Raw genomic sequence first — 139,050 nt, 5'->3', positions numbered from 1 at the left:
GACCAGCTTAGACCAACCACTCACATTTGTGAGGGGTGTCGGAAGAATTGACAAAGATTGAGATGAGCAAAAAAAGATCCCGGGGCTCTCCATTCAGCACAGGAGGGGCTTCCAGAGCCCCATGGTGGCTGCCAGTGGGGAGTCCAAACCTGGCGCAGCTGCCTGCACGTCTGGCTTCAGCCTTTTCCGTACATTGAAATAAGAATAGTTAATAAATGCCAAGTCCTTATAATGCTGCCCGGCGCATGGCACTATGGGAGCCTTGCTGTCACACTAGGTCCTGTCTGCCTCCTTGCTGGAACCTTCCTGGGCCTCTTGTTGCACTCAGAGTTCAACCCTAACCCCTTTCAAGGCCCAGCGGCCTGGCACACTGTTTCCTGCCTCCCTGTCCCTCGCTGCACCTCTCTCGGCTCCCCTGGCCCGGGCTGAACCTGCCAGCTTCGCACCTGCTGCCCCTTCTGTCTCTGCCCAGGGCCCCGAGTGGCTCCTCCCCCAACCAGGCCCTGCTCGGCGGGGGCGGCCGCTCTCGTCTCTCTCCCCTCTGCCACTTCGTTTCTCTCTGCTGCCCACAGTGTGTGTGTATTGGCTTCCTGCTGTCTTCCCCCCTGGGAACAGGAGTTCAGATCCCCTAGACAGGAATCATACAGGGTGGTTGCGAGACGATAGAAAATTCCAGGCAGTGGTTTTCCATGACCAGCAAAAGGAAACTGTTGAAATAGATTTCAGGCTGTAAGACCCTGAAAACCAGAGTGCGGGCCAAGCTGGCTAAGACCAACTGGACCCACCCTGGTGCTGGATTTGACCCGGATTTCACCTAGGACCTCATGATACCCTCATTAACATCCTAAATCCCAGGCCAGGTGTGGTGGCTCACACCTGTAATCCCAGCACTTTGGGAGGCCGAGGCGGGTGGATCCCCTGAGGTCATGAGTTCAAGACCAGCCTGGCTAACGTGGTGAAACGCTGTCTCTACAAAAATACAAAAATTAGCTGGGCGTGGTGGCACATGCCTGTAATCCCAGCTACTCGGGAGGCTGAGGCAGGAGAACTGCTTGAACCCGGGAGACAGAGGTTGCTGTGAGCCGAGATCGCACCACTGCATTCCAGCCTGGGTGACGGAGTGAGACTCTGTCTCAAAAAAAAAAAAAAATCCTAAATCCCACACCCACGGGTGCCAGGACAGTTCTGGGAACACCCATGTTTGGAGTAAAAACTGGTGGGACCACAGTTCTGAGAAATTGCCACCTTTTTCCAGGAATCTTCTTGGACTCTGCCCCTTGGTTAAAAAAACAACCCATAAAGGCAGCAGCCCCAAACCTCGCTGCGTGACTGTCTTGTGAGTCCACGCAAACTCCCCTCTTGAGTGTAGACTTTTCGCTTTGCAATAAATCTCTGTACTTTCACTATTTTCGGACTTGTCCTTGAATTCCTTCTCGCGATGGTGTCAAGTGTCCTGACACTGGCTGGGGTCGAGGTCCCATCAGTGTTTGGGGACCTCGCATAGCCCACCAGTATCACCCTCAGATGAGCCGAGGGCGTGCAGGTCCCAGGTCCGCTTGGTGCCGGTGGCATGAGTGGGCGGTCTGTGAAAGCCAGGGGACCCACAGCAGTGCCAGCCCCCAAGGTAGGGCCTGCTTGCCCACGGCTCCCCCAGGTGTGAGCCCGCCCTGTAGCAGCAGGCTGCCCCTGATGGTACTGCAGAGCCCAGGGTGAGCTCGGCTCTGTCCCCAGAGGGCCGGCGGGCTTCTGCTGGCTGTTTGCACAGCTCGCTGGGTGTGGGGCAGCCTTGGCCCTTAGCAGGGGCCTCTCTCTCCCTGCAGGGGAGGGTCCCCAGAGTCACCGGCCCAGCTGCTGTTTCTGCAATGCCCCCCCACCGCCCCCACCATCAAGGCTCCTCTGCCCCTGCCTTCACCTCCCCAGGACTGGGGCCTCCATCTGCTTTCACCTCCCTGGGCTCCCAGGCTCAGCCCTCCAAGAGTTGCTGCAGCTTTTCTTTCTCTTCCTTTCACTACAGATGCGTTCCCCCCTCAGTTCCAGGTGTGCGTTGGGGAGAGAGACAAGGGCGTTGCCCAGGCTGCCATCCTTAAGAAGTCTACGTGGGAAATGGGTAACCCACAGGAACAGACTTGGGTCAGCGGCAGTCATGTCCCCTGCAGACACCTCTTCCCTAGCTGCTCCCTTCGGGCTCAGGGTGCCGCCTCCTCTCTGCAGCCTCCTGCCAGGACCTGTCTGCCGGAGCTTCCTTCACTCAGCCCTGAACCCCGCCCACCACTCCCTGCAGGCACAAATCCCTGATTTCTGTCCATCTGTTCCTTGCCTCTGAAATGTCACCATTGGGTATTAAAGGGTCTGGAGGTGACCTGGGGCAGGTGAGATAGGGGGAACATGAGGGGGCCACTCCTCAGCCCTATGCTCTCTATTCTGCCCCTAAGAGGAGCTAAGGAACAGTTCTTTGGTCTGATTGTGACACTGCGTCCTGTGCTTTCACTGTGTGGTGGGCTGAGTAATGGCCCCGGAATGTCCGGGCCCCAATCCCTGGAAAGTGACCTCACCTGGCAGGAATCTTTGCAGGGGGAACTGAGAGGCCCTGAGGAGGGGGATTATCTCGGATCATCCGGGTGGGCCTGAGGCGCCTCCGGTGTCCTTAGGAGGGGAGGTCTGCCCCAGAAGACCGTGTATCACCAGCCCTGTGCTGCTCTGCTGACCGCGAGAGGGAGGCCAAGGGGGCAGCGCGGGGGCTGGGGCGGCAGGAGCCTCGAGGAGCAGTCCTGCAGACACCTTTGTTGTGCCCGGTGAAACCACTTTGGACCTGGCCTGGAGCTGTGCGAGCATCCATTTCTGATGTTGCAGCTGCCTGCTCTGTGGCGATTTGTTGCAGCTGAAGCTCATGCAGCGCGGCGGTGGCGTGATCTGTGTTTCTTGGTATGCGTGGCTCCCATTCCTGCTGGAGCCAGGGCACTGTGCGGAGGTGCTGGAGGCCCTGGGGGGGCGGTGTGTGGTCCCCTCAAGGCTATTCGGCTGTGAGGACCAACGTCTCCACCTCCTCCAGCAGCCGGCCCTCCTGCAGCAGCTGGGGTCGGGCGGGGTGTGGGGGGCGTGAACACAACGGGCCAGAACCCAGGTGTGGGCTCGAAGCTTCTGTGGGGCTGCTCCATGCGGGTGCTGTTCCCAAATAATTATCTGGTCAAATGTGACGTGGTCCTGCAGGGAGACTTGGCAGACTGGGCAGAGCCTGACAGGCTCACACACTTTGAGCAGAAATTCCTTTTTCAGAAATTGCCTCTAAGGAAACGCCATGCGTGGGGATTCAGATGTGCAATGGAAGGGGCTTGATGCGGCTGCTCCTCGAATTTTGGTGGACTTGGTGGGATGCACCACCCAACCACACCTTCTGGTGTGTTCCCTGTAGGCCACTGTCCAGACAGACGACCTGGCCCCAGGGTTCCAGGCAGGGTCCGGGCTCACTGATTGTTGATGGAGAGGTTGGAAGGAGGGGTGAGTGGGGCTGCCCCTCAGTGCCTTGGCCCTGCAGCTTGAGGTCACACCCTGGCTTCGGCGTCGGCAGTGGGGCCCACACAGGGCTGTGCCGGCCTCGCCGTGGGGGCACCCCTCTGCTGGGGTGGGTCTCAGCAGAGATAGAGAATATTGTGCTGTTGAGAACACTAAACGTGTTAGCTGTCAGTGAGACTGTAGGTGATTCCTACCCTTTTCTTCATGTATCTTTGTATTTCTAGATTTCCTACAATAAACATGTATTAAATTACTATTCTAGTGAAAGAAATAAAAGATAGTAGACTTCCACTTCTAGACAAGATGGAGTGACAGGGGCCGAATGTACTTATCTGCCCAAAACAACTAAATAAGAGACAAGACTATTGAAACCAGGGTCCTCAAGGCAATGGGCATCAGACAAAAAGGGGCCGTGACCCGAGAAATGGGACACAGATGCAATGAGCCCTCCGAGGGCCCAGCCAACCTCCCGGAGAGAGTTTCCAGGTCACGGTGCTGGGAGGTGACGCAGGTGGAGCCAGGGGATCTCCTGAGTTGAGGACGCTGAGGGTCAGGGAGACCAAGGCAGCCACAGTTTGCAGGGCAGAGGATGAGAGAGGGGAGCTGCACTTAGCGAGAACCCTGGAAAGACACAGAGGGCCCCTGAGAGACAGCAGAAGGCTGATGAGCGAATTGAATCTGTAGTTAAAAATCTTCCCCTCTCACATACAAAATAACCCCGGGCTTAGACGGCTCCACAGGGGAGTTCCAGACAACATTTAAGAAAGAGCTAATAGCAATTCTACATAAGCTCTTCCAGAAAGTTGAAAAGCAGGGATTTTTCTCGAGTCCTTCCAGGAGGCCAGCATGATCTTGATATGAAAACCGAAAACATTACAGGAGAAGAAAACAGGAACAAGCAACCCCCTTTAGAAGTCCTAAACAAACGCTTACTAAACTGAACCCAACAACCTATTAAAAAGATAATACATCATAACCAAGGAGAACTTTCCCCAATATATCAGGATTGTCTTCAGGATTGAACACATAAAAATCAATTTAAGTCACCATATTACAAACTGAAAGAAAAACAATGTGATTCTCTCAATAGACACAGAAAAAGCATTTGACGAATTCCAACATGCATTCTCAAAACACTCTTGGCAAACAGGAGTAGAGGCAACTTCTTCAACCTGATAAAAGGCATCTCTGAACACCCCACAGCTGACATCATACCTACTTGTGAAAGACTGGGTGCTTCCCCTGAGGCCAGGAACAAGTCAGGGACAGCACTCTCAATGGTCCCATTCAGCACTGCACAGGAGGTTCTAGCCAGGGCAATTAGGAAGGAAAAAAGAAAATGAAAGGCATCGTTATTGGAAAGAAAAGAATAATACTGTCTTTATGTGCAGAAGACAAGTTCATCTATGCAAAAAAATCGAATGGAATTCACGAAAGAAAAAGCTGCTAGAGCTGAGGAGTGAGCATCACAAGGTTGCAAGGTCAAGATCAATGCCAAGAGTCACTGCATTTCCATACCCCAGCAATGGACAGCCAGAAATTAAAATGGAAAGAACAACACACTTGTCATAACATCAAAATTATGAACTAGGGATAAATCTGATAGAAGGTGTGAAAGACTTGCACACATACAATGAGAAAACATTGCTGAGAAAAACGAAAGAGGACATAAGAAATAAAAACTTACACCATCTTCATGGGCTGAGGCTCCATGTGTGTAAGATCTAAGTTATCCCCAAATTGATCTACACATTCAGCAAAATCCCAACTGAAGTCTCAAAAGGCATTTTTTTTTTGGAAGAGGATTTGACAAACTCATTCTAAACTTCATATAGACAGGCAAAGCCCCTATAACAACCAGAACATCTTTGGAAGATAAGAGCAAAGTTGGAGGATTTACACTAGCTGATTTTTAGACTTGATAAAGCTGTAGTAACCAAGATAGTGTGTTTATGAAACGCTCAGAAATACAGCCATACACACATGGACAATTGGTTTTTGACAAAAGACTCTCAGTGAAGAAAAGAGAGTCTTTTCAACAAGCAGTGCTAAAACAACTGACTAGCCACATGGAAGAAGGAACATTTATCTATACCCCAGGGGTGTATAAAAAATGAACTCAAAATGGATTATAGGTCTAAACGTAAAACCTAAAACTATAAAACTTCCAGAAGAAAACATATGAGAAAATCTTTTTAGGTTAGGCAGAAATTTCTTACATTCAACACCAAAATAAATGAATAAACTAGAATTCATCAAAATGTAAAACTTCTGCTCTGCAAAAGACATGTTTAAGAGAATGAAGAGATTGGCAACAAAGTAGGAGAAAATATTTGCAAATGATGACTCTGATAAGACTCCAGCATGCCTTAAAGAACTCCCAAAATTCAATAATAAGAAAACTAATAACACCATTAAAAAATGGGCAAAAGATTTGAACAGAAAATCCCTCAAAGAAGACATAGAAATTCAGATGAAAACACAAAAAAAGATGATCAACATCATTAGTTACCAGGGAAATTAAAACCACCATGAAATGCCACTGTCCATGCATTAAAATGGCTAAAATGAAAAAGACTGACAGTATCAAGTGTTGATGAGGATGTGGAGTGTCATGGTTGAATGTCTGTGTCCCTCCAAAATTCGTATACTGAAGCCTTAGCCCCCAGTGGGGCTGTATTGGAAATGGGCCTCTAAGGAAGCAATTAAGGTAAAATGAGGTCCTAGAGGTGGGGCCCTGATCCAATAGGATTAGTGTCCTTATGAGAAGAGACACCAGAGAGTTTGCTCTTTTTTCTCTGCATGCGTGCACTCGTGAAGGCCCTGTGAGGATACAGCAAGGAGGTGGCTGTCAACAAGCCAGGAGAGAGCCCTCACTGGGAATCAAATCTAGCAGCACTTTGGTCAGGGACTTCCAGCCTCTAGCATGGTGGGAAAATTAATTTTTGTGGTTTAACCCCCACCCCCTTTCTGTGGTATTTTGCTAGAGCAGCCTGAGCAGACCAAGATATCAAACAACTGAGGATGTGGAGAAACTGACACTGCTGGTGGGGGTGGAAAATGGAACAGCCACTTTTAATAGCAGTTTGACAGTTTCTTAAAAAGCTAATGATATGCAGCCAGGTGCGGTGGCTCACTCCTGTAATCCCAGCACTTTGGGAGGCCGAGGCAGGCAGATCACAAAGTCAGGAGATCGAGACCATCCTGGCTAACATGGTGAAACCCCATCTCTACTAAAAATACAAAGAAATTAGCCGGGCATGGTAGCGAGTGCCTGTAGTCCCAGCTACTCGGGAGGCTGAGGCAGGAGAATGGCGTGAACCTGGGAGGCAGAGCTTGCGGTGAGCCGAGATCGCGCCACTGCACTCCAGCCTGGGCGAGAGCGAGACTCTGTCTCAAAAAAAAAAAAAAAAAAGTTAATGATATGCCTCCCACAGGATCCAGACCTTTGACCCTAAGTTTTTCGTCAAGGGAAATGAAAGCATATACGTCCACACAAAGACTTGTCTACAAATATTCACAAATGTTCACAGCAGCTTTGTTTGCAGTGGCCACAGACTAGAAACAGCCCAAATGTCCAGCAACAGGGGAACCAGTAAACAAACTGCAGTCTCTCCACACAATGGAATCCTAATAGGAATATGCCACATTGATCCACACAGCGGCACAGACGGATCTCAGAATAATCATGCTGAGTGACAGGAGCCAGACCAAAAACAAACAAACCAAAAAAAAAAAAAAAAAAACCATACTGGATGATTCCACTGACATAAGTTTCTAGAAAATGCAAACTAATCTATAGTGACAGAAACAGATCAGTGGTTGCCTGGGGATGGGGTTACGCGGAGGGCAGAAGGGGGACAGGGTTGCACAGAGGGACAAGAGGGAATGTTGGGGGTGCTGCACAGGTTCATTATCTTGACTGTGGTGATGGTTTCATAAGTGTACACATGTCGAAACCTGTCAAATTGCATGCTTTAGAAGTGTGTTTATTTCACATCATTGTTACCTCTGTTTTTAAAATTCTAGACAATGACGACTGCAAAATGGTAGGATAAGGACGTCCAAAAAGCCTCATTGATAAAAGCAATGAGAACACTGGCAAAAATGATCAGAATCAGCTTTTTCAGACCTCTGGAAATTAACCAAAGATTTGCAGTGAGGAATGAAATTCCAGTGAAAAGCAATAGCCTGGCAGCCACTGGGGTGGAGAACTGAGGCCGAGCTCCCCCAAAGCCTCTTCCCAGAGAACTGTCATTATCTGAGCTGCCTCTCTGTTCCGTGGAAGACTCTACTTGCAAGACTACCTTTGCCTGATTGACTCGGAGCTTAACCAGTAGGAACAGCCATTTCCCCAGGGGCATTTGTTAAAAAGAAGAAGAAAGAAAACCAAAAAACAACAGGCAATTATTTAACATTGCAGGTGCCTGAGGCAGTGGATAACAGGTTGCGGGGGAAACGGGCTAACAAAAATGTTTAACAGGAAAATCTGGGGGAATGGGACACGCACAGGGAGATCTGAAAAGCTCCTGCATACTCCTGGGAACCTCAAAGGTCGTGCTCGTGCCCAGGGCTGTACACGTGCTCAGTAATGGCTTGAGAAGACCATGTGCTCATCTCCCACTAATCGTTAGGCAGGCAGTGAAGGCTGAGGCAGAGTTGACAGCTGCCTGGCTGAGTGTGGACGGCATGCCCCATGACTGCACGGAGCTCCTCAGCAAAGATGGAGAGACTCTTCAGTTCCAGATGCTTAAGGAAATCTCTGCCCAGTTATTCGATGGCCACTAAGCTAAGCGAGCAGAGACTTCAGTGGGCACATATGACAAAGAATACAGACTCGACAGAATTTGTCCAGAAATCACTAAACAAACAACAAACTCTGGGAAGGGAAGAGAATTTGATTTCTACAATTACAACATTCTATTATATTAAATGTCCAGTTTTCAAAAAAGAGTTTTAGAGATATACAAAGAAATTTTAAAAAGTCTCAAACATGGGGAAAAAAGCAAACAATAGAATCTGTCCCTGAGAAAGCCCAGAGATTAGAGTTACTGGACAAAGACTTTAAATCAGTTGCTTTAAATAGGTCCAAAGAACTAAAGGAAATTATGTATAAAGAGCTAAAAGAAAGTATGAGAACAGTGTAGAAAATACAACGAAGAGATGTAAATTATTTCTTTAAAAAAATTCTGGAGTTGAAAAGTACAATAACTCAAATGAAGCTTTCATTGTAGGGGTTCACCAGAAATTTGAGCAGGCAGAAGAAAGAATCAACAAACTAGAAGACAGGTCAGCCTGTCCAGCTTGAGAAACAGAACAGCAACAACAACATGAATGACGAAAAATGAACAGAACCTTCAGAGACCTCTGGGACACCATCAACCATACAAACACACACATCATGAAGTCCCACAAGGAGAGGAGACAGAGGAAAGGGAAGAAAGAATATTTGAAAAAGTAACAGCCAACTCAACTTTAATGAAAACATTAATCTACACATCCTAGATGCTCAACAAACTCCAAGTAAAATAAACTCAGAGAGATCCACACCCAGACACATCATAGTCAAGCTGTGAAATGTGAAAAGCATAGAGAATTCTAAAAATAGCAAGAGAGAAGGGACTCATCTCATACAAGGAATCCTAAATAAGCTTAACAGATGACTTATTAGAAATCATGAGGCCAGAAAGCAGTGGGATGACATATTCAAAGTGCTGAAAGAAAAAGACTGCCAACCGAGAATTGTATAATAGTATAGCTGTCCTTCAGGAGTGAAGGAGAAATTAATACAAATAAACAACAAAATAAAATGATAAAATATAAATAAGATTATATAAATACCATGTATTAGATACAAAATTATATATATTAAAAATTCTAAATATAAATACAATTATATATGTGTGTGTATACATGCTATATATCAATTTTTTTAAGTTTTTAAACAAAATCTGAGATAATTCATCACTAGCAGACCAGATACTACAGAGAGGCCCACAGGCTGAAATGTAAGGACACTAGACAGCCACTTACATCAACTTGAAGAAATAAACACTAGTAAAGGTAACCATGGAGGTCAATATAGAAGACGGTGTGAATGTATTTTTTTAATTTTAATCTTGTATGCTTAGACATAGAGTTACCATATGTGTTAAGCTGTTTTTATGGAGCTATAAATACCTGAGACCAGGCCATTTATAAGAGAAGAGGATTAACTGGCTCACAGTTCTGCAGGCTGTACAGGAAGCATGAGGGCTTCTTCCTCCAGCGAGGCCTCAAGAAGCTCTTACTCACGGCAGAAGGTGAAGGGGGAGCGGGTGAGTCACATGGTGAAAGCGGGAGCAGCGGGGTAGGGGAGGTGCCACACATGTTTAAACGCCAGATCTCACAGGAACCCAGAGTGAGAGCTCACTCTTCACCAAGGGGATGGCTCAAGCCATTCCTGAGGGAGTCACGCCCGTGACCTAAACACCTGCCACCAGGCCCCACCTCCAACACGGGGGAACGCAATTCAACATGAGACTTGGCAAGGACGTGCATTTGAACTATATCACCGTATAACCCTGGAAGTCTACTTCTAGGCTGATACTCAAGACAACTGAAAACAAGTCCACACAAAACTTGTGAATCAATGTTGTCACAGCATTATTCATCATAGCCAAAAATCAGCCCAAATGTCCGTCAGCTGATGGACAGGTTAAAAATGTGGCCCATCCTCGAGAGGCACGAAGTACTGACGGGTGGAACGACACGGAGGAGCCTCAGAAATACCCACCATGCTGCTGCCCAGAAGAGGCAGACGTGGAAGGACACACGCTCTATGACCTCATCCATGGGAAACGCACAGAGGCAAGGGCTGCCAGGGGCTGGGAGGAGGGGGCACAGGAGGGCCAGCTGTGGGGATGGTGTTTCTCCCGCGGGCGGTGGGCCGGCTGACCCTGGCACTGCACCACAGTGGGAGTGGACCAGATGCCACTGAACTGCCTGGACTTTCAAGGGGTAAATTCCAAGGTATGTGAATTATATTTTAATTTAAAAACATTGTGTGAGAGATCATTTTTGTTAAAGATGCCATCTATGCTTAAAAGCCTGCACCAATGCCAGGCCATACCACGGTGGGCCCTGGTGCCCCCACCCAGGGAGCAGTCCAGCTGCGAGCCCAGGCCGATGGGGCCAGCACGGATGGGAGGGGGCGTGGAGGGGCCCACAGATGCTGTGGCCCAGCCTGGTCTGAGAGGGGCCACCTCTGTGCTGGGGCTCCCGGGCACCCACCTCCCGTGGCAACTCCTGGCTCCGGTCGGCTCCCAGCCCCTCTGTGGCTTTGGAGACCGAATCTGCCTGCATCTGCCATTGATTTCCAATTCCAAGGATGTTGTGTTTACAGTGTAGTGAGATGGGTTTGCGTTTCTGCAGGAGATTCTAGAAGCCAGACCTCGGAGTGGGGGAGGTGCTAGGCCTCCCTCCCACCTGGGTAACCCGACCATGAGCCTGGGGAAGCTGGCTCGGCACCCCCAGCCCTGACCTCTCCTCGTGGGCCTGGCACGGCAGGCTTTGGGCACAGCCAGGACCCCCAGGGCCTCAGTCTAGCCCCTCATTTTCCAAGGAGGCAACCGAGGCCCAGCCAGGCTTTCAAGGCCGGGCAGAGCCAGCCTGGAACTCAAGTCCCCAACTCCCAGTCATGGAATGTTATACAAGAGGATTCTGGCAGCCAACCCTGACATCTTTAAAAATGATCTTTCTGGCCCTTAACTACTGGGGCAGCACAGTTCCTCAGCTGTCTGTCTTTGTGCTGGGCTGTGCCTGGCTTTGCCTGCAGCTATCAGTTCTATTTTGTACGCTAGGAACAAGGCCAGGGCAGCCTCTGTGATCCCCTCGAGCTGGCCTGTCTTCCCTGACCCTTCCCTCTCGGCCCCTGGCCTTGCTGTAGTCATGTCCATGGACACCTCCTGCCCACCCTGGTGGGCACCACTGTGTGGACACAGTCCTGGGAGGGGTGGGGGGCACCACTTTGGGAACTGAGGGTCTGAGCTCTGCCCTGTCTTTGAGCCTTTGTTTTCCTTGTGTGCAGACGAGGCCTCCAGCCAGGTCCTCTCCAAAGTCTCGGCCCCCTGCCTGGTGCAATCTCTGCCTGACGAACCCAGCCCCCCGAAGTGCTCTCACTCCTTTGAGTCTCATTTTATTAACAGGGGGCTGTTCTTATGGAAGGTCCCACACCCATTGTCTTAGCTGACCCCACAGCAGGGAGGTGGGGAGGGCAGGGATCTTCTGCCCACTCTGAGGACAAGGAGACAGCCTGGAGGAGGTGGCTGGAGGGTCTGGCTCCGTCCCTTCCGCTGCGCTTGGGCCAGGAGCAGGATCCCAGCTGCCCGACTACCCTGTAGGCCACACCTGGAGGATGCTGTCACCCGTGAGTGCCCTGGACCTGGGGCGCTGTCCTGGCACTTGGCACCCCTTCCGGATGAGGGGGCAACCCAAGCAGGCACCCAGCAGGCAGGAGACAGAGCTGGGCCTGGCACCAACCTGGCTTCCTTCGAGCCTTTACGGGTCCCGGGGGCACCTGGGAAAACTCTTGAGTTGGGTTTTGGTAGCAGGAACGGGCCAGGCCCCACATCCCAAGCAGAGGCCGTGGGGACTGGGAGGCAGCTCGCTGCCCTAAGAGGGCGGTAGTGGGGCCCCAGGCCCAGAGATGAGCCGCGTCCCACCCCACGTGATACACCCCTGCCCCTGCACGCGGCAGGCCCCTCACAGGGCTCTACTCCAGGGCGTGTGCTGGCGGCTGGGGAGGCCAGAGAGGATAGTGGTTCCATGGAAACGGGAGAGTGGACACTGTGTCCAGGGCGCCGGTCCCAGCCCCAGGGCCGGCGAGGTCAAGGTCTCCTTTCTGGGCCTCCCTTCCACTAGGCGTGACCCCAGGAGGTGGTGTGAATGCCCGCAGGGGCTGTTCTGATCAAGTCCACTCAGCATCTCCCTGTCTGTGCATCAAGGGCATGCCAGCTGGCAGGGCACTCCCTGCACCTCCACACAAACCGGCATCTTCTTCGTCCTAACTTGAGTGGCCTCCAGCCCCTCCCCAGCTCCCTCCCCAGCTCCCCACCCAACTCCCTCCCCAGCTCCCTCCCCAGCTCCCTCCCTAACCCCTCCCCAGCTCCCTCCTCAGCCCCTCCCCAGCTCCCTCCCAGCCCCTCCCCAGCTCCCTCCCTAACCCCTCACCCACCCCTCCGCAACACTTCCCCAGATCCTTGCCCCACTCTTCCCCAACCCCCTCCCCAGCCCCCCTCCCTGACCCCTCCCCAGATCTTCCCCAGGCCCCTCCCCAGCCCCCTTCTCAGCCCCTGGGTGTCAAGGCTGTATCGCGGCCTCTTGCGAGGACAGAGCAGCTGGCCGTGGTGCTGGCTCTTGGACTTTCTAGAGCAGCTCCCTGGAGGCCTAAGGGGGCTGGGGCAGGTGCAGACACAGGTGTTCAGCCCCCGTGCCCAGCCCACTCACAGGAGAGTTAGCAGGGCAGACGCCAGACCCCAGGCAGGACTGACTACGGGCTTGGGACAACACTACCTGGAGGGGCAGCAGCCCCCAGGTGAGCAGAGCTGACTCAGTAGCTGCATGGGACGCTGGGCCTCCAGCCTGGCGGCATTCACACCTGGCCATCCTGGCAAGCTCAGGGCTGAGACCAAGTTCTGGGGGTGCAGAGCAGCGCCTCCAGGCCTGTTGCCCCCACTCAGCATCTCGGGATCCACTGTCCCAGCATGGGTGCCCTGCATGGGGCCGGTCCTCCCGGGACCTCCACGCAGGGACATGGGCTGCCAGACCCACCCCCTGCTGCTGTGGCTGGATCCAGGGCCGCCTTCCTCTGCAGGCACTCATGGGCTGGGGGGTGGGAGCAGGAGCCTGGGGAATTCAGGAGACCCCGATTGCAGTTCTGGTTTAGCCGCAAACCAGCTGCGTCCTGGCCCCTGGTGGCCACATGGACGCCATTCTCTCAGGCGTGTGGGGCTCCCATGTCCACGGCTCCTGCCCGGATGCCCCTCCACGTCTGTGTACGTCCCTGCTGCTACCAGGCCCCCCGCTGAGCGAGAGCGGCCAAGGCCCAGCCTCAGAGCCCACGCTGCCTCCCGGCCTCTCCCGCCCCACAGGCCCTGGCCCACGCTGGTGTCCATGCTCCTGGCTCAGAGCTCCGCCAGCCCGTCCTCCCTGGCTTCCTGCCACTCTCTGTGTGTGAGTCACTGGGCAGGAGCCACCACGCCAAGAAAGGAAGCCGATAGGGTGGAGAGCATCCTCGGTGTGTGTCGTCAGGGGCACCAGCCTGGCCACCTACCGCCAGTCCCCGGGGAGGAGTGACGGAGGGCTTCTTCTCAGGGTGCACTTGGAGTCACAGACACCCCGGGGCAGAAGAGCCATGAGCGCTCGCGGGGTCCAGGCTTCGGCTTGCGCAGAAGCTGAGGCTGAGGCACCGCGGAAATCTGCAGGGTCTGGTTTTGGATCCGATTTATGTCTCTGCTCTGTCGCCAAAGTTTTGCCTTTTCCGGAACGTTACAGAAATGAGGTCTCACGGGATGCGGCCCGTCTGGCTTCCTCCACTTAGGCGCGCTTAGGACTCGCCTGTGCTGCGAAGGACCAGCGCCTGCCTTTTGCCCCCAAGATCCCACGGTATTGGGGGGCCACAGCTGTTTTATCCCCTCGCCGGTGATGGGCACCTGAGTTCTCTCCAGTGCGTAGGGGGTTACAAACCAGCGTCTCTCCACATCCACTCCCAGGCTTTGTGTGAATACAGGTTTTCGGTTAATTTGGGTGCACGCCCAGGACAGGTTTCTGTTGAGCCCTGGCTCCCCTGACTGGAGGGTCCGCCCGGACAAAGGGGTGGTCACGCTGGAAGTGCTGAGTGTGGGCGAGGAAGTGCAGCAGCCTCAGCAGCAGTTTCCAGAATGCTCTTCCTTGGCTGGCAGAGGCAGCTTGCTGGGAACCCGAGGCTCCGCAGGTTTTGCGAGTTTGGTAAGAAGGCGTCACACGTGAGACGCACAGGTGCCTGCAATCACTCGTCCTCTGCCGCAGCAGCGAGCAACTCCCTGACCCCGGAGGTGGGGATGGGCGGGGCCAGGCCACGTAACAAGCAGCCCTCAGGACTTGCGGCCTTCCCATCCGTGCTCCACGCCCAGCATGGGTGCCTGGAGGTGTTGTCCTCGCTGTGTTAATGCCCATGACCCAGGAACTTGGGGGAGAGATGCCAGCATGGCGCCCAGGATGGAGTTCCTGTGGGGCAGCCTGCGTGGGGCACCGCTGTGACCCAGGAATGGACTGAGAGCCACCAGGGCAGGACCATGAGCACCGTCCTTCTTGGGTTTCCTGTGGAATTGGGGGCGGGGGTCTGGCCAGTGAAATCTCCAGCGCCAGGGTGCCCATCCGACGCCTGGCTGCCCGTGTGCAGTGTTTGCCAGTTACTGTGGTGTAAATATTCCTGCCTGGCTGATCTCAAAGCAAAGCGCTGAGCTAAGCTGCACACAGTGACTCAGACGGCAGCCCCAGCCCCTGTGCAGCAAGGACTCCCTAAGGACTCTGGGCAGAGTGAGTTTTAGGGGTGCAACAACAGCTGTGAGGTCCCTGGGGCATCCTCCAGGCCACCTGCCACCAACACAGCCCAGCCTCTCCGTCCTGGAGGCCCCCGGTCCTGCAGAGCCACATGATGTTTGTCTGATGCCGTCTGTCTTCCAGCTCTGCTCTGAGGCCTGACCGTCCCTGGCCTCCAAGTGTCTGCTGACTGAGAGCTCCAGCTCCGAAGAGGTGCCCGGTACCTGCTGAGCAGAGGGACCTGAAGGAGCAGGTGCCTCTTCCTCAGACATCTGCGGTCACTTCACAGTGAATGAGGCTCCAGCCAGGTGCCCTGAGAAGTGGCCAACACCCTACCCAGGAGGAGACCGCACAGCCACGGCCAACGTGGGGCTCGAACTCAGGGCTCCAGCCTCCAGCCCTGTCCTTTTCCTTGAGTAGGTGTGACCCCCACAGCGGCCTCTCCGCATTGCTTAGGTGGGGAGCACATGTGGTGAAGACGGGCAGCCTGCAGGTGCCTGCTACGCGTGGGGGCCACGGCCGATGGAAAGCTCAATCATGAGTGAAAACAGAGAAAGTGTTTCTGAAAATACAACAAGTCAGTGGGAAATTAATTTATCCAAAAGCAATTTAAAGCAGCCTTGCAGGAACACAGGTCCACACTGGCAAGGCCATCGCTCACCTGTGGGCTGTGTCTGTCCATCCACTCAACAGATTCATGAGCCTCTGCCCGGCACCATGCCCAGCCCAGGGGCGCCAGCGTGGGTGGGGTGGGGCTCCTGACAGATTCCTGTGGGCAGTGAGGGCCGAGGTGCTGAGGTGCCAGGCAGCCTTGCAGCGACCACAGTTCTGCTTGACCCTGCAGGGGGACGTTTGCGCAGAGCCGCCGTGCTGCCCGGTCGGGGGTCCCAGGCGCTGGGCACGCCCAGGACTGGCCCCACGGCCAAGATGGTGCCGCACAGCCTGGCCTTTTGTCAGGTTCCCGGGATCCACACAGACGCGACCCCCAACCCTGCACAGAGCCCCAGAGCCCTGGAACCCTGGCTGGCAGAAACAGACAAGAGTGAAGGGTTCCTATTCCCCTTTTCTCTTCTGAGACCGGAAGGGCCCCCTGGGCTGCTGTCTGGTGAGCCGCTGCTCTGCACGGGGCTTGTCTTGGGCGAGAGGTAGGCAGAACTGGCCTGGGAAGCAGCTCTGGCCACGCCTCGCCCACCGTCTTCAGGGAGCCAGGCCCATGTTACCAGCCCTGTTCTCCTGGGAGAGGTAGGGTGGCACATGGTGCCTTCTCCAAGAGGCTCCTGGCACAAAGCACAGAAGCTGCTCCCCCTGCGAAGCTCCCAGCCCAAGGCGAGGGGACAGGGCACCATCCTGCCAGGCTCCCTACGAAGGTGAGGGGACAGGGCACCATCCCACCAGGCTCCCTGCCAAGGTGAGGGGACAGGGCACCATCCCACCAGGCTCCCTGCCAAGGTGAGGGGACAGGGCACCATCCCACCAGGCTCCCTGCCAAGGTGAGGGGACAGGGCACCATCCCACCAGGCTCCCTGCCAAGGTGAGGGGACAGGGCACCATCCCACCAGGCTCCCTGCCAAGCCCTCTGGAGTGTGGATCAAGGACTGTGGTATGGGCAGAGGCTCCAAGGACATGTGGTCCAGGTTCCTGTTTCAGATGAGGGAAACTGAGGCCGGGGGGGGTCCCCAAACCACTCCCTGCAGGGTCAGAGGTTGAGCTCAGCCCGGCTGAGCCCCCGCTGCTTGCGCACCTGTCTCTCCCCGTCCCAGGGAGGCCAGAAGGTGCCTGATGGGGCCCAGGCCAGGGGACCCCTTCCACCCTCAGAAGATGGGGACTGGGGCACAGGAGGTCCAGAGGGGGCAGACCAGAATCTGGCTACTGTCCCTGCTGCCAGCCCATGGCCTGGTGCGGGGACAGCTCCACATAGCAGGGACAGCGAGGGTGTGCAGGAGGGAGGCCAGGCTGTCTCCACTGCCACCACCACTGCCTGAGGGACGCCTCTACGGCACAGCATTCGTGGCCCTGGGTGGGGTGGAGGGAGAGCCAGGCATCAGGCCAGCAAGGCATCAGAGTCCACACAGTGCTGGCGTCTGAACCAGCAGGGCTGTGGGACCTGAGCAGCCACGTGGCATCATCTGCCACAGGCCCGGGCCTCCCCTGATACCGCGGCCACTGTGGAGGCTGCAGTCTGGTGCCACCTCCCAAGGGGGAGCTTCAGCCTGTGCTCCCCCTCCTGGCCATGAGATGGGCCCAGGGCCTGCCCCACACAGCTGGGTGTGCTGCCTCAGGCCCAGCCCACCACTGAGGGAGAAGCAGGAGGCCCACACAGCTGCTGCCACTCAGCCCCGTCGGCTGCTCCCCCGCAGGGCTGATGTGAGCAACCCCCATCGCCGGGGGAGGAGGAAGCGGCCCGTGGCCCAGCTCCCAGAGCTGCAGGGGCATCAGGATGGTGGCTCCCTCCCGCCTGCTGTGGAGGCGGCCCTGAGGCCTCGGCCTGGCCCCGCCCTGCCACCCTGCTCAGCCCAGCAGCAGAAACAGGACTCAGGGCCCCATCTCCGAGAGCAGGAACAGAGCTGGCATCGGGCCGAGCACCCCCGTTCCCAGTTGCTCAGGGCTGAGCAAATCACAGCTCTGAGCAACTCTGACCCTTGGCACCCACCCTCCTCCCAGAGCACCACAATTCCCGGGGCACCCACCTTCCTCCCCAGCGTACCTACCTTCTTCCACGGGGACCCGCCTTCCTCTAGGGATACCCGGGTGCCTTCCTCCCAGGGCACCCACCTTCTTTCCAGGAACCTACTTTCCTCCTGGGGCACCCGCCTTCCTCCAGGGGCACCCACTATCCTCCCAGAGTACCCCATCTTCCTCCCATGGCACCCACCCCATCTTCCTCCCATGGCACCCACCCCATCTTCCTCCCATGGCACCCACCCCATCTTCCTTCCATGGCACCCACCCCTTCTTCCTCCCATGGCACCCACCCCACCCACCTTCCTCCCAGTGGCATGAGGCTCCTGGGGAGCTGTGTCTGCGGGGGCAGCATGTCCAGCCTGTGTCCAGTCCTGGGCAGGGAGTCTCACGATGGCCTCCAGATGCACCTGCACCTGCCCAGCCAGGGTGGCCTTGACCAGGCCGTGCAAACACCAGGGCCTGGCCTCTCCCACATGGGGTCATCTGCTCACCCAGGGAGGGTTCGAGGCTCACCCCACAGCCCCTTCCTCCTGCCACAGGGAACAGGGGACCAGGGCAGCCTCCAGAGCAGTCCCCAGGGTGCAGGCGGCCCAGAGCCCCCAGACCAGCCCCAGCCCCAGGCTCCTGGACCATGGCCGGAAGGGATCCTCCCGCTCAGGGCTAGAGATGCCTGGCCTGGCACCAGCTGCTCAGCCTTCTCCAAGGCGCTTTAAAAAACACCCAGCAGCAGCACCTCATCCTCAGGGCACCTGCAAAGCTGAAGACGCAGACAAAAAATATAGGGTGAGACTCCTGGAGGCGACAGGGCTGAGCTCGTGCCCTGTGAGCTCTTTCCCAGGTTACAGAGCTGAAAGGAGCCCAGGGACCTGGAGGAGGCTGTGCCAACCGCTGCCTGATGGCTGGAGGTTGAGGGGTCAGCAGCCGCCAGCCTGCCCACGGGCACTCAGACCCACGACCAGCGGCTTCTGGAGCAGGCCAGGCGGAGGCAGCAAAGCCCCCTCTTGGGGTCTGTTTCTTGCTTCCACCCAGAGCCACTCTGGGATCTTTTTGATGTGCCCTTGGATGCCCTTGTTCAGTGAGGGGGGCAGGCAGGGGCAGGCAGAACAGACCTCACCACTGAGCGGCCCCCAGCGCTCCTCCCCAGCCTCCTGAGGACCTCAGAGGGGGGCCCTTTCTCTCCCCTGCATCTTGGCCAATGGGTCCTGCACTGGAGCTGGGGCCTTGGTCAGACTCCAGGGGCCTGAAAGTCTCCACCTTCCCCACTGAGGCTGGGAAAGGAGGCAGGTGGGCCTGGAGGTTCGGGCCGGGCTGCTGCTGGGCGCCTCGCTGGCTCTGCACCTACCTGCCCATGGTGCCAGCTGCCCTGCCGCTGCATCCCCAGGTCACACATACTGGGAACCCCATGTGGCCGCCCCTTCAAGGTTTGCAGAACCTGTCCCGAGCCCCCCGCTTGTCTTTCCCAACATGGGTCCCCTGTGGAGGGTGGGCTGGGACCCTGTATTTGGCTCCTGTTCCACAGCTTGCCCCGGCCGGCAAGGGCTGCAGACTCTGCGGACAGGCCAAGCTTGCCAGAATCACTGGCCCCATGCAAAGCCAACACCCAACTCCAAAGGGCAGCAAATCGCCGCAGGCACAGAGCCTCCTTTCATCTCTGCAGCAGGGCTGAGTTTAAAAAGCAGATTTTCTACACAATGTCCTACGCGAGTCTCAACAGAGCTCCGGCCACGACCTCCAGCTGCCTGCAAGCCTGCATCTTCCTTTGGGGGGCTTCCCCCCTCGCCCTGCATCAGGGCCCAGGCTTGAGGGGTGATGGAGGCAGGTTCCCCTGCAGGCGGCTGTTCTGGGAGCAGGTGCCCGAGGCAGAGGCCATGGCCTCTGGGCAGGTGGCAGCTTTGCCCCCACCAGAGCCTGCAGCCCTCACAGCATCTCACATTGCCCCAGCCTCTGCCTGGGCCAGGCCCTCAAGCTACTGGCTGGGGTGCCCAGACCATGGAGGCAGTGGTTGAAGGCCGATGGCTCCTGGTGTCATTAAACACTCTGTTTTTACCTCCTCTGGGCCTAGGGAGATCAGCCTGGCACCAGAGGAGGGGCTGGCAGAGCCCCAAGCCAATCCAGGCTCCAGTCCACACCCACCGGCCCCAGGTCTGGCCACAGGCTGGGCCCTGGTGTACAGACAGCAGTGGCCACTGCTCCAGGGCCTTTGCACGAGCCGGCTGCAGGTCCAGGTGGTCATGGGGAGTGGGGCCGCAGCGGCCTCTTGTTTTCCTTCCCCTGTTGGGAGACAGCTGCTCCTCCTGGCTTTTTCTGGAAAGTGTATTTGTTATTTGGCTCCTGGAAACACCATCTGATGAAACAGGCTCTGTTGGGCTGGCCTGCCAGGCGGAGGCTGTGGGCGCCCAGGAGTCCCACCACAAAGCAGGTGGCAGAGGGCCGACGGCCCCACCCTGCAGGCCGGGACCTGGCACCTAAATGGGGAGATGGAAGAACGTGGAAAATTCTCCAAGAGCAAATTGATGCTCAGCCTCTGCGGGCACCGACTTGCTGTGGAATCCTGCTTTGCAGGTCATCGTTCCTCGAGCATTCGGACGCCTCGGGCCCCAGAAGTTCAAGAACAAGAAAGCTCTGTTTCATGTGGACACGCTCACACACGCACACATGCTCTCACACACACACACACGCACGTTCACACGCACACGCACTCACGCACACACACTCGCGTGCTCACACACGACACACGCACCTCACACACACATGCTCTCACACACACACACACGCACATTCTCACACACACGACACACGCACGTTCACACGCACACGCACTCACGCACCACTCGCGTGCTCACACACGACACACGCACACGCTCACACGTGCACACGCACACTCACACATCCATGGCCACGTAGCCCCAGTCTCAGCATCATGTCCTCTATTTAGAAATATTGGCTAAACACCTAATAAATAACTAAACAGAAATGTAATCTTTAATGAAGTCTCACAAACCAAAAGCCAGCTGGCAGTTCCATTTAGAACATCCATGAACACAGCTGCATTTATAGGAAAACTTCTCCATCAGCGATGCTCCCATGTGTGACAGCCACCCCCAAATGTCCTTCCTTCCCCTCCACACCCCCTCACAGCCCAGGGCCCTGGGGACACGGGTGCCGAAGGGCTGGATCTGGCGGACAGGCCAAACCCGGGCCACAGGCCACGGTACTGAGCAGGTGGGGCCCTCAGGGAGGGACGGGGCTCCCTGGGCCAGCCCTCTGCCAGCCAACCAAGACTAACCCTTGATGGTGCTCTCGATCTGTCCTCCCTCAGCAGCCTGTGACATCCAGACCAGTTCGTGGGCCCCTAGGAGGGGAAACTGAGTCCCAGCCCCAGGGTCCTCCCTCAGCTTCACTGGGTGCCCGGTGGAGGAGACAGCCAGGGTGTGTCACCTGACAGGCTCACCAGAACCAGGACAGGTAAGGGGACGGGGCAGGTGGGGACGGGGTAGGTGGGGACGGGACAGGTGAGGACAGGACAGGTAGGGTGATGGGGCAGGTGGGGGGATGGGGCAGGTGGGGGGATGGGGCAGGTGGGGGGATGGGGCAGGTGGGGACGGGACAGGGTTGGACTCCAAAGGGAGGCCAGCAGCACTGTGTCCTGGGGATGCTGACAGTGGCCCAGGAAGAGTCAGGTCTCCTCCCCGGCCAGCAGCAAGCCCATATGCTGGGAACAGGACCTCGTGGTGAGCAGGTGGGAAGGAGGCGGGTGGAGATGGTGGGTAGGGCTGCCCAGAAGACTCCCCAGGGATGGCCATGTGTGTTGGGAGCACTGCTGGAAGGACGGCGTGGCCAGGAGGAAGTCCCAGGGACAGGGGTGAGGAGCCTGAGCCAAGAGCCTGGGTGTGAAGTCACCCGCAGCAGGCTGCACCCACAGGCCCAGGAGGGCTCAGGGAGGGGGAAGGGAGATGGGGAAGGGAGATGGGGAAGGGGTTCAGGCCTGCCAGGAGCCGGGTCCTGGTGGGCAGCAGAGGGTATGGTACCCGGCAGCGCTGAACAGGAATGGGCGGGAGGACGTGGAGCCAGGCCAGCCTCAGTGGCGGGGTCCTGGGGCCTGTGTCCAGAGGCGAGGCCCACACGGCGACGGGACTGGTCCTGCAGGTGCGTGGCCACAGTGGGCAGGGGTGGGGGCTTTGGGGCCCTGGCTGCCCAAAGCTTGATGCTAACCTAGGGCCAACCAGACCCCATATTCGAGGCACACCCCACAGCGTACCAGACATCTATAGCCGTGTAGCAAATAACCCCAAAACGCAGCAGCTTAAAAACGCCTCCACGTGTTAGCTCCCCCGTTTCAGGGGCAGCATGGCTGGTGGCTGTGGCTCAGGTGGCAGCCACGGGCAGCCCCGCATTCAGGACGGGGTTCACGGGGCTGTGGGGAGGCCTCGGCCCCTGACTACGTGGCACCCCCAGGCTGCCGAGTCTCCTCCAGGTGCCAGAAGCCACAGTCTAACCCCCTAGGCCTGGAAGTGGCCTCCCTTGTGCTGTGCCTGCCATGGGCTGTGGTCACAAGGGTCACCCTAAGGCCACGCGGGCGGGGCTGCACCAAAAACATCAACACGGGGTCAGGGCGTCTGGGCCACCACAATGCCAGCTCCTGCAGTGCTGGCCACGTGCCTGGCAAGGAACCCTGCACACCGACCCTGCTCTGCCCACCCCCCAGGGGTCAGGAGACCCTTATCCTGCTGGGCTAGAGGTGGTGGCCTCTGCCCTCCTCATAGTGGCCGCTGGGAGACCATGAGGTGGTGGCAGCTGTTGCCTGTGTGGAGGTGTGCTCAGTACTCAGGCAGGGAAACGTGCACACACACACACACTCACACGCACACACACACTGACACACGCACACACACACTCACACACACGCATACATGAGGAGAGGCTTTTGGGGGAAGAGGAGCCCAGGCAGCATGACTCCTGGCACCTTCCATGGCAGCGCCAGGGGTCGGGGGTGCAGCAGGAACTCTGGCTTTGAACCCAGTGGCTCCACCACAGCTGGGGCTGCTCTCACCAGCTGTGCAGCCTGGGTGACTCCATGGCTCTGGGTCGTGGGCCGTGCTTGGTGCCTGGGGGGCCCGGCCTTCTGTGCCTCAGTCTCCCCCACCCCCTGCACAGCAGGCTAAGGGCGCCTGATCCGTGGGACTCAGGGAGCTGAGTGGGACAATTTTTGGAAAGAACAGCCAGGGCCGGCTTCAGTGAGGTCATGAGCTTCTGGCTGCCTCTGCCCTTCCCATTCCCAGCTGCCCTGCCGGTGCCCGCTGTGGCCTGGAGATGCGGCTGTGGACGCTGTCCATTTGCGCTTTCTCCCTTTTTTAGGCCGAGGCTGAGCGATCCTTCCGGACTGAGGTGCGTGGCGCCTGGCTCTTGACTGGCAACGCAGACGCTCTCCAAAGCTCCTGGAATGTTACTGACCACCGGGCTGGGATGGCGCTCACATTCTTCTAGGTGTGGATAGTGGAAACCAAACCAAAATATTAGCACAAGGCTAAGTTTGTTTTACAGCCTCCTGTAATATATGAGGTGCTTGTTTGGATTTTATCTAAACAACTTTCCCTGCACACCCAGCAGCTGCTGAGTTTTGGCTCCCGGACCCTGGAGCCCCTGCGGCCGAGGCTGGGGATGGCAGCTCCAGAGGTCATTCCTCCCCCAGAAGACACACGCTGGCCTTGGGCCAGGGGACCCTCAGCGACGGGGTCACCCCAATGTTCTGGAGGCTGTGGTTCTGCTTCCTCCTGGGGCTGAGCAAGCTCTAGCTCTCGGGCCGAGCACAAGGAGGGCAGGAGTGATGTCTCCACCTGTGCTGAGGTCTGCCCTGGGTGCAAGGGCCCTGTGTTTTCAGTGCTGCCGTGTGGCCCGTGGATTCCCCAGGCCGCTGGACAATTGATATCTGGGGTCCACACTCCTGGACAGGGCTGAGGAGGTGGTGTCCCCAGAATTGCCCCAGCACAGCTGTGGGGGGCACCCCGGACACCCACCCCGGCCTCAGTCTCCCATCCCAGCTGGCCCTGACACAGGTGCATATGATGCCCTCCTGGCCTTGGCCTCTCAGACCCAGCTCAGCCATGGCCGTCCAGACCCTTGGGCTCCGGTGTCTTCCCAAAGCTCCAAGAAGCACCCCCTTGGGGCAGCCAGGGCCCTGACCACCCTCTGAACCTCGGCTGGACTACCTGTGGCCCAGTCCAGAAGGGTTCTCCTTGGAACAGAGGGCAGATGAGGCAAGAGTCGGTCCGAGTTCTGCCCTCTGGCACCGGCAGTGCTGTGAGGGCCCAGGGGGCGGCTCAGTGGTCCCCAGGGACCTCAGCCTTAGGGGAAGTGCAGCAAAGGCCTCAAGGCTCCCTTCGCTCAGCTAACGTTGCCCTCGCTCATCCAGAGCACAGCCCGAGCCGCAGGAGGGCCAGGAGGGCAGATGCTCCACAGCCCCGACAGCATCCATAAGACCCGCGTGGAGAAGACAGCAAAGGCCAGTGTGGGACGGAGAGGACGTGAACGGCGAGTGCTGGGAGAACAGGCACGCCAGCAGCAAACCCAGGGGCACCAGCCCAACAGCCAGTGCTCCGAGACACCGGCCAACGGCAATGCCCCATCCTCACCGCGAACGCTACCGTGATGCGCTGACAGTGGATGCGAATGCGTGACACAGACAGCGAGTGCCAGTGTGACCGTCACGGCTGATGCTGAGCCCTGCACCAACACACCACAGAATCTGCAGGCCCAGGGCTCAGCTCCTGCTTGCAGGGCACAGGCCGGGCCCCACCGTCCTACGTACACAGCAGCATGGGCACCTTAGGCCCCTCCACCCTCCTCTGCCCAGAGCCTGCCACCATCCGTGTTGCACAAGGGCCAGGTGCTGCACAGAGAGGCCACGTGCCTTGCCCCAGGCTGCCAGCTTCCAGAGAATGGTCCAGGGACGCCATGGTCATCCGGCCCCTGGGCTGCTCCTGACCCACTTGGGATGGATCCTCCGGGCAGAGAGGGGATGAATCACATTCTGGATGGCAGCTTCAGGTCAGAAAGCTGCCAGGTCACCCAGGTGCCACGCGAGCTGCTCCCCGGAGACGGTTTTCGGCCTTGGGTTTATCACAGCAGCTGTTTTCCGTCTGCCAAGCCTGGCTTTCATCTCCCCTCGCACAACGCTCTGCTTCCTCAGCCTCTGGGCTTGTCGTGGTTTTCTTTTCTACTGTCTGGAATTGAATGTTTAGTTCATCTATTTTGTATTCTCTTGTTTATAATAAAAACATTTTAGATGAGAAGTTTTCCTCCCAGTAAGTGTGTTTCTGGCCACCTTCTGGAAGCTGCCCTGTGCTGTCTGCCACGGCGGCATCAGCTCCTCTCTGACCTCAAAGCGGCTCTGGAGGGCGTCGGGTGAGTGTCCAAGCACCTCTCACCTCAGTACGACACAGGGCTTGTTTCCAGCCTTCCGGTGTGCCTGGGGCGGGGGGGGCCTCACGTGTGCACATCGCGGCTGCAGTGGCACTGTTCCCAGGGGGCCGACCTCAGCTGCATGCTCACCCGCCAGAGTGTGGAATCCCACAAACAGGGTTTCGTCAAACAGTGACAAGGAGACATGAGTAGGTCCCACGGGAGGATGGGAGGGGCCTGTCTAGTGAGAAATTCAAGGGAACAACCTTGTCAGAGGCCCACAAACCCAGAGAACACAGGGACTGGGCTCATCCTGGAATGTCAGGAGCAGGACAGTGGCCTGAGCATCAGGACATCCAAGGGCCAGACCAGTGCTGAGACCCCCGGGAGTAGCAGGCAGTAGTGGGCAGCAGCGGTCTCAAAGAACCCCAGGACTCCCACCCAGGGGGAAGTTCCGGGTGGGGACAAGGACAGACAGGACGCCTGGTCCTGAGAAGCCACACACAAGCCTTGCTGTCAGACGGGCCTCCCTCAGGCCTGGGCTGCCTGGCTGTGAGCCCCCAGCAAGGTTTGCAGCTGTGGGGAGGGGAGAAGTTAGGGGTCTTGACCTCTATGCGGCACCAGGTCGGGGAGCAGCAGGGCAGGCAGGGTGGGGTCCCGCTTGGGGGACCGCTGGCAAGCACATCCCCCTCCCTACTGGCTGCAACTTCAGAGACACTGCTGAAAACCTGCAACCCCAAGGCATCAGAGACACCACTCCTGAGCTGCAGGGCAGGCTGCTGTTCAGCCCGGGCCGGAAACCAGCCAGGAGGAACCCTCTGCTGCCCCAGAACATGAAATTGGAACAGAAGGTTACGGGCCAGTTCACTCATGGGCAGAGGACAACTCCAAAATGAGGCCCCGGCAGGCAAAATACAGCCCGGCCCAGGAATTCCCGTCCCCGAGCTCGGGACTTCAGAAACACAGGCTGTGCAGCACGCAGGAGGAAAACACCTTTCACCTGCCAGCAGGACAAACAATAGAAAAACACATAATTTTCTCAAAGAGCACCGAGAGGAAAGTCAATAAAATCCCCTCCTGACAAAAGTGTTCCACAATTAGGAATGATGGGTTTTCATTCCTACTCTGACAGACTGTATGCATAAAAGCAAATGCCTATGAGAATGCTTGGGTTTGCTGCTAAAACCATGCACACGCACATGCACACACACATGCACACATATACGTACGCACACACGCACGCACACACGTGCCCACACATGCACACACGCACGCACACACATGCACACATGCCCCCTAGCTCCCCCCCAGAGAGCAAGGGCGAGACTGCGGGTGTGTCTTGACTTTCTAGGTGCAATTGTGCTTTTCAGTATGCTTTCCCCTAAAGACTTTAGGAAACCCTGGGGCTTCCTTCCTTGGGTTGCAGGAAGGATGAGGCTGCTCAGGTGCCCCCTCGGCAGGGGTCAGTGCCGCGTGCCCGTCCTCTGCAGCTGCAGCGCCTCCTCGGCTGTGGAGCATGCACGTTGTCGTGACAGGAGGTCTCCTTTGGGTAATCGGGCGAACGGGGACCCTGCAAACCAGCTGGGAAGCCCGTGTGGACCAAGAGCACTGGCCCTGGCTCGGCTGCTCTCCACCCCGGGGGGGCCACCTGAGGAGCCCACGCAGCCACAGGCCAGTTGTTCTTACAAGGGCGGGGCTCTGGATGGGGCCAATCTCATGCACGGCCTCCACAGCAGCACGCGGCCCCTAAACATCTTTGTGCAGCTTCTACGACTCTGTCCTCGTCCCAGCCCACGGGCTCTGGCCTGTCTGGGTGAAGCGCCTGCAGTGGCTCCGGCCTGGCCCACACCTCCCTGGCCAAGTTGGCTGTGAATAAGCCCTCCCCATCCCAGGGACCACAGGAAGGGGTGGCGAGGAGTGGGAGGGAATTGGGGGGCTCTGCCGAGCTTCCCCTCCAGGAAGGGCCACAGGGCTCAGGCACGCAGATCCCAAAAGGTGTCTGACTTCCGGCCTTGGAAAAGAGGGACAGGAGGGATCCACAGGGCCAAGGGAGAGACGACCAGGGACAGGGCCACCCATGGAGCAGCTGGGAAGGCTCCTCGGAGGAGGCAGCCTTGGAGTACACTGGGAGGAGAGTGCGATGGGGGACGTGGCAGAGATGAGTCCTCTGCAGGCGACACTGCTCGGGGCCTGGGGATGAGCAGGGGCCTCGGCTCCAGTTGTAGTGGAATGGGACCTTCAGGGAGAAGGCGGGTGGAGCAGTGCCCGGCGGGAAGCCCACCCCAGCCTGGCTCTCGGAGCTGGGCCTGCCTGGCTGCACTGGCCTCTCCTGCAGCCGAGACCGCAGGTCCTTGGAGTGCACAGGAACCCCAGGGCCGAGAGGCTGGTCCCAGGCCTGTCCGTCTGGCAATGAGAGCCACCTGCTGCTCTGTAACCAGCCTGCTTCTGGGTCCCACCTGCCTCGTCTAAACCTGGACACCAGCCCACCCCCTAAAGCTTGAGTGGGGAGTATGGGGCCCCCCACCCTGAGCAGCCAGTGGTCAGCACGGTCACTGCCCCGGCCCCTGGCATCACCCTCAGGCAGGGCCTTGTCTGAGTGGACCCAAGTGCCCACTGGCCTCAGCTGTCCCCTGGCCTGAGTCCTTGGCCACTTCTCACCAAGCCCGGGGGAGCCAGGATGCTTCTGGGAGGCAGGAACGTGACCCAGTATGGCACCCCGGAGCCTGGGGTCCGTGGGCTGGGTCCGAGGGATCCCAGGGCCCTGCGCCATCCTGAGAAGAGGTGGCTGCTGCCTCGTGTCTGCAGACCTGGAGCACCAACCCTCCCCATGCACCAGGCCACAGAGGTTGGCTGACACTGACCAGCAGCAGTGCCCATTGGAAAGGATTTTGGGTTTTCGAGACACCCATGCATAGATGCCTCCTGGTGACACTGAGGGTCGGTCCCGCTGGGCTTGGCCATGTGCCCACTGCCCAGGGCGGGGAGGCCCAGGCAGGTTAGAGGCTGAAGGGTCCAGTGGAAACAGGCGGGGAGCAGCAGCCACAAAGGTGGGGGCTGGGGCCAAGGCAGCGCGTCCATTACAGGGGCACAGGAGCCCCAGAACAGAGCTGCCAGGAGGGGTTCAGGGGTCCACTCCAGCTCAGGGGTCCACTCCTGGCTTATGGAGAGTCAATTGAGGCCCACAGAGGGAGCATGACCTCCCCAAAGCCTCAGCCACCAGGTCTGAGGCCAAGCCAATAGCAAACCACCCACTGGGCCTCATGTTGGGGGCAGAGACCTCACCCTGGGCTCTGCTCTCCAGCGTGCAGTGATCATGGCACGTGGTCAGCGGACACGGGAACCCAGGACCGCAGGCCGCAGAGCTGCCGATGGGAACAGAGAGGCCCTGGGGCTCCCCCCACCAGCTCTGTGGAGGGCTCTCCAGAGTCCAGGCCTTCCCAAGGTTTCGATGGTGCCGGGTTCTGTCCCCAGAAGCGAGAGATGTCCTGTTGGCATAGGTTTTGGCCACCCCTGCCCAGGCTGGCCTGGGCCCCTGGCTGAGCTGCCCACTCTCTCCCAGAGGTGGTGCAGGCATCTTCTGGGGGCATATTGGGGTGCAGGTGAGTGGCTGTCTTCTAACAGACACCAGGTGTGCCTGTGTTTCTGCAGTAAACAGGGCACCGTCCCTGCTCCTTGGGACAGGCACCCTCTCCCCCTAGAGCGCTCCAGCAGCGCCAGACCACAAGGGCCTGACAGAGGATCAGCCCTGGCACACCTTTCACCCCCCACCCGCTCTGGACTTTCTCTCTGGAAAATGCAAGCTCCTGCCTGCAGGGCTGGGCACGTTTGTGACATGGGGTCCCTGCCCGAGCCCAGCCGGCCCCAGAGGATTTGCAAGCTGCTTTCCTGTTCCTGCCCATGGCCTGGGCAACAGGGGGCAGATACCTTACCCGGAGGGCAGGGAGCTTCCTGCCAGCTTCCCTGCTGCCTCCACGCTCAGTAGCTGTAAGCAAAAGCACCAGCCTTGTGGGGCCCACAGCCTCATCTGGGGGACTGGGATGCAGACGTGACAGCTGGGGCTCTGGCAGCTGTTTGGCATGAGAACGAGGGAAGGGTGGTGGCCCCTGAGCTACCAATGGCATCGCAGAGGCTGGGACTGCCTGTGCCCAGACTTCTCACTTTGAGACGGAAAGGCCCACCGCATTTTAAACACAAGCCACCAGGACTTGGGTCTTCTCTTACAAGCAGCCTGCCATGAGACTAGGAGGCCGGCAGGCCCCGCTCATCCTAAAACGGCAGAGTCGGGAGTGGGGATCCTGGTCCCCGAGCACCTCCTGGCTGGAAGCTGCCTGCTGCCCACCCAGCCTGGCCTCCACCCTCCTCAGTCCCCACTGGGGCTGTGTCTCCAGGGCCCAGGGTTGACCACCCTCCACTCAGAACTCTCCCGCCTCCCACAGGCGCCCCTTTCCCTCCCGGGAGACTTCAGGGCCAGCCTAAGGGCACAGGGGACAGGACTTCCTGTGGCCATCCTATGCCCCCGTGGCTGAGCTCCGAGGCGGTGGGCTAGAGCAGGGATCACGGCTGTCGCACAAATGAGACAGAGCTTGTGGGCCCTGCCAGGGACAGGCTTCAGGCAGTGGGAGCCAGGCCCTGTGTGGGTGGGGGCAGTTTCGCCGGGGGTGGAGGGGCCGTGGGGCAAAGGCCAGGTCCAGTCAAACCCCAGGCCACCCAGGAGCCATGCAGAGTTCCAGAGGGGAGAGACAGGAGGCTGCCCCCATCCCACAGGAGCCGCACAGACACAGGCCCGGCCGCGTTCTCCAATTAAACATCAGGGTTAATTAGAGTCTTCCGGGCCCAGGGGAGGGGCCGACATGGAGTAATCACGGCTGTGCCAGGAAATCCAGAGCTAAGGCCGGGGAAGAGGGGAGCGTGCTGCCCACTGGGAAGGCGGGGAGTCCAGGGCTCTGCCACCCATGAGGGGCGCCCTGGCCACGCCAGCTCCAGGCCAGAGCACACAGGTCACACTCGGCTCAGCGGGGCCCTCACGCCACCCGTCCTTACGACTGCATGTGGTCACCGCCACCATTGGGGCCGGTGGGGGATGCCAGAGCCGGAGAGGCCAGAGGCCCAGCATGGTGGCTTCTCCTGAGACAGCAGGGTGGGCGCGAGTGTGGGGGTGTGTGGGGGGCTGTGTGGGGGGGTGTATGGAGGGGTGTGTGGGGTGTGTGGGACTGTGGGGAGGTGTGTGGGAGGGTGTGTGTGCAGTGTGTGTGGGATGTGTGAGTGGAGGGGTGCCAAGTGTGAGGGGTGTGTTGGGGTGTATGGAGGGGTGTGAATGTGGGGGGCATGTGTGGGATGTATGTGTGGGGTGTGTTTGGGGGTTGTGTGGGGTGTATGGGGGAGGTATGTGGGGTGTGTGGGGAGGGGGGTGTGTGTAGGGGTGTATGTGGGGTGTGTGTGGGGGGTGTATGGGGGTGTGTGGGGGGTGTGGGGTGTATGGGGGTGTGTGTGGGTGTGTGGGGGGTGTGTGGGGGTGTGTAGGGGTGCATGGGGGTGTGTGTGGGGTGTGTGGGGGGTGTGTAGGGGTGCATGGGGGTGTATGGGGGTGTGTGTGGGGTGTGTGGGGGTGTGTGGGGGTGTGTGTGGATGTGGGGTGTGTGTGGGGTGTGTGTGGGGTGTGTGTGGGGTGCATGGGGGTGTGTGGGGTGCGTGGGGGTGTGTGTGGGGGTGTGTGGGGGTGTGTGGGGTGTGTGTGTGGGGGGTGTATGGGGGTGTGTGTGGGTGTATGGGGGTGTGTGTGGGTGTATGGGGGTGTGTGTGGGTGTATGGGGTGTGTGTGAGTGTGTGGGGTGTGTGTGGGGGTGTAGGGGTGCATGGGGGTGTGTGTGGGGTGTGTGGGGGTGTGTGTGGGGTGTGTGGGGGTGTGTGTGGGGTGTGTATGGGTGTGTGGGGGTGTGTGTGGGGTGTGTGGGGGTGTGTGTGGGTGTGTGGGGTGTGTGTGGGGTGTGTGTGGGGTGTGTGTGGGGTGTGTGTGTGTGTGTGGGGTGTATGGGGTGTGTGTGGGTGTGTGGGGTGTGTGGGGGTGTGTGGGGTGTGTGTGTGGGGTGTATGGGGGTGTGTGTGGGTGTATGGGGATGTGTGTAGGGTGTGTGTGGGGTGTATGGGGGTGTGTGTGGGTGTGTGGGGGTGTATGGGGTGTGTGGGTATGTGGGGGTGTGTGGGGTGTGTGGGGGTGTATGGGGGTGTGTGTGGGTGTGTGGGGTGTGTGGGGGTGTGGGGTGTGTGTGGGTGTGGGGGGTGTGTGAGGTGTGTGGGGTGTGTGGGGTGTGTGTGGGGTGTGTATGGGTGTGTGGGGGTGTGTGGGGGTGTGTGTGGGGTGTATGGGGGTGTGTGTGGGTGTATGGGGGTGTGTGTAGGGTGTGTGTGGGGGGTATGTGAGGGGATGTGAGTGTGGGGTTTGTGGAGTGGGGTGTGAGTGTGTGAAATCCCACCCCTGAACTTGGGGTTCGGGAGGGAGGGGCTCAAATGGAAAACAGATCCTGTCTCGGACCTTGTGGAGAGGCGGCCCCTGCCTCCAGCCCCGTGACGCCTGGGCGCCGCTCCTCCTGGGACACTGGAGTGTGCACCGTGGTCCCCCTCACAGAGACCTGACCACAGCAGGAGGCTCAGCAAGTAAGACGGGGTCTGGGGTGGCCGCCGACCTTGAACATGGAGGGGAGAGCCAGAAGCTCCGTGCTCCTGAATCTCAGCGCCATCACCTGGCTGGCTGGGGAGGGAGGCTCTCTCCTCTCGGGCCTCAGTTTCCCCACTCAGGGTTCCAGGGCCTTCTGTCCTATGTGGCTCCGGCCACCGGGAGATGAGGCCTCTGCTCCACAGTCTTGCAGGGACTGTCAGGCCCCAGGCTCCTCTGCATGTGTGTCACTGGGAAGAAGTATTTAGAATCAGAAAACATTTTCTCTGAGAAAGACCCTACCAAAAATGTTGAAATGAAAACTTCCTCATCTTCAGGAAGACTGAAACAAGCCAGGAAGAGGCCTGTCATTATCACCCTGACCCACAATATTTTAACATCTTCAGAAAAAACACTTTAATTGGGTCTGTTTGACTTTCGAAGAAGGGAGCTTTCCATGAGGGTCTCAGCGCCAGGAGCCAGGGCCCAGCAGACGCCCCAAGACGGCAACTTCAAAGGGGAAGGAGGCAAGACCAGCATCCTGCCTCCCCGCCCGCCGGCAGCCACCCCGGCATCCTGGAAGCACTCACTGATAGCAGTGTCCCTGGAAAACCCTGGTCATGGCGGCAGCTGAGAACCCACCAGGCTGGAGGGGCTGCCGGGGGCTGCAGGCAGACAAGGCCTGGGCGGCAGCCAGCACCCACCAACGTCTCGGAGCAACGACAGTGGCTGCCGTCACCGGCGTTATCGCCACACAGGGAACATTCCAGAAGCAACACGCCTGGTGTTTGTACAACACTTGGCTTCCAAGCAGCACAGAACCCTGACTCACCAGCCTGGGGGCCGTGGCTGTGCCTTGCCCCTGCCCGATGCGGCCCCAGTCACCGCCCTCCCTCCCCACACAAGACGAAGGTCACAGACCCGATGTAACCTTCAGGGACAAACTCAGGCTGGTGCAAGGGCGCTGTGCGGCCTGGACAAGCCAGGTGCAGGCCTCATCGAGACAAAGCCCTTGCGTGGGGCACTCTCAGAGCCCAGCGATCCGGGCAGCGGAGCAAGGGACCCGAATGCAAGCCAGCCCTCAAGGCCAGCACAGGGTCCCGCCACCTCCCACAGCAATGCTGCACGGAACACACCCCTTGCCGGGAACCAACCCACTCACACGTCTGGGGTGATCTGGGTGGACCCCACCACGCTTGCCCGCAGGGGAAGGTAGAATGGGCAGGCTGAGATGGACAGCTCAGGGAGAGGTCCATCAGGACGCTGGAGTCGGCTCCGTGTGCAGGGTCCGTCCGGGCCCCACTGTCTCCTGCCTCCCATTCACTCATCTGTGCACAGTCCTGGTGCTGCTCACACAGCGCGCACAGGGCAAAGACCCTGCTCTCAGGAGCTTTCCTTCCAGTGGGGAAATAAGAAAGGAAAACCAGGGCCCCAAAATGTCCAGGAGCATCGTGGCCAGGCCAGGAGGGTGCTGGACAGACAAACAAAGGCAGGGGCCGGGTGCTTCTGTTTGCGCTAGGAGATCGGACCCTGAGAAGGGGCCAGAGGTCCGGCTGGGCAAGGGGAGCCGGCGTGGATGCCCCCACGGGCCCTGGAACAGCCTCCACCTTCCTTCCCTCATCCTCACATCCCAGCCTCAGCCCACTCGTGGCCATCAGCAGCCCCCTATGGCTGGCCAGACCCCAGCTCCTGGCCATGAGGCCCACACCGCCTCTGCAGCCCCCACCACGCCCATGGTGCTCAGCTCCAGCTGCAGGCCCCCTCCCACCTGCGGCAGGGGCGTCTAAAACCCTGGTGCCCAAGACCACCCCCTAGATTGGAGATTTCCCAAAACTCATGTCCCCCAGAACCTCAGAGCCAGATAATGTTTGGAACCAGTCAAGATGAGGCCACACTGGAGCAGGGAGGGCCCTAACCCAACATGGCCAGTGTGGTTATGGGACGTCACAGACACAGGGACGCGAGCGACGTGGCCACAAACCAGGACAGAAGGGCTGCCGGCATCTGTGGCACCAGGAGGAAGTGTCTGGAATCAGAAACACAAGTAATCACCAGCAGCCAAACAGGCAAAGGAGGACCCTGCCCTGCAGCCTGAGGGAGGCGGCTCTCGACACCTCAAGTGCAGACCACCGGCCTCCGGGACACAGACAATGCACTGTTGTCTGACGCCCCCACTGTGTGCGTTCCCTGCTTGCCTGACGACCAGGACAGCAGTTGGTGACAGACACACAGCTCCTGGGAACAGGGATTGCTGACTCAGTGAGGGGCCTGAGAAGAATGGGAGGGCCGGGGGCTTTCTTGGGGAAAGGCGGATCCAACAGCTGCTGGGTGTGGGCCTTACAGAAGCCTGGTAGGTGCTGAGAGGTGGTTTCCTCGGCCCCCCTTGGAGCAGCCACACTAAGTGCAGCCTGAGGACAGCCAGGGACAAAGCAGATCCCGGGCACCTGGAAAGAGAACCTGGGCCTGCCCAGGGCTGAGGGAGACCCCCCAGGGCCTGTGGCTGTCCCAGCCAGGAGCCCTTCACTCTGGGCCAGGCATTTGCTATTCCTTTGGCCAACATCCCACAACCCCTGCAACCAGACACTGCCCTTCCTGAGGGACTGGCAGGGTGGGGGGCTCCTCCCACTGCCTCTCGTCTCCCACGGTGCCCCGCAGCCCCCCATATGCCAACACTGGGCCTGGGGCTGAGTCACCTGGGACGTGCCCAGGCCGGGTCTGTGGGCCTCGAGCCTGGCATCCACGGTCCCAGCCCAGAGCTTCTCAAAGAGTCCCGCAGGCCAGCGCCAGGCACCTCCAGGCCCCAGGAAGCTTTGATCTGCTGTGTTAATCCTTTAACTGGGAAAAATGCACCGAGGGCCCCGGGGTCTAAAAGGCATGAAAGCCCAGTCAACTTTAGAACTTGTGTAAATCGATGACCGAGGGATTCATGCTCCTTCTCCTGAGGCTCCTGGTCATCCTCTCTGACCTGCTGATTCAGCGGCTCTGCTCCAGGTGTCTGTCCAGAGAATGCACACTCCATCCTCTACCTCGAGCCTCCCTCTCAATGGTGGCCAGGAGAGCTCAGCTGACAGCCACGGCGAACCCCACACTTGGACGCTCTTCTGTCACGGGATGACCCCGCCCCAGCTGTGGCCTTAGCTGAGGGTCGGGCTTTCTGTACCTGCCAAGAATGCTGGGGTGGCACCCCCTCGAATACTATCAAGGGCTACTTTCCTGGGACAGTCTGCATCCATCTCAGCTGATGGGACACCTGCTGCTGCTCCTGCCCGGCCAAGTACCCGTCGCTGTCCCTCCACAGAACCCTCCTCCCTTCCACAGAACCCTCCACACGACTCTCAGGCACCGCCAGGGGGCTGCTCACCCAGGGAGGAGTTAGAGGCCCCTGAGCCCGCAAGGATCCCTAGAAGAGGGGCTGCGAGCCACAGCCAGACAGGAGTCATTTCAAAACCAGGAAGCAAGAAGCATTTTTACATTTTTATTTTTTAGAGACAGGGTCACTCTGTCACCCAGGCTGGAGTGCTGTGGCGCAATCTTGCCTCACTATAGCCATGGCCTCCTAGGCTCAAGCAACCTCCCACCTCAGCCTCCCCAGGAGCTAGGACTACAGGCACGCACCACCATGCCTGCCTAATTTTTGTATGTTTTGTCAAGATGGGGTCTCACTATGTTGGCTGGTCTTGAACTCCTGGCCTCAAGTGATACGCCTGCCTTGGCCTCCCAAAGTGCTGGGACTACAGGTGTGTGCCACTGCGCCCGGCCAGGTTTTTCACAAGAAACCCAGACTGTGGGATTAGGATGCTGCAGAAAGTGGAAGCCGCCCCCGCCTGCCTCCCCACCGCGCTGCACTGCGCTGCATCCCACAGACATTGTTCCCAACACTCGCTCTACCACAAAAATGGTTTTGTTGCAAGCACTGGTTTGTGACCAGCTCCTCTGAAGCGAGAAGCCCGTTCTCTAAGGAGCTGGGGCTGGGCAGCCAAGCCAGCCGCGGCCGAGGGAGCGTGGGATCTGCCTGTGGCTCCTGTACGCCCATCTGTCCCATCGGCCGGGGCCCTGGAGGGTGTCCAGGCTGTCTCTGTGGATGCCGTGTCTGCTCGTGTCAGGGAAGGGCCAGGACACTGAACAGAAGGGACGCAGGCTCCAACTTGCCTCGGCCACCCACTCGCCAGGCAGCCTTGGCGGGGCTGCTGGGGCTATGAACCCTGAGCAGGCAGCAGGGCCAGGGGAGGTCGGACCAAGGGGGCTCACAACAAGAGAGGCTGTGCACAGGGGCCACCCACATGCCCTGGAGCCAGGAGGCCCCGGAGTCCCTGGGACCACCCCCACCCCAGGCAGCCTGGGAAGGCTCAAGGTGCTGGGCCACCGCCTGGGAGCTGAGAGTGGTCCTGCTCTGCACTTCCCAGACACTCCGAGTGGGGTGCACCACCACACCCAGCCTGCCCAGCCCCACTGCAGGACATGGGCCAGCAAGGCCCCGCAGGGCACTGGGACGGGGGGAGCTCGAGCAGAGGGAGCCAATCTGGGCCTCAGGGGCCTGGGGACGCACCATCCCCTTGCTTTCCACAACCTGAAAACAAGGACTGATCAGTCACTGATTCACAGTCCAAAAACCAACCTCCAAATCCCAGGGCTTCCAGCAACAAAGGAGGACCTCTCTCACTTCCGGGTCAGCAAGAGCTTCAGGGCTGGGCCCACTCCCCATCTCCTCCCTGCAGAAGGACCCTCTGCTCTCTGCCCCCAGAGCAAGGCAGTGGGTGTGGAGCAGCTGGGTAGGGTGAGGGCAATGGGTGGGGTGGGGGGGTGCAGCCCAGGGGGTGCAGACAACAGGCGAGGAGCAGGCCGGGGGCCTTGCCAGGGCCATCTGTGTCCCTGTTCACTGAGGGTGGCAGGGGAGACTGGAAGGGAAACAGACCCCCAGGTGGGGAGGGCCCTGAGCCAGCCCCCACGGCAGCCCCTGCAGGCCTCAATGCTCCTGGATCCCACCAGGGCTGCAGCAGGAACCAAGGCTGAAGCAAATCAGGGTGGCTGGTGGCACAGCTGGGGCCACACCCAGGCACAATTCCTTCCCAACACAGCCAGGAGGCTATCTTGGGGGCACCAGTGTCTGCTCAGGGATGGACTTGGGGCCTCCGCAACTGCAGTCCCCACAAACCCTGTGCACGGTCCACCCTGACTGCGTGGGGGCTGGGGCCCCCAGTGGAGCGATGTGGCTTGTTGTCCTGGGGAGAGCAGGGGCAGCTGTCCCAGGGTGGGCCTAGCCCTGTGAATCAGGGAGCAGCTCATGGGAACGACCCTGGCGGTGCAGGGGAAGTTCACAGAGCCATTTATTGAGCCCCACAACCGACCAGAGGGAAGGGCGTCCACCAGGCTCAGGCCATGGTCCTTGAGGGGCGGTGCTTTCCACTTGGCCCACACATGTGTCCTGAGGAGTTGTGCCCGCTGCCCTGCTCAGAGCTGGCCGCCACCTTCCAGCTGCATCTGCCGGGCCAGCGTCTGCCCGATGGCCACCAGGGGGCTGGCTCTGTAGGCCGGACTGGCCAGCAGCTCCTGAAACCGGGTCCTTTCTTCCTCGCTGAAAGAATGGAGACCACAGATCAGCAGGCAGGAACCCCCAGACCTCTCAGCACCCCCAGCATCTGACACAGCTCAGCCCCTCAACACCCAGGCATGTCAGACACCGAAATGAATGGCAGAGGCCTGGGGCCACCACGGGACTGAGTGTCGGGGCCTCAGAAACTTCCAGCAGGAGGGGAGGGGCTGCCCCGGGCCCTCCTCTTGGCCACATGCATCCCAGAGCCCTGGCAGTGCCCACTGTGGGGTTTGCCGTTGAGGTGTCGCCCGGCCAGCAAGTCTGGGGCTGATGGGGCTGCTGCCAAGGCTGAGAAACGGGGCGGCAACTCACAAGCCCTGCAGACTCACACCTTACATAAGAGACGGCTCCCTCCATGGGCGACCAAAATAGACACATACGGAGGAGAGCCGAGAGCTGAGACCCGAGAGCCTGAGCCGGCAGAGGCCTGCAGCAGAGGGGGGCGCGGCAGCCCCAGATGGGTGCCACGGCGACGACCCAGCAAGGCACCAGCTCACTCCAGCCGCCACCCAGCCCAGCGGCCACTCAGCTCCTGCTCTAAACCCAGAGCAGCCACCCGCACGCCAGAGAGCTGCCCTGTGGAACACAAGGGTGACCTGGGTCCCATCTCAGGCACAGAAGCCTCGGGGGCAGCTCCCAGACGGGCTCTGCCGCAGTTGCCAAGAGGCGCTGAGCCTGGTGGCGGGAAGGTGGGACCTGTACCCCCTCCGGCCTGTGTGCCCCGTGTGCACGGGGCCTTGTGCAAGGCTGGACCACACTGGCCCTGGTTTCCTGGGCAGTTAACAAGGCTCCTTCACACCCCACTGGACGACCGCCTGGGCGGGGTGCCCACACACCAGAGCCACAGAGGACAGCGGGGCTGGGGCCGTCTCCACAGCAGGAGGCGGTCAGGGATCTGCTGGTCACTAACCACCACGTCCTCCTGCCACTGCCACCCTGGCCCCAGCATGGCAGCTGGGGCTTTCCCCGTAAAGTCAGGGTGAAATGCCTCAGTCACAGTCACTGGACATCACTACTGATCTCTGGGGCTACCAGGACCCAACAAGGTCCCACCTGGGGCAACTGAGGAGCCAAGGCCAGGGGAAGGCCCAGGCCAGGTTCTTAGCGCTGTGGTCCATCGGGCAGAGTCCTGGGTCAGAGCTGGGGAAGGAAAAGAGCCGTGACAGTGACGCTTGGAAGCAAAGCTGCACGGGGAGGGGCTGCAGGGGGAGCCTGTGCCTGAGCCTGAGTTCAGACACTATGGGACACGGGTTCGGTGCCCCTGGCACTGTGTGGCTCCCATGCTGGGCCAGGCCTCCAGATGCCATCCTGGACAACCGTAAACAGAGACCCATAGACAGGGGCCTCCCACCTGAGAGAAAAGCCCTTCCTTGGCTTGGTACTCAGGGGAGCAGCCTTGGGGTACAGACCACCAGCTCCAGGAGCTACAAGGCTCACACCCAACATGAAGCCCCCACGGGAGCATGACCCAGGGAGGGGAACACTCTTGCTTCCCACTGGGATCTTGGGATCGAAGGATCCAAGCCACTCAAACACCTGAGCCCTGTCCACACGCGCCAGAAAGCACCATGGACATGAAAGGGAACGGACCTCTGTTCCCTTTCAAAACACGGAGTGAACAAGGGGCCTCCTGCTCTCCTCTCAGTAGCAGCAAGAAACGAAACTCGATCTTTGATGAAACCAGGAGACCTGTTAACCTGAGCTGCTTCAAAATGTCGCGACCGCAAGGACATGGGGGCACCAAGGAGTGTGGGCGACAGACAGTCTACAAGAGGAAAACCCGTCGCCCTGTCCAGGCAGGGAGGGGCTCCCTGGACCAGGCTGTGCACTGGGGAGAGGCGGAGAGGGAGGCCAGGCAGGACGATGGCCACACGGAGAGGGCTCTACTGTTCGCAAACTGTCTCCAGACAAGACTGGCCCGGGAAGAACTCAGTTCATAGACAGAGAAGCAGAAATCAAAGAGGACAAACACAAAGATCTACGGGAAGACCCTGCTTCTCAGGAGGCCGAGGCAGGAGGATTGCTGCAGCCCAGGAGGCGCAGGCTGCAGTGAGCCTCGATCACACCTCTGCACTCCAGCCTGGGCCACAGAGCAAGGAACTGTCTCCAAAAAATAAAAATAAAAACTTTTTAAAAAACTAAAAAACACAGTTTACTATACTATCTATACTTCACTCTAGACTCTACAAAGTGTCTAGAGTAAAAATGGATTAGAGAACACGAGATGGAAGACAGATTAGAGATCCAGTAAGTGCATAATTGGTGCCCCTGAAGAAGGGCCAAGACAATAAAGAAATCTTTGGAGCTACCATTCGACACCAGCTTCTAAACATAATCGTACTCACAAAGCAGACTTCAGATTCTAAACTGGAAGGCACAATGGGCCTCAGTAGAAACTGACACAGAATGTTTCCTACGGAGAAATATCTTAGCAAAGTCATTTCAAAAACAAAGAAAAAAAAATCATTCCAGTAGCTAACTAAAACCATCTTATAAGGGTGTAAAATGTGGCTTCCTCAGTGGAAACTGGAGCTGAGTCTACGAAGAGGCAAGAGAGCATGGTCCGGAGATTTTTGTACCCAAGAGAACAACTGAGTACAAACTTCTGCAAATCACATCGTCCTAGCCCTGCTAACTGGGGGCCGCAGTGCCCAGCCACAGAACCAAACATGATCATCCAGATTTCAACCAGCCAGGGGAGGGGAGGGGCGGAGAGGGGGCTGCGTCCGCCCATCATTTTAGATCCATGATTCCCCTTGGAAGCCTTCCTGGGAGGCGGGACTTGCCCCAGGGCCACAGGACCTGACTGCACTGAAGAGCCCCCCTGGAGCGGATAGGCAGGATCCAGTGGAGCAGCGTGGAGGGGACTAGAGGCACGGGCAGGGGCTCTCAGCCGCTGAACCCCTGGGGAGGGCAGGCCAGAGGCGCTCAGGACCCCTGGAGAGGGCGCGGTGGGGGCACACAGGAGCTGAACCCCTGGGGAGGTGGGCGGGGTGAGGGCACTCAGGAGCTGAACCCCTGGGGAGGTGGGCAGGTGCACTCACAGAAGCTGCTGTCTCTGGGCTGCGCTCATCCGGCTGAGCTCTGAGGGCCGGGGCTTCTTGCTCTCCCTGCTGTAGACACAGAGAAGCCACGTCAGTCAGCATCCAGCATCCCCTAAACACCTTCCCGTGGGCAGAGGCTGGCTCCTCCCTTCTTGGAGCAGACGTCGTGGTGGCCGGAGGTGACCAAACCACTGTAGAACCGCAAGTTCCAGGCTGCACTGTGGCTGTGGAGGCTGGACCTGGACAAGCAGTGCAACTGCCTGACAGTCCAGTCCTGTGACTGCCCTGGACAAGCAGTGCAACTGCCTGACCGTCCTGTGACCGCCCTGGACAAGCAGTGCAACTGCCTGACCGTCCTGTGACCGCCCTGGACAAGCAGTGCAACTGCCTGACCGTCCTGTGACCACGGGCCCCAAGCTGCTCCGTGTGGAATCTGGTGACTCCTGCAGCTCCTCCTGGCTCCGAGGGGCATGGAGAGAGTGGTCAGCCAGGAACACGTCTCAGGACATACAGCGTCTCCACCCCACCTGCCTGGCCAGGGCAGGCTGCGCAGAAACCTCACGCTTCGGGCCAAAGGACCCTGGCAGGCAGAGCCGGTCCCACTCCCGCAGTACACACCACTTCCCAGGAAGGCTGAGTCACCCACCCAAGCCTACATGTCCCCAAGTCCTCTCTTTAGAAGAAGGCGCATGCTATGCTACAGTGGGGAGCTGCACCTGCCCTCCTGATGACTGAACTTGGGGACAGGGGCACGGACCCACCGTAGATCCTGCCCTGCCTGCACCTGCGGGGGGTGCCAACAAGTGCTGCAGTCCCCCATGGACAGGTGGAGGAACTGAGGAGGTTTCCTGAGTGCTGCTGGCTATTTCCTTTAGTCCTGGGATCTCCAAACTGCCAAGCTGGGCCTTGACTAAGGGCGCGGGCGGCCAGGACACTCTCATCTCTGACGTCCACCCCAGGCAGGCTCTGGCTCCCCGCCGGAGCTTCTCACCCTCAGTTAACCATGGGAATCTTCAGGAGCTCGCCTGCACTCCCTGAGGTCAGCCGGCCAAGGCGGCCGCCCACCTGGCCGAATGTTCAGATGGGACAGCAACCTGGGCCTTAAAAGGAACAGAGAACCTGTAAGGCCACACCAGGCACCTTCTCAGATCTCCCGTCCACACAGTGAGATGGGACCCAGACGACGGCGGGAAGGCAGAGCCGCAGAGTCCTCAAACCAGCCCTACACTTAGCCTCAGACCAGGAGACTTGATGTTTTATTCATGGATCTCTTAAAATATGAAAGACAGACATTTTGTGTCTGCCCAAAATGGCCCTCAGCGCCCGCTTTCTTTTAACCCTGGCTCTGTGCTGATTTGGGGAAGGGTTCAGTCCCCATCCCTTCCTGCTCACACCAGCAGATGACAGCCCCTCGCATCTCGCATCCCCTCTGCCCGCTGGAGGCCACAACTCCGTTCATTGCAGGGGCTCTGCCGGGGCTGACGACATCTCCCCACAGCCTATCCTGGGCCAGCCTTGCCCCGAAGCAGAAGCTCTGCCCCCCTGGCCGGCTGACCCCCTCCCTGTGTCCACCCCCGAGCAGCAGCTCCCTCACAGACTGCCCACAGCTGTCCCGGGTCCCCACCCTTGCAGAAGCCGTCAGCGTGGGGCCCCCTTCTCTAGGTGCACCCCCAGTGCCAGGACTCTGGGCAGCCACGTGCTGGGGTCAGGAGACCCGAGCCTGGGTCCAGGGCAGCCTTCCTGGTTGGGGAAACCTCGGGCCCTGGAGCTGCACCCTCACTTTAAGAGATGAACTAGCAGTGGGGGCAGGACCAATGCCTCCCAAGGTCCCAAAGCAGAGGAGCTGCACCCAGGGTGGCTGCAGTGCCCACAAGGCCAGGCGCAGCACCTCCCCTCCCCGCTGCAGGGACCGTCCCCCACCCACACGTCCCACACCCCATCCTCCCAGGTGGGACGCACAGCCTCCTAGTGGGGTTTCCCGAGTTCAGGGCCCCGGGGACAGAGTACTGGGCAGTTATCGTCATGGGCCAAGGGCATGCACCGGCAGGGACGCGACTCCGCGAGGCCTAGCAGTAGGAAGCCGTGGAGGAATCGGAGCCCAGCTCCGCCCAGTGTGAACCCTCACCAGTCCCCACGGCACTCCCTCCAGGCAGGAGCAGCGACATCACCACCACTCCCCTCCCTACAGTCGCCCACAAAGCGCACACAGGAGGCGGAGGTCCAGAGCGTGGGGTGTCACCGGGGTCCAGTGTCGTTCGATGCCTGCTTCCCAGCCAGGAGCGACGTGGGCCCCAAACACGGGCCCTGCCCTGGCCTCTGAGATTCCAGCTCTGCGTCCCGCACCCCAGGGGCATGAGGCCCTCAGGGCAGGGCGCCAGGACAGGGGATTGAGGGGACTGGGTTGAGAGGGGACTGAGGGTTGGGAGGGGCCATGGGGCAAGGACCCAATGCTTGGGTTCCACAAGGACGGCTCTGCCAGCCCAAACCAGATGTTCTCCCTGCTAGGTGGGAAGGGGAGAAGCGAGACAGGTCTCCAGGCTGGGAGGGAGGGGCTGTCCACCCTCCAGCCTCCCAGGCCACTGGTGCTCGCCTGCTGACCCCTCAAGCCCACAGCACATCAGAGTCGAAGAGTGGTGGTCAGTGGGGCAGACCTGCCTGCCGGGACCAAGGTACAGTTCCCAGAGACATGGCCCACTGCCCAGGCGTGCCGTGCCCCAGATCTCAGGGTCTCACACCTCCTGCAATACCAGGGCCAGGGCTCCCTAGAGAAACAGCAGGACTGGCAGGAGATGTCCAAGATGTGCTTGGAGTACCTGTTGGTGCTCGGCAGTGGGAAAGAGCTAAAAACACGACCCCCACGTCAATGTGGCTAAAGGGAGCCGGGGGCACCTGCAAGAACTCCCGGTGGCCAACGCTGGAACAGTTTCGGCACCGAAGTCAAGTAGCGCCGAGTGTAAACTAAACATCCATCTGTCCAGACCAACACAACGCGTGAGCAATACATACATGGGGAGAACACACAAAGCTCCTTTCCCAGCAGGATTCCAAACAATCTGTGTCTTCCAGGAGGTGGAGCACAACCCCCACCCCGAGGCCAGGGCTGCAGAGCGACTTCCTCCCAAAGGGGACAGCATGGAGCAGGGGGCCTCAACCCAGCAGGGGCCAGCTCAGCCTCACGGTGAGTCAGGTGACAGGGTGTACCCAACACAGTGGAGTGATAGTGGCACTTCGCCTCTGGGGGCTTCCTCCCCAAACCCAGTCCCTTCCCGTACCCATGAGAAAAACATCAGACACATCTCAGCTGACGGACAGCTTCCTCAGAACAGTCAAGGTCACCAAAACCAAGAGGAGTCTGAGAAACTCACAGCCAAGAGGGGCCTAGGGAGCCATGACATGTGAATGTCACGTGGGATCCTGGACGGATCCTGAGGCAGAAACGGGCCGTTAGGGAAAAATGACGGAAACCTAAGGTATGGGCTTTAGTTAACTATTAATTACTTAAAGCTCACTATTTGTCTATTGGTACTGTTTCCTTACATGTGACAAACGTACCACACTAATGTCAGAGGAACAGCATGCGGGGACGCGGGAGCTGCACGGAGCTCTTGACACCACCTTTGCCATCTTTCTACGAATCTAAAGCCTGTCTTAAATAGGGCTCATTCTAAGAGCTCCCCCAGGGTCAGGAGGCACTGCTGCCTGAGCCACATCTGAGGGATGGGGACTCCCGACTCCCAGTGACAGGAGGCTTTCAGGGCTGAGAGCAGATGGGCCTTCCCGGCCCAGAGCCCCGCATGGAGGCGCAGGCAGCCCTGAGGCAGGGGCACATCCTCCTCGGCCTGGGGGCTGGGTGTTTACACAGCCCTCTCCCTTCTGGGAGCCCTAAGCACATTTTTCAGATGAGAAAACTGAAAACAGGGAAAGGATACTTGACCAGGGTCACATTTTTGTCCAAGAACCAGGAATGTTCGGTCATCACATCTCCACTCCGGGCAGCCGCTCCTATTCTGGACCCAGTGCTCCAGTGCTTCCGCCGCGGGATGCCAGCCTGGAGCTGCCTGGGCCTGCAGCGCGTGACCTGCCACCCCCGAGCCTGGGCAGCTGGGCCATGAAAGGATGGACTCCAGGTTTGACATTGCACACAGCCCCTGCTTTCTCCCCAGATGGAAAGTTAGTAGGAGAAAGAAAATTATTTTTTAAACGGCAAAATTAGGCCGGGCGCAGTGGCTCACGCCTGTAATCCCAGCACTTTGGGAGGCCAAGGCGGGCGGATCACGAGGTCAGGAGATCTAGACCATCCTGGCTAACATGGTGAAACCCCGTCTCCACTAAAAATACAAAAAATTAGCCAGGTATGGTGGCGGGCGCCTGTAGTCCCAGCTACTTGGGAGGCTCAGGCAGGAGAAAGGCGTGAACCCCGGAGGCGGAGCTTGCAGTGAGCCGAGATCGTGCCACTGCGCTCCAGCCTGGGCGACAGAGCGAGACTCCGTCTCAAAAAAAAAAAAAAAAAGCATAGAGATGACACAAATGAATGAAGAAGGCCCAGAAGCTGAGACAGAACAGAGTGGCCCGGCCTCTTTCCAGCCAGCCCTGAAAGCTGGGCTGTGGCTACACAGCCCCCGCCCGAGCCCAGAGCCTCAGCACCCACACCTGGGTGGTGCCTCCCAGCCACAGGGGAAGGGCAGAGGCTGCTCTCCTTTGGCGTGCATGTGACCCAGGCACAAAGAACCTGAAAGCCAAGCTCCCGGGAGACAGGTGCCACAGGCAGCAGCTTATCGGCAGGCTGCATCCCCTGCGAGGTGACAGGGAGGGTCATGCAGACGCTGCCCTCCTGGTTGAGCCGTCCTGTGGTGCATACACCACAGCAGGCTGGCAGGGCCACATCCACATTGTCAGGGCACATGGAACCTGCCACTGGCAAATGGCTCACTGGGTGGCGGGGTTGCGTCACTAGGGGTTCCGTCACCGGGTGGCGGGGTTGTGTCACTGGGGGTTGCGTCACTGGATGGCGGGATTGTGTCACTGGGGGTTCTGTCACTGGGTGGCAGAGTTGTGTCACCGGGTGGCGGGGTTGCATCAATGGGGGTTCCATCACCAGGTGGTGGGGTTGTGTCACTGGCGGTTGCGTCTCTGGATGGCGGGGTTGTGTCACTGGGTGACAGGGTTCTGGAGGTAGCACCTCAGTGCGTCAGGAGGAGGGCTCATGCTCGGGACCAGGCCTTGCCCAGGGCAGGGGGGTGGAGGGGCCCCACTGGGGTCCAGGCCCAGGCCCAGGCCCGCTGGCTCGGCTGCTCACGCACTAAGGGCCCAGAACCCATCACCCCAGCTCTCAGCAGGGGCGGGGGAGGGGCACTGTGATGCCAGCAGCCAAGGGTGGGGCAGGGGCCTGCCTCTTTCCTGAAGAACAAACCATATCCAGACCTGTGGTGAGGCTGGGAGGCATGTGCTTCCCACACAGGTAGGTACAGCTCGGGAGAGCAGCCGCACTCACACCAGGCCCCGTCCCTCCTGGGGAGGACGCACGAGGCAGCTCCCGCCCCATGAGGACGAGCTCTGGGATGTGTGTCCCAGGGCCCTGTATGTGTGGGTCCCACACCCTCACCACACCCGACAGCAGGCCTGAGCCGTCCTCACAGGCCACCCTCTGTGGGACGGAGTGAGAGGCAGGGCAGGGTGTGCAGTGTGAGGCGGGCGTCAGGGAAAGGTCCACTCAGGAGGGGAGACTGGAGCCCGTCAGAGGCACGGGAAGGGCATGGTGGATGCTCAGGGGCCTCGGCTGAGCACAGCAGGGTCTCTGCGGGGTGGAGGCTGTGGCAGAACAGGGAGGTGGGGGGACCCCCAGCGGGACCTGGCAGGAGCTGTGGCCACTGTGGGGGGAGTGGCACAAGGGAGCTCGGCAGCAGCAGAGCCACCAGGCTCCTCACAAGGGTGGGCCTGGGTGCCCCTGAAACGTCCCCTGCAGCCCCTGCCAGCCTCACAAGCTCACGCCCTGGGAACAGGGTACCTGCGTGGAGCACCAGCTGAAGCCCCAGCTCTTGGAACCACCGTGGCCCGTGGGTCCCACTCATATCCCTCCACCTTTGGACCCGGGTCAGCCCCACAACTTGGAAAGGGCCACCCCTCCCGGACACTCACCTGCGGGCTTGGCGCCGGCTGCCAGCTTCGAGCCCCAGCAGCTCGGGCAGGGCATCCCTGAGTGGGTGCAGGTCCCCCACTACCACCGTGGCCCTCCGCCTCCGCTCCTCCCTGTGCTTCTGCTCAGCCAGTTTTATGGCTTCGATTTCTAAGGAAGGAGAAACGACGTTAGAGGCAAACAAGAGGCAGAGGAGGAGCCCAGGCCCAGAGCCTCTGGCCCACGAGAGACCTGGCGGGGTGCCCGGCCCTGCTGCCTCTCTCCTTCCCGCTGTCGCCCCCATTCCGCCCCTGGGAACCTGCAGGGCGGGCAGGCTTGAGTTATTTTCCCTTAGTGACAGAGCTGGCTTTCTAACCGCAGGGCTGACAATGAGGTGGAGCTGCAGCCAGAGGATCTCTCCTGCAAAGGCACGCTGGCAACTGCGGCCGGAGCACGTGCAGGAGAGTGCACACGGCCACCGAGCAGAGGGGACAGAGGGAAATGAGGAAAAGGGGCCCTCAACTTCAGATGGCAAGTCACAGGCTGGGAGGCTCAGCTTTGTTCCCAGGAGGGAGAGAGCTCCCCAGAGGGAAGGGGAGAAGCCCCAGGACAGACCTGAGGCCTTGGGGCCATGGGGGGTGGCAGGTAGGGCTGAGGCCTCCACGCTAGAGAAGGGATTTGGGCAGGGTCTGGACAGAAGGGGCATGGCCTTGGGATTTGATTTAATTTAAAAATGTATTTATCTCAAAACTGCTAAGAGAACACATGCTTGGACATGCTGCTCGCTGCACGTGGCTCCTGGAGGCTGTGGAGCGCAGACAAAGCCTGCTCTCTTCAGGGCAACCCAGCGGGACAGGCCTGCAGCTCAAACACTGCCAGCTCGTGACACAGGCCTGGGCATGGCAGCACCTGTGCCCCCTGGGAGGAGTGCCCAGGTTTCCAGAGGTGACAACAGCCAGCTCCTCTCCAATCCTGCTGTCTGGGACAGCGGCGCCCCTCTCAGCCCCCAGGGCAGGCGACTCGCAGAGCAAGGTCTGAAGGGCCCACCCTTACCAACCCAAAGTCAGGGGATGCCACCCTGCCCTGGGTCCCTGTAGCAGGGTGTGTTTACCTGGCTCCAAATCACTGACAAGAACCTGGGACAAAGACCACCACCCTTCCTCTGGGTCCTCAGCCCCCCGTGCAGGTTGAGAGCTTGGAAGGTGTACACCAGCTCTCCACAGCCTTGGGAATCATAGGGGTTTATAAGGTAAGAATCCAGTGCTTACTCCACCCTGCCTGGACCGTGGTAGACACGTTACTCGGCACCTCATCAAAAGAGAGCCAGGGCACCCTGGAAGCTGGGGTAGGGAGGGGCGGGCCAGGCCAGATGGCTCCTCCACAGGCTGCAGACCCAGGCCAGGAAAAGTAAAGCAGAGGCGTGTGGCTCCCGTTTGAGGACAGACACAGAGGGCCACAGCTCAGCAAGCAAAGCCAGAAGCCTTTCCAAAGAACGTACCTTGTGCCCAAGCAGGGTGAGCCCCAGGCATGCAAGGATGGTTCTCCTGGGAAATGCCTCAGGGCGACCCTCCACAGTGGCCGCTCAAGAAGCGAGAAAGCCTACGGTCACCACCGCCAGTGTGCAGAAGATTCTGCACAATTCACTGCCCAGGCATGAGAAAAATTACAATGAAACCACAAATGGAAGGAAGCTCCTTGACAGAGATGAGCTGCTAGAAACCCACAGGGAGTATCACATTTCAGGGCAAAACATTAGACACTCAATGACAAATCCGAGCAAGGAAAAGATGACCACAACATCGACAATCCCACTCGGCCCACTCAATTCTGAGGCGGAGGGAGGGAGGGAGGGAGCGAGGCAGCGGCGGGGCGGGACCCACGCCCTGGGAACACTCAGCACTGCTCTCATCTGCAGCACCTGGGGGAGGCCCCACACAAACACCAGCTTCCAAGCAGCCAGGAGAACCAACGGGAGAGTGCAGTTCTTCTCTGTCAGTTACTCCAGAAAAATCGGATGCTGCCTCAGTTACAATTTCAACAGGATTTTTAGTCAAACCTGTGCAGCTAATTCTAAATTTTATTTTTTAAAAACAACTAAATGCATAAGAAAAGTAAAAACATTTTTTACAAAGAACAAGCAACAAGAAAGTAGGGCTATCGGATATTAAAGCAAATCATAAAATAACAGAAATTAACAGTGTGGCAAAAGTGCTGATGAACACTCAGTGGACGCAGGGCAGACCGGGCAAAGTGTGAGCATGACACGTGAGTTTAGATAAACTGGGGTCCTCCTGAGGAAAAAGTCAGATTCCCCTCTCACACTGTTCCTAAAAATCAGTACGTATGAATTAAATACTAAAAACAAAGAGGAATCAAAGGCCAAAAAATACAGTAGGAGCCACTCGACTGGATCAGAAATCAAGGAAAAGAAAATTACAACTACAAAATACAATTTTGTACCTCATGGATTGACAAATTTTTAAATGTTTCATAATATCAAGTGTTCGAGGACGGAGGGAGCTGATGGGTGGGTGTGAACTGGCCCAGCCGCCTCGGAGGACAACTGAGGGTTGGGAAAGTCAAGTGGGACGTGTGTGATTCCAACTACCCACCCTCCTGCCCACAGGGCATGGGGAGCCACTGCCCGCAGCACAGCTGGGGCACAGGCTGTGTGGTGGAGCACAGAGGCACTACCTGGGCACTGGGGAGGTGTGTGGACAAAACAAAGCAAAGCAAGGGATGGAGAGTGACCGGGGGAGGCCTCCAGGAGTGGGAGGGCCCTGCAAGGGGAGGAACAGCAAGGATAAAGTTTGCAAGCTTGTCCTCACAAAGGCGAGGTGGGGTGGCGCATGCAGATCCACAGGGAAAATTTCAACACATATTGGGGAAAAAACAGCAAATTGAAGGAAAAAATCCACACATACAGAAAACATGCATTTCTAAAGACCCTAAGGAATCTACAAAATGACTACCAGACCTAATGCATAATATTAGTAAATTCACAGGATACAAGATCAGTATTTTAAAAAACCAATTGTATTTTAACATACTAGCAGAGAGCTGAGAAAAAACTGCATTTATGACAGCATAAAAAACTATAAAATACTTAGCAATATGATGATGAAAATTAAATGGTGAGATATACTATGTCCATGAATTTGAAGATTTGCTTTGCTAAGATGGTAATTCTGAACTGATCTATACATTCAGTGAAATCCCAATCATAACCCCACTAGGTTTTTGTTGTTGTTTTTAAAGAAATAGACAAGCTAATGATAATTTATATGGAAACACCAAGGACTTAGAATATCCAAAGCAACCTTAAGACAGACGACCCAACAAAAAGGACGTATGTTATCTGACTTCCAGACTAATGCTAAAGCTACGGTAATCAAGACAGTATGGTTTTTGCTAAGGTACAACAAATAGATTAATGGAACAGAAGACAGCCTAGAAACAGATCTACACTTAGGAGACTTTTTGATTTTTCACAAAGGCATCAAAACACTCCAATAAGGAAAGAAAAGTATTTATAACAAATGGTGCTGGAACAACTGAATATCCATATTAGGGGGAAAAAAGGAACTTAACCAATAACACCACACAGACAAACAATTCAAGATAGAAAAAAAAAAACTAAATATGAAAGCTCCAAGTATAAAGTTTTTAGAAGAAAACAGGAATAATATCTTCATGACTTGGGATTAGGCAAAGTTTTCTTAAACAGGACACACACACACATACATACACACACGCAATAACTAATATAAATTAAACTTCTCAAAATTAAACTCCCGTTTATTAAAAAAAAAAAAAAAAGTTCTCACACCTGTAATCCCAGCACTTTGGGAGACCAAGGCGGGTGGATCACGAGGTCAAGAGATCAAGACCACCCTGCTAACACGGTGAAACCGCATCTCTACTAAAAATACAAAAAAATTAGACGGGCATGGTAGCGGGCGCCTATAGTCCCAGCTACTCAGGAGGCTGAGGCAGGCGAATCGCTTCAACCCGGAAGATGGAGCTTGCAGTGAGCCGAGATCGCACCACTGCACTCCAGCCTGGGCGACAGAGCAAGACCCCGTCTCAAAAAAAAAAAAAGAAAAGAAAATGAACAGGCAAGTCAGTCTGGGAGAAAACATCTGTAAAACACATATCCAACCAAAGACTGGACTCTAGGACAAAGAACTCTTAGAGCTCAATAATAAAAAGGCAAAAAGCCTCATGAAAAATGAATTTCACTGACGCTGAAACACAAATGGGCAGTAAGCACATGAAAATGCTCTTTTGGTGGCAATGAAAATGAGTACCACCTTGAGATACCATTTCATGATCACCAGACGGCCAAGGCTAAGGGGACGGCACACCATGTGTTGGCAAAGCTGAGGGCCCAGAGAACTCTCACAGGCTCTGGTGGGAGTGTGAATGTACAACCACTCTAGAAAAGCGTCTGGCAGCTGCTTATAAAACTAAACATACACCTACCCTATGACCCAGCATTCCATTCCTCAGCACTTACCCAAGAGAAACGAAAACATGTCCACAAAAAGACTTGTAAAGAACGTTCAGAGCAGTCTTATTCACAGTAGCTAAAAATGGAAAAAAGCCCAGGTGCCCATCGGTAGGAAAGTGAGTAACAAATGGTGTATTCACACAATGAAATACTTCTCAGCAATCAAAAGGCATGGACTGCTGCTACATGCAGCCTGGATGGGTTTCAAAACCATTACGCTGAGCAAAAGCAGCCAGACACAGAAAGAGTGCACCCTACATGATTCCATTTATATGAAGTCTAAGGCAAGAAAAGCTCAACTGTGGACGAGAAAGGATGACACAGCGGTTATTACCTCTGGGGCAGGTGGGAGAGGTAACTGACTGGGAGGGGTGAGGGACTGCCGGGGAATGGTGGTGATGGTCCGTAACCTGAACAGGATTTCAGCTGCACAGATGTCTACAACACTTGTCAGCAATCATGGAACGGCACACTTAAGATTTGCATTTCATTTTATGTAAATACAATCTTCAAAAGAAAAAGAAAAAAAAAGAACCATGAACTCTGGCAGAATTATTTGGGGGGGAGTGTACTGATGTCTGCCATTTACTTTGAAACGCATTTTAAAAAACCCATGTTGGTAGATGGACAGAAACTGCTAGATGAACGGTTATGTAATAAGATGGTAAAATCTGTGTGGTGGGTACAGGGTATTCACTATAAAATTCTTCCCACTTTCCTAAATAAAATTTTTCATAATAAAATACAAAGTAAAAGTAACTTGGGAAATGTAGCCAAAGCTATATTTAGAGATAACAGCCTTTCACTCCTGAACAAAACAGACACAAACGGATAAGCAGAGTAACTGAAACCCAAAGAAAGCTAAAACAGGGGAGTGATCAAAATAAAAACAAATAATTTTGAAGACAAAAGAGTAGAACTGGTTATTAAATACATTAATTATTAAATGGAAGAGACAAAACTTCTTAATTTAATCAGAAATGAAGGTGGAGATACAAATAAAGAATGATAAAGAAAACAGAATATTTAATAAGAAGGCAACTAACACATAAAGATTGAGATCTGACTAAATTTGATTATTAATATTATTTAGAGACAAGGACCCACTCTGTCACCCAGGCTGGAGTGCGCTAGTGCAGTCATGGCTCACTGCAGCCTCAAACTCCTGGGCTGAAGCGATCTTCCCACCTCCACCTCCTAAGTCGCTAGGACTAGCGGCTCAGAGGCACACACCACCTAATCTGGCTAACTTTTACATTTTTTGAAGAGACAAGGTCTCGCCCAGGCTAGTCTGAAACTCCTGGGCGTAGGTGATCCTTCCACCTCAACCTCCCAAAGTGCTGGGATTACAGACATGAGACACCATCGTCGGACAAATTCGATCATTTTATGAGTGGCCAAAATTGACTCAAGTTGTGAAAAAACAAAAAAAAAAGGACCAAGTGCCATGGAATAAAATTTACACATCATCAAAGAATCACAGCCTAGAAAATCAGGGTCCAAATGGCCACAGTCCAGTAGCCCGTCCAAATCCACTTTCACAGCTATGCTAGGAACTGTGAAAAAGAAAATGGAGGAATGAATCATTTCCCTAAGAAATATCCAAAAAGGGACAGAAACCATAAAACTAATAATCATGAAAGAAACTGACAAAGTTTTCTAGGTCCTACCTCGGAAAAACATACATGTTCTTTAAAACCTCCAAGGAAAAAATACAGCAGATAACATAAAAAAGAAAATATTCCAAATTAATTTCACAAAGTCAGCAGAATCACACTAAAAAGATAACCAAAAAATACAAAATAATTTTGATGAGAAACAATCTTAGAAAAACACTGGCAAATATCCAGCATCACGAAAAATAAGGAGATAGTCCAAAACAACCTGAGTGGGAAGTATGGCTTTCAGCCTGCGGAGACGTGTGGCTGGGAGCACGTGGCAAGGCCGACCTCAGAAAAGAGGGAGCCACGGGCCTGAAAGGGTCTGGGGACACCAGGAGCCCTGCCCACACCCACGCCGCTATGCGCAGACACTGTTTTCACCACGGGCAAGGCCTGGAAGGATTTCACATACCACTGCAGGCACTTCTGAACCATGAAAACTCCACAAGCACAGGTTACTTCCACAATAAAAAATTTCACGGTGGGGAACAAAAATAGGTAATTTTTACAAACAAGGAGCTGAGAGCAGCAGCTTCCCAAGGCCGTCCTCCAAAGGGAGGCAGCCCAGCTTTGCAGGTGCCCACACGGACGGGGTGGCAGTGCCACCCAGAACAGGCCAGACCAGCTCGGCCATGCTGCCAAGTCTTCATGGCCACCCTCTCTGTGCCTCCACTGTCCTTCGGCCCCCACAGCAGCCTCTGAAGTGTCTTGGGTGATCCCTTGGGCAGCCCGCGGGGAGTGTGGCTGGTGTAGCAGGCCAGATCGTGCGGCTGTGGGAATAGGAGGGCCCATGGGGTGGGACTTAGGCCGGCAGCTGCCTCGAGACGCAGGCATGGACTTACTCTGCAACCATTGCTCACGCCTCAGCTTCATTTTCTCCTTCTTGGGCAAAACGGTTTTGGCCTCTGCACCTGAGGAAAGAGAACATGGGAGTGAGCAAAACGTGTCCAGGTGGCACCCCCATGACCTGAGAATGGGCTGGGGCAGGTTCTGACTGCAGAGCCGCCACAGTCACAGCAATTGGTCTGGCCTGTGCCGGCCCCTCAGGCTTCCAGGCTCTGCACAGCACCAGGGACACCTTCAGCACGCCTCGGCCTGGCCTTAGGAGGCTCTCTCAGCAGCGTCCCCCCGCAGTGATGGCCTGGCCACTCACCCCGGCCTGCCCTGGAAAGCAGGTGTCCCAACGAGGAGGCCTCCTCCCCACTCATGCCCTGAATGACTGTCAGCGCAGGCCACAGTGAAGCCATGCAGGAATGCCCAATGGCTCATGAAGGGGGCCATGAACAGGGCAGAGGCCCTTAGGGGGACATCCCCAAGATCAGGCCCAGCGATGTATGTATTCCCTGCCCCCTGCCAGGCCCGACGACGTGCTCGGTGGACCAGAGGCTCCATCCCTGGACCCCACAAAGCGGCCCTCTCAGGGAGCCTCCAAAAGTGAACTCCACAGGTGCCCCTGTGCTTGGTCCACGCGGAACCCAGGTACCTGCCTGGGAGGGTGGGGAAACGACGCTCATTTGCTGGGGGGACAGGGGCAGGGGTGGGATGAGCCTGCAGGGCTGTGCAGGTGGGGACAGGTGGAGAGGGCGCTGGGTGCTGCGTCTCTGACTCCAATTTGCTCTGAAACAGAGTGGACTCAAGGGCATCCCCGTTTCCTCGGCCTTAACTGATTTCCCGAGAAGGTTCAGCCTCGGCTGCATTCTCCCCAGAACACATCTCCCAATATCTCTTTTAATTCATGCAGACCTTCCTGGCTTGTCCACCAAATCCACCATGTCTAATGAAAAACAAAGCAGAAGCAAGCCCTGCCTGGAGAAAGGCAGTCACTGCGCAGGGCATTTCAGACTTCACTTCAGGAGCTGGTGTGAAACTTCCGAGGCCCAGGGCTCCCGCAGGATTTAATCCCCTCCCACAGCTTCCTGGTGTGCCTGGGTTGACCTACTTTCCTCCATAGCATCCCGACCTCTCCCTCCCGACCACAAAGGGGAGGGGCTGATTCTGCAGCTTTTCTGTAGTTTTGAAATTGTTTCAAAAGAAAAATGAATCTAAGACCAGTGGAAACTGACCCGAACAGTGACCTGTGTTGTGTTGGAATGAAGAAAATGAGGCCTGGGCGCAGGCCGGGTCGGGAACGCAGCACAGTGACCCTTCCCGGCTCTGGCCCCAGGGAGCTCCCCAGCCCCATTGCCATGGCACCAGGAAAACAGGAACCAAACACGCCGCTCCTGCAGGAGGACAGGGCTTGGAATGCTGCAGCCGGAGCAGAGGCTGCCTGGAACTGCTGGCGGCGGCCCCACGACCCCCAGCTCCCGCCGCTTTCTGGGCCCAAGGCGCCCTTGCTGAAGTGCCCTGGCACAGGTTCACGCCTGCTCCCCCTTCTAGCCTCTGGATGGGCTGACGGGTGTTCACTGAGATCGAATCAGTGCCGCGGGCTACAGAGGGGGCTCGCCCTGTGGGTCCCGCTTCTCTCTCCCCTGCAGGCCCAAGGCCACATGGACAGGGCAGGTGGGCGCACCCCACCCCGTGGTGGGAACAGTGTGAAGTCAGCTCGAGCTGCTCCGGTTTCTAAACTTACCCACGACAAGGCCAGCACACCACCTCGCAGGTGCTGCGGAAGCACAGGAGCGTCCCGTGGATGCAGCAGAAATGCCAGCTTGGAGGAGGGCCGGGCTGGGAGTGCAGATGCTGGGCCTCAAGCAAGGGTGTCTGGAGCCGCTACTGTCCTGGGTCTCGCCCCAAACCCAGATCCCAGCAGCACCAGCACTGCAGCCCCAGTGGCTATGGGCAGGGGAAGGTCACCAAACATGTCTGATTAGTGACAAAGTGACGGCAGCAGGGGCCACACCTGAGGCAGGTCAACCGAGCCTCAGCTTCTCACACGGGCCCTGGAAGTCTGAGTGGGCACCAGGAATACCAAGCCAGAGCTGACAGTAAAAACATGACTTCATACAATCGACTGGCCAGCTGAGCTGAGGCTACGGAAGGGTGCACACTCAGAAGGGCAGAGGTGGCTGTGACCTCGGCTTCCCGCTCTAGGCAGAGAGGCTTCTGCTTCCGTGCCCTGTCTGCTCCACACCCTAGGCCACCTGCTGCACGGGCGGCTCACACACTGCCACTCCTTCTGGCCTGCTCAGTCCATGGCTCAAAGGTGTCAGGAGACGGGCAAGTCCCCATTAAACTGAACCTCACAGAACCCTAGCCAGTGGCTGAGGCAAGGCTAGAGGGGGTGCTCATAAACTCATTCCCCCCAAAACGGAGACAGGACCCCCCAAGACAGAGCCCAGGCCTCCCTGTGAGGGAATATGCTACAGGTGCCATCCACTCCCCCTCACACTCGGTGGAACCCTCTGGGGCCACCTGTTGCTACTGGCAGTGAACAAGCCCAAAGGGTGAAAGACAAGGCCTCAGGGCATGAGGTGGCTCCTGCGATCTGGGTCCTGGGGCCTGGTGGTATCCAGGGTGCTCCTGGCTGCCACAGCGCCTGTACCTGAGCTGGACTGCAAGGCACAGGGCAGATGGATGGTGGAGATGAAGACGAGGAGGATGAGGAGAAGCCACGCCCTTGCCTGAGTCTTCAGGAGCCCAGGATGCAGCTGCCATGGAGCCGATCTGCATAGAGGCACCGGGCTCACAAGCAGTGTGTGGGGACTGACCGTGTGGGACAGCCCCTCCAGCCCAGTGGGAGGCACTCTGAGGACTCGAGGGCCATTCAAGGAACAGCCCCTCTAACCCTTGACTCTGGAAGATCCCGCCTCAGCCCTGCCCTTGGGGAGTGACTAGAAACCAGCCCTGAGCTGACTCGTCACAGAGCCCTGGGGGTGGCTCTGATCCCTGGAACGCCGGCCAGCCTGGCAGAAACCTGCAGCATGAGCTGAATGGCTCCGCACAGAGAGACAGATGGGCGCACACTCAGGTACACGCTGCCTGAAACCCGTGACAAGAAAAGGGAAGGTGAGATGCTGCCACGTAGAAGCCAGGGCCTGCGCTCTGGAGCTGCAATTCCGGGGACGTTGGGCGAGCCAACCGCCCGCCGGAACCATAGCCTTCTCAGCTGCCACGGTGCTGCCTGGGCTCTGTGCTCTAACAAAGGGGCCCCGGGAACAGACGCAGTAAATCAGCCTCAGTGAAGGAAGCCACACATGGCAGCTACACAGCACGCCTGTGCCACAGGCAGCTCACCTGGTCCCCAGCCCTCACCAGGTCAGCAGACACAGAACCAGGCTCACCAGAGTTGGGCTGTGGGGTGACACGGTTCACGGGGCACGTGTTCTGATGGACCCTAAGGAAAATCAGCACGAGACTGGCTTTTCCGTGCACGCCATCAACAAGCCGTGATTCTCACTCCACAAAGATCTGCATGAGGCTCAGGACAGAACACAAGACGCGATGCTGCTGGCACGTGCTGCTTCATCTCGGGCTCGGGTGCTGGGAGATGCTGCGGCCTACAGAGCCACTCAGATGCTGCCAAAACCACCCAGGTCACGAGATGAAGCAGCACGTGCCAGCAGCACCTCATGGTGCTGAGGTTCTCCTCGCCATGCCTTCTGGGTGAATGCGAGCCGAAATGCATCGTGGGACAGGCCGTTTGGGGAAAAATGAAGTGGGAATCATCCGTCTCACTCTATACACAAAAATAAAGTCCTGATGGATTAAATACATTAAAAAGGCACTACAAAGGCACTGCAGAGAACACAAAGGGGCCACAAAACACACAGAAAACACCGAATTTGCTACAGAGAAACTAAACCTCCGCAGAGAAAAAAATAACATGAACAAATTCAAAAGAACTACCAACGAGGGGGAGACAGCTGTAGTTAACAAAAGAGATTGCTTCCTTCCTACGTAGCTTTTTCAAACCAATAAACAGCCGAAAAGAAAAACAGGAAAAGGCACATATAGGCAGCTCGCAGCAATGAAGGCTGAATGGAGCCTTGCTGATGAAGAGCCGCACATTTTACAAAGCAGGCACCGCAGGCTGGGGTCCGCATCGGCAGACACCTCGTCCGTATCCTCCACAGGTACAGGGTGCAGGCGGAGGCTGACCTGGGTGCTGCTCCCAGCGGTGTCTGCAGTAGGCAACCTGGTAACGCCTGTGAAGTATCAGATGTTCATCAGGCTGGATCAGCAACTCCAATGCTGTGGTTTGATCTACACGTCTTTACTCACATTTTTAAGGATGGCCCACACTCCCTATAGAGCTGGGTGCATCGGACAACAAAACCTCAGCAACCATGATGTGAGGCTGCCCTAGAACGCAGCCCAGGGAAGCAGCAGGTGCAGACACACACCCACTTGTAAAGAAAAGAGGGGGCCAGGAGTAGCAGCGCGTGCCTGTGGTCCCAGCTGCTCAGGAGGCCAAAGTGGGAGGGAGGATTGCGTGAGCCCAGGAGGTGGAAGCTGCAGTGAGGCCACATTGTACCACTGCACTCCAGCCTGGGTGACAGAGCAAGATGCTGACTCACAAAAAAGAAAAAAGAGGAGCAGATAGACCAAGTCTGCAGTGGGGAGGCTGTCACTCAACGGTAGTTTGCATTGAGTTTTTCACAATATCTATCATGTGCCACTTTGCACAACTTCACGTAGAGGCAGTGCTGCAGGAACAAGCTGGAGACAGCACAGCTTTCCCTCGGAGCACTGGTGGGCGAGCATCTGAGGGGGTGCACGTGCCTAGCACCGCGGCAGGAGCACAGAAGACTGGGAGCGGGGCAGCGGGAGGGCCGGGTTCCCCTGTCTCTCTGTTTTCCAAGCTTTCTTACTTTTTTTTTTTTTTTTTTTTTGAGACAAAGTCTCACTCTGTCGCCCCGGCTGGAGTGCAGTGGCACAATCTTGCCACCTCCTGGGTTCAAGCCATTCTCCTGCCTCAGCCTCCGGAGCAGCTGGAATTACAGGCACGCACCACCACATCAGGCTAATTTTTGTATTTTTAGTAGAGACGGAGGTTTTCATGATGTTGGCCAGGCTGGTCTCAGACTCCTGACCTCAAGTGATCCACCTGCCTCTGCCTCCCAAAATGCTGGGACTACAGGTGTGAGCCACCGTCCCCAGCCTCTTCCTTCTTTATACTACACGTTTGTCATTAGGTGTCCATTTTAAAGAAAAACCCAAAGACCTTTTTAAAAATTGGTAACAAATTGTTCTGGTCAAAGACAGCATCCTGGAACAAAACTGGAGCAAGCCACGCACCGCCATCCAGGGTCTGCACTGGCAGACACCCCCCGCCGAGGTTTGTGGCGAGGAAAGTACCAGCAGCACTGCAGGGAAGAGCAGTCACAGCCAAGAGCGCCTGGGGGGTGGCGCTACCCAGGGACGCTGAGATGCAGAGCACCGAGGTCACGCTACTGTGCTGAGGAGCCCAGGCTGCGGGGCCGGAGGATGTTTCCACCACTGGTCCCTGTGCCCACCTCTGCGGTGCTGAGGAAAGGCAAATGGCTCACCTCGACTCCCTTCTCCCAGGACCTGAGGGTGGGCATTCAAACCACAGACAAACCTGCCGATGACCGGAGTTCCCAAAGTGCCGCATCGGGCAGGCCCCACCCTCCAGCCAACACCATCCACCCCAGCCAGGGGTTCGACATTCCTCCAGAGAGAAGGCGGCCTGGGAGACAGGGCCCCTGAGAGAAGGGTCCCCAGGAGCACTGGAGACAGCCTGTGCACAGCGCCCACAGAACGCTCGGCCCCTCTGCTCCTCTCAGTAACCCACCGACCAGAAGACGCAGAGTCCACGGGATCTGGCCTTGCAAGTGTCATGGAGCTGATACAAACAAGAAATGTGGGCTCCAAACCCCACAGGATTCTCTCCACAGACACAGCAGCAAGCTCCTGGCACACTCCACACCCACCCCCAGTGTCAGCTCACCCCACAAGGACCCTCCAGAACCCCCCAAGGGCAGTGCAGCCAACGGTGGATGCAGCATGTGCCCCAGGAGCAGTGTGGCTTCTTGCTGTCCTGTGAGCTCCCAGCCAGGGTAACAAGGCAAGAGAAACGTCAAAGGCCTAAGAATGCAGAAGCAAGAGACAGAACCACCACCGTCCCCATACATGGCATGGTCGTGATGCAGAAAATGCCAAAGGATCAACACTACTGGGACTGAGGGCTTCAGCAAGGCCTTGGGGTGCGGCCGAGGTTTGCTGCGAGGGAAGTACCAGCAGCGCCGCAGGGAAGAGCAGTCATGGCCAGGAGCTCCCCGGGGGGTGGCGCGACCCAGGGACACTGAAATGCAGAGCGCCAAGGTCACGCTACTGCACTGAGGAACCCAGGCTGCGGGGCTGGAGGGCACTCTTGGCCTCCTGAGCCACACCCGGCCTGTGTCCTTAGCATCTGCCCAAACTACCCCTGTCCCACCTGGAAACTAAGGAGCCCCAGAGAACTGCTTCAGTCCTAAGTCAACACAGGACAGGCTCTCAAGGCCCGGACACAGGGCCCCACCACTGGGGATGGTGCAGGACAGGCTCCCGAGGCCCGGACACAGGGACCCACCGCCGGGGATGGTGCCCGAGGGAGTGGCTGTGCTGCTCACCTACAGGCGTCCTGCCCTGGGAGGTACAGCCACTCGCAGCTCTTTAGTGGGTTCAGCTGGTTTGGGGGCCTCACCTAGGGAACCTCGCAAGACAGCCTCCACGACCTGCCTACACCTCAGACAAGCACATCAGAAAACCATAGTGCCCAGGCCTCGGCTGCCCACAGGTCCTAACCACAGCTGCACAGGGCCCCTGAACGTGACAGGCCGGCCATGCGCCCACAGGAGAAGGGATAGCCCCGTAGCCAGGGGGGGCACTCGCTGCCACCTCCCATGAGGGGCAGTGTCTGAGGAGTGAATCAGGAGAGCCTGCTGCACAGGCTCGGCCTGGGCCTTGCCAGGCGGGGTCTGGAAAACACACCAGGTGGGGTGCCAAGGGGGAGGCTACCAGAGGCAGGGCCCTGGGGACCTCCTAGTCTCAGGATGGTGCCTGCAAGTCAGAATGAGTGCCACACCCAGAATACAGTGGCACCTGGGGCCCCAGCCCTTCCCTGCTCACCCCTAAGTTTCCATTTGAAAACACTCAGCTGCCCTCCCACCCCAGCTGTCGATGAGGAGAGTGACGTGCAGATGGCCTCAGCAGGATGCTGCCAGCCAGGCCCCACCAACAGAACATGTCAAGAACCTTAAATAGCTCCAGCCACCGAGCTCCAAGTGCCAGGTTCAGAAATAGCAACCCACATGCTCAGACACTGCCCCGCCGTCTCCCAGGCAGGGGGTGCCCGGAGCACACGACACGGACACCCACATAGCAGCACCCCAAACGAGGGAGGGTCCCATGGGGCCACACAACCCCAACTGTCCACTCGGCCAAAAGACCTCTGCTGGGCACAGCATCCCCCATGGGAGGGCAGTCCTGAAGCAGCTGGGGCCAGACCTGCAGGGGAGGAGGAGGGCCCTGGGGCCAACCTTCTGGTGATGGAAGGCGGCCCCTGGGAATCCCCAGGCCAGGCCCAAGGTGATCAGGCCACACACTCTGATGTGAAAGTTCTAGAAACAACTTAAACATCAGCCCTGACAACAGACAGCTCTGATGAGGAGGAGCCACTCCCTGAGTGGCCAGGGAAGCTGCCGATTGCTGTCTGGCAAATAGAAAAAGGCAGTGGCTGAGCTTCCTGGGGGCAAGCAGCGCAAGTCCAAGATGGTGGCCCAGGGACCTCGGCGAGTCAGTGAGATCCAGACGTGCACGGCCCACAATGACCACACACGGCGGGCGAACCCTGCTCGGACAAAGAGCAGCAATGGCTCCTGAAGACACTGCTAGCTAAGGCAAGGGCCTTTCCTGAGATGCCCCACCCTGGTTAGTGATCGGCACGTGCAGCAGGCCTGGGTGAGAACACATGTAAGCGAGAGATGGTGCCCACACAGCACGCTCGGGCAGCTCTGGGGGCAGGGCCTGGCTTTTATCTCCCAATGTTGCGTATTTGTCTATTCTGCAATGTGTGCATATGCACTGCTTTTTCAATTATGAAATGTTATTTTCTACAAAAGCAATTTTAGGTAAAAGTTGATCCCTTAACCTTCAAGTCTCAGCCACAGGCATGACAGTGAGTAGGGCACGGTGGGCAAAGACGCGGCCATCCACCCCGTGCATGGAGGACTCAGCCCCCGGATCCAGATGGTAGAGCTGGGACTTGAACAGGACGGGCAAAGGGGCCACATCCACAGCCTGTCCCTCTGCTTCCTCCCAGGCTGTGCGGCAAGCCAGGGCCACCCATGCCCACTCTCCCTGCCTCTCTCCTGTCTCCCTGCGCGATACCACGAGCTGTTAGCCCCTTGGATGGCTGTGGGCTTCAGCGCCACCAGGAGATGGGAGCCTCCTCTGCGCCCAGTATGGCAGCAGCCGCGGTTTCATCTCAAGCTGAGTGAACAGGAGCCAGGCCACGAGACACAGGCACAGGAGAGACTGGCCAAGGCCAGAGGAATCTTCTCCTGTGTGTTTTGCTGCTGCTGTGTGTTTAAACCATTTTTAAGGCCTTTAAATCAAACCAGCGACTTTAATCCGAAGAAGCCTTAGCCTGCTGCACTGTGCCCACGACACGTGTACCCAGTCGCCACCACGTGCTCCAGGACAGGGACTAGGTGGGGTCACCGTGATCCTTAGGCCCAGGTGCAGCCCACACCTGCCTGGGCCAGTCTCTGTGCTCAAAGTTCTACAAGGATAAACCCACAGCAGTTCTACAGCAGCCCCCCGACACCCCTCTTTCGCAGATGAAGGAGCTGAACGCAGAAACCCTGAGGACGCTGGTAAGGAGGCGCAGGAGGCTAGAACCCCAGAGGCCCCAGCTGGCTCCTGACTCCCACTAAGATGAGAGGAAACAGCACTATGTCTGGTCCAAGTCAAATGCCTCAGCATGGCACCATGTGACTGCGTGACCGTGGGCCTGAGAAGTGCCACCAACAGGGCCACACTCCCAGCTGGACTGGCATGGGCCATGCCTCCGACCCCTGGTCTAGCGTCTCAACAACACGTGGCTCACAAGGATGCCTGGCTTAAGAAATAACAAGTCATTGGGCTCCCAACATACCGGCTGGCACGGCCACACTCTCCGCAAGAGCGCAGGTAAGAAGGCGCCCCACTCCCAGCCACCGCACCGCACAGCCAAGGCAGGTGACACACAGGGAGCTGCGGCCGAGTCGAGGCCATCTGACCCCAAGCCTCGCTTCCATGGAGCCATCTCCACGTAACCTCCCCGTCAGTTTGTTCTTATTTCAACTTGGGAGTAGATATAAGCAACAAGTACGTTCTGCATGGTTTCTATCATACCCTTGACTTCACGATTGTAGAAAAAGGTCTTAAAAAAGGGATTTTTTTTTTTTTTTTGAGATACTGGAAAATAGCAGAAAATAAGCCCATTCTGTTTTCAGGCAGGCACCTGGGACTCAAGCTCAGAGACACAGGCAGGGTGGGGCAAGGCTCATTTTCTGCCATTTTCCAGTTATCTTAAAAAAAAAAAAATCCCTGAAGACAACCCTGTAACCCCAGAGTCTAAGGCAACCCTGTAAGCCCAGAGTCTGTACTGTCTGATGAGGAGCTGGCACTTCCCAAGTCTCCGCTGTGCAAGGCAGGAGGGAGAGCCTGCGTCTCTATCCCGCAACTGTCCCACACCTGGGCTGACCTGACAAGGACACAGCTCTGCTGCCCTCTGCTGGGCAGATCACCAGGGCAGAGGGACGGCCAGGGCAGATCACCAGGGCAGAGGGACAGCCAGGGCAGAGGGACGGCCAGGGCAGATCACCAGGGCAGAGGGACAGCCAGGGCAGAGGGACGGCCAGGGCAGATCACCAGGGCAGAGGGACGGCCAGGGCAGATCACCAGGGCAGAGGGACGGCCAGGAAGCCAAGGTCGCCGCCCTCCACCGCAGGTCCCTCCACCGCAGGTGCCTGGGGGTGGAGGGGGGTCTCAGCAGGTACAATCACCTGGGCAGCGCTCTGTGCTGACCGGGAGAGCCAGCCCTGCCCAAGAGCTGGGTGCAGGAGCTCGGGGTGTCCTTGCACCACAGCCTGGTGGCCTCGTCACCCAGTCCAACACGCCTGCAGACGCAGACGTGTTCCACTGACAGCAGCAGCAGGTATTACACAGCGGAGAGGCGCAGGCAGAAGCGGCAGGAGTGGCTGCCGGAGCAGCAATGGCGGCGGTGGGTGCCCTGTGCCCGGCATCTAAGAGTAGGGCCTCTGTGGCTTCAGAGCCTGGCCCCGTGGTGCGTTCTGGCCTGCTGCGGCTGCACAGAGGGTTCTGGGGAGTAGGCGGGGCTGGGGCCGCACTTTGGGGACCCGGACAGCAGTGTGGTCCCTGTGTCCACCCGGCCGAGGGTGCCGGGTTCCTCTGGAGGAGGCTATGGTGCAGGGCCGCCTGGGCTGCATCCCTAGGATCCACCCCACATCGGTGTGACTGCCAGGCCTGACACTCCTGACAGCCGGGCCCAGGGCCCATGGCCCACAATCCACTCCCAGATCAGGAGCAGTCCCCGGGCAAGGCCACAAGCCGTGCGAGGGGGAGCCAGGGCTACATGCTCCACAGAGCCAGCAGGGGCGGGGGCAAGCAGCAGCCAAGTCGGGGCTCGGGATCGTGGCCTCTCTGCACTCTTACCCTTGCAGGCTCAAAGATGCCTGCTCCTGCTGCCTGGCCTCTCCCTGCTTCCAATGCCCACTCCAATCTCAAAGGGGGGTTGGGGCCGAGCCCGGGTGCTGTCAGAGCCCGGCTGGGTGTGCACACGCTCAGGCCCTGCCACCTTGGCCCCCTCTGGACCTTGGGCATCCACAAGCTCTGGGAGGAAGCCAAGGCGGGGGCTGAGGGTGGCTTGGCGCTGGCCTGCAATGGCCGGACCCCACACTTGCTCACACACACCCTTCACCGCTCCACGCCTGACTTGTCTCCCTTGGAGGCGTGGGATCCAGGCCAGCAGCATGAGCTGAGCACAGCCTGCCCGGCCAAGTGGGTGAAATGAGCCCAGTGGGCCTGGACAAAACTCAAGCAAAGGTGCCACCAGCCACAGGTATCTGGCCAGAAAAGCAACACCCCCAAAATCCTGTAACACCACCGGCGCCTCTCATGGCCCCCCCGGCCCCCAAGCTGTCCACTGTGCTGTGAGCTCCCTCTCCAGCAATGGTGACAGGCCTCCCAACATCCTCTGCTCCAGGGGCCCCCAGCCCCACCCGGCTCTGAGTCCACACCAGGCCTTGCCCCACTCTGCCTGTGTCTCTGGGCTTGAGTCCCGAGTGCCTGTCTGAAAACAGGTGGGCTCATTTTCTGGTATGAAGGAACACAGAACTAGAAATCCAATTCTAAGCGTGCTCCACGACCAGCTCCCTGGACTGCCTGATGCTGCATGACCAGCTCCCCCAGACCACCTGATGCCAAGGATTGGCGCCATGCCCAAGGCTGGAGGATGCAGCCACCACTGGACACCCGGCCGGCTGCCAGGCTCTGGTGTCGCACAAGCTTGCTGTGCCAGCTAGAGCTGGCCGCACAGCACGCACAGCAGATGGCACTGCGTTGGGGGAGGCTCAGGAGACGGGTGCTCACCCCGGCTCTGCCACAGGTCCCTCGTCACCCCTAGAGCGGACACGGAGGAGCTGTAGCCCCGACATGGGGTCCACAGGCTGCCGCAAAGCCCCTGCATGCACAACCCGGCCCACAGGCAAAGCTGAGTCCTGCTGGGGAGGTGCAGGGGGTCTAGAGAGCTGGGGCGGGGAGGGGACTCTGGGCCAGCCTCAGCCCTGCACCCATGCCCTCCTCCTCCCATGGCAGGAGGCTGCAGAGCTCAGAGGGTCCCTCCCAGGATGCCTGTAATGGTAAGGCAGGCCCCAGGGCACAGGAAGGGAACAGAGGGCAGATGTGGCTTCCTGGCAAGCTGGGATCCCAAGGGCTTGAAAAAAAAATAGGAAAGATGCCATGAACTTGTTAGTCACAGGGACTAACAAGCCCCACCACTTCCCCGGGCTAGAGGGGGAGAGGAGGGGCGCAGATGGGCACACGGGTGTCCACCAGGTGATGGGCCACAGCCTAGACCCCTCCCCTAGGCCATCCGGCTCCTTGGCCAGAGATGCAGCATGCAGTGCTATTTGTGACTCAGGCCCGGACAAGGACGATGAGACACATCTTGGGAAGGCGGTGTTGCACTAATCCAGGCAGAGAGGCACCCACAGGCCGCCACCTCACCTCCATAGCCAGGCGGGGTATTGAGGGTTGGCGGCCAAGCCACAGGATGCAGTATCTGCATGACATGGGCACCCAGGCCCCAGCACAAGCCCAGGGTGGGGTGGGGGTAGGGACCCAGGGCACCAGCCAATCAGGAGCTGAGGAGACCACACCAAAAAAACAGAACTGTTCCTGGAGAGAGGGAGGAACATGGTGAGGAGCAACCAAGATGCGAAGGACCCCACTGAGGCGCCTGGATACCTCGGAGGCCTGAAGAAAAGGGGCTGGGGCCCCCAGACCAGGGCAAGCCCCTTCACCTGTGGGGCTGCTCCTCTGAGGGTCTGCAGGTCCCACCCATGAGGGTCTGTGGGCCCCACCCATGGGGCCAGGCACCCCTGCCACCCTGGCAAGCTGGTGCTTCACATCCCAGGGCAGGGGAAGTGGAGGCCTGTCCCTCCGTCTGAGCCCTCTGTGAGGTCCAATGGTCCCTTCATGCAGCCCGGGGCTCTTCAGTACAGAGAACCCACAGCAGGTGGTGGAAGGAACATGCACCAGAACCCTGGGCTGAGGGCCACAGCCAGAGACGGTTGGCCAGAGGCCTCGCTCCAGGAGGGCTGTAATGGGGGCCTGCGGCGATGAGCTCAGAACGCCCCCCTCCACAGGACAGCCACCTGGAACGCACCTCAGGGACAACCTCCAAGGCACCATTTTGGAGCACCTTCTCCTGAATCCCCCTGGGGCACCAAGAGAGAAATCACAGCCATGGGCAGTGCACAAAGCCACCGGCTCCTGGCCAGAGCCACTAAGCGCCTCCCCAGGCCAAGGCTCCTCCCCAACACCCAAAACCCTGACCCTGCCATATGGCTCAAATAATTCCCATCCTTGTGCCCCTCAAGGAGGGCTATGGGAAACACCTGCACACAAGCAGGAAGCGCCAGAACCGGCCATGCTACAGTCAGCACGAGCTCAGGGCTGGGGAGCGCCAGAATGGGCCACGCTACAGTCCGGTCAGCACGAGCTTTAAGATTTTTATGCACAAATAAGGGTATGTGAATTAAGAAAAAATTTAATTACCCAACGGACTCACAAACAATAGAATCTTCAAGTTTTTTCAACTTATTGTTCAATTATTTCAAGAAAACATTTCTATGCTCTACTTTCGTAACGTGGTTCTGAAATTTGAAATCAATCTTTGACACTGTAAAGTTCAAGCTTCTACTCTCTCCCACCAGTTACTCTAAATTAATGAGGTTTGAGCTTACAAAAAACAAAGACCCGGCCGTGCGTGGTGGTGGCTCACGCCTGTAATCCCAGCACTTTGAGAGGCCAAGACGGGCAGATCCCCGAGGTCAAGAGATCAAGACCATCCTGGCCAACGTGGTGAAACCCCATCTCTACTAAAAATACAAAAATCAGCCGGGCGTGGTGGCATTAGCTGGGCGTGGTGGCATGTGCCTGTGGTCCCAGCTACTCAGGAGGCTGAGGCAGGGGAATCGCTTGAACCGAGGAGGTGGAGGTTGCAGTGAGCCAAGATCATGCCACTGCATTCCAGCCTGGGGACAGAGCAAGACTCCGTCTCCAAACAAACAAACAAAAAACAAACAAACAAAAACAAAGACCCAGCGTGGCTCAAAGGAGAGGCCACAGGGCTGTTGGGCACGACCTCAGCCCAAGAACGCTGCGACGCCAGATGCTGCTAAAGAGGAGATTCCCTGGCAGGCAAGAGGGGTCGTGAGCGTGACGTCTCCCTAAATTAGGAGGGGAAGAGGGGACGTGAGGGTCAGTGCAGCAGATGACCTTGGGGACCAGATGCGCCACAGGGGCTTGAAGGGAGAGGGCCAAGAAAAGGCAGAGGAAAGAGGCTGCTGTGTGAAAGAGCTCTGAGAGGCTCAGGCCAGAGCCAGGTCAGTGAGACCCATGACTCCCCTCCCCTTGGGGACAGCTTTAAAGGCCTTGTCAGCAACCAGGGAGCACACAGCTCGGGCGGACCACCCACATCAAGCGTTCCTGGCTGGAAGGCCCAGCTTCTCTCTGGAGTTACCTGGCCTGGTCACCTCACCAGGTCCTCCTTGGAGCAGGAAACCAGCACTGGTTAAATGTACCTGGATCTTTCTAGAGGCACAGTGAAGCCCTCAGCATCTATGAGCTATGTCTGTCGCCGCTTTGTGGACAATGGAGCTAAAGGTCAGAGAGCACCCATGATCACATGACTTGTACCCAAGGAATTAGGGCTGGCCCACCTCTGGGCAGCTGCAAAACCCACTCGTCCCCAGCCTTGCCACCAGACCAGCCTCGTTCAACAGATGCGGAGCGGGCGCCTCCACAGCCTTCACTGCACTGTTTAAACGTTTCACACCAACTAACTCATCTCAACCTCAAAACTGCCAGAACTTAGGAGATAAATACTGTTACCTCCTTTGACAGATGCAAAGCCCAGGCCCAGAGCGATCAAGTGTCCAGCCAGAGGCTACCAGGCAGTGAGGGGCAGAGGCCCGGAGCCCACGATCTTAACGGGCCCCAGACCCGGCTCCTGCCCTGTCCTGGCGCTCCCAGCTCTGCCGACTGTGAAGCCATGTGCAGTCTTCACTGTCACACTGGTGCCCCAAGCTCTGCCCCCACAGCCAGGCCCTCTCCCTCCCCAACCTGTGGCTCCCCGAGGCTGTCAAGATGTAAAAAGTATTCCTTGTGCCCCTCAGCGACTCCCTTAGATGAGTGAAGGAAGCTTTTTCCTGGATTTATCCCTGGGGAGTGACACTGCTCACCATCCTCCAGCCAGAAAGTCAACACTCCCGGCGTGGACCATGGTGGCCTGGAACTCTCTAAAACACCTCAGACTCAGTAGGAGGTGCAGGGGGACTGCGTTCCCTGCTAAGCTCCGGACACTGGAGTGAGCGGGAGTTCCCAGACCCTCTCACTGGCCAGGCTGACTGTGCTGCAGGGCTGCAAGGAGCACGACCAGGAGATGGGGAAGGGCACGCATGGCTCTGATGAAACTGAGAGGACCCCGCTTGGGCTTCAGGATCTAAACCCTAAAGAGTTATTTGTACAAAATGATAAGCAGCTAACCTCTGCAACACATAAAGCACTTGTTTAAGAAAAGGATCAAAACTGCCCCAAACAGACAGACCACGAGAGAATCAGCACACACGGAGAAAACAGTTCAAACCCTGTTGGTCACCAAAGCCCAAGTTTCTGTGGCTCCAGCGTGGCTGCCAGGACGCAGGGCAGTCCCTGCAGAGCCGCGGGCACACGATGCAGCGTGGCTGCCAGGACGCAGGGCAGTCCCTGCAGAGCCGCGGGCACACGATGCAGCGTGGCTGCCGGGACGCAGGGCAGTCCCCGCAGAGCCGCGGGCACACGATGCAGCGTGGCTGCCGGACGCAGGGCAGTCCCTGCAGAGCCGCGGGCACACGATGCAGCGTGGCTGCCGGGACGCAGGGCAGTCCCTGCAGAGCCGCGGGCACACGATGCAGCGTGGCTGCCGGGACGCAGGGCAGTCCCTGCAGAGCCGCGGGCACACGATGCAGCGTGGCTGCCGGGACGCAGGGCAGTCCCTGCAGAGCCGCGGGCACACGATGCAGCGTGGCTGCCGGGACGCAGGGCAGTCCCTGCAGAGCCGCGGGCACACGATGCAGCGTGGCTGCCGGGACGCAGGGCAGTCCCTGCGGAGCCGCGGGACACGTGATGCAGCCCAGGGGCAAAACCACAGCTGCAATCTACTCTGGGGAATCCCCCGAGAAACAGCCAGGGGCATCCCTTGCTCAAGGACACTGTCAGGTACAGGTTAGCTGGAAAGCTGCTGAGACCTCGGGTGTGTGAGTGAACAATCCCAGATCTGCTGGGCGTCAGCATGGTAACCCGTGCACTCAAGCCTGCCTCACCTCTCCTGACGGAAGTGACGCTCCTCACATCCAGCTCCAGCTTCTGCACCAAGGCGCTGGGGTCTATCTTGGTCCTGGCAAAGATGTTGGTGTTGAACGCCCAGTCCTAATGTCCCCAACAAAAAAGAACGAGAAGAAGAGGTGTGAGACTTGCTCTGTGGTTTCAGAGGGAAGTGAAAGGTGAGGAGAAGATGGAGGACAAGAACCCGGATTCCCCAGCTTCTCTGCCCGGGAGGACCTGGGGGAAACAACCCTCACCTCCCAGAGCAGGAGCCTCCGGTTCCAGAGCTCCAGGGCAGACGCGCAGCGCCCAGGCCCACCTGCTCCCTGCCTTCAATCACCAGACGGGCTTCACTCCTGGTTCTTCAGGAGTCAGGACCAGCATCTCAAGAACCAAATTTCCTTCCCAACCGTTTCGTCTTACTCTTTCTACAACATTCTCCTGTGTCACAGAAGAAACCTGCAGCTGAGCAGATGAAGGATAGGCAGCTCCCAGCCTGCCAGCTCCTTCAGCTCAGATGGACCACATCCCATCAGAACCAGTCATCTCAGCAGCCTCTCTGCCAGGTCTGTTTCTGAGCCACACTCATCCCTGCATGAAGATTTCAATTCCTCCAAGTCAGCTGCCAACCACACTGTGAGGAGATAGAACCCCCCATCCCTGACCCCCGCGCTGCCCGGCCCATTCATGTGCAAGCCTCACTGACCTTGGCAGGGAAGGCAGCATCAGCCTCAACAGAGGTTTCTTAAGGGTGTCAGAATACGCCACCCCAAAACATGTCACTTTGGCAAAATAATTATTTTGAGCTAAAGGCACTTAAAAATATAGCAGGTACCAAGGGGGCATATTAACCCCCTCCCTGTTTTTCCTGAAAGGAGATAAAACCCCCATATCGAAGATGCCCTCCTATACCAGAAGGCAAGTGACATTCTTATCATCAGGGACGGATCAGAGGAGCCAAGAGCACTCTGTACAGACACACCTGGTGAACACAATCCCTCCCCTCCTGCAGCCTCCCCGCGTGGTTTAGTTTTCCACAACTGCCTCCGTTCAACCTCTCACCCTCTCAAAGAAGCACAAAGTTCTCCCACTTCCTTGTCTTCATTTCCTTATGAGGCTCCCATGTCACATAAAACTTCCATGAATGGGTACGCTTTTCTCCTGTTAATCTGTTTTATGTAATTCTAAATCTCAGGCCCAACCTAAAAACCCTGAAGGTAGAGGTAAAATATGGCCTCCCTCACATTACAGAGGAGGAGACAGGATGCAGGTGAGGTAGAAGGCAGCCAGGGCACCAAGAGGTGCCGGGCTGGACTGCAGCTCCCCAGATGCCCTCACCCACAGCACCTGAGGGAGACGTCCTTGGTCTCCCTCACCCACAGCACCTGAGGGAGAAGTCCTTGGTCTTGGGGGGTTACGTGGCAGGGACAGAAAAGTCGGTACGTGGGAAAATATCAGACTCACGGGGGAACAGTGCTGGAGACCAGGGCAGCCTTCAGATGGGCAGGCAGGTGGCTGAGGTAGCACAGGTAGGCTGAGGCCTCACAGGCAAACAGGGACCAGGTGGGGACAAGGGGTGGAGCGTGCAGCCTTCCAGATCATGAATGTACGCTGGTATACGGCAGACGACTGCTTTTACCACTGTACCTGGGACATTCTCCATGGTGGCACTTTATATCTCATTAATGCATATTTTTGGAGCTTAGTAAAAAAAATGCTGGCACAGGTTTCAACGAGCCAAGACAACTAAGGGCACGCCCCTCTCCTGCTAGTAGAGAGAGATGTCACCTGAGAAGCTGAAGCTGCTCCTGCCCCATCTCTGGTGTCCTGACACGGAGCTCCCGCCCAGGAGCAGCAGGCTGCAAAAAGGAAGAACTCCATCACTCTGCCAGAGGGGACTCACTTTGTCTGGAGCTCGTGCGAGGGCTCTCACGCCTAAGGGTGTTGTTGACCAGGAAGGAGCTCTGGGTGGTGACGGATGCAGAGGGCAGGGTGCCCAAGGCTCCTGGGTAGACAGTAAGGCCCTCTGACCCAGGAACAACTCCCAGGAAGTCGCATCCCTGGCAGTCTGGAGGCCGTGCACATGTTCAAGGACGCACCCTAGTAGGAGTGAGCAGAGGGACTCCGTAAGCTACCAGTCCTTGGCTGTGCCTCTGAGGGCAGAAATGAAGGTCAAAAATGTGAACACGCTGAACCTGACAGCCACCTCCAAGCCAGAGGTATCCAGTGGTAAAGGGCAAAAACCCACTGGTCAAGGAGGCTTTAAGAACAATTGCTGACCAGTGAGGAGCTTAAGCAGATCCAAGTAGCCTGACTAAAAGATAAAAACAGGAAGAAAAAAAAAAAAGCAAAGGGGCACATCAGAGGCTGCACACAGCCGGAAGGGGACAAGGAGAGAGGTCACATAGTTCACTGCCGGGTCAATAAACAAAGTAATCAAGCAAATACCAATCCCTGGTTGCTACAGAACTATCCAAAATGCCCAATTTTCCACAAAAAGTGATACAGTCAGAGAAGGCCCACGTGCTCCTACCTGCCAGCATGAGCCAGGCAACAGAAACTGCTTTGGGCAGCCCACATGTAAAGAATTCAGAGTAGGCATTATAAATATTTCTAAGGACTAAAAGAGACTGTGTCTAAAGAACTAAACGAAGGTATAATGACATTCTCACATGAAACAGAAAACATCAGTAAAGAGAAATTATTTTTAAAATGAGGAGGAACAGGAGAAGAGAAAGAAAGTAAATTCTGGAGTCAAAAAAAATGAAAAATTTCACTGGAAAGGTTCAAAAGCAGCTCTGGGCTGGCAGAACATCGGTAAACTTGAATTAAGATAGAGATTATGCCATCTGAAGAAAAGAGAAAAACTGAGTGAACAGCGCCTCAGAGCACTGTGGGACACCTTTAAGCACGACGTACATATTTATAATGGAAGTATCCGAAAGAGAGGAGTGACAGAAAAGGGCAGAAAAAAATATTCAAGGAAATAATGGCTGAAGACTTGCCAATGTAATGAAAAACATTAACCTACACATGCAAGAGGCTCAGTGAACACGCAAAATAAATACAAAGATACCTACACCAAGACACATCGGTCAAAATATTTAAGGCAAAAGCTAAAAAAAAAAAAAATCCTGAAAGCAATAATTCCATTCACATGCAGTGTCTAGAATAAAGGGAGAAGGTAGATTCGTGCTTGCTTAGGGCTGAGTAGGATGGGGAAACAGGCAGCTGACTGCTAAAGGGAACGAGGTCTCTCTCTTCAGTTTGCTCTCCGTTCTTCTCTAACCCTGGGAATGTCCTTTGCTTTCCTGGGAGCTCAGTGCGATTCAGGAACCTCTGAGGTCCGCGTGGCAACCCTGGACCGCAGCGGGAGGTTCCTGGCTCTCTCCCCGCCCCGGGAGCAGCGCGAGTCCGTGTGCCCAGGACGGCAGCGCAGAGCGGAGCCTCGGAGTTCACGACTCTTCGCGAAGCAAGAAGGTCGCGTCTGTTGCGCAGCAAACGCCCGCAGAGCCCGAGGGAAGGCCGGGGTCGCGGAACCCTCCCGGAGGCGGCGCCCCGCAGCTCACCCGCCCTCGGACCCACGCGGCAGCCCCCGGCCAGCGCCTCCCCAACTCACCTTCCCCGCGGCCGAGGCCGGCGGAGGGGTCGCCTCCGGGGTAGGGGGCGCGGGGCCCGGGGCGGCCTCCCCTTTCGGCCTCACGGCAGCCTGGTGCACTCGGGCGCGCAGCCCCCTCACTTTCCCCATCTTCCCGGCGGAGCACGGCGAACGTGCGGAGCGCCTCCCGGAAGCTGGTCCTGCGTTCTCGCCGCCCGGCGGAAACAGGAGCCGCGGCTACCGGGAGCCGCGCGGGCGCCGGAAGTACCCGGAAGCGTCTCGGGCGGGCGCAGGATCGGGGTTGTAGGGTCGCTGAGCGCCGTTCACCGACGCCCCTGGGAGAAACAGACCGGAGTACGCGGGTGGCGCGGAGCACGAGAAACAACGAGATTCTGTCTAGATCGTGGGGGACCCAAGGCCGGGGTTGCGTCCGAGGTCGGGGATGGAGAGGACGCGACCCCCGCGGCAGTCGAGATGGTCTTTTTTAAATTCTGTATTTGAGAAGGAGTCTCGCGCTGTCGCCCAGGCTGGAGCGCAGTGGCACGAAATCGGCTCATTGCAGCCTCGACGTCCAGGACTCGAGCGATCCTCCCGCCTCAGCCTCTCGAGAAGGTGGGACCACCGGTGGGCACCGCCACGCCCAGCTAATTGTTATTAATGTTTTGCTAGAGCCGGGATCTTGCTGTGATGTCTGGCTGATCTTAAACTCCTGGGCTCCAGCGATCCTCCCTCCTCAGCCTCCCAAAACGCTGGGATTACAGGCATGAGCCACACTGCGCCTGGCCAAGCTAGTGCGTTTTGCTTGACCTTCACTTTATGTCAATTTATTTTTTACACTATTTCATTTAGTCCTCAGAACAGTTCCTTAGAATTGGGTATTGCTCCGTTTACACGGGAAACGTAGCAGCGAGGTAACGGGCTGGGTCCCATGCTGGCAACGGGAGCCCTGCTTATCTGACTGTTTGCACCCTGTGCTGTCTATGCTGGGCGTACTGGGGTGCGTTAGGGAAGAGACCACAGGTACGATACAATGCCTGTCCTCAAGGAGCCCATTGTTCTCATGCAGACACAAAGCTGACACATCCAGAACAAACTATGGAATGGGCTGTAGCTGGGGGCCATGAAGGAAGGCTGCCAAGTCCGGGCCCAGCCAGGTAGCGGCCACACCTCTACCCTGCTCCCCAACACTGGGCACCAGCACTCGCCTGCCCAGGACCCACAGTGAAAACCTACCCACACAAAATGCACTTTGGAGAAGAGTAGCAGGTCCCAGGCAGAGCTGGGGCCACCCCTCAGAAAGGACATCAAGTTTCTCTCCCAGCTGAGAGATGGATAGATGACCACACAAGCCATTCACAGCCCAAGGTGATAGACTCTAGGGTATATTCAAGGCTGCGCAACTGGCTTGAAGTCATGTCTACTTACATATTCAGAGACCTACTGAGCATTCACAAGTCATTGTTTTTACCCTCCAACTAGCCATGTTCTCAACCAGTCTACCTAGGAATGCTGTTGGCTGTGAAAACTTCAGAGATGAAAACTCCAGAGGCTGGTGTCCTTAGAGTTCCTTCAGGGTGCCTTCCGCATCTGAGCCCAGCGACTCTTGAGGTGAAAGTGCTCATCTTTTTTTTTTTTTTTTTTTTTTGGTGAGATACAGTCTCGCTCTGTCGCCCAGGCTGGAGTGCAGTGGTGCAATCTCAAAGTGCTCATCTTTATGTACTTTGGATGCCGGTGAATGCGTATTGTTTCAGCCACCTGGATCACTTTACCTGTTAACCATTCCAATGTGAGTTTACTTCTGGGATTGTGCCTGTTTTTAAAGAACATATTCTGGCTAGGCGCGGTGGCCCACGCCTGTAATCCCAGCACGTTGGGAGGCTGAGGCAGGCTGATCACCTGAGGTCGGGAGTCTGAGACCAGCCTGACCAACGTGGAGAAACTCCGTCTCTACTAAAAATACAAAATTAGCCAGGCGTTGTGGCGCATGCCTGTAATCCGAGCTACTCAGGAGGCTGAGGCAGGAGAATCGCTTGAACCAGTGAGGCAGAGGTTGCGGTGACGCAAGATCGCGCCATTGCACTCTGGCCTGGGCAACAAGAGCAAAACTCCGTCTCAAAAAAAAAAAAAAGTCTATATTCTTTAAAGATCAGCCTCCTCTTCCACTGCCAGCCCAGTGTTTGAGACTGCTATGGTTTGAATGTCGGCCCCCTCTGAATCCCATGTTGAAATGTAATTGCTGTCATACTAGTATTAAGATGTGGCACCTTTGAGAGGCGATTAGGCCACAAGGACTCTACCGTCAGGAAAGGGTTAATGTTGTTATCATGGGAGTGGGTTTGTTATCAAAGTATTTTTTATAAAAGGATTAGTTTGCCCCCCTTTTGGCACACTCTTTCCCTGTCTTTGCTGTTCCACCATGGGATGACACAGCAAGGAGGCCCTTGCCAGTTGCCAGCCCTTCGGTCTTGGACTTCCCAGTCTCCAGAACTATGAGCCAGTAAATTTCAGTTCATTATATAGATTACCTAGTCTGTGGTATTCTGTTACAGCAGCACAAGAGTAAGACAGTGACAAAGGTACTCACCTGTACAAAGGAAGAAGCCTCAAAAGAAGCCATTCATGTATGGGGTGGGACTGCAGAAGGACCACAGTAGAGAATCCCTCACCAATAAGGAGCTGTGTGAATCAGGTAACTAATTAATTAAAAAAAATTAAGAGACAGGGTCTCACTCTGTTGCCCAAGCTGGAACAGTGGTGCAATCATAGCTCACTGTAACGGTGACCTCCTGGGCTCAAGTGATCCTCCCATCTCAGCCTCCTGAATAGCTGGGAACACAGGCATGTGCCACCACACCTGGCTAATTTTTGGGTTTTTTTTTTTTTTTTGTAGAGACACAATCTCCCTATGTTGCCCAGGCTGATCTTGAACTCCTTGGCTCAAGCAGTCCTCCTACTTCAGCCTCCCAAAATGCTGAGATGACAGGTGTGAGCCACCGCATGTGGCCCCAGATTATCTGTTTAAAAAAGTAATATATGTACATGATTCTGTAGGGGAAGCAAATATCCACCTCCCTCCTCTTATGTTCCTGGCTGGGCCTGGGAACTAAGTTGAAATCAGATGGATTAACAGGAGAAATGTATACAAATTTAATGTCACTTTTATGTCACACAGGACCCTCCTAAGGAAGCGAAGACGCAAGGAAGTGACAAAACCTACGTGCTTTTGCAGGAGGCTGAACAAAGAGGCAGTTGTGGGAAAGTAAACCATGTGGGGAGGCTTAAGAATGACAGGAATTACTTTAATTACTTCAATGTCGGTACAGAATTCTGTCGGCTATGACGTGCCTCCCTGTGGAGGAGTATTTCTTTGCCCAGTACAAGGAAGGCATCTTTCACATGAGGGTTTTTATCTCCTGTCTTCAGGAAGAAAAGGAGATTTGATGACGCTCTTGCCTGTGCCATTTTTCAAGTGCCTTAGGTAGAAGTGATTCTCACGTCAAAGTGGCAGAGTCAGCCACCCTTTGATCCCAATGGAAGTGTCCTAAAAGGTGTTTACAAGGCCGGGTGCGGTGGCTCACGCTTGTAATCCCAGCACTTTGGGAGGCCGAGGCAGGCGGATCACGAGGTCAGGAGATCGAGACCATGGTGAAACCCTGTCTCTACTAAAAATACAAAAAAATTAGCTGGGCGTGGTGGCGGGCGCCTGTAGTCCCAGCTCCTCGGAGAGGCTGAGGCAGGAGAATGGCATGAACCCAGGAGGCGGAGCTTGCAGTGAGCCGAGATTGCGCCACTGCACTCCAGCCTGGGTGACAGAGCGAGACTCCGTCTCAAAAAAAAAAAGGTGTTTACAGTGAACAGTTCCCCTTCCTCCCCGACCCCAGACCCTAGTTCTCTGCCCACTTGAAACCATGATTATGGGTTTCCTATCGCCATTCTGTAGACTTGTATACAAAAAGAGTTTTATCTATGAGAAAATATTTTTCAGTGATCCTGTTCTTCACACCAATTAAACCTGACTGTTCCCTGCTCTGTGCCTGGCTTCTCTCGCGTCGTAAAGATCTTACCGTTTGCCCCTCATTCCCCCTGGCACTCCATAGCGGCTGCAGAGGACACTGGATGTGGCCATGGCTCCATCAGTTCCCACATGGCTTGTTCCCTCCCTCCTGCTGTAACTGACATGCTGGCATGCACATTGCCTTATACATACAAACAGAAGCTTTCCAAAGAGAAGTTTCAGGAAATTCACAGTGAAATGTTTGGCAGTTGGTGTATATAAAAAGCTCAGGCCTGACCGGGTGCGGTGGCTCACGCTTGTAATCCCACCACTTTGGGAGGCCGAGGCGGGCAGATCACTATGTCAGGAGATCAAGACCATCCTGGCTAACACGGGGAAACCCTGTCCCTACTAAAAATACAAAAAATTCGCTGGGTGTGGTGGTGGGCACCTGTAGTCCCATCTACTCGGGAGGCTGAGGCAGGAGAATGGCATGAACCAGGGAGGCGGAGCTTGCAGTGAGCTGAGATGGCACCACTGCACTCCAGCCTGGGCGATGGAGCGAGACTCCATCTCAAAAAAAAACAAAAAACAAAAAACTCAGGCCTGCTGCTCCCTTCCTGTTGTACCCAGGAGTGGCCAGAAGGCTCCTCTCCAGGCCTCACGGGGGGAAACACTGGTCTAATGAGAGACCTGGGTCCTGCCCATCGGGACCGAAGTGGCACGTGCGAGGACCCTGCAAGCCAAGAGACAACAGTGATTACAAACCCCAGCCCCAGCCTTGCAGCTGACCTTGCAAGTGACGCCCTACCTGGGTGTCTCGGTGCAGCTGCACATCAGGGGCCTCTGCTGGACAGAAGCTCTGAGTCCACACTCAGCCCCCAGGCGCTGGAGCTGGCAGGTGACATGTTGCACTCTTATTTGGGATTCTGCTGCCTCTTTCTCTTCAACAAGTGAAGCCTCAGGATGCAGAGAGGGTGCTAGGAGAGGCCCCTGCAGACATGCTGGGCCTTATGGGGCCTCACAGCTCTCCAGAGCCAAACCATGTGGTGCTGCTCTGCCCCAGCCATGGCCAGTGGCGAAAGGGACAGAGGGAATCACTGATGTCTGCAAGGATGCTCTGACCCCTCAGGAAGGCTGCCCAGGTGCCCACCTTCAGGGAGACCCACAGATGCCCCATGTGGGAGGGGCACAGTGTGAGTGGCTGACTCCTTGCAGAGCCAATGCTAGGCTTGGACCCCTGCAGATGCAGGGGGTGCCCCAGGGAGGGTCTCCATGGGCTCCGAGCCTGCCTCTGCCCTGGGCTGTCTCCTGCTCCTGCTCTGTCCTCTCTGCCCCTGGAGTGGTGTGTGCTGGCCCTAGGTCAGCAGGAGGCTTCATTCAGGAATGCCTTTCAGCATGCCGCCCAGACCACGTCTCTGTTTCAGGAGCACTACTACGAGAGGGGATGCTGCCGTGGCTGCGCCAGCTTCAGCCCTTTCCCTGCACCGAGATGTCCCAGCGAGCAGCTGGGTGCTCACAGTTTCCGTTGGGCCATCAGAGGAAGATCAAAGATCAACCCTCCCCCATGGGCTCCTGCCTGCCTGCCAGGTGGGCTTCCTGCCTGTCTCCCGGCCCCCAAGAGCTCCGGGGACTCTGCCGGTAGCTGCTTTAAAGGAGGGAGGGAGTTTTCTGATCCTCTGGACATCCCTGGGGCTGGAGCTATATGGGCTGAGCCATGGGAGAGCCAGTCCAGCTCCCTGGGGGTTGGGGGCTGTGTCCCTCCATCCCTTAGTAAAAATACAGCAACTCCCAACTCAGAGTCGAGGGTCAATAGTCAGAAAACCTTGGTGCAGCCTCGGACAGGCATAGAGGTCTCAGCAGAGCTGCCCAAGGACAAGACCTAAGATCCAGCAGGGAACTATGTAGTCACCCCTGAGAGGCCCAGCTCTCTCCCTGAGCTCTGAGCCTAGGGTGGGGGTGGTTGTCTGTTCTGCATGCACTGTTCACCCTATGTGATGGGTCCATCCCACTTAGCTTCTCCCACTCGCTTCCCTCCTGTGGAGAAGCTTGTTCAGGTATCACTGCCTCCAGGAAGCTGTCTCTGATTTCTCCAGTTGAACAGTGAGATTTGCCACACCTCACATGCATCGCTCTTGTCCCTGGAATTGTAACCACAGGTTTTCCTGTCTCCCGGAGGACAAGGATGAGGGCTTTCCACTTGAGTCTCCCTGGTGGAGCCCAGCTCCTGACATACCTGGTGAAAGTTCTCAAGAGAAGAACATGGAGGAGGAATGTGGATAACAACCCTGGCTGCCTGCGTGTTCCGAGCTAGGAAGATGTAATGTCCCCACAAACGGGGTGAATGGCTTGCCTGCGTCACAGCTTTGTCTCAAGCCCAGGCCCTGGGTGCCAGCCCGAGCCCGAGGACTAGGTCCAGAGCCACACAGCGCCAGGCCACATCCGCCTCACCTGGGACCCTTTGTGGGGTACAGTCTCCAGCCCCACCCGGACCTGCTGAGTGAGAGACCCCACGGCAGGACTCAGCCACCTGCAGTTTCACGGGCCCCCAGTGGGTTCCTCGGCATGAAGACCACCAGTTAGAGGCTGAACTGGCAGGAACCTGTCTCCAGCCCCTCCTCACCCCAGCCTGACCCTGCCTCAGAGGCGGCACCCAGGACGTGGCCATGACCCGTGGACTCCACTCAATCCCTCTTCTCCAGGAGCCATGCAAAGTGTCAGCCAGCCAGGCCCCCGGAAGGCAGTCGTCACCTCTAGGGCGTTGCGGGTGTCAGTCCTGGAACTGCCAGTGCCAGCACATGGCCCATGTCCAGTGTTCAATAGCAGGGAGCCATGACCTGGCAACGATTCCACGCTCAAAGGGGCACCCGGGGGGCCCTGGCGTCGGGGCAGATCAGCTTTGCCAGGCACATCGGCCTCATTCCAGATCTCCAGGGCTCGTGTCTGCGACAGGGAGGGAAGCCTCTGCCCTGGCCTTCCGTCAGCTCTGCCAGTGCAGGCTGGGCAGCCTGGGCTTTAGAGCTGGCTTCTGCCCACACTTTCTCCGTGAAAGGAAAACAACACTGAGGCTGCCAAACGCATCTCAGATGCATTTTAAAAATCCTGGTCCCCTCTCTCTGTCCCATCGTCCGCCTTGGGGACCTCCTCTCTCCGTGGTTCTCACTCCACACTGTCATTGCCACATTTTCACCCGGGCCTGGCCTTTGTCTCCACCTGAAACGCCTGAAAACCTTGAAATGGATTTCTAGGTCCCTGGGGACTCCGGCAGCACATTCGGCTTCAGAATAAAGGGCGCCCGCGGTCCCCCAGCACCTGCCCAGGCCGCACTCCTAGCTTCCCTCCCTATCCCTGCAGCCCGAGGGTCCCCTCAGCCACCCCTAAGTCCCCACCTGGGCTCCTGCCCCCCCCTGGCTAGCAGCGCCTTCTCCACCGGGGCCCCTCTGCTCACAGAGCCCCCTCACCTCCCTGGGGATGAGGGGCCAGGCCATGACCCTGAAAGCCCAGCCCTGGCTTTGACCTCCCCGGAGCGCCCTCCCCGCCCTCCCCCGGCCCCGGCCCCGTCCTCTGCTGCTGGCCTCTGGGTCGTGCCCCGCAGACTGAGCTGCGCTTGGGGGTCCTGGCGGCCTGGGCCGTCCCGCACCGAACCCAGGCGGTCGGAGCCCGGCGGGGATGCGCGAGGTCCTTCTGGGGGCTCCTCCGACCCATTCTCGAGTCGCCTGAGGGCGCTGCTTCCCCGCGGCCGCCCCGGGTTTCTGCGGAGCCGGGGCCTTAGCCGCCGCGCTCGGGAGACCCAGTGACACCCCGGGGAGGCCGCTGGGGAGGCGCGGGCTCTGCTCCCGGGTCCCAAACGCACCGGCTGCCCCTTAGGAGGGACGGCGACCTCCACCCACGGCGCTGGCGCCCGCACGGCCGCTCCTCCCGCTCGCGCAGCCTGGACGCCCCCCGAGGACGCCCCGCCGGGCCCCACGCGCGGCCCCATCCACAGGCCGGGACTGCCTTCCCGGGGCTGGCGGCCCCCAGCCTGGAGGACCCGGCCCCAGACGCCCTCCCAGGCCTCCCCAGCCCACTCTGGCCCCGCAGCCCCCCGCCTGGTCTGAGTGCGGGTCTCCGGCCCCGGCCTCTCCCGGGGAAGGAAAGCTCCCTTCATGCGCCCCAGGGAGGCGGCCAGGCTCGGAGCGTGGAATCCCTGCCCGCCGCGGACCGCAGGTTTTGGGCAAGCTCTGGCCTTCCCGAGCCTCAGTTTCCCCATCTCTACAATGGGGACGCCATGGGGTTTTTCTGAGGACCCACAGGAAAAGCTCCAGGAAGCGCCTACTCACAGCGCGTGCTCAGTGGTGGCCCCGGAGCTGGCAGGGAGCAAACGCAACGGAATACGGCCGGGGTCGGGGTGGGGGTCTGGGTCGGGGTCAGGGTGGGGGTCGGATCGTGGTGTCCGCGGCGGGGGAGGCTCCGCGCACCGGCTGAGCAGCTCCGGGCCGCGGGGGAAGGAAGGCGGCTTCCTCCTTCTTCGAGACCCATCCTCGTGCCCAGGGGAGCGCCTCAGGGAAGGAGGAGCCACGCTCCAGGGCATCTGGCTGGGACCTGCCGCAGCCTCTGCGCGCAGCGGGCTCCATCCCCCGGGCCACGGATTGGGAGACTGAGGCAGGCGCGAAGCCCGCCGCCCAGCCTCTGCCAGGCCTGGTTCCGCTAGGGAGACCTCGGCCACCTCCCGGCAGTTTTCCTGAAGCCCGGGGCCAGGAGAAGGTGAGCGGCTGCCCGTCGGGGGTCTGGGGTCGCCTGCGCCGGGTGGATGCGGTGGCACTTGGGTGCGGTTGACTCCCAACCTCACTGTCCGACCAAAGGATCGCCCGGGCTGGGAGGGGACCTGGCGCGCCCAGGCCGGGAGGGGACAGCTGGTTTCGGGCGGCCTCTGCCCCAGTGACCTGTAGACTTTGGCTTTGGTTCAGGGACGTCTGGGGTTAAAAATGATCGTTTGGGTTCCCGCAGTACTGTTCGCGGTCTGAGCATCTCCATAACCCGCACATTCCCATAATGAATTTCTGAGAACCGGCACGCGTGCCTCCCCGCTTGGCTCCTGGGACTGCGAGGCCGGACCCAACCTGTGCGCCTCTGTGCGCAGGGACGGCGGATGGCCCAGTTCCGCCTGTCCGTGCCCCAGGATGCTACAGGAAGCTCAGATGCAAACTCTTTGGGGCTGTGGAGTTCCCGCATTGGGAAACTCTTGCAATAAAAATAATCGTGCTGTAATCCCCAGGGACCATTGAGAGGAAGTGGTGAGGGCGGAGGAGGGGCGGGAGGAAGAGGCTGGGGGCTGAGGTGTCTGGGGTGGGTAGGAGACCGGCTGCGCCCAGCACGGAGCTGCTTCCTGGTAGCCCTGGCGGCATCACCCTTGGGTCGGGTTCCAGAGCCCGGGGGTCCTTTCAGCTTTCCGTTCCTTTTCCTTACACTTCGTCCCTCTCTCCAGCTAGAGAGGGGCAGGCTCTGGGGTCTGCGTGCTTTTGTTTTGGAGCCATTTAACTTGAGTTATAATAACATGCTTTTCTGATTATAAAATTAATGCATGGCTGCCATAAACAACTTGGAAAAGACAGAAAACAAGTTAACACGTTAAAATCTCAATCCTGCCTGGTGAGGACCGCAGTGAAGCCCAGCTGGCCACCCCTGCCGGGGCCTCTGTTCTCCCCAGGGCCTTGCAGCCTTTCTGGGCTTGGCATTGCTGTGGCTAAAGTGTGAAAGGGTCATGCAAGGCTGTCAGCCCTGCGTCCCCCACCTGTGACTGCATGGCGTCCCACCCAAATCGGAGTAATATACCCACTCAGCCTCACCCCTGCTCCGCTGGCCCTGGGGAGGAAATGCTCATCATTGCATCTGCCCACCCCGCCCCTGCGTGCCACACCCCCCCCCCCCCCCCCCCCCCCCCCCCCCCCCCCCCCCCCCCCCCCCCCCCCCCCCCCCCCCCCCTGCGGTGCCACATTACCAGCCTCGCTGGGCACGTCCCCCACCCCACCCCTGCGGTGCCACATTCACCAGCCTCGCTAAGCATGTTCCCCCACCCCGTCCTCTGCCCCTGCCGCTTCACCCCTGCTCGCATCCCACTCGCTGCTTCCCCCCCCTCCCCCTGCCATTCACCAGCCTCGCTGCCCTTAGCCTTCCCTCACTCAGCAGCCTCTGGGCCCCAGTCCCCACTGCCACTCCGTGTTCCCAGGCTCTGCAGTCCCAACCCTTCGTCTGCTCATCCCTGGGAGGCAGACCTGTCACCTCATTTACAAATGGAAAAAGGTGCCTTTCAGGAACTGACCTGAGGCTGTGCAGCCCCCTGCCTAGCAGGTGCCTAGCAGTTGCTGCTGTTTCTATCAGAAAGAAAAACTAACAGGGGGAGGGAGCGGGGAGGGCTGCCCTCCAGCCTTCAGGGGCTTCCTGAGTGGAGGGGGCCGGACCTTTCTGGTCAGGTCCCTCTGGGTTGAGAGGTCATCTCTGGGCCAGGATTCAGAACTGGAAGAGGGAGGGGCAGTGAGGAAAGGTCCCTGCCTGGCGGTGCTGCCTTCCAGGGGGGCCTGGTGGGGCAGAGGCTGGAACACCCACTTGGGGTTTCTGGTGGGAACTGGGGAGCCTCAGTCTCCTCAGAGGAGGAGTCATTTTGAAACTGGAGGGAGAGGCTAAAAGAGGAGGCTGTGGAGAGACCTAGGGTTGCCCAGGGTCCAGCATCAGTGTTTAGGTTCTCTGGCTCTTCCCCGCCTCTGATGTCCTCCATGTCCGCACCATTCCCACGTGCCTGTGTCCCACCCCTTCTCCCACACACTGTCCCCACTCCCCATGCCCCATTCCTCTCCAGAGAATCACTGGTCTAGAATAGAGACCTACAAACTTGGGCCCTTAGGCTGGCCCTCCACCTGTTTTTTGTCAATAAAGTTTTATTGGAACACAGTCATACTCATTCACTTTCAGAAGATCTATGGTCACTCTGCAGCCAAAATGGCAGAGCTGAGTAGTCACAGCAGAGACCATTTGGCCAGCAAAGCCTAAAACACATACTGTCTGCAGGGGCTTCCTGGGTGGAGGGGGTGGTGAACCTTTCTGGTCAGATCCCTCTGGGTTGAGAGCTCTTCCCCCTCCAGGGAAGAGCTTGCCCACCTCCACCCTAGCGGAGGCATCGCAGCTCACTTTTACGGAGCACTTTCTCTCTGTTCTGTGCCACCCAGGCCCATATCCAGGCCCAGTGAGCTCTGCACATTGGTCATCCCCTCACTACAGGGGGAGGCCCCAGATACCACCCACAGGACACATTCGTGTGTGAAGTGCCACACTAGGGCCCAGAAGAGACAGCTCCCCAGCAGGTAGGGACAAAGCAGGGGTAAAGGGAACGCATGGGCCGGCCTATGAGCCGGACCCTTCAGGATGGGAAATGTGTAGAGGGGGTTGCGGAGGGTGTTGGTGAGGGGCTCAGGGACAAAACAGATGTGTTTAGAGACAGGGCGGGTCATTAGATTTGGCGGAGGCTTGGGGTCCCTGAGCTTAGAAAGCCCCCATGGAAACCAAATCACAGGAATCCAGGGTGATGAAGGCTGCCCAGACTTTTCTTGGAGACACATCCCCAAAGACGTCCTCGCATGACTCCGCTTGGGCGGAAACCATGAATTGAACAGGAAAAGAAATATGTCAAGTATCAGAAAGAAGAGTGGCATGCTTTGAGGGCAAGCGGACCCCGAGTCCAGGGCAGAGCCTCGGTTAGGGTAAGGGGCATCCACCCGACCCGACCCGACCCTCGGGAGCCCTGCTCTCTGGTCAGCTGGCCTTCGTGGGGTGGGGAGGTGGGTGGAGGAATGAGGTTTAGTGGTCTGCGAAGGTGGCAGACCTCGTTCTGGTAGATGAGGGCACTATCTCCCACTGCCCCACCGCATTTGAACTGCTTTCCTTCGGCTTGGTGCTTTTGCTCTCTCTGACCATGCAATTGTCGTTCACTGCTGGGCCATGTGGATGGACTGGTATTACAGTTTCTTCTCCTCCAGGTTTCCCCCTGGAGTCCATCATTGCTTAACTGTTTTCCTTGTTCCATCTCCTTTGAACACTGAGCATCTTCCCACCCCCAGGGAGCCTGGAAGACTTCCCAGCATAACTCCCCACCCAGCCAAGGCTACCGGTCAGTCTGTCCCTGGACAGGGGGTGACAGGTGAGCCTGTCTGGCAGCCCTTTCCAGGGGCTGTGAAATCTTCCTTTGGGTGAGTCAGGGAAGCAAGAATGCCACCTCCTCAGCTCTCTCCTTCAAGGAGGAACCACACCACGCAGAGGAAGGCAGAGGATGGAGGAACTGTGCTCCCAGCGTGGGAAGCTGCGTCGGGAGTCGGGGGGGCACAGGCCCACCCAGGTCACAGGGGGATGGAGGCTGCCCCCAGCTTCTCGCAGCCCTCCCTCCTTCCTACACTCACCTGGCTGCCCGGGGCAGATCTCCATTTCTGCATTGCACCCGGCCTGCCGGGTGGCCTGGGACCAGCCCTGATGGTCGGCCTGTTTGTATGGATCTGTGGGGGATCCCATGAGAAAGAGGTCCTTGGAGCACCCCACCTGGGGCCCCCAACTCCATTTCCTGCCCCGTGCCCTCCCCACTCGCCTCCAGGGAGTGTGTGTGTCACCTCCTCCCCTCCACCAGCCCTGCCTGCAGCCCTCTCCTCCGCCCCCGCCCCCGTCCCCAGCCTGCAAAAGGCCTCACCCGCCTGCAAAGGGAGCTGAATCAACACTGCAGAAGGAAGTCACTGGGGGGAAGAAGTGAAAAAGAAAAAAAGGCCTATGTGGGGGCAGGGGTGGGAGGAGACCAGAGTTGGGTTGCAGGGGAATTTGCAGGCAGGTTGGAGAGTGGGCAGGAGAGAGAAGTGTGGTGAGTGAGCAGTGTGTGGGAGGGAGCAGCGGTTCCCGGGTGGTCCCCAGGGTCCTCACGGGGGTGCCCTCCAGGCAGGAAGGGGCTTTCTGCCACTTGGACATCTCCCCCTGGGGCCAGACCCCAGGGGTCTCCAGGGCTGGTTAGACCCTGTTCTCATCCCTGATGAACCTCACTGACCTGACTCTTCCCGCGGTGTTGCCAAAATATCGCAGCTCCCCAAGCACCTCTGTGAAGTGAGCCTGGTACCAGCCCCTCCCCACTGGCCCTCTCCTTCCTTAGCATCTTTCTTAACCTTCAAACCCTGCTCCTATGCGGTCTCCTCTGTGGGAACTTCCAGAATCCCACCTGTCGCAGAGAGACCTCCTTCCCAAGCTCTGGGGTTGTGTGTTATGGGGATGGAAGCTGGGCGAAGGGAAGCTGGGGGGCCCAGGCCAGCGTCCAGGATGGGAGGGCAGGAGAGCAGCCCTCAGGCTCTGAATCTCGTTCCCCATCTATGCTCACCGGCTGCCCCCGCTGTCTCCACGTGTGGACGCTGGGGGTCCCTCTCATCTGCCTTGTGTCATGGCTGGCATGCTTGTCTCCTGAACTCGATGGTCTGTTCTGGAGCGCAGGGTCGGGCAGCCTCAGAGCACGCAGCTCTGCCAGGCAAGCACAGGGAAAGGCTCAACCAACCAACCCCTGATGACAGCAGGTAGTTTTCTGGAAGACATAAGTGAAAGTTACTGCAAATGGAATTTCTGGGCTGACTCAAGGGAAAAGATTGTTCCCAGAATCCTGCTCCAGTCCTGCTCACTCGTGCCTGGCTTCAGAACCTAGCTTGGTGATTGAGCAGATGAGAAGCCCTCAGCAGTTGGACCCAGACATGTGGCCAGTTTTGCCCGCCTGACACCTGTGGCTCTTAGGGACGGACTCCTCAGTCCTAGCTTGGGATCAACATCCACCCTTTCCTGTGGCTGCTTGGCTGGAGGGCCCTGGGAAGCAGCCGGGTGTGGCCCCACGGATGCCGGTTGCCGGTGCTGCTACACTTCCTTCTGTGGTTGCCATTTCCTCATCAAAGCAAGAGGGCAGGGCAGCAGGCCTCCCGGCTCCGTGGAGCCTGTGATTTTCACTCCGTGCAGCCACACCTGATATTTTTACACTAAACGCACCAATTACTTGTCTCCACAAAGAAAAACGTGCGCAGCCTCTGACTTCCAGCCTTGTGCAATAAGCACATCAGATGGGGGATAGTAAGATGAGTGCTGAGCGAGTCCCCAGAATGGAGGTCTGGGTCCCCCCACAGCAAGGTCACGGCTCTGGGAAGCCCCAGGGTCCCAAGCCCCTCCGCTTCTCTCCCTCCACCAGCCTCTTTTTATTTTATTTGTTTATTTATTGTATATATATTTTTTGAGACAGAGTCTCGCTCTGTTGTCCAGGTTGGAGTGCAGTGGCACAATCTTGGCTCACTGCAAGCTCCGTCTCCTGGGTTCACACCATTCTCCTGCCTCAGCCTCCCGAGTAGCTGGGACTACAGGCGCCCGCCACCATGCCCGGCTAATTTTATTTTTACTGATTTGTTTTTGTTGTTGTTGTATTTTTAGTAGAGACGGAGTTTCACCATGTTAGCCAGGATGGTCTCGAACTCCTGACCTCGTGATCCACCAGCCTTGGCCTCTGAAAGTGCTGGGATTACAGGCGTGAGCCACCGCGCCCGGCCTCTGACAGCTGTTTTAATGCTCCGTGTGATCATTTCAGCACTGGGATTATCTCCGAGTTGGCATCTGTTAGTTATCTTTTCTCTTACAAGTTCTCAAGGTTTTCTTTGTTGCTGTTTGAGTACTTTTGGGTTGTATCATGGACGTTTTGAATATCATTTAATAAGACTCTGGATTCTACTAAAATCCTCTGGACAACAATGATCTTTTTGTTTTGCTAGCAGTCAGCCTGGTTAGGGTTAGACCACAAGTCCAGACCTGCCTCTTGTGGGCTGTGGTTCTCATGTGAGTTCAGTTTTTATTTTTTCTTTTCTTTTTCCTTCCTTCTTTCCTTCCTTCCTTCCTTCCTTCCTTCCTTCCTTCCTTCCTTCCTTCCCTCCCTCCCTTCCTCCTTCCTTTCTTTCTGACAGGATCTTACTCTGTCACCCAGGCTGGAGTGCGGTGGTGTGATCTTGGCTCACCATAGCCTTGGCAACATAGCGCGACCTCGTCTCTATTAAAAAAAGAAAGAAAGATACAACAACAACAAAAAGAAAATTTACAGAATTGTGCAATCATCACCACAATCTAATTTCAGAGCATTTCCACCCCCTGAAAGATCCTTCTGCTCGTTTGCAGTCACTTCCTCCTAGTTCCTTAAAAAAAAAAAAAAAGATATAAACAATTTTAAGAATACAGAACAGCGTGGAGAGCACTAGCACCGATCCCCAAACAGCTACCTCTCATCTTATCAAATCTTAGCATGTTGCCTGACTTTGCCCAGAACTTTTTCTTCCTTTTTAGTAAAGAAAACTCTACAATAGAACTTTGAAGCCCTCTGCTTCCATCTCCCAGGCCCGTAGCCTTCTCTGTCTTCAGAGGTAACCACTGTCCTGCTCTAGGGGTGTGTGGGTCTCCAGGGATGAGGTGCATGTTATTCTGCAATGCCTCCTTCTGCATTTTGCTTTTCAGAAGAATCTCAGTGTGACAGATCTGTGGGTCACGAGGCTTCAGACCAGCACTTCAAGGGCTCTTATTCATTACCCCGTAGCATGCGCGTGGCACCATGGATGTAGGCAATCTAGGCTATAATTGGGTCCACTTTTCAGGAGTGCTGTCTTTTTTTCTTTCATGCCATCCTTTGGCCAGCATCTAATTTCATGCAGTTGTGTCCATGAATTTGGCCTCCTTATGATCTTTGTGCTTTAGAATGTGTGGTTATTTCCCTTGTGGTCTAGTAATTATGTGTTTATCATTGTCCCACGTTGTAACATAATTGCGTTTAAGTTGGAGACGAAGGGTTACATTCCTCAAATTCTCTACCTGCCAAATTTGCATTTCTATTTGATTTTTTCTTGTTTGTTTGTTTGTTTGTTGTGTTTGTTTTTGAGACGGAGTTTCATTCTCGTCACCCAGGCTGGAATGCAGTGGCACAATCTCGGCTCACTGCAACCTCCGCCTCCCAGGTTCGAGTGATTCTCCTGCCTCAGCCTCCCAAGTAGCTGGGATTACAGGCACTCGCCACCATGCCCAGCTAATTTTTGTATTTTTAGTGAGACAGGGTTTCGCCATGTTGGCCAGGCTGGTCTCGAACTCCTGACCTCAGGTGATCCACCCACATCAGCCTCCCAAAGTGCTGGGATTGCGGGTGTGAGCCACCTCGACTGGCCTGATGTGTTTATTTCTGAGAGAGATCTGTTAAACATACTTGCTGTTTGGGGCTGTGTCAGTTTGCTTATATATTTGTCAGTCTTTGTTTTATATATTTTGAAGTTCGGCACATAAAGGATTACGGCTGCTGAACTGTCTGTGGATTCTAACTCTCATTAGCTACATCTTCCTTTGTTCATTTGATGCATTTTGCTTTGATTTCTGTCTTTTTGATGTTACGCGATATCTTCGTTAGTATTTTCTAGCATATATGTGTATTTTCCATTTCTTTATTTTCAGCCTTCAGTGTTCTCTTTTAACAGTTTATCTGATAGAGAGCCTTTTTTTACACTTTTTACTTTTTAATTGTGATAAAATATACATAACATAAATTCACCATTTTAACCATTTGAAGTTATGCATTTCCGTTGCATTAAGGACACTTACTACTGTGCAACCATCGCCACCAACTTCTCCAAAACCATTTCATCTTGCAAAACAGAAACTTTATACCAGTGAAATAATAACTTTACACTTCCTTGAAATATTTTTTTGATCTTACTACAAAAAAATTCACACATCTACAAAAGTAGAGAGAATAGTTTAGTGAAGCCCCATGTCCCCAACAGCGGCTTCAAAAACAATTAACTCACAGGTGATCTTGTTGTATCAATACCTCTCCCCACTCTCCCCACTCTCCCCTGACCCAACCTACCCCTCTTTATTGGGAAATAAATCTGAAACATCATACTGCACCATCTGCAAATATTTCAACATGTAACTCTAAAAGATGGGGACTTTTTAACATAACCACAAACCATTGTCACACCTAAAACAATTAACAATGATTTTAAAATATGGTCCATGCATTGCAACTGGTTCTATTAAGAGATTAAATCTCTTAATCTGAAGGGTCTCTCTCCCTTCCTCTCTCCTCCTGTACTTTGCTGTTTGCCTTGTGAGGGTTTCTTCAGCCTGGATTTTGCTAATTGCATCCCTACGATGTCATCTAACACACCCTCCTGATGCTTCTTTGTAGATCTAAAAGGCTCGACCTGATTCAGGCTCAATAGTAACATTTGTTCTTTCTGTTTTTCTTAATTTCTATTGTTATTTCATCAAGACTAATTCATTAAAGGTGTGTGCATAACGTCTGCTGCGTCTGTGATGTTGGCAGCGATGGTCATTGCTTTAAGTCATCAGCTGGTGTAGTGGAATGATATTCTCTTTCTGTCCTTCTTCACTATTTTCTAGGCTAAGTCTGTAATGAGAAGATACCCTTGACAGAGAACGTTTAATTGGAACTTGTTTTGTCTCTTTATTTCTAAAACCCAATGCAAGACCTTGTTGATTTAAAACGAGAAAATGTAACCCATTCACAGGTGCTGTGATTCCTGATGGGTTTGAAATTATTCCCAATGTTTTATTGTTTGGTTTTTATTTACCTTTCTTGTTTGTTCTATTTTCCCTTACTTTTTTCTTTTAAAGGATTTGTTTTTTTTTTTTTTTTTTTTTTTTTTTTTTTTTTTTTTTTTTTTTGCTCTGTTGCCCAGGCTGGAATGCAGTGGTGCAAGCATGGTTCACCGTAGCCTCAACCTCTTGGGCTCAAGCAATTCTCCCACTTCAGCCTCCCAAGCAGCTGGGACCATATCGTGTGCTACCATGCCTGGCTAATTTTTAGAAAATTTTTTTGTAGAGATAAGGGACTGGGTCTCCAAATGTTGCCTAGGCTGGTCTCGAACTCCTGGGCTCAAGTGATCCTCCCACCTCCGCCTCCCAAAGTGCTGGGATTACAGGTGTGAGCCACCACGCCCAAAATAAAGATTTGTCATATTTTTTTCAGGCATATACATGCTATTTTTATTCCTAAGGAGACTCTTGAATTGTTATCATATATACTTAGATGTTTTCTATCAAAATGCCCACTGACAAGCATCTATATTCCTCCCCAGATAGGACGGAATGGCAATGTGCTCCCTGGCCCCTCCCAACCCAGCTCTCTAGGTGTTTGTTTCACAGTGTTAATATTTTTACCCCTATTTTTTAAATCAACAGGTTATGACATCATAATTTTTACTTATTTCTTTGCCCAACTTTGTATCATCTGCTCTTATATTTCTCGTGGATTTCTTCATGTCTATTTCTGCAAGACATCTTTAAAACAGGGTTTAGGGGCCGGGAGCTGTGGCTCACGCCAGTAATCCCAGCACTTTGGAAGGCAGAGGTGGATGGATCACTTGAAGCCAGGAGTTCAAGACCGGCCTGGCCAACATGGTGAAACCCTGTCTCTACTAAGAATACAAAAATTACCCGGGCATGGTGGTACATGTGCTTGTAATCCCAGCTACTTGGGAGGCTGAGGCAGGAGAACTGCTTGAACCCGGGAGGCGGAGGTTGCAGTGAGCCGAGATCATGCCACTGCACTCCAGCCTGGGTTACAAGAGCAAAACTCTGTCTCAAAAAAAATTGAAAACATAAAAAATAAATAAATAAATAAAACAGAGTTTAGGGTAGTAATGTGTCTGAGTCCTTGCTCTGAAGATGTCTGATCTGGGTTTTTTTTCTAGGTATAATCTCTTTCCCTCTTCTTCCTCCTCCTCCTCCTCTCCCTTCTCTCTCTCTCTCTGAGCTTGTGGTATTTTTCCTTTCGTGTTCTGTGGTGTCCTCCTAATGTCCCTAGTTACAGGACCTCATCCATCCATCCCTGGGGTGTTCAGTGGCCTCGCAATCCGCGTCCCCGCCCAGATCTGCAGCCTTCCTCCTGTGACCTGAGTGTCTCCTCCTCGCTGTCCCCGTTCTGTCCGCTCCCGCCCCCGCGTGCAGGTGGATGTCGATGTGTGCACGCACCCAGGTTTTCTTGCCTGTTCCCATCTCTTTATCCTCCTTGGCTGGTTCCTCCACTCCGTTCTCTGGCTCAGGAATTGGCTCTCCAGGGTTTTTCATTCCACTCTGTAGCCGAATGTGTTACTGTTGCTTTCCAGCATCAAACTTTTCACTCCCGTGGCCTCTGTGTTCTTCTTCCTAATGGGTGCCCTCTCCTCTGCCTGGCACTCCTGGAGGCCGGGCCCCTCTCCCGAGTGTGAATCTGATGGAGGCAGGTCCTTCTCGCCGGGACCTCATGTGAGAAATGACATGTCCCACCTGTCTCCAAGGGTTGGTCTCTGTCATCAGAACAGCTATAGAGTGGAGAGGGGCAGGGGTGAAGGACCACGGTGGCGCAACCCACCACTTCCTCCAAGGAGGAGCTGAGAGGAACAGGAAGTGTCGGGACTTTAGGACCCGCGCCTCCAGCTGAGGTTTCTAGACGTGACCCGGGGCAGACTGGTAGCAAAGCCCCCACGCCCAGCCAGGACCACCGCCGAGGCCTCCAGCGCACCGAGGGTGAGTGTGCAGAGGCCCCGCCATGTCCACGGTGATTTTTGGAGGGAAGCACTCTCCTGCCCCAGCCTGGAGTGACCCTGGTGGCCCTGCTCATGGCCCCGGCCCAGGGGTATCTGGCAGGAAGGGGTCTCCAGACGGTCTGCCCCAGGGTCCCCTTTGAGACCCAGCTAGGGGAAGTGCCTGCCACCACGAGCAGAGCCACACCGAGTGCTGGGAGCGCTTGCGGCGGAGGAGGGGGCCGGCGTGGGAGGACAAGGGGCTGTGAGGCCTGCAAGGCCAGGAGGAGGCTGGGCCCACCAGCCCCTAGGGGGACGGCTGGGGGGTCTGGTGCTCCGGGCTGGGCAGGAGGCGGGTTCCCGGGGCCTCCTCTGTGAACCTCTGCGCCTGCCTGTGTTAGGCCCTCCTGTCTGCGTGCCGCCCACCTGGCTACAGTGATTCCATCTCCAGATGGACTCGCAGTGTGTGGTGTGTGATATGGCGTGGTGTGGTTTGTGGTGTGTAGTGTGGTGTGTGTAGTGTGGCATGGTGTGCATGTATGTGTGTGCATGTATGGTGCGTGTGTGTAGCATAGCGTAGTGTGGTGTGTGTGTGCATGTATGGTGTGCGAGTGTGCGTGTGTGATGTGTGGAGTCTGTTGTATGTACATGTAACGTGCACGTGTGTAGTGTAGCATGGTGTGGCACATGCTCCACGCTCCTGTGGGACCCTCGAGCTTCCCTGCCTCCTCCGTGGGGACCCCTGGGTGACGTCTTGCTGCAGGGGAGCAGGCACTGCCGTGCGATTCTGGTCCAGATGGTTCAGCTGGTGACCCTGGCCTCCCCACGACAGGCTCCTGGAGGCCGTTCCCAAGGTCCTGGTGGGAGGGGAATTGAAGCCACGCCCCTGGGTCCCAGGCCCACCTGGCCCCCTTCCCCCAACACTACACTCTTGGGGCCAGCCCTCCCCACGCATCCTCCACCCCTGGCACCACCCCTTGCACCACCATCCCCACACTCAATCCCCCCTCCCCCAGATCTGGGAGCTGGGATTCTGCCCTGCTGTCCCGGTCCATCCGTCCGGGGCCCCTCTCCTCTGTCAGTTCCTGGGTGGGGAGAAGGAGGGGTGGCACGGCTGCAATGGGGAAGGGGGGGATGGCCGGAGAGCACAGCCTGGGAGCAAGCTGTGGGGGCATAGGAGACACTCGCTGTCACTCTCCTTCCCCGTGATGGTGGCGCGAAGCCTGCGGGTTTGGAGGCTTCACAGAAATGAGCCGCTAGAAGCTCTGGGCTGTCCACCATCACCGCAGCACTTCACCATGAGTGGCTTCGCGACTCCATGCCCAGCTCACTGCAGAATCCCTGGGGACCAGCACTTTACCAAGAGTGACCTCCAGACTCCACATTTTAGGAAGGAACTCCCGCCCCATCCAGCTCGCTGCAGAATCCCCAGGGTCCCTGCCAGCCTGGCATGCAGCGTGCCCCTCGGTATTCAGGGATGTGTGGGGGAGTCCCTTTGCCAGGAAGAGGTCCCTGGCTGTGTCCCTGCAGGGCGGTGGCTGAGCCCATGCCTCGGCCCCAGGGCCAGTCCCCGCTGTGTGCCATCCTGAGCAGGGCCACAGAACGGATGTCCCACATGGCCAGGACCCCTGTGGCCACCTGACCCTGGGGGGCTGTGGTCCTCGGTGAAGCAGGTGACCAGGTGGGCTGTGGGGTTTGGTGTCAGCTCCTCAGCGTCACTGCCGCTCAGCGTATGAGTTTCCACTCCCAGCACTAAATGAACAGCTGAGCAACTGTAGGTGCCCCCGAGTGCTGGGAGAGGGGATGCTCAGCCACCCAAGGGCCTTTGCCCCAGGGGAGTAAATCGGGGCATTTCCTGGTGGGCGTGGGCTGGGCTGGAGAAGCTGAGCCTCCTAGCAGGGGCTGGCATGAGATCCAAACACTGCACGGGCAGCTGGACATTCCTGGGCCTCGGGCTTCTCACCTGAACCACAGGGTGGTAACCCCTGCCCCTCAGGTGGCATCGACGTGACCTGCCTAGTGCACAGTGAGCCTGAGGCAACACGGTCACCACCAGGAGACTCCCTGGGGAAGAGGCCCCCATACAGCAAGGTGCCCATGAAGGAAGTTCTGCACAGGGGCCACAGCCGTCCAGGAGATGGGAGGGGCGTGGGGTGAGCAGGCTATTTGGTCCCCTGCAACTCGGTTTCCCCATCTGTGAAACAGGAGGGGTGGTCTGGCCAATTGTGCACACTCCTGCTGTCTCTATCGTCGACCGTGTAACTTGAACTCACTTCCCCAGGGCTCCTGCCAGGCCCAGCTCTGTCCACTCTGGCCCAGGCCGGGCCCCACCAGGTACCAGGGCTGTGGGGCATTTGCCTCTGTGGATGGGGCAGCGTGACGCCTGTGGCGGTTCCATGGAACAGGTCCTGTGTGGGCCCCCCTTGCCGCACTCCTGTCCTGTGTTAGAGAACCATGGTCCCGCCTGAGGCCATGTCACTGGAGGCTGGCTCCTGTTCCCGGAAGAGAATGCCAGCTGCCACAGGGGTCAGTAACACAGGCATTCGCCCAGCGGGTACAGGCCAGGTCTCTGGGAAGCCCCAACTCAAGGGGCTCTATAGTGGGCGCCTAGCAATTATGGTGATGTGAGTGATACCCACCCCAAGCTGTACCTGGTGCCAGCAATGATCCCTCCCATTCTGCTTGGCACAAACTGGCACTAACACGGGGCATTGATTAGATGGTTGCATTTGTCGATTTTGAGCCCGTGTGTGTAGAGCCCAGGCCCCGAGTGAACACAGAGGGCCCTGGTACTGTCCTGAGCAGAGGACACCCGGGGCTGCACGTTCTCTCCGGCCATTCAGGGTCCGAGAGTGCAGGAGAGTTAGCCCCAGGGGAGCAGCTTCCTGCCCAGCTGATTTGTAAACAGCCTCGCTGGGGACACATGTTGGTGTTGGGAGTGGAGGAGGTTTCTGTGTGTGATGGAAACTTGGGGTAGGTGTTGGGGAAAACAGGTGCTGAGTATCTCAGCAGAGGGCAGAGTCCAGGAGTCCTGGAGCGCAGCTCGGAGCCCCTGTGCCGTGCCTAGAGGAGAGGCTGGCAAACCCCTGTCCCATGGATGGGTGAATGGGTGAGTGACAGTGGCAACAAGCCCATGCCAGCAGGGAGGTCCCACTGCCATGAAGCAGCATCCTCATCAATGTCACAGTGGGAACAAGAAAGCCAGTGGCTTTGGAATCTAGAGGAGCAATTTCAGCATAATTCATCGGCCACCATGAAATTCCACTTTTTTTTTTTTTGTGACGGAGTCTCGCTCTGTCCCCCATGCTGGAGTGCAATGGCGGGATCTCCGCTCACTGCAAGCTCTGCCCCCTGGGTTCACGCCATTCTCCTGCCTCAGCCTCCCAAGTAGCTGGGACTACAGGTGCCCGCCACCACGCCCTGCTAATTTTTTGTATATTTAGTAGAGACGGGGTTTCACCATGTTAGCCAGGATGGTCTCGATCTCCTGACCTTGTGATCCACCCGCCTCGGCCTCCCAAAGTGCTAGGATTACAGGCTTGAGCCACCGTGCCCGGCCGAAATTCCATTTTTAAAATGTCCTTTATTCGTTTATCACAAAAAGGGTGGAAAATACAAACAGGAATAATGAAAATTGAAAATACTCATAGTGCCACCACCCAGAAAAACGCAGAATATTTTGGTACTGTGTCTCTGCTTTTTTCCCCATAAATTCACTTTTACCTCGAAGCCAAGCTGCCCTGAGCAGCTGTTGGCATGTTTTTGTTGCGTGTGGGACTCCACAGCACAGGCACCAAAACTGCCAAAGCATCTTACAGGTTGACGGCTACACAGGGAATCAAGATATTTTGGCTGAAATCCCTGGTTCTTTCCTGGGGTGACTCATATGTTTCTTAGCCAGTTTTCTTTCTTCTTTTGTGAATTACCTGTTCAGGGTGCTACAGCCTTGAAACATCCTTGAATGGAGTATTTACCGTTTTGTTATTAATGTCTAAGATCTCTTTAGAGATGAGGATTACCATTTGCCTTTTGCACTAGAGAGATAATAGCTATTTCCTCTATGCAATTTGTTATGTACAACATGTGTCATTTTTACAGCCTGTCTTCTTGCTATTTTCCCGCTCAGCCTTTTTTTTTTTTTTTTTCTTTTGAGACAGTTTCACTCTTGTTGCCCAGCCTGGAGTGCAAAGGTGAGATCTTGGCTCACTGCACCCTCCGCCTCCCGGGCTCAAGTGATTCTCCTGCCTCAGCCTCCCGAGTAGCTGGGATTACAGGCGCCCACCACCACGTCCAGCTAATTTTTGTATTTTTAGTAGAGATGGGGTTTCACTATGTTGCTCAGGCTGGTCTCAAACTCCTGACCTCAGGTGATCCGCCTGCCTCAGCCTCCCAAAGTGCTGGGATTACAGGCATGAGCCACCATGCCTGGCCTCCCCTTAGCTTTTATGCTGAGGTTTCCTTACTCTTAGATACCTATTCTTCTATTTCCTTTATTGTTTTATTCCCTAAAACTGAAGTCCTACACATTTGTGGCCATTCTTTTATGTCCACAGCAAGAGCGTCCGGGGCCTCGGCCTCACGTTGCCACCTGGGAACAGACAGTCTCCTTCGTGTTAGACAGAGGAGAGATGTCCCCTTATCTAAAATGCTGTAAATATCATTTGATTTCCCTTTGACTTCAGGTATTTAGCAGAGTACTTTAGCATTCCTTATCAATATGTGTGTGTGTGCGGGGCGGGGTGTCTCATTTTATTTCATTTGGCCAGAAATTGTGGCCTTTAAAATTTGTGCTATCAGGCCAGGCGCAGTGGCTCATGCTTGTAATCCCAGCACTTTGGGAGGCCGAGGCGGGCAGATCACGAGGTCAGGAGTTCGAGACCAGCCCGGCCAATATGGTGAAACTCCATCTCTACTAAAAACACAAAAATTAGCCGGGCCTAGTGGTGCGCACCTATAGTCCCAGCTACTCAGGAGGCTGAGGCAGAAGAATTGCTTGAACATGGGAGGCGGAGGTTGCAGTGAGCTGAGATCTAGCCATTGCACTCCAGCCTGGATGACAGAGAGAGACTCCATCTCAAAAAAACAAAAACAAAAAACAAAAAACCGTGCTATCAAACTTCACAGATAGTCAAACCAACGGTAGGAACACGTCTCCCTGACCCTTGGGAAAATACACTTTTGCAGGGTCAGAGGTTCAGAGGAGACATGGGCGGGGTTTTCCTGCGTCCTCTCTGCTCCCACTCGTTCCTATTTGATTTGACCTGTTTTTGTACCTGGATTTCCTGGAGCCTCTGCGATCCAAGAACAGTGTTCCAGCCCCCACCTGAATGGCACTTCTCTCCAGTTCTTTATCACGTTCCTACGAAGCAGAAATGAGTCCATCTTGATGCTCTGGCTTTTGGCTTAAAAGGTGGATGCCTAGTTTATAATCATCCCTTGAGCCTTCAGTGCCCAGCGCAGGGGTTGGCTCCCACCTCCTCTTCCTTCCAAACTTGTCCCCTGCCGGCATCGTCCATCAATTCCCGTGCACCTCCAAGTCACTTTGCTGCGAGCGTGTCGCCTCTAAGACAATGCAAGGTGGGTTTCAGCACGGGCAGGAGCAAGCTCTGATGCAACGTTCTAATGGGTCTGTGGGGCCTCTGGTTCCTCAAGCAGTCTCATCTTAGGGTTTTACGGGGTTGCAAAAAGGAAGTCTGACGCTGGGCGCAGTGGCTCACGCCTGTAATCCCAGCACTTTGGGAGGCTGAGGTGGGTGGATCACGAGGTCAGGAGATCAAGACCATCCTGGCCAACACGATGAAACCCCGTCTCTACTAAAAATACAAAAAAAAATTATCCGGGTGTGGTGGCGGGAGCTTGTAGTCCCAGCTACTCAGGAAGCTGAGGCAGGAGAATGGCATGAACCCGGGAGGCGGAGTTTGCAGTGAGCCGAGATCGCGCCACTGCACTCCAGGCCGGGCGACAGCGACAGCGAGACTCCGTCTCAAAAAAACAAAAAACAAAAAGGAAACCTGACCCCGCTCGATTCCTCTCCCAGCATAGGCTCTGCGCTCTCTCTGCTGTCTTGCTTGAAGTTTCCTTTCTTTTTCTTTTTCTTTTTTTTTTTTTTGAGACAGGGCCTCGTTCTGTCACCCAGGCTGGAGTTCAGTAGTGCCATTAGGGTTCACTGCAGTCTCCCCGTCCTGGGCTCAAGTGATCCTCCCGCCTCAGCCTCCTGAGTAACTGGGACTAGAGATGCATGTCTGGCTAATTTATTTTCTATTTTTATTTTTTGTAGAGATAGGGGTCTCACTATGTTGCCCAGGCTGCTCTCAAACTCCTGGCCTCAAGTGATTCTCCTGCCTTGGCCTCCCAAAACACTGGGATTGCAGGTGTCAGCCACCAGGCCGGCCTCTTCGTTTCCCGTGTTTGCTCCTGTTCTGTCCTCGACTTCTGTGAAAGGGTGTGTGTGATTTGGCCCCCGGATCTGCTGCTGATCTCTTCTGACACTGCTTTTGTGTCTCAGAGCCTGAATGTTCAGAGCTTTGCTCGCCACGAAGTGGGGTTCTTGTTAGCTGTGTTCATTTGGTGCCCAGGGGGGAAGGACGCCCGGCCCCGAGGGGTTCTCCTGGGAAGGATGAACTCGTCCCCCTGGTCCTGCCCCGTCAGCCCCCCGCTTCCCCTGTGCAGGGGACTTGGTGACAGGTACCACTTCCTGCAGTTGGGCTGGGGCTGCCCCAGCACTTCCCTCTCGGGCAGGGTTGAGGTCAAGGGCGACTCTGATGCAAGGTTCTGAGAGGCCTGTGGGGCTGTGGATTCCTGAGCAGCCTCAGCTTTGGGTGTTGCACCTTAGGTCTTGGTAAGGGGACCCACCCGCCCTTAGACGGGGAAGTCCAGGAGCTGGAGGACGAGGAGGGGACCCGACCCCAGTGTGGGGCAGCAGGGAGGGCCACAGGGTGATCAGGCTCCAGGCCAGAGCTCTGGCGCCAGCTCAGGGGCTGGGGTGCGGGGGTGTCTGTGCTCTTCCTCCCCTCCTGCCCTGCAGCTCTGCCGGCTTAGCCTCAGGGCACCTGAAGTGTCAGTGGCCAGGCACCTGCCTGTTTGCCTGAATGCTGCCCTACATCTGTGCCTTACCCATTCCCATCCCCCAGGGAGCTGGCACAGGCCCTTCAACCACCTCCAGGCACACGGAGGAAACCGAGGCTGATAGGCCTGATGGGGTCTTGGTCTCTCAGGCCTCAGGTGAAGCCCTGGACCTCCGTGGGCCATCCTGGCTGCTGGGCAGAGGGGCTGCCCTGCCCTGTTCTCCCACAGAAGGGAGGCCGGCTGCCAGGCTCAGTGCACTGCCTTACCTCCTGAAGCCGACCTTCGTCCCCGGCTGTTTGTCTGGGATCAGCCACTGGCATCGGGAGGTGGGGCAGGGCCTGGCTTCTCTTGTGCCCTGAGCTCCGAGCCCCCCAGGGCTGTTCATGGAGGAGCAACAGCGGGGAGAGGGTGGCTCCCCGCCCGCCCCCCTCTCCCTGGGGGCAGGTGGGGGTGCCCGGGGTAACTGGGTGCCAGGTCCATATCTTGCTGCTGCTGGGGGCTTCAGTTTCCCCATTTGAGGGTACGAAGTGTTTGCATGCCGCTGGTCATGACTGTGTTAGGGGCAGAGACGTCAAGTCTGCGGCCCCAGGGAGAGCGTGGAGCTGGGGTGTGGGTCCTTACCAGCCTGGCTGGGGCTGCCAGGGGAGGTCTGCAACCCCTCCCCACTTGGCGCAGCTGCGACCTGGGGGAGTCCTGAAGCTGGCTGGACCCTGCACCCTGGGGTGGCTCCAGCATGCACAGGGCCTCCGGTCAGCTGAGGGGCTGGTGGGCACTCGTGGCACCGAGGTCAGTCCAGGCACAGGACTTTGAGGGGGCCCAGATGGAGAGCTGGAACTGGCCTTGGCCCGAACCACAACCCCCAACGATCAGAGATGTGGGGGCTTTCAGACACAGGGTGGGCCCAGTGTGAACCAAAACCACCTCCTCCAGGAAGTTACAGCAGGGTGCAGGTTCTGTTTTTCACCCAGGACGAGAAGGATCAAGGGTTCCCTTTTGACATTTTTGAATTCTGATTATAATTTTGCTGGGAACCAGGGAATGAGGTCACCTCCAAAACAACAGGACCTTGGGGCTGGTTGGGGCCTCTAAGCTGTGGGATCCTCAGATGGGCCCTTGGCGGGTGTTCTGTCGGTCTCAGAGCCCCCGGCACAGGTGCAGGGCTTTGGGGGGATGGAGGGGAGCCAGGGCCTGTGGCTGAGGGCACCCAAGCCTCCCAGGCCACAGCACAGCACCCAGCGCTGTCTTCAAAGTGGGCAGGCCCTAGTTTGGGGCTCTGCTGGCTTGGGTCTGCCTACTGAACCTTGGGTGACCCTGCCAGCACCACCCGAGGGAAGGGAGTGGGGCAGAAACACCCCAGCAGCCTGGGAGGCCGTGAGAGGAACTGGCATTTGCTGGGGGAGGCGTGTTGATCTTTGCTTCTGATAACAGCCCCAGGGTAACAGAAATGTCTTCCTGCCCACCATGGCAGGAAGGCTCCTGGGTGCCCCTTCTCAGTACCTCTCCACCTTCTTGGTGCCAGATAAAAGGGTCCCAGCCAGCTACAACGTTCTCAGGTCCTGGGAGGACAGACCCAGGGGCCCACCTCACCTAGGAAGCCCTAAGACCCCCCAAGGAGCCGACCTAGGGCTGGTTTGGGCACCTCCAGGATGGAGGGAAGGGAGCCCCGGGGTGGAACGGCCCTGCTGCCTGCTAGGAGGTGCTGCCAGCCTCCAGCACCAGGCTGAGGCCTGGTTCCGTCATTTTGCCTCTGGGGCCGAGGGCCTGTGAGTGGCCGCCGAGCCGCCCCTGACTGTGGGTGCCTGGGTTAAGGAAGGGGTGGGTGTGTATCTGGAAACATAAGGGCAGGACCCCGGCAACTGGTGGCTTGGGCAAATCAGGTGACTTTTTTCCCACCTGGCAAGGACTGCAGGGCTCCTGGGCAGGCCTTGCACACAGCCTGGCACCCGCGGGCATCAAGCCAGCTTTCTCTTCCTGGCCGTGTTTCTGCCACAGAGAGACAGGGCCAAGCCCGGCTCTGCTCCAAGCACAGGCTCTGCTCACGGAGGACCTGGGGCACACAGGGGCAGAGTGCACACACCGGGTGTGTGGGGTTGTGGGGTGTGTGTGCGTGCACGTACATTTGCACGTGTGCATGGTATGTGCGTGTGGTGTGTGTGCCTGTGTGGTGTGTACGTGTGTGTACGTGTGCATGTGTGTATTTGTATGTGGTATGTAGTGTCTTGGGAGTATGGTGTGGGTAAGGGGTGTATACATCTCTGTGTACATATGTGTGGTGTGACACATCCACGTGTATGTGTCGTGTGTGCATGCATGTGGTGCGTACATGTGGTCAGGCATGCATCTGTATGCATGTACACGTGCATGTGTGGTATGTGTACGCGTCTGCATGTGTGTGTGTGCCTGTGTTGTGTGTCTCTGCAGGGGCCCACTGCAGCTGTCCTGGGTGCCTGGCTGCTGAGCAGGTGTGCCGCCCTCACTGCCGGGCCCGGCATCCCTCCCTCCCTGGCTGTTGGCAGCTAGGCCCAGCGCAGCTGTGCTGGCCTGACTCTAACCTACCCCCTGCAGCAGGGACAGGGCCCTAGCTCCTTGTCCCAGGCCAGCTGGAGGGGAGCTTTGTGGCTGATCAGCCCCAGGGGCTGGGCCTGAGACCGTCACCAAGACCCCTTCCCTCCACAGGACATGCTGGGCCTGCGCCCCCCACTGCTCGCCCTGGTGGGGTTGCTCTCCCTCGGGTGCGGTGAGTTCTGTGTTCCACGGAGGGGACTCCACGCGTGACATTCCGGTCAGGGAGAACAGGGCCTGCCCGCATGTTACCATAGACAGAAGTTCCCGGGAGGCTGGGGAAGGACCTTGCCACTAGGGGTAGGTCAGGGACTCAGGCCTCGTCTCCCCACGTGCCAGGAGGCTGTAGCTGTGCTGTTTCCCGAGGGCCCCTCTCTGCACCTGGGGGTGGTGGCTGATGCAGGGTCTCCTCCTGGAGGCTGCCTCCCTGTCTTTCTGGGCCTCCTCTGACCCTCCTGCTCTGCTCCCCTGGGGTGTGGGCAGGGCGGCCCAGAGCACCCACTCACCAGCCGGCCTCGTCCCTCAGTCCTCTCTCAGGAGTGCACGAAGTTCAAGGCCAGCAGCTGCCGGGAATGCATTGAGTTGGGGCCCGGCTGCACCTGGTGCCAGAAGCTGGTAAGCGCCTCCTGGGCCCCTCCCCACCTGCCCAGCTCCTGGGTGGGGGCCCTTTCCTGCCCCTGAAGCCAGTGGCACCCAGAGGACCAACAATTCCATTTTCTTATGGGGGGGGTCCCCAGACCCTGGCCTCACCCTCCCCTCAAGGGGCCCCTGAGGTTCTGATGTGTGGTCTATTTGGAAACAGGCACAGAACACACACTTGTATTTTTTCTCAGCCATTTCCGAGTAGGTTGTAGACATGGAGCCCTTTGTCTCTTAGTACTTCAAGGGAGGTCTTTCTTAAGAACAAGGTTTTCACTTACAAAACCACGTAAGCAAGTGCAGAAACACATGCGCTTCTGGCCCTGCATCGCCAGCACGCTTTCCCGCAGAGTCAGCAGGTTCGGGGCCAGTGACAGGACCCACCAAACACAGCCCTCATCAGAATCCAGGGGCTTTGCAGGGACAAGGTGGCTGAGAGGAAATGTATTTTGATACATGTATATCTATATTTGATAAATTCATGTATCAAATTCAGGAAATTCAGCATTGGTATCTCATTATGATCAAACCTACACACTGCACATATTTTATTGGTTGTCCCAATGATGTCTTCATGAGCATATTTTCCTGGTGGATTTTGTCACCCAGGCTCACCCTGGGCTCAGCTGTCTCAGGCTCAGAATCTCCTCACTCAGCCTCACTCTGTGCTCAGCCGTCTCAGGCCCCAAATCTCCTAACCCCGGTTCACACCCTGCGCTCAGCCATCTAACACTCTGAATCTCCTCACTCAGGCTAGCGCTATGCTCAGCCATCTCCTTGGGCTTCTTGAATCTGGACCAGTCCTCAGCCTTTTTTGTCTTTCCTGTCCTTGGGAGTTTCTGAGGAAGTCAGGAGAGCAGCTTTGTAGCATGACCCTCAGGGGTCTCGTCTGGAGTTTCCTCTGCCTGGACAAAGGTGTGCTTTGGCAGAAACTCCTCAGTGACGGTGTCCTAAGTGCCCATGAGAGGCACTGCTGTTGCCCTGTCCCAGTCCTGGTGAGGTCAGCATGGACGGCTCTGCTGAGACGGCACCCCCCCTAGCCTCCCCATCCCGCTGCACAATCCCCTTGCAGCCACTATGGGCTGGTGACGTTCTGCTGTCATCAAATCGCACCCACAGGCTCAGCATCCACGGAGGTCCCTGCCTGAAGCCGCCATCACTGCGATGGCTGCAGATTGGTGCCATGCGGGTCCCTGCCTGCCACTCACGGCTGCCAATCTAAGGAAGGGTCTCTCCTCCGCAGCCTCTCTCTCATCAGCGTGACCCACGGTTTTATTTTGTTCAGTAGTGCATGATCTGTGGCTGTCCTTTCTTCCCCGAGATGCTCAAATCCATTGGGTCTGGCTCTGTGTCCTGTCCATGTGTCCCCATTCTATTTTTCTGAGCACTTTCTTGCTTTCTGGAGCAACATGATGCTGCAGGCCCATCTTCACGTCCCTTGCCCCAGCCTGGAATCAGATGTTTTTCTGACGGCTCTGGTTCCTTTCCCTGAGAGTCCAGGCTCCAGCACCGTTGTAGCAGGACAAGCCGCAGACAGAATTCCTCAGACACCCAGTTAAAGAAGGAAGGGCTTTATTTGGCCAGGAGCGTTGGCAGACTTGCGTCTTAAGAGCCAAGCTCCCCAAAAAAGAAATTCCTGGCCCTTTTAAGGGCTTACAACTGTAAGGGGTCCACGTGAAAGGGTCGTGATAGATCGAGCAAGCGTGGGGAACGTGACTGGGGCTTACATGCATCGGCTGACAGAACAGAAAGTTTTGCAATGCTTTTTCATATGATGTCTGGAATTTACAGATAACACAAGTAGTTTTGGTCGGGGGTTAATATTATTATTATTTTAACCACCAGGGCCGGGTGGGGGCTCCAAGATAGTCTGGCTACTCATCTTACTTCTGTTTCTTACCAACTTTTTGCTTTCTCCCTTTTCTCCTGTCTTATAAACTAGGGAAGGGGAGGGGTGGAGAAGAAGGGAAGGGCAGCAGGAGAAGTGGTGTCTCATTCCTTACCGTCAGCAACTTCCTCATTTCTCAATTTTGGGTCCCACGCGGAGCGGCTTTGGGGCCTCCAGCCCACGCCACCGCGGCGAGCAGCCCCCAGAGGAGAAGCCAGGTGGCTCCTGTCTGTCCTTGGACTGAGCAGGGTGGCCAGGTCCCAGGTGGAAACCACCTTGGTCAAGCTGGGTTTTTTCCCTCCCCTTTCTGGAGGTTTTCAGCTCCTCTGAAATAAATACCTTTCAGTGAGATTTGTTTGTTTCTGTGTAGATTACATTTAGGCTTTCTTTTCTCTCTTGCTGGGATGCTTGCTGATGTACTTTTATTTCTGAAGGACTTTAAAAACTTCTGTGGTTCCAAAAGTCAGAGCCCTACAAAGAGGCACCCTGGGGACTGTCGCCCTCCCCTTCCACCTGCACCCCTGCCCGTGGGACTCACCAGCCTCTGGGGGCCAGACTTATCCTCCTGAGCTTCCCTCTGCGAAAGCAAGTGCACAAACACGCACTTCTGGCCCTGCATCGCCAGCACGCTTTCCCATAGAGGCAGCAGGCTCGGGGCCAGTGACAGGACCCACCAAACACAGCCCTCACCAGAATCCAGGGGCTTTGCAGGGACAAGGTGGCCGAGAGGAAAGCGCCCTGGCCAGGCCTCCCAGGCTCCCCTCCAGCTTCTGTTCTTCTGAACTCTGAGGGGCTTGGTCCAGAACGTGCCCATGTTCTGGCTTTCTTGGGGGTCTAGGGACTGCCACGTTCCTTTGGGACAGAGCAACTCCCTTGGACAAAGGTTCTGCTGATGAAGGGCTTGAAGCCCCTGGGCCAGCTGCTAGAGGACGCTGAGGCCTCTCCTCTTGGGTCAGCCTTGGGCTGGAGAGTGGGTCCTGGGTCCTTTCTGCCGCTAGAGGCAGAGGAGGAGGCGATACCCCGCCCCCCAGGGCTCTGCTTTGGCCGGGAGCCTGCAGCGGGGCTGTCTGGGAGGCCGGAGGAGCTCCCTGTCTCTGTCCACAGGGAGTTCTGTCCCAAATTCCAGGCGCAGAGGAGGAGGGGACAGGGTGGGTCCTCGGTCCTCGACAGCCAGTCAGCCTCCTGCAGGCCCCGCAGTGTGGCCCCCTCCTGACCCCTGACTCCCCCTCCCCAGAACTTCACAGGGCCCGGGGATCCTGACTCCATTCGCTGCGACACCCGGCCACAGCTGCTCATGAGGGGCTGTGCGGCTGATGACATCCTGGACCCCAGGAGCCTCGCTGAAACCCAGGAAGACCATGATGGGGGCCAGAAGCAGCTGTTCCCACAAAAAGTGACGCTTTACCTGCGACCAGGTAGGCTTGGTCTTGGTGGGAGTGCCAGGCGCCCTCTGTGCTGGTTGTTGGCTCTGGCTGGGAGCCTGGCCCTGCTCTGGGGTGTCAGGGCTGCCCAGAAGGGGCATGTGTCCGGGTCGGACAGCTGTGTGGGCCAGTGAAGACCCAAGGCTGCTGGAAAGCTGAGCTCCTCAGGGCCCTTCCGCTCCGTCCCCAGGTCCCCAGGCGGAGCTGCCCCCGCCCTTCCCATAGGTGCCCAGTGTCTGCACTCTCGCAGCCCGACGTTCTGCACCTTTTTTTTTTTTAAAGGGAGACCAAACCATCGGGAAAACACTATTCCATTACACACTCAGAAGGCCAGGGTACTCTTAGAAGAGTAAAGGTTCTGATAAGTCTTGCAGCCAAGAGACCTAAGTAACTGTTTAAACCAGTGTTGCCCAAACCGACTTGACCAGAGCACCTGTTTCAGAACACAGTCCCCTGTCAGTGCTTTGAGAAACGCCCTCCTTATCGGTGGCTCACACCTGTAATCCCAGGACTTTGGGAGGCCGAGGCAGGTGGATCACTTGAGGTCGGGGTCGAGACCAGCCTGGCCAACATGGTGAAACCCATCTACAAAAAAAAAAAAAAAAAAAAAAAGAGCAGGTGGTGGCGCTGTAAGCGTGGCAGGAGAACTGACCTGGGAGGCGAGGTGCAGGAGCCAGATGTGCCATTGCACTAGCGGGGACAGGGGAGGTCAAATGAAAGAGGGAGGAAGGGGGCGGGGTCAGCTGTACCAGAACTGGGGGGGCGGGCGGATCACGAGGTCAGGAGATCGAGACCATCCTGGCTAACACGGTGAAACCCCGTCTCTACTAAAAATACAAAAAATTAGCCGGACGTGTTGGCGGGCGCCTGTAGTCCCAGCTACTCAGAGAGGCTGAGGCAGGAGAATGACGTAAACCCGGGAGGCGGAGCTTGCAGTGAGCTGAGATCGCGCCATTGCACTCTAGCCTGGGGGACAGAGCAAGACTCCGTCTCAAAAAAAAAAAAGAAAAGAAGGGAAGGAAGGAAGGGAGGGAGGGAGGGAGGGAGGGAGGGAGGGAGGAAAGAAACGAAGTGCCCTCCTTGCTCCAGGAAGGCGGGTGTGGTAGTGCAGCAGATGGGAGAAGGAGGCCTGGTGTGGCCACCGACCTGTGACCTCCCAGGCCGCAGTGAGGCCAGGGAAGGAAGGGGAAGCCATCTCCCAGGGAGAGGGTGCAGACAGGGCCGGGGTGACTTTACAGGAACCAGCTGGTGTTGGACAGGCTGGGGCTCAGAGCTCTGCCCTCAGGGGAAGCCCAGGTCAGCAGCCACTGAGTTAGCCTTGGGACAGAGTGGCCCAGGATGCAGGCGGCCAGGTGAGAGCCAGCAGCAGCCGGGAGGGAGGCGGCTGGGAGACAGTGAGGGACGGGGCTGAGCCAGTGGGGAGGTCCTGCACGAGCAGGGGCCAGGTGTCCCTGGGGGCAGCAGGGGACAAAACCCCACCCTGGTGGTAGGGTCAGGCCTGCCCCTCGCTGCCCCGTGAGCAGGCACAAGCCCCTTCGCGCTGGAACCTCCACCTCTGACCTCAAACTCGAGGGCCTGGCCCTGTGGCCCCTGGTGGCAGCTCTGATGTATTTTCCCCACGCCCCACTTCACAATGAGGAAACTGAGGCTGACAGCGGTGTTGCCTGTGGCCAGAGTTTGTGCAGCTCTGTGGTGCTGGAGGTGTCAGGAAGGATCGTCCTGGAGGGTGGGGGCGCGCCTGAACGGGGGCGTCCTTGTGCCGTGGGGATGGGTGGGGGAGTGGCTGCCACGGCCTGGCATGCATCCCCACTGTGCAGGGGGCAAATGCCGTGGCCTCTGGGAGGGCACGGGTGAGCTCAGGTGGGTGCAGGTGAGCGTAGGCAAGCTCGGGAGAGCACCAGGGAGAGATCTTACAGCACCCCAGGGCCACAGGCTCCCAGAGCAGGGCGGCAGGATCTGGGAGGGGAATGCCCTCTCGCGGGGTCCTGGCCCTACCCCCGCAGCCTGCTGGCCCTTCGCTGAGCCTCCACTCTGGAAGGGAAGGGACGGGGCCCCTTGGTGAGCCACCAAAGGCCTATGTCTGTGCCCTTTGACTGCAGCACGGCCCGCAAAGCCAAACACATTTACTGTCTGGCCCTTCACAGGAAGTGCTTGGGGTCCTTGGCCCAGAGGCCACGTGAAGCCTCTGAGGGCTGCAAGGCACAGCAGGGCTAGGGCCAGGGCCAGGAGTGCTGGGCGTGAATGTGTGTGTGTGTGTGTATGTGTGTGAGTGCATGTGTGTGTGTGGTGTGTGTGTATGTGTGTGAGTGCATGTGTGTGTGTATGTGAGTGCGTGTGTGTGTGGTGTGTGTATGTGTGTGAGTGCATGTGTGTGTATGTGAGTGCGTGTGTGTGTGGTGTGTGTGTATGTGTGTGAGTGCATGTGTGTGTGTATGTGAGTGCGTGTGTGTGGTGTGTGTGAGTGCATGTGTGTGTGGTGTGTGTGTATGTGTGTGAGTGCATGTGTGTGGTGTGTGTGTATGTGAGTGCGTGTGTGTGGTGTGTGTGTATGTGAGTGCATGTGTGTGAGTGCATGTGTGTGTGAGTGCGTGTGTGTGTGGTGTGTGTGTATGTGAGTGCGTGTGTGTGAGTGCATGTGTGTGTGAGTGCGTGTGTGTGTGGTGTGTGTGATGTGTATGTGTTTGGCATTGTGTGTGCGTGGTGTGTGTGTATATGTGTGACACGTGTGTGTATGGGTGTGAATGCATGTGTATGAATGCATGTGTGTGGCATGTGTATATGTGTGTGGCACGCATGTGTGTGTGAGCGCATGTGTGTGGTGTGTATGTGTGTGAGTGCATGTGTGTGTTCGGTGTGTGTGTGCGAGTGTGTGTGCGTGCATGTGGTGTGTTTGTGTATATGAGCAAGTACATGTAGTATGTGTGCTATGTCTGGTGTTGTGTATGAGTGTGTGGTGTGTGTGTATGTGTGCATGTGTGGTGTGTGGTGTTTGTGGTGTGTGTATGCATATTTATGGTGTGTTTGCTGTGTGTGGGTGCTATGTGTGTGTATATGTGGGTGTGTGTGTGCTATGTGTGACTGTGTGCATGAGGTATATTTGTGTGAGTATTGTGTGTGTGCATATATGTGGGTGTGTATGCCATGTGTGACTGTGTGTGCATGTGGTGTATTTATGTGTAGGAGTGTGTGTATGTGTCTGTGTGGAGGGGCACATACCCTTTCTCCCAGGGCGTGGCAGCAGGCAGGTTGGGGGTGGGGTGGGCTGGGCTCTGCACTTGTCCTGCCGCCCAGGGGGGCTGAAGGCGGGAGGGTGGGGCAGAGGGGACAGGCCTGGTCACCCTCCCTCCTTGCTCATTCATTAACGTGATGTGTGTTTATGGAGAGCTGACTTGTACCAGGCATGGTTCTGGGAGCCAGGGACACAGGCTGGTTGCAGTGACATATAAACAGATAGCTACACAACCGCAGGTGTGACTGAGATGCAGGCGAGTGGAAGTCCAGGGCTGGGATGGAGAAAGGGGCCTCCTGGGGACGGCCCACGTGGGCCTTGCTGGGAAGTGCCAGGTTCGTGTGATGCCTGTCTATGTGGCTGCTGATGAGGGCGCCCGTGGGACTGCAGGCACGGGGCCGGGTTAGGTGTGAGCCCAGGTGAGCCGCCGGCACTCTCAATGAAAGGCGTCCCCACTGTCACTGGTGTCAACTCTAAGCACTCCAGGCGGGGTTTCAGTGTCACTGCAAGGCACATGCCTGCGTCCAGAAGTCATGTGAAACTCCAGCCTGCCTGGACGTCCTGTGTCTGGTCCTCAGCTCTCCTGCCAGGCGGGGAGAGGGGAGGTCAGGAAGATTTGGGGGCTGGAGGAGAGGGCGCCAGTGCACAGCCCGCTTGGGGCCGCACGCCCCCAGACACCCTGTGTGAGATGTGAGGTGTGGCTCATTTTGTTCTGTCCCCACCGGCAGGCCAGGCAGCAGTGTTCAACGTGACCTTCCGGCGGGCCAAGGGCTACCCCATCGACCTGTACTACCTGATGGACCTCTCCTACTCCATGCTTGATGACCTCAGGAATGTCAAGAAGCTGGGTGGCGACCTGCTCCAGGCCCTCAATGAGATCACGGAGTCCGGCCGCATTGGTGAGGCCCAGACACTGCAGGACAAAACCCAGTCCTTTCCCAGACCCCGGCCACTAAGGCCAGGTGCTGCAGGACGAGGCCCAGTCCTTTCCCAGACCCTAGCCACTCCTGCCTGTGGCCCACACACCTCCTCGCACTCAGGTCCCCAGGGCAGATCTGGGGGCCCCAGATGCAGGTCCCCCCAGGGCATCCACAGGGCTGCAGTCGGCCTGCCTCCCTGCCAGGGGCCACACCCAGTCCCTGGCTCCCCAACACTTGTAGACATTGTCCAGCCCTCCACTTCCCCTTCCACCTTCTACCCCCTTTATTCATTTCTTGGTATGTTTAAAAGACAAAATTCTGACAGTGCCAATTATTAAACATTAAAGACCACAACGCATATAGACGGCACAGCGACGGGCAGCACTGAAGAAACCACACGGCAAGCTCTGCTGGGCCAAGGGCTCCGCTCTACACCAGCACTGCCTCGCCACAGAGCAAGTCTCCAGCACACGTGTGTGTCAGTCACAGTGCATGTCTTCCCCGCCGGGCGTGGCTTCTCACGTCAGCACTCTGCCACCTTCCCTACATGTGGGGATGCACACACGCATGCTTACACACACACACACACATGCAAATGCATGCTCCCACAAATGCGGGCTCACACACAAATGCATGCTCACACACGCAAATGCACACTCACGCACGTGAATGCACGCTCACACACAAATGCATGCTCACACATGCAATGCACGCTCACACACAAATGCATGCTCAAACGCAAATGCATGCTCACACATGCGAATGCACACTCACACATGAATGTATCCTCACATGCACAAATGGATGCTCACACACGTGAATCCATGCTCACGCACAAAAGCACACTCAAACACAAATGCACACACACATGTGAATGCATGCTCACACATACAATGCATGCTCACACGCACATGCTCAAACACACAAATGCATGCTCTCACATGTGAATGTATGCTCACATGCACAAATGCATGCTCACACATGCGAATGCACACTCACACATGAATGTATCCTCACATGCACAAATGGATGCTCACACACGTGAATCCATGCTCACGCACAAAAGCACACTCAAACACAAATGCACACACACATGTGAATGCATGCTCACACATACAATGCATGCTCACACGCACATGCTCAAACACACAAATGCATGCTCTCACATGTGAATGTATGCTCACACACGAATGCATGCTCACACACGCGAATGTATGCTCACACACAAATTCATGCTCACACACGTGAATGTATGCTCACATGCACAAATGCACGCTCACACACGTGAATGCATGCTCACACTTGCATGTGCACACACATGCACACAGTCATACACACGTGCAAGACCACATGTGCACACAGACATGCTCACATGCACACTCATGGTCACCCATGTAGGTCTTCACTCACATGTACAAATTATACACAAACACACATGCCCACATATGTACCTGGTCACCTATGTGAACTAGGTGTGTCCATATCTGAACATGCTCACATGCACACAGGAATACGTGCACACACAGTTGTGCTACACATGTACACACTCATGTTTACACATGCAGATGGCTGCACACACACAGATACACATACGCACAAGTTCACATGCCCACATGTATACCTGGTCACACACATACATGCAGGAACACACATGCATACACTTATGCTTACGCATGTACATGACTGCACACTCCCAGGTTCACACACATGCCCACATACATTCACATGCGTGCTTGCACAACACACATGCTCACACACACTCCACATGTGCCATCTTGCTTTCTCCACTTCCCTGCTAGGAGAGAGGAAACAGGCTTGCCCTCGTGCCCCTTTGAAGCTGGCCCTCCCACTGGGCCCAGCCTGCCACCTCCCCAGCCCCTCCATGTGCCCTGCAGGCTTCGGGTCCTTCGTGGACAAGACCGTGCTGCCGTTCGTGAACACGCACCCCGAGAAGCTGCGAAACCCATGCCCCAACAAGGAGAAAGAGTGCCAGCCCCCGTTTGCCTTCAGGCACGTGCTGAAGCTGACCAACAACTCCCACCAGTTTCAGACAGAGGTTGGGAAGCAGCTGATTTCCGGAAACCTGGATGCACCCGAGGGCGGGCTGGACGCCATGATGCAGGTCGCCGCCTGCCCGGTGAGGCCGCTACCCCTGCTTGGGTCCCCACGTTCCCCCAGTGTGGGGGGCTCTGTCAGGCGCTGTGGGGGGGCAGGGGGGTACCCTGGCTGGCAGGTCGTCTAAGGGACTCCAGCCTGGGCCTGGGGAGAGCAGCCCCTCACCCTGCTGCTGCCCATGCAGGAAAGGGCAGGAGGAAGGGAGGGTGGCCATGAGGGCTCGAAAATCATGCGCTGATTTCATTGTTTGCTGTGAATTAAATTTGTGACCCTGGGCAAACCTTTTGAAGCCCAAACATTTTGCGAGTGGCCAAGGGTGGAACAGGGCCGCTAGGCAGCTGGTCCCGTGGTTCCTAGGGTGGAACCACCCTCCTCCCTCCAGGCCGGGTGGGCGCTGGCTGCCCAGTGCGTGTCGCTCTCCACGTCCTGCCCACCCAGTCTGTGACTGTGAGCCTAACAGAGCAGCCGCAGTCCCTGGGCCATGCTGAGGCCACACAGTGTCCTCCCCTCACAACCCACGTTAGCTCTCCTGCTCCCCTGCAGGCCCAGCGCAGACACGCTGCTCACGAGTGTGAGGTCACGGCCTAGGACACGCGTGGCCCACACATGCGCCCGCCAGGGGCTGTCAGTGGTGGACTCAAGCCCTGCTGGGCCCTCAGGCTCGTTTTCCTCTGTGTTGCACTCGTTCTGCGTGTGGCCCATGCGTCTGCGAGGGTTTTTCCCCTTGGGGATGGTTTCCTGAGGGTTTGTTCCCAGCTCTGAAGTGCAGGGACCACAGCCAGGTCTCTCTCCTTGCCTTTCCACACGTGCCTCCGCTCCCTGCGCCTCACACATGCACGGCGTGTTTGGGGGCCATTGTCTCCTGCTGGGCATGGCATCTGGGGGAACACGGCTGGGTCCCTGAGACCCGGGGGAAAGGGGCACCAGTGCCAGCCTCTGGGCCACCTCACCAGCTCTGCGTTGTCTCCTCTGCTCCAGAGGGCCCGGTCTGGGAAACTGAGGCAGGTAACCCCGCCCCCCACACCTTCTTCTCAGGAGGAAATCGGCTGGCGCAACGTCACGCGGCTGCTGGTGTTTGCCACCGATGACGGCTTCCATTTCGCGGGCGACGGGAAGCTGGGCGCCATCCTGACCCCCAACGACGGCCGCTGTCACCTGGAGGATAACATGTACAAGAAGAGCAACGAATTCGTAAGTCCCCACCCCAGGCACCCGGGCACCGCCTGGCAGGACACCACTGACGGAGGAGACAAGGGCGGGGTCTCCACCTGACAGAGCCTCCCTCTGACCCAAGGAGCAGATTCCTGAGGAAACTTCTGGAAGCCCCACGTGGCAGTGTGGGGTCTCCCGGGACTGGCCTCAGGCCAGGGGAGGGTGGGGTTGGTGGGGGCAGCCAGGCTGAGGCCCAGCCTCACCCTTGTGGGACACCCAGGCCGTGTTGGTCTCCAGCCCCACTGCCCCGCACCTGGGCTGACAGCTGCTGTGGAGGTACAGTAACCGCCCCCAGGCTACAGCTGCACCCTGCTGTCCCTGCCTCCAGCCAGGGTCCCATCCAGGAGCATCCGCCTCCTCCCCCTCCCGGCCTCCCCTGTACGTTCCCTGCTGCCCCTGAGTCCGCCTCCTCCAGTGTGGCCCCTCCCTGCCCCCATTGCCTGAGCTGGGTGAGGGGCTGTGAGGACCATGAGGAACATGCGGGGAGGGACAGAGGCGAGAAGGGGCCCAGGATGCATGGGGTTAGGATGAGCCTCTCTCTGCGGAGGCATCTCAGTGGCTCAGAGGGGCCAGGACCTCTGGCTGGGATCAGCCGTGGGCTGAGAGGCAACCACCGGTCACAGAGGCTTGTCCTCGCTGGCCATGGTGCGATGCTCTCGCCGCCTGACATCGTAGGCTCTGGGGGCTGCAAAGGACTTTAGAGATACAAGACTCAGGTCCTCTGCCGGGAGCCACAGACAGGGGAGGGACGGCCCTTGGGCCCCAGAACTCGGGTTGGGAAAGCCACACCTGACACTCATGACCTCTGCGGACACAGGTCCACCGTGTGGGGAAGGCTGGGATTCTGCCCCCGTGGACATCCCCAGTCCCACGGTGAGACGCCTCAAATGCTGCTCATGCCTGGACTCTGAGAGCCCGAGTCTATGCACACGTTGCCCCGAGGCCATGGCAGCTCTGTGCCCTGCACTCCTGCGCGGCAGCCTCTGCCTCTCCAGCCTTCCCCAGAGAAGGTCGGAAGCACAGGCAGAGCTAAGGCTGAGCGGGGCAGACAGGGGTGGGCACCTGGAAGGCTTGTCCCGGACTCAGGGCCAGCTGAGCAGGACCTCCTGTCTCCAGGACTACCCATCCGTGGGCCAGCTGGCGCACAAGCTGGCCGAAAACAACATCCAGCCCATCTTCGCGGTGACCAGTAGGATGGTGAAGACCTACGAGGTGAGTGCTGCTGGGTCCCGAGCATCCATCGGGCGGGGGCACGTTTCAGCCACAGGCCAGACCCAGCGCCACGGCAGGTCTGAGCGCCGCCTCCGCATGCTGGGCACGTGGGCAGGCAGCCGGCCCGGGTCACAGATTCCCTGGGTGAGGAGCCTGACGCTTCCCGTCGGGGACAGGACACCTGTGTGTTGATAGAAGGAGGAATTCCTCCCTGTCCCTGAAACTCAGCTGTGTTGACAGCATGTCTTGGCATTGGTGATATTTCTGTTTTTTCCTGGAATACAGCACAATTCTTTATTTTATGGAAACACACTTATTTTATGCTCACATACATTTGAACATCAACACTCCATGAAGATAAAATTACACAAAAACGTTCACAAGCTTGGAGTGCGGAGTGGGATGAATTTCGCGAAGGAAGCACAGCTGATAACCAGCCTCTGCTCCTAGAAGCAGAGGCCCCCGGTGAAACACGTTCACCCTCATTTCCGCTGCTAGTGCCATGTGCTCAGCCTGGACAGGTTAGTGCGTCAAGATGCTCAGGTGCTGTCGGGGTTCCCAAGACCACTCTCGGGGTCAGTGATTTGCTGGAAGGACTTGCAGAGCTCAGGAACCAGTAAACTCACAGTTACAGTTTATTGCAGAGCAGACCCTCCTGGGTGCCAGCCGCTGCCCGAGGTGGGAGGATACAGACAAAAGTCAGCACAGGTCAAAGGTGCACAAGAGAGAAACCGCGCACGAGCTCCCAGTGTCCTCTCCCTGTGGGGGTGTGGGCGGCACTCCATCCTCCCGGCGACGACGTGTGGCCTCATGCGTGGAACACGGTCTCCAGGGAGGCTCTCAGGCCTTGGTGTCTGCTAGGGGTCAGTCACAGTGGCGCGGCTGACACCCCACGGCTGACCTCAGTCTCTAGCCCTCCAGAGGTCAAGCTGAAAACTGTCCAGGGCCCCACCCCAAATCACACTGTGGGACTATCCGGAGTGACCTGAGGCCCCAGGAACAATGACACCCCCATCGGGTAGGACGTGCCAAGGGCTCAGAGGCCACCTCTCAGGAGCTCAGCCGGGGCCCTATCACGCTTCAGCATGTGTGGGGTGTGGCCAGCCAGGCCTGCTGGGTGGAGCCTTTACTGCGTAACAAGGATTTGCTAGAAGGAAGGAAACGCTGCACGCCCTCCTGAAAGGAGCCTCCGCGCATAGCAGCCTGCACGGTGTGTGGCCCTGAGGCCACAGGGACAGAAGGACTGAGCTGGAGGAAGGAGGTGGTTGTCATTGTACTTTACACAGCCACGTGCCCAGTTCTTCAAGGTGGACAGGGTCCTGGGCCGCTCACCTCACACCCAGCTCTGTTACTTACCACAGGACGCCCCAGGCCCTTCCTTACCACGAGCCCTCAGGTTCCTCATCTGTGAAAGGGGCAGTGGTGCCTGGCTGGCAGGGCGTCGTGGCTACTGAGCTCACCCGCTCAGGGAATTCACAGAGCGGGTGAATTCCCTGAGGGCCCGATTATCCTCATCGGGACAGTGACCGACCTGCTGGCCATTCCAGAGCCATCACCGCCATCTTCTTCAAAATGGCACACGGGAAACCAGGGCACCCTCTTCCCCCTGCCCGGGGCTCTGCCCAGCTGGGCAGCCTCACAGCCCCTGCCCTGCTGCTTAGGCTGAGGAGACACACTCAGGGTTTGGGGAAGGAAGGTGCCCCGGAGGGCCGCTGCTTTTGTAAAGTGCACATTTGCTGAACTACGGGGATCCATTGTCAGGCCCACATCCCAGCTACAAGCTCAACCTCATGGTATGTTGGGGCCGACAGCGAGACCAGCGGTTCCTGCCATAGGTTCCCCGGGGTCTGGAGTGGGAGCAGGACCCTGCGGGAGACACGGGATGGGGGCAGGTGTCTGGGGGACCCTCCGAGTGGGCACCCAGAGCTGGTCAGGCTGCCGGGACAGTGGGTCAGCGCAGGGCAGGGCTGGGGCCGGACATCCACGGAGACCACCCGCTGGTCAGGATGTCACAGCCCTGTGTCCCATCTGTAGGTGACCATGACGGTCCCCTCCTCACCAGCAGTAGCAGGTCCCAATCCTTTGCCATTTGTCATGGGCGCCATGGCGATGGTGTGGCACCAGGGCCAGGCACTGGAGGCAGGAACTGACCACCCCATGCCTGATGCTGAGCCTTGGGGCACACAAGCTTTCCTCAGCCTTTCCTGGTCACCTTCGGGGATGGTCAAGGCAGCGGGCAGCGAGTGTGGACGCATGTGCCGCGCCCCCTCCGAATGTGTTTCTGCACCAAGCGCACAGGAGGCTCAGCGGGACAGGATGTGGGAGGGCCCAGCTCTCCCAAGACAGGGATGGCCCCAGACTGGGACGGATGGAGGTGGGCAGTGGGCAGAGGGCGCAGAGGAGGGTGGTGGCCAGGCTGTGACCGACCCCAGGAGCTCCATGGAAGGGACTGGGTCCATTCAGGGCAGTCATAGGAGGGTTTGGGTGGGGAGGTGACCCGACCATCTGTTCCATGCTCCTGGAAGGTGAAATGATGCCGCAATCTTCCGTGAAAGAAGCTGAGCACGTGTGAGCGTGGGGGAGGCTGGCTGCGCCCCTGTGCATCTGGCCGGCCAGAACCGATGTCACTGGGCTGTTTAACACCTATGGAAACTCAGTAGAGTGCCCAGAGCCGATTGCTTCCTGGTGATTTTACTGTGATCCACCCTCATGGGGCTACTTCCGCCTACCACACCTGTGTGGTGGAAATTTTGGCCAACACTGGCCACCATGCACGTCCTCCCAACCCAGTGATGTCGCCAGCTTGAAATCCACCAGGCAGGAGCACTCACACCACAGGCGGGAGCAGTCACACCACAGGCAGGATCACTCACACCACAGGCGGGAGCACTCACACCACAGGTGGGATCACTCACACCACAGGTGGGATCACTCACACAGGTGGGAGCACTCACACCACAGTCGGGAGCACTCACACAGGCCTGGACAATGCTGCAGCTCAGGGCTTTGCTTTCTTTTTTTATCCTCATGATGCAACAGTAATTTTTTTTATTTTTTATTTATTTTATTTTATTGAGACAGAGTTTTGCTCTTGTTGCCCAGGCTGGAGTGCCATGGTGTGATCTCAGCTCATTGAGACCTCCACCTCCCGGGTTCTCCTGCCTCAGTCTCCTGAGTAGCTGGGCTTACAGGTGCCCGCCACCATGCCCAGCTAATTTTTGTATTTTTAGTAGAGACGGGGTTTCACCATGTTGGCCAGGCTGGTCTCAAACTCCTGACCTCAGTGATCCACCCACTTTGGCCTCCCAAAGTGCTGGGATCACAGGTGTGAGCCACCATGCCTGGCTTGGGTTTTTTTTTTTTTTTTTTTTTGAGACAAGGTCTTGCTCTGTCGCCCAGGCTGGAGTGCAGTGGTGTGATCTCGGCTCATTGCATCCTCCACCTCCTGGATTTAAGTGATCCTCCTACCTCAGCCTCCCGAGTATCTGGGACTACAGGCATGTGACACCACACCACTCTAATATTTGTATTTTTTGTAGAGATGGGGTCTTCTTATGTTGCCCAGGCTGGTCCTGAGCTCCTGGGCTCAGGCGATCTTCCCACATCAGCCTCCCGAGTGCTGGGATTCCAGGCGTGGCCCCTGGGCAGCTCAGGGCTTTTTACCCCCAAGAACCTTTTACCACACATCACTGACCACACACTCTAGGGACCAAGTGCAAAACTGCGTTGAGGACCATCCCAGCCGTTTTGCAGGTGCAGAAGCCCCTGGGGTGAGCCCAGTGCGTGCAGATGCCATGGCACGGGTCCTAGCCATGCCCTGTCTGGTCTTCTTACCCAACAGAAACTCACCGAGATTATCCCCAAGTCAGCCGTGGGGGAGCTGTCTGAGGACTCCAGCAACGTGGTGCATCTCATTAAGAACGCTTACAACGTGAGTCTCCCGCACCACTCAGCTGGGACCCATGGGGTGGCCAGCGATCTCCCCACTGCAGGTCAGCTCCTGCCACAGGTCAGCAGGAGGGTGGTCTGGGAGGAAAGCCCCTGCCCTGTGGGCCTGCTACAGCCTCCAGACCGGCCCTCAGTCCTCCAGGACACCCTGGCCTGTCACTTCCACGGGGAGCTCTGCGTCCTCTCTCGTTGATGGTGTGGGCGATGCTCCCTGAAACCCGAGCTCAGGCCCTCTTCATTCCGGACTCTTCTCTGCGGGTCTCTATGGGGAGGGGGGTGGACAGCTCTGGTGGCAGACAGTGCAGCTGGGGCAGGAGGAGGCCACAGGAAACCCCCATGGTGGACTTGGGCCCTGGGAAGACACCCTGGGGGTGGAATTCCTCTTGCTCTGTTCACCTGTCTTGGGCAAGCCCCAGAGAAGCCCTCACCCCCGGAATTTCTCCCTGGTGCACGACCCATCAAGCTGCATCCTGGGCTGCTCCCCTGGGGAGCCCATGGCCCTGGTGGCCATAGGTAGGCATAGGGGCGCACTAAGTGCGGCTCAGGGCCCCAGGCACCAGAGGTCCCGACTGCTCCGGAAATCTACCCCCAGGTGAGAGATGTTCTCAGAATTCTCGCCTGGATCCTTCTAGGCCAAAGGTCCTCCTGACTTGAGGGAGCTCAGCATGTTAGCTCCTCCGACAAACTCTGGGTCATTGAATTAAACTGAAGGCCTGTGGAGGAGGTGCCATTTGCTTCTCGTAGCCTCCTGTGAGTCCCAAACCCTCAGAGCAGACCCTCCTGGGTGCCAGCCACTGCCCGAGGTGTTTCTGTCCTTACACAGAGGACGCAGGTGACGCCACTGCCCTGGCCATTCACCCGATGCCCCTATGAACCTGTCCCTCTGCCTCCTCTCAATTTCCATCTGTCTCTCAGTTTTTGTCTCTGTCTCTCTTTCTCTGTCTCTCTCTGTCTCTGCCCCATCTCTGTCTGTCTCTGTCTCTGCCTCTCTGTTTCTCTCCATCTCCGTGTCTCTGTCTCTGGCTCTGCCCATCTCTGTCTGTCTGTCTCTGCCTCTCTCTGTTTCTCCCCATCTCTCTTATCACTTGAACAATTTATCCAGCTCCTGCCCTGTGCTAGGTCCTGGGGACTCAAGGCTGAGGAGCAGCAGAAGCTCCCGTCCCTGAGGCTCACACCCTGGCTCCATGCTAGTCCCTGTGGTCGGGCTGTCTCGGGGGCAGGACTGTGGCCCTGGCAGCCCTACCATCCTCAGCACATCCTGCTGTGCTCTCCTCTGTGTCATCAGCTGACACTGGGGACTTGCAGGGAGAGGAGAAGTGGAGACGGGTCTAAACCGCTGGGCCAGGCAGGGCCAGGACAACAGAAAGACTCGCCCCTAAGAGTGGCCGCTCTCTGCCCGCAGAAACTCTCCTCCAGGGTCTTCCTGGATCACAACGCCCTCCCCGACACCCTGAAAGTCACCTATGACTCCTTCTGCAGCAATGGAGTGACACACAGGAACCAGCCCAGAGGTGACTGTGATGGCGTGCAGATCAATGTCCCGGTGAGCCTGGCCGCGAAGGTCTCTATCCCAGCATGCTGAGGGGCTCTGGGGACAGTCAGAAAGAGCCAGGGTCCCCATCCCAGCACACTGAGGGGTCCTGGGGACAGCCAGAAGGACCCAGGGTCCCCATCCCAGCACACTGAGGGGTCCTGGGGACAGCCAGGAGGAGCCAGGGTCCCCATCCCAGCACACTGAGGGGTCCTGGGGACAGCCAGGAGGACCCAGGGTCCCCATCCCAGCACACTGAGGGGTCCTGGGGACAGCCAGGAGGAGCCAGGGTCCCCATCCCAGCACACTGAGGGGTCCTGGGGACAGCCAGGAGGACCCAGGGTCCCCATCCCAGCACACTGAGGGGTCCTGGGGACAGCCAGGAGGAGCCAGGGTCCCCATCCCAGCACACTGAGGGGTCCTGGGGACAGCCAGGAGGAGCCAGGGTCCCCATCCCAGCACTCTGATGGGGGCAGGGAGGGCACACAGGCATCAGAGGCTGTCTGGGGGCAGGCAGCATCCACTGGCAGATGCCTGTTTCTTTCCTTCACCTCCTCTCTGCCGAGGCCAGACGCTTTCCTTGTGAAGCTGATGTCAGGAACATCAGTGAGAGGGTGCCGGGAGGGTGCTCCTCAGTGAGAGGGTGCTGGGAGGGTTCTTCACACACGCCTTGGCCCAAGAGTCCTACTCATCAACCTGGAGCCCCAAATCCCTGGGTCAGGCCAGTGTAGACTGAGGGATGGAGTGATGGCTGCACCCCCTGGGGGCAGACACCAGATGCACGGAACAGGCACAGACGGCAAGCTCGGGTTGGTTGGTTCTCACGATTTTCTGCGTGTTTCATTTTTTTTTTTGACAGAAACATTAAGGCATGGGCCACACAGGTGATTAGGAATGCACACTGAGTTCCTTCCCTAATCTTTCAGGTTTAAGTTTATTATTCAATCATTTGATTTTTTTTTTTTTTGCTAGCTGTGAAATAATATTCAGTAAGACTCTTGCTTTCATTGCATTTTCTTAATATGACTTTGGAATTCCTTCAAACACATTTCTTCCTAAATGCTGCCTGTGGATTTCTTTTTTTTTCTTTTTTTTGAGATGGAGTTTGGCTCTGTCACCCAGGCTGGAGTGCACTGGCGCGATCTCGGCTCACTGCAATCCAAGTGATTCTCCTGACTCAGCCTCCTGAGTAGCTGGGACTACAGGCGTGCGCCACCACGCTTGATTACTTTTTGTATTTTTAGTAGAGACAGACTTTCGCCATGTTGGCCAGGCTGGTCTCGAACTCTTGACCTCAGATGATCCACCCGCCTCGGCCTCCCACAGTGCTGGGATTACAGGCGTGAGCCGCGGCGCACGGCCGTCCCGTGGATTCTCACCAGAATGTTTCCCTCATGTTGGGTGGTCCGAGTGGGAGTGTGCTCAGCTTATCCTGATTTGCTGTCTGCGTGTCACATGTCTCTGCTGATGTGTGGCCCAGGAGATCCTGGTGCCCGCCAGAGTGGGAGTGCGGGCAGAGCACCTCCCTGCCAGCTGACTTCAGCTTCTCGGATCTGAGCATCAGCTCTTCCTACTCCCGGTCATCCTCTCCTCCCCACGCTAACCCCCCCGGGACCCCTGCAGAGGCCAGGAGGCGAGGGTTGGGAGCCAGGCTGTGACCCTGGCCGCCGAGGGTCCCCACCTGAGCCCAGCACTGCCCTGCAGATCACCTTCCAGGTGAAGGTCACAGCCACAGAGTGCATCCAGGAGCAGTCGTTTGTCATCCGGGCGCTGGGCTTCACGGACACAGTGACTGTGCGGGTCCTCCCCCAGTGCGAGTGCCGGTGCCGGGACCAGAGCAGAGATCGCAGCACCTGCCATGGCCAGGGCTTCTTGGAGTGCGGCATCTGCAGGTGAGGCAGGCGCAGGTCTCCGTGAAGCCTCCCCCAGCCTCACCCCACAGGGCAGGTGTCTGCAGGTGAGGCGGGCGCAGGTCCCTGTTGAACCCTCCCCGAGCCCCACCCCACAGGGCAGGTGTCGGCAGGTGAGGTGGGCGCAGGTGGCTCCATCCCTCCCCCCACCCCATGGAGCAGGCATCCTGGGGGCCCCCTTCTGCAGGAGGTGGGAAGATTTGGGATTGGAACCCAGAACCCCTCGGCAAGCCCTCGCCCATGCTCCTGAGCCAGGGCACCAGCGATGCCAGCCTGTACTCTACACTCTCTGGCCATGAAGGACCCAAGGCAGGGGACTAGTGGGCAGGAGGACCCCCTCACCAGAGGATGGAGGCCCATCTCAGGGGCACAGGGAGTCCCCACTGGGCGTGCCCATGGCCTTGAGTGGGTCACTTTCTCTGCCTGACATTCTTTGACCCTAGGAGCTGGCTTCTCTCTGACCTTGGGGACCCAAGGCCATCAGGCTGGCTGCCCTGGGGCATGGGTGGCCAGAGAGCCTCCTGGGACAGGTGACGGCTTCTGGCAGCCTGGGCCCCATAGGCCACCCTTTGGGCATGCACACCCCCTGCCAGGCATGGGCACCCCACCTCCCAGGTGGACCCAGTGGGGAGGTTCACATGGCACTCAGCCAGGCAGCCTACCCTGGGGCTGGATGGCTGTCCCCCTTTCCTTGCCTGCCTGGCCGGAGCTGCTAGGCTGACCTCCCAGGGCTCTGCCCCCTTTGCTCTGGCCACCTCCTCCCCTCTCCTGACCGCTGTGCCAATCCACACCCTGGTGGCAGTGCCCTTCCCCACCTGCAGGTCCCCACTGCCCCCAGCCTCCTCCCATATCTCAGGACAGTGATGGTCTCTGCGGTTGTGGTGGTCTCTGTTGCTGTCCCCGTGCCTCGGTGGCCACCCTGCCCACTGTCCTGGGTGTGCAGCCCTGGGGCGGCCTCTTCACAGGACTGTAGGAGTGACTCAGTGGGAACACTTGGCAGGTGTCGGGGGGTGCCCTGCCACAGGTACTCAGACACTCGGTCCTGCAGCTTCCTCCTCTGGGGAGCAGGAGAGCCCGTGGCAGGGCTGTCTCTGAGGATGCCTCAGGGTGTGTGTGGCTCCTGCCTGCCAGCGGCTTGATGCCAGCTTCCACATCTGTAAAATCCCCTTGTCCCTGCATTCTCCCACAACCTGGCCTGTCAGTGCACAAACGCAGGAGGGAGGGCGGGGCTGTGGCAGGTGGCAGTGCCAAGTCCCCACTGGCCACCACGTGGAGCGTGCAGGAGCAGACACCAGCCCCTCACAGAGCACCGGTATCGCAGCACAGGCCATGTGCATGGCTGCAACACAGCTCCACAGTGAGCCTGCCGAGCCACTGCACGCGCACGCCAAGGCCAGGTGTCTGCTTTCCCCTCGGGACATCCTGGGGAGGGAAGGCAGGGCCCCTGCACGTTTTGAGCACATTTAGTCCGTGGCAGGTGCTCATAGGCCTCGAGGAAAGCACAGACAATGTGCCACAGGGGTGTTCTCCACCAAGGGCAAGGGGCCTGGAGGACAGGGCAGCTGTCCCCTGTCCCACATCACTGGGGGGAGCCTGACCTTGGGGCCACTCCTGTCCCCAGGTGTGACACTGGCTACATTGGGAAAAGCTGTGAGTGCCAGACACAGGGCCGGAGCAGCCAGGAGCTGGAAGGAAGCTGCCGGAAGGACAACAACTCCATGGTCTGCTCAGGGCTGGGGGACTGTGTCTGCGGGCAGTGCCTGTGCCACGCCAGCGACGTCCAAGGCAAGCAGATATACGGGCAGTACTGCGAGTGTGACACCGTCAGCTGTGAGCGCCACAACGGACAGGTCTGCGGCGGCCCGGGTGAGCCCATGGGTCCCTGCCGGACAACGGCCCTCCTGCGGCACAGACTCGGCGTTGGGGGGTGCGTTCTGGACCATTCCACAAGTGGAACAGAAAGGGGGGATCCTGAGGACAGACAGCGCAAGTCTCGCCCAGCCACCGGGCATCAGCAGGAACTCGGATGACCCTGTACCCCGCCCTGCCTCAGTTTCTGTGTCCATGAGGACAAGACGTCCCTGTGGGGAGGGCCCACAGGAGGAGCGGTCACAGCCCTACTGAGGTCCCATTCACAGCAGGGCAGGGGGAGGTCCAGACTGGCCAGGAGGTGGCCACGTGGCTGGTGGGGGCTGGAAGGCCTGGCTGGTGGCCCCATGCCTTTTGCTCAGGCACATCCCCCAGGCTGGAGGAGGCAGGCGGGCTGGAGGGAGCAACCCGCAGTGGGGTTTTCGGGCGGGTCTCGGTTCCCAGGCCAAGCAGGAGCTTAGCCGTGCTGCCCCCGTCTTCCAGACAGGGGGAGATGCTACTGCGGGAAGTGCCTCTGCTCCCAGGGCTTCGAGGGCTCTGCGTGCCAGTGCGAGAGGACCACCGAGGGCTGCCTGAACCCGCGGCGCGTCGAGTGCAGTGGCCGTGGCCAGTGCCGCTGCAACGTATGTGAGTGCCATTCAGGTTACCAGCCGCCTCTGTGCCAGGAGTGCCCCGGCTGCGCGTCACCCTGCAGCAAGTACATGTGAGTGCAGGTGGGGCAGGCAGGGCGGGCAGGGATCCCCACTCCCCGGCCACCGACCCAGCAGCCGGGCTCACTCGGGGACCCCAGTGAGCACCTCTGCACCGCGGGGTTCTCTGCGGGTACATCTGGACTGAGGGGCCCTCAGCAGCCGCCGTGCCCCTGTGCCCCTCCTCCCTCCTGTGCGCACCTGCCACGGGCCCTGGGATCAGGCTTCCAGTTCACCCACTGCACCCGCATCTGCCCCACTTGGGCCCCCTCCTTGGCCTGAGGGCACCCCAACCCCACCTGCCCCACCTGGTGGACACACACCCAAGCCCGAGCCCCCGATGCCGGAGCCCCCGCACACCCTGGCACCCGTGCTCACGCCTGGCTCCCCGCAGCTCCTGTGCCGAGTGCTTGAAGTTCGAAAAGGGCCCCTTAGGGAAGAACTGCAGCGCGGCGTGTCTGGACCTGCAGCTGCGGAACAACCCCGTGAAGGGCAGGACCTGCAAGGAGAGGGACTCAGAGGGTTGCTGGGTGACCTACACACTGGAGCAGCAGGACGGGATGGGCCGCTACCTCATCTACGTGGATGAGAGCCGAGGTGAGGCTGCTGGGGTGTGGAAGGAGGATCTCACCTCCAGTGGTGTGGGCCCAGCAGGGTGAGTGAGCCGTGCGGGATGCCCTTGGTGGCATGGCAAGGAGGCCAGAGGCCAGTCTCCCCACCCCCAGCAGCCTCCCCTTTCCCTCCCCTCCTCGCCTGACCCCACATCAAGCTGGGCAGCAGATGGCCTGTTCCCTGGGGGCACCACTGCTCCACACCGGGCAGGCCCACCAGTGCCTCACGGCCCAGGCCATCTCCCACTTGGTGCCTCATCGGGCAAGGCTTGGAGTTGCGGGTCCCTGGGAGTGGCCCGCGGTCAGGTTGCTGCGTGAGGCTCCCCTGGGGGGATTGGGAGATCCTGGTGCTCGGCTCTCAGCCCTGGAGGGGCCCAGGGCCACCAGGCACCACCATCCGCCAACACTCTCTGCCCGTCACTCATTCGGCTCCAGTCGGAACCAGTCCCAGCCCCACAGTGACCTTGGTGGCACTGACTCTGTCTCATTCGGCTCCAGTTGGAGCCAGGCCCAGCCCCACAGTGACCTTGGCGACACTGACTCTGTCTCATTCGGCTCCAGTTGGAGCCAGGCCCAGCCCCACAGTGACCTTGGCGACACTGGCCCTGCCTCTTCAGGTCTCATGTTCCACAGGCTCCTGAGAGGCAGAGGGGCTGGGACTGGGGGCCACTGGCGACTCCATCAGGCATGCCCAGCAGGCGGCCAGGACTCTTGCAGGACTGAGACCTGGGAGCTCCTCCCTCCCCAGGAAGGGACCTGAGGCAGGCGGTGGGGGTCTCTGAGCCTGTAGGTGACATGCCTGGAGCTCACAACCCACACGTGGACCTGAGGCTGCAGACCCCCGCCTGCCAGGGCAGGAACCCCTGCGGGCCACTTTGAGGGACAGATTTGGGTCACGTCTGGTTTGTGCAATCCTGGCCAAGTCACTTCATCTTTAAGGACAGGTGAAGGAAGGCAGGCCCCCCAGGAAAGGCAGGATGGCAGGAGGGGGCATGGGGAGTGAGGGTGCGGGTCAGGATGGCAGGAGGGGGCACGGGGAGTGAGGGTGCGGGTCAGGATGGCAGGAGGGGGCACGGGGAGTGAGGGTGCCAGGCCGGGCCAGGGACTGCACTGAACGCTAGCGTCTGTCCCAGGGTCAGCAGCTGTGGGCCTGGCCCACTAGGGCCCACAGCCCCCATGCTCAGGAGGCAGGCACAGCTGCCACGAGAACCAGGACCTTGCGTTGCTCATCCTGGCACCGGCCTCACCTGCTGAGCTCAGGTCTTTGGTCCTGCCCTTGACGACCATAAATCACCTTCACAGTAGGGGTAGCGAACTCCAGCAGAGCCCCTGAGCCTGGTTCTGGACTCTGCTGTAGGAGAGCAGGGTCCCTCGCACTGTCTCCTACCCCCCGTATTAGCACTCTGTCCTGGCTGCCCGGTACCCTGGCCCTGCCTGCTTCTCTGTCAGCAGGGGTGGTGGCAACGGCCCTTATGTTTCATTTGGAACCACAGGGCCTGGCCTGGAATCCAGCAGGGGCTGGGCCAGGTTCTCACTGACCCCTGGCCGTGGTGATGGGTGGTAAACTGGGGCCCTGGGAACCTCCGTCTCTCTAAGTGCTGTGTTGTGGGGTGACCTCGGACCTGTGGGCACACACGGCTCAGTGAGATGGGGCTGGACTGACACTCAGGTGTGCTGCTTCTTCCCTAGAGTGTGTGGCAGGCCCCAATATCGCCGCCATCGTCGGGGGCACCGTGGCAGGCATCGTGCTGATCGGCATCCTCCTGCTGGTCATCTGGAAGGCTCTGATCCACCTCAGTGACCTCCGGGAGTACAGGCGCTTTGAGAAGGAGAAGCTCAAGTCCCAGTGGAACAACGTAAGTGGCCGCCCTTGGGGGTCCCACGCAGAGGGACACATGCGTCCCACACTATGCGACCTCCTGCTGTGGGAGGCCGTGGACACCCGTGTGCGGCTGCACCCCCGCCTCCCCGGGCAGCTTGTCCTCTGGGCGTCCGCCGCTGTGGGTGAGCTCGGCCGCAGGTGCTGGGACCCTGGGAGGGCTGCCCCGCGTCTAGCTCTTCCTTGAAGCGACGGCTTCCATGCGGGGAGTGTCCTCAGGGAGAAAGATTCTGCTCTGAAAACCTCCCACACTCACAAGCCCCTGTTTGCATTTCCCACCAGGATAATCCCCTTTTCAAGAGCGCCACCACGACAGTCATGAACCCTAAGTTTGCTGAGAGTTAGGAGCACTTGGTGAAGACAAGGCCGCCAGGACCCACCATGTCTGCCCCATCACACGGCTGAGACATGGCTTGCGACAGCTCTTGAGGATGTCACCAATTAACCAGAAATCCAGTTATTTTCCGCCCTCAAAATGACAGCCATGGCCGGCCGGGTGCTTCTAGGGGCTCGTCGGGGGCACAGCCCCGCTCTGACCTGCACAATCTTTGCATGGAGACTTGAGAAGGGAGGGCTTGAGGCTGGCGAGGTTAGGTGCATGTTTCCTGTGCAAGTCAGGACATCAGTCTGATTAAAGGTGGTGCCGATTTATTTACATTTAAACTTGTCAGGGTATAAAATGACATCCCATTAATTATATTGTTAATCAATCGTGTGTATAGAAAAAAAATAAAACTTCAATACAGGCTGTCCATGGAAACTGGGCACTGTGTCCGCTGTGTTCCCCCGACTGGCAAGGTGGCCAGGTGCACATGGGCCCTGTCCTGCCCACTGACCTTTGCCACACAGGCACATAGCTGGCTTCAGACCGTGGGGCAGGTTCTGTTTTCCCTTTTCCTTCCTCACCTGCTGGTCTGTACAGAGCCCCGCTCTGAGCCCCTGTCCCAAATCCTACGTGCATTTCCGTAAACGGTGGTGGCCCCCGCCAAAGAGGTGCCTGCGGTGGAGCCTGGCCAGGGCAGAAGCAAAGCAGGAAAGTGGGTGTCTGCCCTCCCTCCAGCCATCTACACCTCCCTTCCAACTGTGTCTACACCTCCCCTCCAGCTGTTCTACACCTCCCCTCCAGCTGTGCCTACATCTTCCCTCCAGCTGTCTGCACCTTCCCTCCAGCCATCTACACCTCCCCTCCAGCTGTCTACACCTCCCCTCCAGCCATCTACACCTCCCCTCTGGCTGTGCCTACACTTCCCCTCCAGCTGTGTCTACACCTTCCCTTCAACCATCTACTCCTTCCCTCCAGCTGTCTACATCTCCCCCCGCCAGCTGTCTACACCTCTCCTCCAACTGTGTCTACACCTCCCCTCTGGCTGTCTACAGAGCCCCCTCTGCCTCCCACTGGGGTACTCAGAGGGGAGGGAGCCAGTACCGCTTTAGTGGAAGTGTGGAAACAGCTCTGGGCTGTGCCAAAGCAGAATTCAGCACCAAGCTCCACACAGATCCTGCCTGAGAGCTCTGGACGCAGGCAGGCTGCTGGCCATGGCTGCAGTTGGTGAATGTCTCAGTGTTCGCACAGGAAGGCCCTTGTCCTGGGAAACCCCTTACTTCGTCTGGGCAAGCCACACAGCTGGCCACACTGCCAGAGCCACTGCAGACCTGCAGATGGGCACATGTGGGTGGCATCTGCTTTAGGTCCCCTACTTTAAAATTCTAACTGTGGCCAGGCCTGTTAGAACCACCTAATGGTGGTTCATGCCTGTAATCCCAGCACGTTGGGAGGCCAAGGTGGGAGGACTGGTTGAGCTTAGCAGTTCGAGATCAGCCTTGAACCTGAGGCTGTTAAGTTAGCAGCTGTTAACAAGAGTCACACAGCACACCTGGTGACCCAGCCTTGAACAGTGAGACTCCATCTCTACTAAACATTAAAAAAAATTAGTAGTGTGGTGGCACATGCCTGTAGTCCCAGCTACTCGGGAGGCTGAGTTAGGAGGATGGGTTAGGACTGGGAGTTGGGGGTCGCAGTGAGCTGTGATTGCACCACTATACTCCAGCCTGGTTGACAGAGAAAGACCCTATCTTAAAAAAAAAAAAAAAAAAAAAAAGCAAATAAACAAACCGAAAACAAACTGCTAACCGCGCGATAACCTCTTACTGTACATGCCTGGGAGCCTTTACCTGGGCAGGTGGGAGTAGCTAGAAATGACCAGATGCTCCATCACTGCCCACTTCCCAGCTCAGGGCTCCTCCACCCAGCCTGCGCCTGGGGCTTTAAATGCCCCTGCCCTGTCGGAGAAAGGCTGCCGTGATTGGTGTTCAGTGTCCCTCGGGGACGCTGCTGTGCAGCCAGGGTGGACACCCGCTGGCCTCAAGCCTCAGTTCCCCAAGGCTGGCCTGGGCAGCAGAACAAGCCTCACCTAGAAGCCTGTCAGAGGTGCATTCTCAGCCTGGCCCCAGACCAGCTAGTCGGCAGCACTCCAGGTGGGCTCAGCAATCTGGGCTTTGCAGGTCCTCCAGGGATACTGACGCACACTGTAGTTTGAGAACCACTAGACAAAGCTAGGAGATGGAGGTCAAATTGTCGACATTGGGTGGGCGCGGTGGCTCATGCCTGTAATCCCAGCACTTTGGGAGTCCGAGGTGGGCAGATCACGAGGTCAGGAGATCGAGACCACCCTGGCTAACATGGTGAAACCCCATCTCTACTAAAAATGCAAAAATTAGCTGGGCGTGGCGGCGTGTGCCTGTAATCCCAGCTACTCGGGAGGCTGAGGCAGGAGAATCGCTTGAACCCAGGAGGTGGAGGTTGTGGTGAGCCGAGATCGTGCCACTGCACTCCAGCCTGGCAACTAAGCTAGATTCCATCTCAAAAAAAAAAAAAAAAATTGTTGACATCAAGGTATGGTCTACAGGGGTGTGTGCAGGGTGGTGATGCCCTCTCAGGAAGGAGGGATGGGGGAGGGTGACCTCAGGTGACCCAGGCAATCAGAGGGCCTGGCCCAGAGCACGTCCGGCAGAGATCAGATGCCAGCCCTGCGTGAAACCCTCCTCACAGGGTTACTGAGAATTCCAAGGTAGGCTTTGGGCAGAATTGGAGTTAGGCACCGACCAGGGTGTGGCAGGCACCACCACCCAACTCACTGCAGCTGCTAACTTAACAAGAGTCACACGGCACACGGACCACCTGCTTCCCGTTGTTCCTACAGGTGGAATCTCTGAGCCTGGACCTTTTAAGCCAAGAATGGCTTAAGGTGTTTCCCACACCCTGAATTCCAGCAGAACAGCTGACGCCAGCCGGTCTGAAGGCCCCACCAAGGAACCACCGACTCGGCTCAGGAATGCGGATTCTTTGCCCCGCATCCTGTGACTTCACCCCCCATACTCACCAATCAGCGATCCCCACGCTTCAGACCCCATCACTGCCCAGACCCCTGAAAAACACCATCCCCAAGCCCCTCGGGAGGTGGGTTTGAGGTTTCCTCCCATCTCCTCGATTGGCTGCCCCACGCGTCTTAGACTCTTTCTCTGCGGCAACTCCCTCTGTTTCAGTGTGTTGGTATGTCACCGCACAGTGGGCAATAGGCCCTGAGCCAGGGTCCTAGGACACACGTGCCCCAGCTCGAGATCCACCTCAGTGATTGCAGCAAGGGCCTGGATCACCCCCAGACGTGCCTCTAGCCAGACAAACTGTCAGATGCCCTCAATCCATTTTGTGGTTTTTCTGACATTTTCCTGCCAGTTTTCAGAAGCTCTTTTTGACGTTCCAACCTTGTTCCAGGGAACTGAGGGGAGCTCCTGAGACACGGGGAAGAAGCACAGACTCCAAGGGTGAGCCCCCAGTCCACGTCCAGCTCTACTTCTTACTGGCTGCCTGACCTGGAACAAGCTGTGTTTTGTCTTGTCAAAAGTACAGGTGGAGGGATCCCTAAAGCCTGGGAGGATGCAGAGAGGTTGGCACAGGAAGTGCTTTGAGAATCATAACTGCTTGCAAGGGACGGGCAACCGGAACTGTCTATGCCTTGGTGAAGGACAAACTCCTGAGCACAGGAGACCCCACGTGGCACAGACCAGCTCTGAAGCCATGAAGCTGCCAACCGTGTGCAGCCCCACAGGAGCCCTCCCACCCACCAGGGGTGCAGGTTCCACTTCATTGCTTAGTCCCATCATGGGGAATGGGCTCTGGCCTGTGGGCCTAGCCCTCTCTCCCTCCCTCCATGCCTCACCCCAGACCCTGCTGATCCCTGCCTGTCCAAGCCTCCACACTGTGTAGCCCCTTCCAAAGTGAGTCCAAAGTCTGGGACCTTCAGGTGCTCTCCTTGTTCTCCCCAGTGTTAAGCATCTGGTGGTTTAATGGGTTGCCAGAAGCTTCACTCTTTTTGTGCAGCTTCTCTGGAAGTAACTCTTTCACCTACCAAGGAATGTACTCATAATGACCAAAAAAAACTCCAACTGCACAGACACTTAACCACCAAGTAAACCTTCTGGTGGAAGTCCCCAGCAGGTGACTCCAATATGCACAATTAGGTGGGGACCCTGGAATTTCCCCTCCCTGGCCCCCGCCCACTGTGGCTGTCTGTGCCTGCAGACAGTCCTCTCCATGGCTCAGGGGCTCAGCTGTCATTTCTCCTAAGTTGATACCATTGTGACTGTATCAGTTTAATTCCCTAACCATCTTTCTTCATGGAAAGACAGATGCACTTTTAATTCCAGACTGCTCTGAGTAATCATTCTGTTTCTCTAAAGAGTCATTACGGTTGTACTTCCTGTACAATGTGCCGTTTGGATCATTCCTCTGAGCTAGAAGCTCTTTGACAATTGAATATGTATCTTTGGATTCCAGACATGTTAAATTACACAATGCCCCCCATTTCCTCTTTTTAAATCTTGACTTCTGTGCGGTTAAAACAGGAACTGGGGTTATACCACGCATTTTTTGAACTTCTGCATTGTTAAGTTGTCCCAAAACTTAGCTATATTTTAAAATGCCATTGTGCATTGTTTAAAATGTGCTGATATTCACCGAGTTTTGGTTAATGTTTACAAACACCAATGTCCTTCAAATACCATTAAATTAGCATTGTGTGGTTGTATTGTTTCAGGGGCATAGTTCTAAACCAGACTTGTGTTTATTCTGTTTCTGCAAATTGATTTTTTTTTTTTTTTTTTTTTTTGAGACGTAGTCTCACTCTGTGGCCCAGGCTGGAATGCAGTGGTGCGATCTCAGCTCACTGCAACCTCTGTCTCCTGGGTTCAAGAGATTCTCCTGCCTCAGCCTCCGAGTAGCTGAGACTACAGGTGTGTGCCACCACACCCAGCTAATTTTTGGATTTTTACTAGACACAGGGTTTCACCATGTTGGCCATGCTCATCTCCTGACCTCAAGTGATCCACCTGCCTTGGCCTCCCACTGTTGGGATTACAAGCATGAGCCACCGTGCCTGGCCTGCAAATGGATTTTTTTTTTTTTTTTGAGAAGGAGTCTCGCTCTTTCACCCAGGCTGGAGTGCAGTGGCGCGATCTCGGCTAACTGCAGGCTCCGTCCCCCGGGGTTCACGCCATTCTCCTGCCTCAGCCTCCCAGGTAGCTGGGACTACAGGCGCCCACCACCTCGCCCGGCTAATTTTTTGTATTTTTAGTAGAGACGGGGTTTCACCATGTTAGCCAGGATGGTCTCGATCTCCTGACCTTGTGATCCACCCACCTCGGCCTCCCAAAGTGCTGGGATTACAGGCGTGAGCCACCGCGCCCAGCCGCAAATGGATTTTTAAACACCTTTTGATACAATAGAAGATCCCAATGAAGATATAAAGTATTTGAACTGGAAGACATGGGTCAGAGACACAGTTTGCTGTCACTAAGGTCCCTTTGCATCCACTTTATCCCTTTATGCTGAGCCCGAGCAAACAGGAAAACGTAAAAAATGATTGTAATTTCTAGAATAAGTTAACAGTTTTTGTTACTAATTTTGCCAAGATCCCAACCAGCTATTTAGCCAGTTGTTTAGAGGAGGTTTTGGCTCTGCAAGGTTGGTTTATGTGGGTTTCATATCAGCCATGAATTTAGTGATGTTATTTGGTTTATCTGGGATATAAACACAGCTTTTAGTTTTATGATAGCACAGGTTACCCTCGAGCTGCAGTGAGTATGTCTAAAGCCATATGGTTTTATAATACAGATTTTCTCAGGTAAGTTCATCATTTAATAATGAGATACCTGGCTATCTCTTAAGGCCTTTTGTGTATAACTGCTGAGTACCTCTACATGTCAAGTAACGCCTTCAATACCCATTTACAGCAGAAAGACGGAAGCTAAATGATGATACCAGTGGAATACAGAATGAATCTGACAAGACTGTAGATGAGGAAGATTGGTGAGTGTGAAATGGTATGAAATATTTGACCTTGTGACCGGCATAACCCAAAGAACACTGTCCTAGCTGTCCCAGGGTGTCACATTCTGGTACAAGAGCTCATTTAGGAGGCTCAGTTTTCTTTTTTTTTTTTTTGAGAGGGAGTCTCACTCTGTCACCAAGGCTGGAGGGCAGTGCTGCAATCTCAGCTCACTGCAACCTCTGCCTTCCGGGTTCAAGCATTTCTCCTGCCTCAGCCACCCGAGTAGCTGGGATTACAGGCGCGCCACCACGCCTGGCTAATTTTTATATTTTCAGTAGAGATGGAGTTTCACCATGTTGGCCAGGCTGGTCTCAAACTCCTGATCTCAGGTGATCCATCCGCCTCGGCCTCCCAAAGTGGTGGGATTATAGGTGTGAGCCACCACGCCCAGCCGAGGTTCAGATTTCTTTAGATGGGAGATGTGAATTCAAGGGTTGTCTTCTAATTTTACGGTGAAGGCTGGTCAGGAGTACCTGATAAGGTCCATAGCAGGTTGCAGAGACTTTTTAAAAAATGTCATTTCCAATAGACAAAATCTCCTGGTTGAAGTCTGCAGTCCTTGAAAATTTTGTTTCCCAGGAGCTCACTGTGAAAAGATTATTTTTGCCAATTATAATTTTTCATTAATTGTTTTGCAAGAGCACTGCAATAGCTGAATATGTCTCCCTTTAATATCATAGACGTATAGTTTCTTGGAGATAATTTCATGGGTCTGCCTAATTTTGAACAGAGATAACTGGTGTTTACCTAAAGGGGTCGACCTCTGATTAAACAGAACCAGTAGAAGAACTTCTGACCAAGGAATTTAAAAAGCCTTGGTTAATTTTGCCAATTGAGTTTTGATTATTCCATTGGTGCATTTCACCAACCCAGATGACTGGGCGTGGTAAGCGCAATGGAAATGCTGGAGGACGGGCCCAAGTTTACATTCTGATTGAATCATCCGTCCAGCGAAGTGAGTTCCTCTGTTGCTACGAGCTCCAGAGGAACTCCCCAGATTGCCATACCTTTTTCTACAGCAATTTTACTCACTGCTAAGGCCATTGCTCTTCTGCACGGAAATGCGTCTGCCCAGGGAGAAAACACGTCACTTGTCACCAGAACATGTTTGTATGTTTCTGAGGGTGGCAACAGCATGGAATCTAGTGGTCACACCTCACAAGGGCCTCGGGTAAAGGGAACTGTCCTTATAATGGTTTTCCTGGATTATATTTTAGGCAACTGTGGCAATGATTGTCTATTTCGATCTTTGTGTTTGTAGAAAGTAAAAAGTTCCTCTGCAAAGTTTCCCTTCTTATTAAAGAATAAATCGTAAGTGTTAAAAATAATAGTTTCTTTTAAAAACTAACTTCCTTCAAGCCTCCTGGCTTTGTGGTAATAACTGCTTGTTAAGCCCTATCCTGTGTAGCTGTTAAACATGCTCACGGGCACGTAATACATTCTAGGTCCTTGAACCTTAACCAGGATATTTGTGCTGCACCTGCTCACAAGCACATTCCAGCTCGCAGCCTATGCCCCTTCCCTATTTGGCATAAGCAACTTCCTCTTTTCCTTTGTCTTTCCATTACTTTTACCTATTTAGAAAAGTTTTAACCTGTTAGCCAATCGGGTTTCAGTTTAGATGGTGAGGTCCGGCTCAGCCAATGGAGACAGAACACAGTAGCAGGGCCAAACTGCGGCAGGGATACAAATTGCTTCCCTCCTTTGTTCAGGTGTGCTCTCGCCATTGTTCTATCTGTGATGAGCACCCTTTCTGCAGAAAGTAAAAATGGCCTTGCTGAGAGAATTAAATTTATGTTCGAGTGCTGTTTCTTTGCAGCACCAGGGAACAAGCATTCTGTTTCTAAATAAAAATATTTACATATAACAGTGTTTTAGGAACCCCTAAAGAATCTCCACCACTTTCATGTATTATACAAATAATAGAATGGAAGGTTATAATTTGTATGCTCCAAAGGCAGAGCATTAGCAAGGTCACGTTTGATCATTTCGAATGTTGGTGGATTTTCTTCTGCCGACTCTAAAGTCCTGGCATGTCCTGTTTTAAGAGAGCATATAAGGACTGAGCTTTAAAGAAAAGTTTGGGATCCAATTTCTATAATATCCTGCCAGTCCCCCACACCCTTTTGTTTCTTGGTTGTTGTTGGTGGAAAGCTAAAATTCCTTTCAGTCTATCTAGATTTATAGAAAGTCTTTCTTTAGGTATTAAGTGGCCCAACTACTTTGTTTTTTATAAAATTGAGGTTTTTCTTTAGGAATTTTATGTCCCCTTAGGGCTGTTGTACTGAATGTATCCCATCTTCTATAAAAGCTTGCTTATCTTCTGAGCAAAGGAATAAACTGCCCACGTATTGTAATGAAAATTTTTTTTAAAGAACAAGTCAAAAGACTGGGCCCAGTGCCTCGCGCCTGTAATTCCAACACTTTGGGAGGTTGAAGTGGCCGGATCACCTGGGGTCGGGAGTTTGAGACCAGCCTGACCAACATGGAGAAACCCCATCTCCACTAAAAATACAAAATTAGCCAGGCATGGTGGCGCATGCCTGTAATCTCAGCTACTCCGGAGGCTGAGGTGGGAGAACTGCTTGAATCCGGGAGGCAGAGGTTGCAGTGAGCTGAGGTAGTGCCATTGCACTCCAGCCTGGACAACAACAGCAAAACTCCATCAAAAAAAAAAGAAAAAGAAAAAAAGAACAAGTCAGTATCTAAGAGAACTGTCCTTGCATCAGTTGGGCTCTCAGTGTAGCCCTGAGCATGGCTGTCTGTGTGTATTGTCTGCCTTCCCAAGTAAAGGTAAAGAGCAATCAACACTTTCATCCACAGAACTACTAAAGGATGTGCTAGTAAGTCCACTACACTAAAGGACTTTGATTGGGGTAGCCAAGAGGATTCTTCCAGTGTCAGTGGAAGACTCTGACCATATTCGATCAAGTACTGCCTTTAATAGGTTTTGTAATTCTTCATTATTCAATAATTCAGTGTCTTCTAGGGCAATATGGATTGCAATTGGGTTAGATTTTGAAACTTTTTTTAAGTCTAGTAACTCAGCTTTCTCATCTAATTCTAAATACGTCTTCCCCTTTTGGGAAAAAGAAATGTGGGTATTATAATTCTAAGAAGTCTCTTTTTATAAGATGGATGGCAGCTGACAGAACCAGAAGGAAAATGTGAGTCCCTTGTAAAGGACCTAGTTGAAAAGCTATAGGCTGAGATTTACGTGCCATTACAGGAGTATTAGTGACACCTACCCTTTGAACTTTTTTTTGACTCCAAGGAATGGAACCTTGTAACAAGATGGGATTTATTACAGACAACACGGCTGCTGTATCAGCAAAAGCTTATGTCAGCAATGAGAACTTGTGTTCACTATTTTAAATAATTCTTATGGCCAGGCGTGGTGGCTCACGCCTGTAATCCCAGCACTTTGGGAGGCTGAGGCAGGTGGATCACAAGGTCAGAAGTTCGAGACCAGCCTGGCCAATATGGTGAAACCCCGTCTCTACTAAAAATACAAAAATTAGCCGGGCGTGGTGGCGGGTGCTTGTGGTCTCAGCTGCTGGGGAGGCTGAGGCAGAGGGGTCGCTTGAACCTGGGAGGCAGAGGTTGCAGTGAGCCAAGATTGTGCCATTGCACTCCACCCTGTGCAACAGAGCGAGACTCCGTCTCAAAAAAAAAAAATTATTTTTCCCAAAGTAGAGGCAGGGTCACACACTCAGGTATTTAAATTCTCTGGAAAAACCAGTAGGGTCCTGGTGAGCATCAGGAAATTCCTTGATTATACTTTTAAGCTCTACCTTTGACCATAACTCATGAACTAGGGCACATAGTTGTCCCCTGTGAGAGACACTATCTGTCTGAGAAATGGCCCCAGAACAGGAGAAGGAGGAGGAAGAAAGGTGGGTCTGGGCGAGGTAATTCAGACAACAAAGGATAAAGAGAAGGAGCTGAGGGAGGAGGGGGAGAAATTTCAGTAGTCTTTTTAAATTCAGAAATTATTTTAGATAATTTTTGTTTTTCTCTCATAAATACCTTTATTAGAACTTCTTTTGGATGCTTCCAAATACCATAAAAAATAACTCTCCCAAAGATTCTGTTTTATCCTAGAGCCAGCGTTTTCCAATTGAGCAAACAAGTAAATTAGCTTGGTATTCCAATGGTACCCAGCTTTGGTCACTGAAATGTTTTTTTCTCAAGTTATGCGAGACCATTTTTCTAAATATGACAAGAGGTGGCGCCATAACCACTGCACAGGAATCCAGCTCGAGTTTCCAAAGATGGGTCCTTCCTGAAGGAGAAAGACTTGTTTCGGATGGACGATTGTCTATGAGTTCTCTTAAGTGACAAAAGACTGTAAGGGAAAATCTGGTTACTCAAGAAGAAAGTTTAGACATGTCAATTGAACTCAGCTCCAGAGCCTGGCCAGTTTTATGGATTACAAATTTTGCTTAAGCCACGATTCGCTTCTTCTTTTCAAAGAGAAACTGCTTTCCCCTTCTCCAAATTTGAAGGAGAAAAAAGGTTGCAAACTTTAGCAAGTAAGACGAACAAAACCTTAACTTCGAAGGATTAAGACTGAGGCGCAGTGCGCCTGCGCGGCGCGGATGGGCGAGGAGTGATAAAGACACCTCGAAGGACAGTCACCTGCAAACAGCTGACTCTTTGGAGAAATAACAAACGAAACTCTTGCCTTAAAACCAGGCTTCAACTCCAGCCCCATCAGGTGTGGACCTGGGTGGGCGGAACAGAGTCTGAACCTCAGCCCCGGGAGGCTGCCAGGGACCCCGGCCAGTTCCCAGGCGGTCGGGTGAACCAAGGCCGCTCCGCGGGTGCCAGCGCTCCGAGTGCCAGAGAAGTGGCTCGGATCACAAGAGGCTGGCTTCGGGGCCATCTGCAGGCGCCCAAATCCCAACCTAAAATCACCACAGGGTCAGAATCTAATGTAAGGGGGGTTTATTCAAAGGCAGTTGGAGGCTGGCCCACCCGGAAACACCAGCTCCAGAGGAATGGAGTCCGCCCTCGGAAGCAGGGAGGGGAAGGGTGCCCTC

General features: G+C 56.8%; 3 protein-coding genes and 1 long non-coding RNA gene across 9 annotated transcripts; 3 read left to right on the top strand and 1 right to left on the bottom strand.

Moving 5' to 3' along the window:
- Window positions 1-10,237: 10,237 nt before the first annotated feature.
- Window positions 10,238-15,659, top strand: LOC115833174. The gene is made up of 2 exons (XR_004028621.1): window positions 10,238-10,521; window positions 15,214-15,659. It is a non-coding gene; the product is annotated as an uncharacterized LOC115833174 (long non-coding RNA).
- A 19,780-nt stretch (window positions 15,660-35,439) lies between these two features.
- Window positions 35,440-73,558, bottom strand: FAM207A (family with sequence similarity 207 member A). 3 transcript variants are annotated; one of them, XM_030806293.1, is made up of 7 exons: window positions 73,375-73,545; window positions 71,659-71,855; window positions 69,755-69,860; window positions 53,561-53,629; window positions 46,568-46,715; window positions 40,433-40,501; window positions 35,440-37,370 (listed from the first exon to the last, which is right to left on the bottom strand). In XM_030806293.1, exons 4-7 carry the CDS (start codon window positions 53,589-53,591, stop codon window positions 37,247-37,249), a joined length of 372 nt encoding a protein of 123 aa, XP_030662153.1. In that variant the 5' UTR covers window positions 53,592-53,629; window positions 69,755-69,860; window positions 71,659-71,855; window positions 73,375-73,545; the 3' UTR covers window positions 35,440-37,246. The 3 variants fall into 3 exon arrangements, with proteins under 3 accessions (XP_030662153.1, XP_030662152.1, XP_030662150.1); XM_030806292.1 differs by lacking the exons at window positions 71,659-71,855; window positions 73,375-73,545 and adding exons at window positions 70,013-70,196; window positions 70,818-70,879; XM_030806290.1 differs by lacking the exon at window positions 71,659-71,855 and having other exon boundaries at window positions 37,066-37,370; window positions 73,375-73,558.
- An 87-nt stretch (window positions 73,559-73,645) lies between these two features.
- On the top strand, window positions 73,646-80,588 carry LOC100600658 (uncharacterized protein encoded by LINC01547). Its single transcript, XM_030806289.1, has 4 exons — window positions 73,646-73,965; window positions 75,903-76,042; window positions 77,981-78,244; window positions 78,775-80,588. Exons 2-4 carry the CDS (start codon window positions 75,977-75,979, stop codon window positions 79,231-79,233), a joined length of 789 nt encoding a protein of 262 aa, XP_030662149.1. The 5' UTR covers window positions 73,646-73,965; window positions 75,903-75,976; the 3' UTR covers window positions 79,234-80,588.
- Window positions 80,589-81,909: 1,321 nt separating this feature from the next.
- Window positions 81,910-128,379, top strand: ITGB2 (integrin subunit beta 2). Of its 4 annotated transcripts, none has more exons than XM_030806286.1 (16): window positions 81,910-82,090; window positions 102,661-102,721; window positions 103,073-103,161; window positions 106,308-106,488; window positions 110,452-110,622; window positions 112,539-112,780; window positions 113,794-113,949; window positions 115,087-115,182; window positions 119,024-119,113; window positions 120,533-120,673; window positions 122,366-122,553; window positions 124,193-124,437; window positions 124,924-125,143; window positions 125,524-125,726; window positions 127,430-127,596; window positions 127,902-128,379. In XM_030806286.1, exons 2-16 carry the CDS (start codon window positions 102,664-102,666, stop codon window positions 127,962-127,964), a joined length of 2,310 nt encoding a protein of 769 aa, XP_030662146.1. In that variant the 5' UTR covers window positions 81,910-82,090; window positions 102,661-102,663; the 3' UTR covers window positions 127,965-128,379. The 4 variants fall into 4 exon arrangements, with proteins under 4 accessions (XP_030662146.1, XP_030662145.1, XP_030662147.1 ...); XM_030806285.1 differs by lacking the exon at window positions 81,910-82,090 and adding an exon at window positions 92,687-92,923; XM_030806287.1 differs by lacking the exon at window positions 81,910-82,090 and adding an exon at window positions 92,829-92,923 and having other exon boundaries at window positions 103,030-103,161.
- Window positions 128,380-139,050: the final 10,671 nt, after the last annotated feature.

The sequence above is a fragment of the Nomascus leucogenys genome, chromosome 25, assembly GCF_006542625.1.
Source record: "Nomascus leucogenys isolate Asia chromosome 25, Asia_NLE_v1, whole genome shotgun sequence".
In the NCBI taxonomy this organism is placed as follows: domain Eukaryota; kingdom Metazoa; phylum Chordata; class Mammalia; order Primates; family Hylobatidae; genus Nomascus; species Nomascus leucogenys.
This window is presented reverse-complemented; position numbering and strand designations above follow the sequence as displayed.

Bases quoted from the DNA above. Each gene is read 5' to 3' on its own strand.
- FAM207A (XM_030806290.1), bottom strand. From the start codon at position 73,503: ATGGGGAAAGTGAGGGGGCTGCGCGCCCGAGTGCACCAGGCTGCCGTG. The intron at 53,630-69,754 runs GTGAGGCAGGCT...CTCTTTCCTCAG, and splicing joins CGTCACTTCCGTCAGGAGAG to GTGCAGAGGCCAAAACCGTT. The intron at 46,716-53,560 runs GTAAGTCCATGC...CTCCTTCCTTAG, and splicing joins GCGTGAGCAATGGTTGCAGA to AAATCGAAGCCATAAAACTG.
- LOC100600658 (XM_030806289.1), top strand. From the start codon at position 75,977: ATGGGGTGGGACTGCAGAAGGACCACAGTAGAGAATCCCTCACCAATA. The intron at 76,043-77,980 runs GTAACTAATTAA...TGTTGTACCCAG, and splicing joins TAAGGAGCTGTGTGAATCAG to GAGTGGCCAGAAGGCTCCTC. The intron at 78,245-78,774 runs GCAGGTGACATG...TCTCTGTTTCAG, and splicing joins GCCCCCAGGCGCTGGAGCTG to GAGCACTACTACGAGAGGGG.
- ITGB2 (XM_030806286.1), top strand. From the start codon at position 102,664: ATGCTGGGCCTGCGCCCCCCACTGCTCGCCCTGGTGGGGTTGCTCTCC. The intron at 103,162-106,307 runs GTAAGCGCCTCC...CCCCCTCCCCAG, and splicing joins GCACCTGGTGCCAGAAGCTG to AACTTCACAGGGCCCGGGGA. The intron at 125,727-127,429 runs GTGAGGCTGCTG...CTTCTTCCCTAG, and splicing joins CTACGTGGATGAGAGCCGAG to AGTGTGTGGCAGGCCCCAAT.